The sequence below is a fragment of the Spermophilus citellus genome (genome assembly GCF_964194105.1).
Source record: "Spermophilus citellus genome assembly, chromosome: 8".
NCBI classification, from domain to species: Eukaryota; Metazoa; Chordata; class Mammalia; order Rodentia; family Sciuridae; genus Spermophilus; species Spermophilus citellus.
Genome location: NC_138189.1, coordinates 126701484 through 126845662, shown reverse-complemented (window position 1 = coordinate 126845662; position 144179 = coordinate 126701484). Strand labels below are relative to the sequence as shown.

At 40.3% G+C, this 144179-nt stretch overlaps 1 pseudogene across 1 annotated transcript; it reads right to left on the bottom strand.

The window, feature by feature from the left end:
• Positions 1 to 29037: 29037 nt before the first annotated feature.
• LOC308654731 (small ribosomal subunit protein eS7-like) lies at positions 29038 to 143301 on the bottom strand (annotated as a pseudogene). Its single transcript has 3 exons — positions 143296 to 143301; positions 139343 to 139639; positions 29038 to 29642 (listed from the first exon to the last, which is right to left on the bottom strand). The product of its transcript is annotated as a small ribosomal subunit protein eS7-like (transcript).
• Positions 143302 to 144179: the final 878 nt, after the last annotated feature.

Genomic DNA, 144179 nt, shown 5'->3' with positions numbered 1-144179 from the left:
AGTAGCTGGCAAAGATTTTTTTCATTCTGTAAGTTCTCTCTTCTTGCTCATTTCCTTTGTAGTGCAGAAGATTTTTAATTCAATGCCACACCATTTATTAATTCCTGGTATTATTTTCTGAGTTTTAGAAATCCTACTGATTTTACCTGTTGGGCTTATTTGTTGGAGTGTTGACCCTATGTTTTCTTCCGGCAGTTGCAAGGTTTCTGGTCTAATTCTGAGGTCTTTTGTACATTTGAGTTGATGTAAGCAAACACAACTTCCAAGGTAATAAATGCTCCATATTGCTAACTCATTTAACAGGTAGACATTAAATGAATGAATTTACTTAACTGAAGAGTTCTTTTTGGGCTACTTCATCACCAAGCACTTATTCCCTAAACTCCTATCATACACTAATTCATATATGCAGCCAACCAATAAATGCTAGATATTGTTTGTATACCAACAGCGTTGGCTACTGACCTGAGGAGGTTATGGAAAAAACAGACATGTGTCACAAATGTGACCTTTATTGCTCCACTATACTGATCTTTCAAATTTATTGAAGATGGATCACTGAAGATTATATTTGCCAATATACTTGTATATTGCTTAGTGACTATTTGCTTATTCTCATCCTATTGAACATCTCCAGAGGCAGTGGACATTGAACATTGCTAATTATTATCTAGAAAGTGAGCTCTGTAGGAGCAAGACTCCTGTTTTTCTTGTTTTCTGTTCCGTCCTTAACATACCCAATGGATTTTGGCACAAGGAGGCATTAACATACATTTGCCAAATAAATATTGTGTAAATTTGCAGTTTCCCTTTTGCTCTTTCATGGTTTCTCAGATTGTAGTCTCCTTACATTTCTTCCAGTAAATTTTTCTTTTTTTCTCATTGTTCTTCCTTCCATAAATATAAACCCTCCTCAATATTTATTCTCTACTGCCTCCTTTTTTTGTTTCCTTCCTTTTCAGTACTAGGGATTGAACCCTCCCTTAACCACTGAGCCACATCCCCAGCCCTTTTTATTTTTTATTTTGATTAGGTACTCGTTAAGTTTCGGAGGCTGGCCCTGACCTTGTGATCCTCCTGCCTTAGCCTCCTGAGTCACTGGGATTATAGCTGTGTGCCACCCCATCATGCCCAGCTCTACTTGCTCCTTTTATATTATTTATTCTTTTCCCCCTAACTATCCTTGTCTACACTTTCCAATTCCCTCCAATATTTTCTATGCTCCCTGGACTTGTGTTAATTTCTTGGTAGTTCATTTTACCAGGAGCTGATGCTTCAGTCTGGAGTGCCCTTTGTTCTTTTTCTAGTTGAAATCTTGACCAGTCAAGGTTCAAACCATCATCACCCAAGAAACGGCCAAATTCATCCAGTACAAATCGTTCCTTTTCCTGTAGTCCTCTACTTGTGCTGTTTCTTTCTTACATTATGGAAAACCTTTTCTTGTTTCCCTATTAGACTGCCAGCTCCTTAAGTTATTTTTACCTTTACAGCTCTGACAACCACATATAACATAGTAACTTCCATGGTAGGTACTCAAGAACTACTCAAAAAATAGCTATTTTTTTTTTTAAATATACAAGATCAATAATGAAGCATGTCACCTAGGGAGGAGCCGAATACAAAATAAGGGAGGAAGAGACTCCACTGAGAGGGACTGAGCACAGCACTGAGAACCTGGAAGTATCAGAGACAAACCTTCACCAGGGCCGGGCTGCCAAGGGCAGGGCTATGAGGGGTCTGCATGAGGAGGAGGGTGGCTACAGAAAAACTGAAATGCTTGGCGCCAGAATTTGTTCTCCTACTGGAGCTCAGGGAATGCCTCTCATTTTTTGAGAGAGCCTGGCCTTAACTTATCCCAGCACCAGCCAGATCTATCTCTCTCTATGCCTCCTTGAGGCTACAGCTTCTCATGTGTGAGTCATGAAGGCAGCCGACTTAAGGAGGGGTTATAAAAGTTGGAGGGTCTTACTTGATGCCTGACTTTCGAGGTCTCTAGAATTGCTCACTGTGACTTGTCCATCCAGAAACATTTTCTGGGGCTGGGGCTGGGGCTCAGTGGCAGAGCATGTGTGAGGCTCTGGGTTCAATCCACAGCACCACACACAAGTAAATAAAGGTATTGTGTCCAACTACAACTGAAAAAAATATTTAAAAAACCATATTTTCCAAGAAGTCAGGAATCTCAGTTGTTATTATCGTGTGTGAAGCTCTTATTATCTCTATGCACACACACGTGGGCACACATACACAGAGGACTTAAGCAAACGGACATGTCTATATCGCCTTCTGTTGCATCCACTGAAAAGGGAATTTTCAAAAGCCATTCATTCATGACTCTGACTCAGTGAGGCATGGCTTTCTTGGGCTTGTATACATGATCAGGCCTCTTTGATCTGGTGACTCTGTTATTTTGAACAACTTTTATTTTTTCCGAAACAGAGGAAAAATGCAGTTTACTTTTTAGATCAGAGATAGTGGCGAGGCGAGTTATTTATGAGTTCTTGCACAAAACCACAAGGAACAGCATCCTAGGAAGGCAAGGGCAAGTTGGGCAACCTGTTGACAACTCTCTGGATGAATTAAGAAAGTGTGTTCCAACAAGACCCGGGATTGACAACAAATAAAACCACATCCTCCACAGAAAATACTGAGCTTGGGAGGGGAAGAGATTTCATTTCTTTGTCCAGACGTTGGGATTTTGGAGATTGCAACCAGAATAATTTTGGTGAAATGTCTAGTGCTGGAAAATGTATTATTATTATTATCATGGTTGCTCATCTGCTCACACATTTTATTTTAGGATCCATAGCATGGATGCTCTGTACAAAAGTAGCTCTTATTTAATTTACATCCTATAATTTGAACTTGAAATTGTAATTTTTTTATCTGTACTTATTGCAAGGTATATTCTGTTTTCATTTTTTAACATAATTAATGGTTGTGAATAAAATTCACACTCAGCAGGACAGTGCATATTCCTCTCACCATTTCAAAAATCTCAATGGTGTTGCTCTCAGTATGTTTAAGGTTTGATTGGACAGTTTATAGGTTATTCTGCTTTTGTCCTGAGTCTGTGGTTATAATTGGCTTAGATTTATTTTTGGGGTCTGCTCTCACTGGCAATACAGTTTTTGGGTCTGCTGTTATAAGGGGCGCGTGGCTCATACTGAGGTGTCCATGAAGCTCTGGGTCTGTTCATAACCAGCGGGCAGTGATCTTTGGTCACAAGACCGCCCTGGTGGGAATCTGTTCTGACTCTCTGTCCTGGCACCTTTACCTGCAATGGACATTTGTACCTTTCACCCATGATCTCTGATTTTTCACTTGGATCATATTTTGAGTCCCTAACGTTTTGTTTAGAAGAGATGTTTCTCAAAGAAGTGAAGAGGGAGAGCTAATTCATCTTGCTGTGTTGTCCAATTGGTAATCTTCTAAAGATCTTGATTTGTGCATTGCGTGTTAACTTCATCCCAGTAACCAGCCAATGGTCAGTGGTATCTGCATGTGAATGAAGGAGATCAGAAGCCTGGGAATATAAGCATCTTACCTCAAGCCCACTTAGCCCATGGAAGGGCCAGGGATCCTGACCTTTAGGTCTTGTCACTTAAGTCATTAAGCATGTACCCTTTCTGCTCATTCTTCATGTGTATTAGCAAGGTAACAAACATATCAGAGAATCTGATGTTGAAAATACTTCAAAAAAATCAGAACTTGTACTTCTTGGCACATCTTATAAGGGAGAAAAAAAACTTTCCGACTTAGCATCTGGAAGTAAAAATGAACCACCTAATTAGAATAAAGTTGTTGGTTTTTTTTTTTTTTTTGGTACTGAGGATTGAACTCAGGAACACTTGACCACTGAGCCACATCCCCAGCCCTGTTTTGTATTTTATTTAGAGATAAGGTCTTACCGAGCTGCTTAGCACCTCACTGTTGATGAGGCTGGCTTTGAACCTGTGATCATCTTGTTTGTCAGCCTCCAGAGCCTCTGTGCTTATAGGCATGCACCACTGAGCCTGGCTTAGAATAAAGTGTTTAAAAGGAGAAAAAGCATTTCTTATTTGCTTTAGGTTTCTGTTATTTCAACTTGAGAGTTTTGCTTAAAATGCTTGAAAACAATAGCCAGTGTAACAAATGTGTGAAAAGTTGAACAACAATGGGGTTAATTTGTTTCTCCATTGAAAAGAAAACGCTGAGGTTTTATTGTGTGAGACACTGGCAGGAGATAAAGAAAGAGAGAAACATGAAATTCAACTCATAGTGGATCAAACACTGAGGCTCTAGACTCGAGACCCTGTGCCTAATAGAAGAAAGAGTAGGCCCAGATCTTGACCATGTCGGCTTAGGATCTGACTTCCATAACAAGACTTCTAAGGTTCAAGAAGGATAATGCAGAATCAATAAATGGGGTGGAATCAAACTAAAAAGCTTCTTCACAGCAAAGGAGACAATCAATAACATGAATGGAGGGCCTACAGAATGGGAAAAAGTCTTTACCATTTGTATTTCAGATTGAGCATTAAACTCCAGTATATATAAAGAACTCAAAAAACTTAACAACAACAACAACAACAACAAAAATAACCCAATCAATAAATGGGCTAAGGAACTGAACAGACACTTCACAGAAGGAGGAATATAGTCGATCAACAAACATATGAAAAAATGTTCATCATGTCTACCAATTGGAGAAATGCAAATAAAAACTACTCTAAGATTTCATCTCACCCTAGCCAGAATGACAATTATCAAGAATACAAGCAACAATAAATATTGGCAAGGATATGGGGAAAAAGGTACACTCATATATTGCTGGGGGGAATAAATACAAATTGGTGCAACCAGTATGGAAAGCAGAATGGAGATCCCTCAGAAAACTTGGAATGGAACCACCATTCTACCTAGCTATCCCACTCCTTAGTTTGTACCCAAAGGGCTTAAAATCAGCATACTACAGTCGTGCAGCCACATCAATGTTTATAGCAGCTCAACTCACAATAGCTAATCTATGGAAATAACCTAGGTGCCCTTCAACAGATGAATGGATTAAAAATGTGAGATATATTATAGAATATTACTCAGCCTTAACAAAGAATGAAATCATGGCATTTGCCAGTAAATGGATGGAACTGGAGAATATCATGCTAAATGAAATAAGCCAATCCCCAAAAAACAAAGGCCAAATGTTTTTTCCAATATGTGGATGCTAATTCCCAATAAGGTTGTTGGGGGAGGAAAGAATAGAGTTACTTTGGATTAGACAGAGGAGAGTGATGGGAGGGGAGGGGGAATGGAGGCAGGAAGGATAGTAGAATGAATCAGACGTTATTACCCTGAGTCCACATATAACTATACCAACAGTGGGATTCTACACTGTGTACAACCAAAAGAATGAGAAACTATACTCCATTTATATATGATGGATCCAAGTGTATTCCAATGTCATATAAAACTAATTAAATCTAATAAAAAATTTTAAAAAAAGAAAAATAAGATGGAAGTTCACCTTTGCGTGTTTCTGTGTGGATCACCTTTGCCTATGTGGACCTTCCTGTTGTCCACAGCAAGTCTCCTGTCCCTTGAGGTTTCATAGGAAATTGAAGGGTCTTTTTGGCTTCTACCCTAACCTTCCACAGTATCCGCCTGCCCACAGCACTCTTCTGGCTGCCTTCTTGTCTAAAAGAGCAGAGCAGTCTATTGTAGGGAGCAGACAATGTATTCTTTCATGGGGATTTGAATACCCAGTTTCATCTCTACTATAGAAGTGTACTTGCTCAGTTCATGAATAAAACCAGTCTTACTTCATTTTAAAAAATGATGAATTTACATGGCGCCGAAAAGTAGCTTACTTCTCTGGGCTTTACTTTCCTCACCTGTAAAAGAGGGATTTGACAGGTGTCCTGCCATCACGAGAAGACAGGAGCCTGTTTTATTCTATTGCTAATGTAAGCAAATGATGGCAGTATTTTCTTATAGACGGGCAGAATGATTGTGCTTCTTATTTGTGTGGTCTTACACATTGTCCCATCTCAAACACCAAGCTGTTGGTGTGACGATTCTTCCTAAGCCACTCACTTGCCATTTATCGGGTGAGTCTTTCTCTTCTCTGGTTACCCATCTCCCCCACCATGAACTGTATTCATAGTTTCCAAGACATGTCATAGGAAGCTATGGATGTTCATGAAATGCTTCAGAGCAAGTGCCCAATATGTGTATAAGGTTAGTTTTCTCCTGGCAGCCGCTACCTGCAAATCTAGGCCATGCAAACACTTTTGGTGGGACAAGAACCGAGTGGGTTATTTCCTTATTTTTTCAACTGAGAGCTTTAAGGAGTATTATATTTGGTTCCTTCAAGAATGAAATCTGAACCCTGTCCCACGAGCAATAAGGTCCTGGTGCGTCTGGCCCGTGCTGATAGATCTGATGTCACCTCCTACCACTGCCAGCCAACTTGCCTTCCTCCTGTCCTGTGCACGCTCCAGGTGGTTCCTACATTAGGTCCTGAGCATTTCTCTTGCCTTGCCCTGAATTTCTGTGGCTGCTTCTTTCAGAGTCACCCCTGCAGAGGGAGATTCGCTGGCCACCTGATTAAAACACTTCCATCTCCTCTCCTCCCTCAGGCAAGTCACTGTCTACCTGATCAGCAGATCATATTTTCTTCACTGACGTGAATGCTGAATGAAACAGTCATATCCACTTATTTATTACTTTTTTATTGTCTGCCTCCCCCTTGTAGGACCTAAATTCCCTGAGTACACAAACTTTGTTTTGGTGGCCACTGTGTTCAATAAATAGTTACTGAGTGGGTAAGCGAATGACTGCCAGAGCTGTCTAGTAGAACTGATGAAGATGTTCTATCATTTGCATGACTCAGTATGGTAGCCACTTGTCACAGTTGCTTATGGAACCCTTGACATGAGCCAATTGAGACAATGAATTTTGTTTTATTTAATTTTAATTAAGTTTTACATGTGGTGAGTGGCTACTACATTAGATGTTGAAGCTGTATTTAGCATTCAGTTCTGTTTTAGTCAGCCTTTTCACTGCTGTGGCTAAAAGACCTAACCATAAAAGTTGTTGAGGAAAAGTTTACTTGGGGACACACAGTTTCAGAGGTCTCACTCCAGGGACAGCCAGCTCCATTTCTTAGGGCTCGAGGTGAGGCAGGACATCATGGCGGAAGAGTGTGGTCGGGAAGCAGCTCACATGACGATCAGTAGGCAGAGACAGACTCCACTTGCCAAATACAAATATATACCCCAAAGCCACACCCCAATGCCCACCTCCTCTAGCCACACCTGTCTGCCTTCAATTAGTCCCATCAGGTGACTAATTCACGGATTGTTGAGGCTCTCATAACCCAGTTATTTCTCCTCTAAGCCTTGCATTGTCTCACACATGAGCTTTTGGAGGAGCTCACTCCCAACCAGAACAAATACTCAGTGATCGAGCCAATCAATAGTGAGATACTATCATGATGTCAACAGCAAGAACAGCAGTGACTTTTGGACTCTTCCCCCTTTTAAGGTGCTTTCTCTTTTGATCTCTTAATGGGATCAGTGGAGGAGTAGGACACCTTTATCCAACAAGCCCATGAAAAACCACCTTCTGAAATGTTTTTTTAGCATCCTTCAGGGGAGCAGCAGAGAATGTTTTATTAATTGCTTAGTGCTTTTCAGGGCTGGCCTCTCTATTACATGATTTCCTTCTGCTAATCACCTGTTAGTTGTGTGGCTACTGATCTAGTATCTTCTTAGGAGGTAGGATATCAAATAGCTGAAACCAAAAGAGCCCTGTTAACAAATGCATCTTTTCAGAGGAAGACAGTCCCTATTATGCGGGACTGTCACTCCAAGCTGTGATTTGTTCAGGGAAAGTGAGGAGAATCAGCCACCCACCCCCATTCATAGTTAAGTCAGAACAAAGGTCTTTTGTGAAGAAACTCTGTATGTACCCTCAACACTTTCAAGCCACGGTTGGGGCCTGTTCCCTCACAGGTGATTTACATGTTCTGTTTAGTATCACTTCTTTCCCCTGGTCCATGCAAGGAGGTTGAAGGGAGAATTTTTTTCCAGTTTGCAGTTTTCCATGGCTTAAGCCTATAGACATGCTCCATGTACTTGGATTTGGGCTGCTGGGGGAATAAGAGTGCTAAGACTGCTGGCTTGTCCATCATTTATCATCATTATATGGGGTCTGTCAACAGAACACCATTTCCCAGAATTTCATAAAGATTTGCTCCATATAGAAGTATGGAGTCTTGTGACAAGAAAAAAAAGTATTGCAATGACAAGTAATAGGAAAGGGGTGGGGGCAGAAACAGAAGCTTTTAGAGCTAATTCATGGCTGGCGTCATCCCCATTAGCATTGGGGCTATTTGACGCTGAATTCAGAAAACATGACCAGGGCTGGTTTCCATCTGTCATGGTGATTAATGGGAGTATTGTTAGGTAATAATAGTTTAATAACACAGCCCGAGCCGAAGAGGTACACCGAAAAATGTATATGTAATTCTGAAACCGAGAGCAACTGGGGATAAAACCACAACAGCCAGGAAATTGGGGTCCTGTTCTCAGCTCGACCACTTAAGAAAGGGCAGCCAGTGAGGAATTTTTCTGAAAGTTGGAGAAGTCTATTAATGGGGTGAAAAGAGCTATTTTAGGACTCAGGTAGGATGGCATCCCGGCAATTTTAATGAATCTAAATTGTTAAACTGTAACTTTCTGGGACATGACAGTGTAATAACAATGAATGAATAAGCAGAGAAAAAGAAAATTCCTTATGTGGATAAGCTGGATTCAACTCTTCCAAACAATATCTAGATAGTATTGTACCTTACACTTGACTCAGTGATTATAGTTAATGAAACCTCAGTAGCTAAAATTTTCTCACCATTCTGAGTCTGGAAGACACAAAATCTGACTGACCTGTATCAACATATTTCAATGAAGTGGTCCTTTCTCCCAGAGAGTAGCACCTGTTGGTGGCCACAGACCCAACCTGACCCCATGCACTCAGAACCTGGATCATCTGGGCTTTTACTCTTGGGTGTTGGAGACTTTCAAGGGAGAGATCACTCTCCGAACAGAAAATTGGCAATGGGACACTATTTACATGTTGGCTTCCCTTCCCACCAAGCAAAGAGCCACCTGACCTAACAAAATGCTATCCAGTTTTTACTTAGAAAATTTCCACCAAATGGTTCTGAGCATAAATGGAAAATGGTTTCAAAAAGAAAAAATAGGATTCTATGAGAGGGGAGGACAGAGCCTGGCCTTCCTGGATCAAGCGGTATGCTCTGACCTTGCTTGCTATTGCTTATTATTTGGTCTACTGTAGTATCTTGAGAGCTTGAACCCCATCATGAGAGAGCTAGGCTGAGATGCACTATAGATATCAAAGGAAGCTTAAAAGCAAATGTGAGATTGCATGCAACCCAAGAGAAGGAATAAAGAAGTGTTTATTTTTAGTTCTCAGTGGTCTAGACTGTATTTCTTTCCCCCAAGTATATGCAGTCCAGGCTGACCTTGAGCTTGCAATCCTCCTGCCTCAGTCTCCTGAGACCAAAAAGTAGATCACAGCAGATCATGGCTGAGACCACAAAGCAGAGAACCGAGGCAATTCCAAAAGAAAATTCATGCCTGAAGTCCTGTTTACATAAAGTGTAAACATTAAAGCATAAAGATAGCTGAGTAGGTTAAATTTCTTCTCCTACAAATGGCTCAGGAAACTAGAACCAGGTTTGTTTCCAAGATCAGTTATAAGATTTTATTATATGTTTGAAGAGAAGATGGATACTCTTCATCATGCTTGAGCAAAAGCAAATGAAGACAGTGGAAGGGGTTATTTATATCAATCAAAACCAAGAGAGAGGCGATGCTGGGCACCTGGCATGTAGGTTTCTGTTCAGATCTTGTCTCAGCTGAGTGAGTCCATGCTCGTCTACACTAAGCAGAGTTCAATGACGGGTTTGACTCCATGGGAGAGGAAGGCTTTGGATCTGCTTTTCCTTGCCTGGAACCCAATCAAGAAAATTCAGATAAGGATGAATAGAATTCAAGGATATTTATTGGCCCACAGTATAAGGGTATGGGGCTTTGTTGTAACTGGGGCTTGTCTTGTGCTAAAGAGGCCTTGTGGTAGGAGATTAGACCAGCTCTAGGCTCTATAGGGAATTTCACTTTCTCTTTTTTTCTCCTTGGCACATTTTCCTGGACTAACCTTTGCTTGTTATCAGAGTGGAAAACTGAAGAAGAGACTTTGATGTGGGCTAGGGTTATAAATACAGGGATCAGAGACCACTCAGCCTTCCTTTTGACATAAGTAGCTTATCATGGGAGCCAGGCGTGATGGAGCATGTCTGTCATCCCAGTGGTTTGAGGGGCTGAGATAGGAGGATCGTAAGTTCAAAGCCAGCCTAAGCCAAAGTAAGGCACTAAGCAACTCAGTGAGACCCTGTCTCTCAATGAAATACAAACCTAGGCTTATCATGGGGCTTGGGACCAAGATCTTTGTATAGTCTAAGAGCGTATTTGCTTGATTTTCCTCTCTGAACATGTATTATTATCAGAAAAATTGAAGAAGTAGTTGGGTTGAAGGATCCTGGACCTCCAGTTGTTCATTCAATTTTAACTTAACAAAACATGATTCATAAAGTGAACATTTCTAGTATCTATTTGGAAGGTGTTCCTATTTCTCAAATAATTTATCATCTATTTTTTTCTTCAAGCTGAGAGGACAAGGATGTGTCTATCTGGGGTTTTAGTCACAAAAATTGTAAAACAGTGACATTCTCATGATAGTCAAGTCAAAAGGACGAGTGCTCTTTCTCTCTCCTTTCCACTCTGGTTTGTTAGGTAGTTAAGCTGTAGGTCAGTGTGGTTGGCTTGCTGTGGTGCAGTGAGCATTGGCTTAGGAAAGTCAGATGCTGCATTTACCTCTTGGTCCTCCTGGGTCAGCACACACCCCCCTAGGTCTTCTCATCCTATCAAATGAAGAGGTTTGACATGGATCACCTCCAGGTTCCCTTTCAATAGCAGCATGTTGAGATCCCAAAGCCGAGAACCACGGCGATTCAAAAAGAACGTTCCTGTCTGAAGTTTATGTAAAATATGAACATTAAGCCATCAAAATAGCGCCAGAAGTTTGGTTTAAAAAGTTAATTTTAAGATCCTTTATTAATCAAGTAATGAGCAAAGTTCCTTATCTGCTGTTAGTGAAGGCAAAAACATTTTGGGAGTTTGTGTGTTTCACTTGAAATCTTTATATGATTGCTTTAATATTTACTGATTTTTGAAAAACAAAGATAATACCATTAACAGAACTAATATACACTTTAAAATATTTTGTGATCCATTTGTTTAATATCCACTATTCGCTCCAAACCAGTTTATTACTCTCCATGTTAAATATTGGTATTTATTTGTATACACCTCCCCAAGTCCGTGTCTTTCTCAATCACCGATTCTTATTATTGTCCTCTTACACTCATGTCTCTGAGGTCTCATAGAAAGGGAAGGTAAGAAAAAGCTCTAATTTTTGGTCATGGCTTATGCCTTTTCTCCACTAGCAGAGCTAGATCATAAGTGAGTCCAAGAGAACATTGACCAATCTACACAAATCCATCATCTCTGTTGGGAACAATAGTTTGAAGTGGGCTTTCTCTTCATTATGATGGTCGTTTGAAAGTTTCCAGAGTAACATTCCATCCTGGGCAGAGATTTCATCAGACTTTTTGTCTAAGGTTTTTTTTTTTTTTTTCCCCAGTGAGAAATTGGTAAAAGAATTCATGAAAGATACTTTTGTTTGTCATGGGAGGACTTCCTGTACCTCACCATTAAAATCCTTCCCAGAGGAAGAAAAGTAAGAAGCCAAAATTGGAGAAAATGGGTGAGTTGCTTTTAAATCGGTGGAAGCACAGATGTATGTGATTGGCAAAAGCTGACCCTCTCCCTTTTTGTATATTGATTTTGGGTTTTGGTCTAGCCATTATTAAATTTTCCTTACGTCAAACTGCCCTCCGTTAAAGCAGTTTTAACTGAGGCAGAGAACTGAGGCAACAATTTTGTCTTTAGCTGAAACTTTTATTTTGGGGCTTAGAATATTACTTTTCTAAAACCCAGTGACTTCACGGGCAGAGAGTACATTGATTCAGCATGGAGGTTAATTTAGCATGAACGGTTTGCTAAGAATTTTCCAAATTCCACATTTTAGTCAATTTTTGTTGTTGATCATACATCCCAATTGTTGTTATGCAAAATAGAGACACACCATAAAACTTAAAATATATATAAACTGACTGAGTGAAAGTGCTTTTCTGAACATTAATAAGAAGAGAGTTTTTATGTTTTGTTTGTCTTTGCATGTTCTGTGGCAACAAACCAAGAAAAAAACAAAAAAAAACCAAAGCACCAAAACTTGGCCTGGCCCTCATAGCCCTCACTGAGATCTGTGGAGATTCTGGGGTGCACCTTTTCTGTGTTGAAAGTCTTTTAAAACCTGGCTAGGAATTAGGCTGCTTTTAAATTTGGCTGGTCTCCGGGTTCCATTAAGAACTCACTTAAATCCTTTCTCACTGGAGTCTGGATTTTAACTACCCCTTGAGGATTTCAATTAGGATTGTTATAGAATTAGGCGAGGATGGAAATTAGATTAATGGTAAGAAACAATGGAAAAGATACCATGTCCAGAAATTTATGATCCACAAATCTAGATTTTACTGTAGTCAACAACTCTCACAATACAGAAATGAATTATTCCTTGGATGAAGTATGTCACAAATGATGAGATGACAGCATACTTTGGAAAACTATAGTAACGATAAAAACACACATAGTTTTGACTCTGAGGCCAATCGACTGCATCACCTGCAGCCAGGTTTAGTTGAAATAAATGAACTAATTAGATAAGAAAGAATGCATAAAAATAAATATAAAGGTCTAGGTTAGGTGAAGAAAAGCTATATATAAAATCTGTATGTTATATTTGTATTAAGGTTTTGTTTTAAGGAATGTGAGAAAGGAAATTGCAAATGAAGTCTGGTGCTACATATACTAGAAGCCAAAGTTTTCCAAACTGTATAGTATTGTTCAGCATAAAACATTTTCTTTCCCACAGTCTCCTCCCCTCATTCCCCAGACACAGCCAGTACTGTTTATCTCCTTGGACCTGGGCAAATGCAAAAGGTAAGTCAATAATTAGACCTGGTGGATGACTTTTTTTTTCCAGAAAAAATCATTAATGCATACTTCACATCTCTGGTAGAACATTTAAAAATGGAAAAAAAATCTTAATGTAGTGAGATTGATTTTTTTTCATTCTTTTGGTATTCTCGGTTTTCTTTATTTTAACAGCTTTATGGATTTGCGTGTCCAACGCTGCAACCAGGTTGCAGAATAGTTTCATTACCCTCCAAACTCCCACATACTGTTGCTTCATCATCACACCCTTCCTCTGTCTGTGTAGAATGACTTTTATGCTTTTGTGCAGGGATTTGTGTGTCCTTGAGAAGTGTCTGTGGGTCATCAATTCTAGGCCATTGTGAAAGTGTGTTTTTTCTAGCTCATCTTGGTAGTTTGCTCCTCTGTTAATAAAGTGCATCTTCCTGAGAGTGCTATACAATTTGAAAATTTCCTCCAAACGAATGAGATTTGGTTGAGTGTGACCATCTACCCCAAGGGAGGGTGTGCAGAAAATTCCCTGGAGTAGTATTTCAGGAAAACACAGCAAGGGATGGAGCCTCTGACCTAGCAATGACCAATAGAGATGGCCTGTGATTTGGGATCGGTGGAATTTAAACCCAAGGAACTGAAATGAGAACAGGACATCCCAGGCTGGAGAACTGCTTGAGAAAAAGCATAAAAGTAGAAAAGAGTAAGACTTGGATGAAAACAGCAGGCATCTCTGCTCAGCTAGCGGGAAAGAACATGGCAGGGCTAGTGGAAGACCATACTAAAGAAAGCCAGAATGTGGGTTTCATTGAACTGACAGTGGGAGGTCATCAACTCATTTCTGAGCAGAAAGAGATTTGATCTGAGAGGTGCTTTCAGAAAAATAATTGTAGAATATGTGGGACATTCAGAAAAGGATCCCAACACTACTACTGTTCCTTTAGCTCTTCTTCAGCAAGGTATATAGACGCATAACTAGTAGATTGAATATTGTCTTTAAAACATCCTTTGATCACCTTTGTTATGTTTAGAATTAAAGACCCCCGGTGGCATTAAAGAGAAATACTAGGTATTTAGCTAATTATTAGAATCAAGAGTCTAATGTTTGAAACTCAAAGTGGATCAAGGAGCTAGATATCAAATCAGAGACTCTCCGTCTGATAGAAGAAAAAGTTGGCTCCAATCTACATATTGTGGGGTCGGGCTCAAAATTCCTTAATAGGACACCCATAGCACAAGAGTTAATAACAAGAATCAACAAATGGGACTTTCTTAAACTTAAAAGTTTTTTCTCAGCAAGAGAAACAATAAGAGAGGTAAATAGGGAGCCTACATCCTGGGAACAAATGTTTACTCCTCACACTTCAGATAGAGCCCTAATATCCAGAGTATACAAAGAACTCAAAAAATTAGACAATAAGATAACAAATAACCCAATCAACAAATGGGCCAAGGACCTGAACAGACACTTCACAGAGGAGGACATACAATCAATCAACAAGTACATGAAAAAATGCTCACCATCTCTAGCAGTCAAGGAAATGCAAATCAAAACCACCCTAAGATACCACCTCACCCTAGTAAGATTGGCAGCCATGATGAAGTCAAACAACAATGAGTGCTGGCGAGGATGTGGGGAAAAGGGTACTCTTGTACACTGCTGGTGGGACTGCAAACGGGTGCGGCCAATTTGGAAAGCAGTATGGAGATTCCTGGGAAAGCTGGGAATGGAACCACCATTTGACCCAGCTATTGCCCTACTCGGACTATTTCCTGAAGACCTTAAAAGAGCACACTACAGGGATACTGCCACATCGATGTTCATAGAAGCACAATTCACAATAACTAGACTGTGGAATCAACCCAGATGCCCTTCAATAGATGAATGGATAAAAAAATGTGGCATTTATACACCATGGAGTATTACGCAGCACTAAAAAATGACAAAATCACGGAATTTGCAGGGAAATGGATGGCATTAGAGCAGATTATGCTTAGTGAAGCTAGCCAATCCCTAAAAAAAACAAATACCAAATGTCTTCTTTGATATAATGAGAGCAACTAAGAACAGAACAGGGAGGAAGAACAGGAAGAAAAGATTAACATTAAACAGAGACATGAGGTGGGAGGGAAAGGGAGAAAAAAAGGGAAATCACATGGAAATGGAGGGAGACCCTCATTGTTATACAAAATTACATATAAGAGGTTATGAGGGGAATGGGATAACAAACATGGAGGGAAATGAATTACAGTAGATGAGGTAGAGAGAGAAGATGGGAGGGGAGGGGAGGGGGGATAGTAGAGGATAGGAAAGGTAGCAGAATACAACAGTCACTAATATGGCAGTATGTAAAAATGTGATGTGTAACCGATGTGATTCTGCAATCTGTATTTGGGGTAAAAATGGGAGTTCACAACCCACTTGATTCTAATGTATGAAATATGATATGTCAAGAGCTTTGTAATGTTGTGAACAACCAATAAAAAAAAAAGAGTCTAATGTTTGAAGGCAGGATGGGGGAATCAGTTCAAAGCATTTTTTAGAGACAGTATTATCCCAAGACTTATTCTTGTCTGAATGAGCCATACATTGTGTGTGTGTGTGTGTGTGTGTGTGTGTGTGTGTGTGTGTGTGACGAACCTGTAGCTCAAATCTGCAGGAACTGATTCATTCATTCAAAACGCATGCTTTGAGAGCGTATGCTACATGCAGAATATCCATATCCTTTGGAAGCTCAGTTGTGGGTCAGTCTAGCCCCCAGGAAACTTCGGACCCTCTCAGTGTGCTAGGCCAGTCAGCTCTCATCTTTTCAGTAACCAGAGAATTTCCACCATTATTGAGATCTTTTGGGGTCTTGGTTATTTTTTTTATCTACTTTTTTTTTATCCATTTCCTGCTAATCTCCAGGTTCTTGTTCCAGCCTCTCAGACCCTGCCTTCATTGGCCTTGTGAACCATTTGCCTGTTTCTTTCCTGCCCACCCTGGTCCTTTCTCTGGTCCTTTGCTCTTGCCTCTTTCTGACCTTGGATGCCTTACCAGATGCTGGCTCATGACCTTCTTCTGACGTTACCAAACTGAGGCACATTCCCACTGAGGACCTTTGGTCTGATTTATTCCAGACAACTGACTCGACTTTGACTAGTGCAAGTTTCCTCTTCCACTGCTTTTTGAACTTTTCACTCTAGTAATATCAAATTATTTTCAGACCTCCATGCCCCACCCTGCTCCAAATAAAGCATGTGACACCAGGATGTTTCACAACTGCTTTACTCAAATGACATGAAGAACTTTTTTTTTGGCATACTCGGTTCAGAGGACAGTCTCCCCTGCTGCCCGCCCCCCCAGTTTAGTTCCAGATTTAACAATTAGAAAACAGACTTGGTTCTGTTTTAAGTAGATTTAAGAGAGATCCAAAAAAAGTGTTGGTTCCAAAAGGAGTTAAAAATGCATTCGGTTCTGGGGCCTGACAATTAACATGGCTTCTTCTAGTTTGAGATTCATAATATTATTTGAGTTTTTGTTTGGATTGGAGAGGACACGGACAACATGCTAACTGTCAGGACTGAGTGGTGTATGGCCTGAGGGGCTGGATGAGGGTAGGAGTAAAACTGAATTTCTAAATGATTGGCCCGATGCGTCTCTCCAGGGACGGTCCCATATCCAAAGCACAGAGAAGATGGAACACATGTGGCCTGATACCACAAACTTCCATTTCCCTTTAGGGCCAAGAAGACACTTGACCTTTGTGGTCCCACTGAGGGGAAATGGATTCAAGAAATCTGTGGAGCATCTGTGCTGCTGGTTTGTTTGTGGACTACTGAGAGGAGCAGTGCCTTGCTTCCAAAAACACGGAGGCCTCGACACCACGGTCCAGTTGATCTCCTGGTCACTTTGCCCTCAGGCTATTGGCCACTTAGCACTTCCTTCTTCTGTGTGACCTTCCTCAAGCTGCTTCCTGAGGGCACCTGAAACTCCCTCCACCCCAGACCCACCTCTCCACCTTGCTGTGGTTGAGGAGGCTGTGACTGGCCTCTCTCTGAGAAAAATGGCTGTTCTAAGGGCCCCTGGAAGGTTGTAGGGAACATCATCATTTGGGGTTTTCTTTCCACCCGTTGAGCAGCCCCAGGAGTATTCTGCCAGCTGGGGGGTAGGGGAGAGCAGAGCTGAGTGGAGTTGGATTTCTCCATGTCCATGAGGTCCTGAGGACATCTTCACTCATCGAACACACGAGTCCACTCAGTGTTTCATCGCTCGTTCTGCAAGCCTCTGTCTGACAAGCATCTCACAGAAAGATGACAGAGACCAGCAAAACAAACCAAGGGTCTCCCAGGAGGGGTGAGAGCGGGGTTCATAAAGATGTAGGTCTGACATGGCCACAGATGCTGGAAATGTCTCTGCGTGGTGTGTGGATACAGAGTGGCCCACAGAAGAACTGAGAAGGGGCAGGTGTGTGGGAGCAGGGGCAGGTGTGTGGGAGCAGAGGCAGGTGTGTGGGAGCAGGGGCAGGTGTGTGGGAGCAGGGGCAGGTGTGTGGGAGCAGGGGCAGGTGTGTGGGAGCAGGGGCAGGTGTGTGGGAGCAGGGGCAGGTGTGTGGGAGCGGACGGCAGGGAGAGAGGTGCAGCGAGAGGGCTGCCTGGGTGGGTCAGGTCTGCCTTCCTCCCTCTGGGCACAGGCTAGGCCCTCGGTCTCTTCAGGGCTATGGGTGAAGTGCTCTGCCTCACCCTCATTGTCAGTCCCTCATGAGTGGCTCTGCTGTTATCTCACTTGATAGGTAGGGAAACTGAGGCTAGGGGTATTAATAACTTACCCTGGGATCATGGAGGTAACATATTTGGAACCTGATTTCAAGTCCAAGCAGATGGTTGATTAGAGAACCTTAGCTTGTATCCAGTAGAATTAAGGCCCTGAATTTTCCTATACCTGAAATTATGATGACAAGGTCAGGTAGTTGGTCTGATGATTGAAATGCATATCAGTAAGAAAAAAAAACTGGATCATCTTGCTCTTTGTGGTCTTCCCCATCACCCCGAGGATCCTGTGCATGAGGATTAAGTATATTAATTCTGTCAAGTCTGGTATCCTCTTTTGCCCTCCCTGCTTCCTCCATAGCACTTTCTGGAACCATCTAGGTCCCTATTTCCCCCCGCCCCTTTGACAGTCTATAATACTCCCTGAACTCCTGTTTCAGGGCTTTTAAGCAGGTGCTAAGAGGTATGGAAAAAGTAAGATGGTACGAGAAGCCAGTGTCTGGGGTGAAGGTGGGGTTTCAGAATTGAACAGGGTGGTCATGATCTCAGGGGGGAACCATGATATTTGAGCAAAGATTTGAAGGATGGTGGTGGTGGTGGTGGTGTGTATGTGTGTGTGTGTGTTTGTGTGTGTGTGTACACATGCGAGTGTGTGGGGTGGTGTGTCTTACCACCCAACCAGACTGCAAACTCCTTGATGGGGGTGTGCTTTATGTTACTTGGTAATCTCTGTGCTATGCTCACAGGAGGCACTTGAGACAGATTTATTGAACTTGGTGTTTATCAGGTTTAAAAAATTGCTACCAGGAATGAATTTGGTATGAGTGACTAGTAGTTTGATTTCCTTTAAGAGTATCTATATCAGTAAATAACATCTTTGCTCTTCTTTTCTTGGGCCATAGAGGTAATATATAGCTTAGTGTGGAAAACCATGGTAACCCTAAAAATATAATGAAGACAATAAAAAAAAAATCACAATTCCAAATCTCAATATAATTGCTTTCACTATAGCTTTCAGTATAATCCTGGCTATGAATTTTGTTGTATTTTTTCTCCCTTTCTCTCTCTCTGTCACACACACACATATTACAAAAATTAGGGTCATACTTAGTGATAATATTTTAAAAATTGAACCACATGTATATCAGGGCACTGACCCATTGTAGCCATTTGGATGGTGGAGATGGTGAGGGACCCCAGAGAAGGGGCCAGTGAGGCAGGAGGACACTCACAGTGGCAGCTATTTGCCCATGCTAGTCCAAGTTGGTCAGACGAGTCCATCTTGACTGACCACCACCCCTGGGTGTCCAGTATGTACACTTGGTACTTGACCTCTTTTTCTCTATCAAAATGTAATCCCAACACGATTATTGGTGTTTTTACAAACGTTCACAATTTTAAAAATGTTTTTTCTCTGGATATTTAGTTATGGGATTATATTTATCACTTACAATATCTAAATGCTTTAAATACCTTTCGTCATGAGCAAAGCCACAAAAGAGGGCCTACCTCTCCACTGTCGCCAGCTCCTAACAGATCTTCTTGCCTCTGCTTCAGTAGTTGGTTGGCTTAGTGCGTATAGAGGTCTGAATGCTACAAAGTATAGGGAGGACAACAGCAAAAAATAATCTGACTTGAAAGGCTGTGGACCTTGGTGGCTTCCACCCAGTGCTGCAGGACACTCTGGCGCTTCATGAAGATGCTCTGAAGAAGTGGTGATGACTGGGTCCCTTTATCCTCATCTGTCTTTCTGTCTAATAACTGTCTTCTCACAGCTGCTGCCGCCAGGGCTGAAAGCGCACATAACCCTTTTGAAGATCCTTCTCTGCGTAAATTAGGTTCTCATAATGAAGAAGGGCTGAGCGAACAATGCAGAGCCATGTGGCTAATGCCTTGCCTGTGATTAAAAACATTTGCAGTCACAGAAAGAGACGTGGGCTAGGGAGCGTGGATCTATTCTATTATGTGGGTTTTGAAATTCAATCCATTGTTTAGAGCAAAGGTGCTAAAGTTCTGCAGATTAATAATTGTTTATTTAACAATTATTTATTGATCATCCACTAGATGCCAAGCACAGTTCATATGCTTTAGATAGACATCTGATGTATAGTCATGGAGCTTTCATGATATCTCTAGGAGAGTTTATTAAAGGGAGACAGAGCAGTGATTAGGCATTGCTATATTTCATAAATGGGATGAAGAGCATATTGTCATTTCTCAGTGAAACATCAACTTTAGTTATTTTAGGTCTTCAGCAGCTTCTGTATAGAAGAGACTTTACTCTTATCCTCCAAAGTCCAGCTCAGTGGATTTCATAAATTCCCAGGTGTATTACAGACATTGCAACCCACGGTTTAACTTTTAATCCTCCTGGAGGGACAACTTTTGATGTGCTGAGTCATTGAGAGCTGGAACAGTGTTTGAGAAATCCATGCAAAGACATATGCATTATCATATGTCAAGAAAAATAAAATGGCATCTCGAGAGAGGTGCTGCACACAAGCCAGCCCAGCTGGGTCCCCCTCCGTGGGAAGAAGAGCCAGAGGACCCAAGGAGATGCTGGCCAGAGCCTGCACCCTGCTTCTAGACTGCATCCCACAATTCCAGAATCTCATATTTCTTACCCCAGGGCCCTGATCCCATGAGCAGAGCCTGCCAGGGCTTCTTCTGTGGGGCTCTTTGAGTCTTGCCTACATCACTGTGTGCAACTGTGCACACAAGACCCCCTCCAGGTGTAGGATAGAGATGGGGGAAGAGAAGGTGCTGGACTCCTACAGATGTTAGGTGTGGTCTGCGTGTAGCAATGGTGATTTCCTCACTGGCTTAATCAAGAGACAAAGCAAGGTGATTTTCGTGTGCAGTGTGTGCACGCACGTGGTCCCCTGTGTTTTATCTTTTCAACCTTCTGCACTTTATCCCTAGCCTTCCCCTCTCACAATGTAGATGGAAGAGAGAGAGCTTTTGCTAAATAGAGGGTTCTGTTTATTAATGTCTCCTGTATAGTTAAAGGATTCTTTAGAGGAAAAGTCAACTTGAGCATTTATTTCATGCATCATTGTATTCTTTGCCACGATGGATTACATCTTAATCTTGCACACATTCTTAAGATGAGGACTCCATCTGGGAGCACTAACCTTCCATGGAAACGTCTGGGTCACACATGTCCAACCAGCCCTATGCCAAGTGCTTCGTGGAGCACGCAATTGTTGGTAAGAGACACTGGGATCCTCTGGAGAGACCTAAAGGACAGGACCAGGGCCTCCGAGCAGCCTGGCAAGCACATAGTTTGGGTTCAGTTTCGAACACTCAAGTCATTTGCTCTAAATAATCGTGGTTAAACACTCTTCCCTTTGTGCCGTTTCTTCCTATTTTTAATTTGCTCACATTTGAAACGATTGAGGATATTTTACTCTGTCAGTTTTGTAAGTTTTCCTTTGGGTTTATTCTGTTGTTGTAGTTAAAACTAGACAGAGTTCTAGAGTCCCTTTGTTCTTTTAATCTTTAAAATTTCAACTGTACAAATTTATGGGGGTACAGTGCCATAATTTGAAAAATATATATACCATATACAATGATCAAATGAGACTAGTTAATATTTACCTATCCTTACACATTTATCTGATTAACATGATAACTATATGTATTTATGGGACACGGTATGATATTTTAATGCATGTATACAGTGTGTACTGATCAAAGTAATTCATGTTTCCATCTCCTTATCAGTACTTTGTGTTCAAAGCCTTTGAGCTCCTCTCTTCTAGTTATTCATAACATAAATCATAGACAATTGCAAGTGATGGACACCCCAACTGTGCTGTAGAACACGATAACTTTTTACTTCTATTTAACTGTGTTTGGGCACCTCCTAGAATTCTTAATCAATGATCTAATGAATCAATGATCTAATGAAGCCCCTCTTCATAAGCCTGTGTGGCCTGAAAGCTTGATGGCTTTGGGACTGGCTGCAGAGTCACAGGTAGAGAGTAGACAGAGATCGGACACCAGGGTTACATGGTGCCTTTGCCTCAGTTCATAGGTGAGGCATGAAGATCTGGAGCAGGGAATGCTTGTCAAGGTCACACAGCAAGCATGTGGCAGGGTACCATGCTAGACTCCATGAAATGCATCTTTTCCACCTTCAGTTCATGGGATCGCAGTCAAAGATTGGGTGGTTTAAAGTGAAAAAAAAATTTTTTTTTTTGGCCTGAGAAACCCAAATAAATATTCAAAACCCTACCCCCAACCCTTGTCTTTTGTTCTTGTCTAAATGAAACATTTGAGTAAGTTAAGGATTTCATTTTGGACAAACAAGGCTCTCTGCTCATTCAAGCCTTTACCTACACTATCAGTTCTCATTATCTGCAGTAGTTTTGTTCTGTGAGGTTGCCACACATACTGGACAGTTGCGCCTTCAGAAAAGCACAGGATTAGAATTCTTAAGCCTCTCGCCACAACAGTGTTTTCATCAAACGATCGATACACGACCTTGATTATGAACATCTCTGTTTTAAAAAGACATCTTATTTAATATCAGTGATTCATTAACATTGAACTTATGGGAAATACCACAGTAACTCTTGCCTGAATGAACACATTACTTTTTTTCATAAGGTGCACAACAGCTTTTTAGTGCTTAGGAACACTAGACGGCACTTCAGCAGTATGCAGGGGACCATGTTAAATAGCAAAATCACCAACAAAAAGTTCAAACATCCCAAAAATCTGGCACTAAATAGACTGTGAAAAGGCGACATGTTTATAGTATGAGAGCTGAGATAAGAGGCAGAGCATTGGCACACTTGATCTCACCAGGAAACATGCATGTTGGGGACTCAAATTACGTGCCACTCCATGCATGTTTTTGAATTACTACAGTAGTGCTGTGTGCATTAATTTCTGGTGTTGCAAGTACATTTTTTGGTAGGCAAATATGTAGAAAATTGGTAGTTAATGTGCACACAGGCTGCACACATCACCACACATTCTGATCTCATCTGGTTATCTTTAGCTTTCAATTCTGGTTTCACACATAGGCTTTGAACTCCACATTGGTGGCATTGTATTGGTGACATCCCTCCCACGGGCTCCGTAGAGGAGAATGGCTTCTAGCCATTCCTCTAAGGGCTCCTATTTCCTAATAGTTGTGCTTCAGAAAGACTCGTTATGGCAGATCTAGGTTTCCCTCTCCTCATCCAAGAACTTCATTAGTGGGCCCCTCCTTTGGGACCACCATGAGCTCATTCTGCCCTCCAGTTAGACTAGCTTTTTATGGGTGAGAGAAGTGGGTGTCTACACAGACTCTTCCCAAGAAAACTTCTCCATGTCTGTTTTGCTCCCAGGGTTCTTTCCTCAACCTTCTTCTTACCTCCGCCTCACTTAGAAGCTCTCATCATTGCAGGATATGGTGGCACACACCTGTAATCCCAGTAACTTGGGAGGCTGGGGTAGAAGGATCACAAGTTTGAGGCCAGTCTCAGGAACTTAGTGAGACCCATCTCAAAATAAAAAAGGATTGGGGATGTAGTTTGGAAGTGAAGTACTCCTGGGTTCAATTCCCAGTACAAATGAAATAAAACAAAATAAAGAAAAAACCAAAAACAAACTCAAAAACAAACCTTCATCATTCTTATGGCTAACCACAGCCAGGCCTAGGGTTCCCAGGTCTGACCTTTGGTGAGACCTTCTTTCTGAGCTCCAGTTTTCTCTCTAATTTCCTCCTTGATCTTTCTACCAGAAAGACTGACTGGGACCTCAACATGTCCAAAGAGTTTCCATTGCCTCTTGCCCTGTCCCAAAGCCTGCTACTTCTCCTCTACTTGCATTTTGTCTACTTGGGTCGATGTCTAACTGGCCACAGAAGCTTGAATTTTGAGAGTCATCCTTAATTCCTCCCTCCCATGTACTACACTTGTCTTCTGTCTTATGAATTTCCTCGGTGTCTACCTTACCACAATCTCACCATCTGTCCACATGGCTCAAGTGCCATCGCATCGCTGTCTTCCAGTCTTCATTGAGTTTAGCAGGTAGTCTTGCTTGTCCCTGATCCCTTCTCCACACTGCTCCCAGAGGGTTCTCTTAGAAACAAAAATGTAACCATATCGTTCTCCTGCTTTGAATCTTTCAGTAACTCCCCCTTGACCACTGGATGCAATTTAAATTTAATGCAGGCTCTTTATAATTTTGTCCCTGCTCTCCTGTTTTGGGTCCTATCATGCCCCTACATGCATGCTTTAGAGTTTTAAAAAACATCTCACACTCTTCTTGCCTCTTGTCTGCATGTTCTCTGCTCCTTACCTCAAATGCTCTTCCTGCACCTGTTCACTGTGTGAGCTGCTGCTCACTTCTCAACATGTGGCTCAGGTTGGCTTGACATTCACAATGTACTTAGTTCTCTTACCTTTGAGTTCCTAGAGACCCTTGAACAATCACGAACTGTATCGCTCTACGTTGGAATTTTAAAACAATGCATATGGTTTTGAACATGTGGGTTTTTTTTTTTCTTTTTTAGAGTGGGTACCAGGTATTGAACTCAGGAGCATTCAACCACTGAGCCACATTCCCGACCCTATTTTATATTTTATTTAGAGACAGGGTCGCAATGAGTTGCTTAGTGCATTGCTTTTGCTGAGGCTGGCTTTGAACTCATGATCCTCAGGTCTTAGCCTCCCGAGCTGCTGGGATTACAGGTGTGTGCCACCATGCCTGACTGGACATATGTTTTAAGATGTCTGAAGTACATCCATGATGAAATGCTCAGTAGGCAGTTCAACACAGCCAAGATGCCTACTTCCTATGACATGGAGCAAATCTAATAAATTATTTCATCTTTTCAGAAGGTACCTCTTCCCCCTTGCCTTTGGCTGCCTTATTGGTTATTTTCCATTCATATGGCCATGCTCATATCTCAGCCACACCAAATTATTTTGATAAATAAATGTCACGAGTCACATTGTCCAATACCCTTTCCTAAATTCAAATATATGACAACTTTTGAATGTATATGGCTGACTTCATGCCTCCTTTTGACGACTGCACATTAAAATTATCTGTTTTTCTCCAGGGAGTTTCCAGGCACAGCTTTGAGAAAGCTGTTCTTGGTCTCATTAACTTGAGAGGACTACCATGTTTTATGAGCACCAGGAGAACATTGTTAGAGTCTGGCCCTATGGGTCCTGGCCAAGGGTGGAATAAGCATTTATGAGCTGGTTATTAAAGCCCCAAATGTGGCACTCTTAGCAATGATCTTTCCTTGGAAGACGGAAACAGTGCAGGCAGTGTTTTGTCTGATTTTAACTCCATTTCCTGGAGCAATCTACCTTTCCTGTTGACCTTTTAAATTTGTCTTCCTCTTTGAGCCGTGAATTGTACTAGAAAGCTCACTACATAATAGGGACTAAAAAGGGGTCTGTTGAGCTAAACTTGAATGACTTTTCTAAATGATGCTAAGACTGGATGCCTCACAACAGCGAATTCTTACTTGACACTCTGTACCTCAAAGGGCTCCTATTTCATATAAAAATGCAAGTAAAAAATTTCCTTGGAAAAACAACTTATCCTTTACTTTTGTGTGTGAGTTTTACTTCTTTGGCCTGTGACTGAAAGGCAAGGAAGAGAACCTGCACTTTCCTTTGCCACTGGCCATGGCTCTGATATGGTAGGTGTTTCATGCTGATGTGGACTGTCCAGGGCTTGGAGCAGGAATCTCCTTCCCCAGGGTCAGCAGGCACTTATTCCAAAGGTGTCTTGAGGGAAATTGAGGATAAAATGTTTTTTTTTTCTGAAGTATTATCTTACCAGAATATTCCATATGTTGGAACAGTGATTTAGTCTATGTTTATGTGACCCTTAATATTCCCATATGGCCGATCCCCTTTCTCCAATGAGGGATATTGTTCTTAAACATCTTTGGTTTGTGAAAAATTATGGAGTCCTAGACTCCCCTGAGAAGTCAACCTTGGAAATGAAGACGTCCATTGAGAGATGAAATGGTCTCACATTTCAGATGATGCAAAAATGTGTATTCATTTGTAATCAGAGCATGGAAGAATTTCAATAAATCCTTCAAACTTCTCATGTCTTTTAGTTCCAATCAATATTTTAATACTAAAATATCAGTGAAATCTATCTAAATATTGATTATTCTCTGTAGGAAGGAAATATCAGTCATATCCAGGAAGAATAAAATAATTCTTTTTGGGGTCTCTTTTTCCTGTGTATACTTTGGTACTACTTGTCTTTCTAAAATTCTGGTTAATATGCTGAATAGTTCTCTTGTCTTTCAACTTACTCTTACTTGCTGATGTCTTTTTTTCTCCACATCTTAGGTAATATTTGAAAAAAATTCCTATAATAAATCATTCTCTGATTTCTTCAGTTGGTTCTATTCACTCAGCAAAATTTCAAAATGAAATGAAATTAAATAAAATTTACAGGCACTGCCAAATTCCAAACCTACTGACCTGGCCAAATGGACTTAAGAAAATGTTCTCCAGTATAAACTTTAATTTTTTCCTATTGGTTAAAATTCTTTCCAAGGGATGTCAGACAAGTAATACAGGGGAAAAACATGTTTAGGTTTAACTAATTAATATTGTAAACAGATTGAGGTTCTTAGATGGAAACCACTGTTTATGTAAACAAAGAAGCAAAAAAAAAAAGAAAAAGAAAAAAAAAGAAAGTCATATGAACTATATGTATAACATAGGAGGCATTTATAATTGACCATAAATCTAGTCCATCAAAATCATCCTTTTGAAGTTTTCCTAGCCAAAGAGAGAAAACATCCACTGCTTGTGAGTTTTTAGGTTAAGTTCAAGTAGAAGTGCTCTAGCAATTTTATTGTATTGATTGATGGTTAAGTGCTAATCTTAGGTGGAACACTCAACAGGGCAGTTCTGACCAATCAAAGAGCATGGTTGGGTTGCAGCAGAGTTCTTTCCACACCAATGTTCCAATCATATGTTTGCTTTTAAGCTCTGTTGCATTTTCATCAGATATGTATTGGGTTCTTTCTGTTAAGATCAATATTTTCATTCCTCTGTGCATATTTTAAGCCAAATAAATGCTAATTCATTTCTTCTCACACCAATGTTAACATTACTGCTTAATTAATTGGAATAAAGAGCTGTGGATTCTAGGTTGCCAAGAACGTCCATAAGGCAGTCTACTTGATTTCATGGAAAACAGGGGGGCCAGGAAAATTGAGAGAGGGAAATAAGAAAGAGCTTAATAATATATGGTTAGGATGATTAAAAAAAAAGACAAATGAAAATATACAGCTAGTTAAAATGGCACATAAAAGGGCCAATGAGTTTTGATCTGCTCCTAGTGTATGTGCATTTGAATGGGCACTTTCAACAATGAATTCAGTTTTGAAATAACTGCTTTGAAATAAAAGAATCATTTTAGTAAAATTTCAAAATTTTAAAATTATTTTGCCTAACTCTTGAGAAGGAGGTCATATTGTTTTTTGAATATGATTCTCAAAAGTCCAACTTATTTTGCCTTGTTAGTGAATATTAGAAGAAAGAGATGATGATGAATCAATTTTAGGGTTTAGTTTCCTCATGTGTAAAATGAGTTTAATAAGGAGCCATGTTGAAGACGAAAGAACAAAATTAAGAGAATCTACGAAATAATATGGTATTTAAGTGGCTATTTTGCCTTGGGGTGAAAAAAAACCAGAAATATTAAGTTATTGGGCATATTAACAAAGTTAAATACAAATTCATTGTTAAAAAATAATCTACTTAGGATTTTGTGCTTGCCAATGTTCCCTCATATGAATGAAATATGACTAAAAGACATGCAGAATTTGTGTACATAGGCCCAAGCCAAGTGGTTCAGGAAGTTCCACTTCTCTGTCTTCTCTAGGCCAATCTTGCTGTTACAGTTAATTGCAATCACCACATCTTTTGCTCAAAAGATGCAGTTGATACAGACACAGCCTCTGCCAACCAATAAGTTTAAAGGTTATGCTAAGAGAAAGATGGTCTTTTAGGATTCTAGAGTAAATCATTAGAGTAATGGCATTCCCTTCAAGAGATAATGTTGGCTCAGAAATAGTGATATAATGGGAGTAATGGATAGAGGGTTTTTTTTTTCCTCAATAGCTTTATTAATCAGGAAAGGAGAACCAAGACCAGACCGAGGACTACGGTTCATATTAAGATGGTTTCTCCATCTCTAATTTCTATGATTGTGCAAATCTAAATTAAAAACATTGAGAAAGTTCAAAATGTTTGCATGTATTTTTAAGCCACAATAACAGCTTAATGTAGTACGTTTTGTCCAGAGAAAAGAGACACATTTTACACCAACTTTATGAAATTAACTAAGTAGAGAACTAGCCATCAGCTCAGGTTTCAAGTTCTTGTCTTAAATATTAATATTCTAAAAAAGAAAACTGGTTCTTGGAGAGTCTGAGGAAATAAATGATTCTTCAAGCACATGCATATTTTATGTCTAAAATCATAGACAACTTGCCCCTCACAATGTGAAAATAATTTTACATATGTCCACTTAATGAAACATGGGTTTTGGAAACAATTTTTTTTTCCAGTACTCATGATGTCAAATCTATCCTCAAGTAAATTTCTCTCTCTCTCTATCTCTGTATGTCTGTCTCTCTCTCTCTTTTGGTAGTAAGCTATTTTCTGTTTTCCTGTCTGGGCCTGGGGAGTCCAACAATTTGGTTATGCTTTCAGAAGTTCCAAGGTATCTATTTTTTTTAAAAAAGAATTTAACCTTTATTTATTTGTTGTTGTTCATTTGTTTTTTTATGTGGTGCTGAGGATCCAACCCAGGGCCTCACCTGTCCTAGGCAAGTGCTCCACCCTTGAGCTACAACCTATTTTCTGATGGGTAATGATGAGCAGATGTAATGGGATCATGGGGCAGTAAAATAACAAACATCCAGAACTTTAATAATAGTACTTCCCGCCAAGTAGTCACCTTTGGAGACTGGATGTTTGGATGATACTGTCCCTCATCTAAACAATTCTGGAACTTTTCTTTTAGAAGGAAGTTCATGGCCAATAAAAGGACAATGCTAAAACATTATTCTTGAGATCTAATAGTTTATCTTTTGAATGAAGAGGCAAGACCTAGCTCTTCATTATCCACCTTGTTCAGCAGATGATTGACTTTTTTTTTTTCCTACTGTGAATGATACTTCAGTCATTTTTGTTGACAGCTGAAACTCTGGGAATTCAAAATTAGCATCCTTGCCCGTGAGCTTCTTATAGATACCAGAAATAGTTTCAACCCTAATTTTCGCATTGTTCTGTGATGCTTTGTCTAAATGAACCTTTATGAGTCGGCTGCCATCCAGTTTCAAGTGCATCCCTTTGCCCACAATTCTGTTTGGGAAGACCGTATCCTCAAGGGTCACATCATGTGCAGCCCTCACAGTGCGGCTCCTGGGATGCTTTTACTTGTTTTGATTTTTTTTTTTGTATGGTTTCTCTGCGTTGGCTTAGGCAGAATTCCACGCTGAGCAATAAAAGCCACATGGTTCCCACTGAGTTTTCTATCCAATCCACACACTAGCTAGACTGGGGTTTTCTGGAAAGATTTCAGTTGAGAAACAGGAAGAAAAATTATGATACCTTTCTGACCACTACCAACTTCAGTTTCCTTGGCTGCCATGATGTTGAGGCCCCTCTGCTGGGTCTTGAGGTCTGAGCTCATCTCCAGTCCCAGCAACACATTGCAGAGGCTCTGCTTAGGAAGAGGCCAGGCTCTAGTGACAATCTATCATATGCCTTAGTGACAAGACTTGACTTTTTTTTTTTTTTTTTAATCAGATTTGGGCCAGAAGCATGTTGCTTATTCACATAGGTTTTTTTTTTTTTTTTTTTTTTTTTTTTTTTTTTTTTTTTTGTGTGTGTGTGTGTGTGTGTGTTTACAAACAGTGTGAAAGGATAATGAGAAACCAACAAGGGATGGAGGAGCCCTTACTCTCTCTAGGCCTGAAAGGAATACAGAGAGGGAGCTGCTGTTGGAATGCAGGATGGGATGTGAGTGAGACTTTCCGGGGGACCTGGGGACTTGGGAGGAAGGCAGCCATATCTCTGAGCTTACTCTCCTTGCCTTTGAAATTCTGATGGCTTTCCTTTTGTCACACTCAGGGAGACAGGACCTTCATTAGAGCAGATTAGAGAAGCATGGACAATGATCTGGGAGGCAAATGCAGAAGGTCCAGCACAGCCATTCATGACTTTTATCTGTTTACAGTGACCCCGTCACTCAGTGAGGATCTTTGGAAGGGTGGGGGGTAGCTGCTGAAATCAGTCCTAAGACAAGGGCCCCCTTACATTGGCTGAGCATATAAGCTCCCTAGAGTAAGTATTCAGCTAGCAGGGGAAATGCATATGTTTTAGTTCATTCATTATAATTCAGCCTCATTCTTTTTTAGCATGTCTTTTTTTTTTTTTTTTTTTTTTTTAGTCAGGAACATGTGTGAATGGTTTTGAATAAATTCAAATTAAGACATTTTCATTATCCATCAGCCTTCAGGAGGAACAAATATTTTTTTTTTGAGAATGGGAAAATGAGATGATAAATTAGAAGTGTATACACAGATACACAAGCACCTATTTATGGAATCAAGTGCATACCTAAAGAAACAGAGTTCTGAAAATCTAACTTGGATTTGGGAATGGGAAGATTAAAATCCCCAAATTTATAATCTGTAATAATCCAAATATCCCTGTTGTTGGCAGTTTTTATTTCAGTGAATCAATTTCAATGCCTTGGCAGGTTCAACGATATTTTATTTTAGTTGGAAAATAGGAGCATAGTCAGTGATGGAGAGTGCCAGGGACATAAAAGACAAATTATCCTGCGTGTGCTCTGGAAAGCATTGCAAGTATTGGTGCCCAAGCCTTGACTTGCTGGATTGGGGTAAGGATAACCCAGCCAGGTTTCTGCTTCTCTTATACCATCAGATCATCTTCAATCTGAAAAAATAAATTGAACATTTATTTCTATGAACATCGCATCAACTTTTGATTTTGATAATTTACATTTATTTATATGTCTATAGATAAGGCTACTATCCTTCTCCTATTGAATAACAGTGACTGAAAAGTTTTAAATGAGATACCAGGAGAAAATATTAATTGTATATTCCCCCAGGTGGACTGGGGTAGAATAAAGTGTGGTAGCAAAACAAGTGCTGTTCTTTTTTTTTTTCCAAGAAAACTCAGGTCCAGATGGTTTCAGTGGTAAATTTTAGCAAATATTAAAGGAAGAAATGATCATTTTACACATGCTCTTTCAGAAAATAAAGGAGGAGAAAATATTTCCCAACCTGCCTTTATGGGCGGGCATAATCCTGATGCCAAGACCTGTCAAAGATGTTATAAAGAAAGAGGAAAAAAAGAAAAGGAAATTATAGAATAATATCCCTCATGAACAAAGATACTGAATCCTTAATAAATATCAGCAGATTAAACCCAATAGCATGTAAAAGGATATTACATGAAGTGGGGGATATCTAAAATAATGCAAGATTGGTTTAATATTCAAAACCAATCAATGTAATTTATCATATTAACAAAATAAAGAAAAAATCAAATAATCACTTCTATAGATGCAAAATAGATATTTATATGATTTTGTTTACATATATGTGAATATGTGTTAAAGCAACAACCTTAAAAAACCTTTCCATTTAACTTCTTTTTTATTTTTTTAAAATTTATTTTTTATTTATATATGACAGTAGAATGCATTACAATTCTTATTACACATATAGAGCACAATTTTTCATATCTCTGGTTGTATACACAGTATATTCACACCAACTAGTGTCTTTATACCTGTACTTTGGATAATAATAATTCCACCATCATTAATAAACCCATGCCCCCTCCCTTCCCCTCCAACCCCACTGCCCTATCTAGAGCTCATCTATTCCTCCTATGCTCCCGCTCCCTATCCCACTATGAATCAGCCTCCTCATGTCAAAGAAAACATTTGGCATTTGGTTTTTTGGAATTGGCTAACTTTGGGTATAGACTGAGGAGAGGGACAGCTGGGTCAAATGGTGGTTCCATTCCCAATTTTCCAAGGAATCTCCATACTGCTTTCCATATTGGCTGCACCAATTTGCAGTCCTACCAGCAATGTATGAGTGTGCCTTTTCCCCCCACATCCTCTCCAACACTTATTATTGTCTTCATAATAGCTGCCATTCTGACTGGAGTGAGATGAAATCTTAGAGTGGTTTTGATTTGCATTTCTATAATTGCTAGAGATGTTGAACATTTTTTCATGTATTTGTTGATTGATTGTACATCATCTTCTGAGAAGTGTCTGTTCATAGTCCTTGGCCCATTTATTGATTGGGTTATTTGTATTTTTGGTGCTTAGCTTTTTGAGTTCTTTATATACACTAGAGATTAGTGCTCTATCTGATGTGTGAGGGCCAAAGATTTGCTCCCAAGATGTAAGCTCTCTATTAACCTCACAGATTGTTTATTTTGTTGAAAAGAAATTTTTTAGTTTAAGTCCATCCATTTATTGATCTTGATTTTAATTCTTGTGCCATAGGAGTCTTATTAAGGAAGCTGGGGCCTAATCCCACATGATGGAGATTAGGGCCTACTTTTTCTTCTATTAGATGCAGGGTCTCTGGTTGTATTCCTAAGTCCTTGATCCACTTTGAGTTGAGTTTTGTACATGGTGAGAGACAGGGGTTTAATTTCATTTTGTTGCATATGGATTTCCAGTTTTCCCAGTACCATTTGTTGAAGAGGCTATATTTTCTCCAATGCATGTTTTGGGTAACTTTGTCTAATGTAAGATAATTGCAGTTTTGTGGGGTAGTCTCTGTGTCCTCTATTCTGTACCATTGGTCTACCAGTCTGTTCTGGTGCCAATACCATGCTGTTTTTTCCCCTATTGCTTTGTAGTATAGTTTAAGGTCTGGTATAGTGATGCCACCTGCTTCACTCTTCCTGCTAAGGATTGCTTTAGTTATTCTGGATCTCTTATTATTCCAGATGAATTTCATGATTGTTTTTTCTATTTCTATGAGGAATGTCATTGGAATTTTGATCAGAATTTCATTAAATCTGTAGAGTGCTTTTGGAAGCATGGCATTTTGATAATATTAATTCTGCATATCCAAGAGCAAGGTAGATCTGTCTATCTTCTAAGGTCTTCTTTGATTTATTTCTTTAGGGTTCTGTAATTTTCATTACATAGCTCTTTCACTTCTTTGATTAAGTTGATTCCCAGTATTTTTTTTTTTGAGGGTATTGAAAATGGGGTTGTTTTTCTCATTTCCCTTTCTGAGGATTTGTCACTGATATACAGAAATGCCTTTGATTTATGGGTGTTGATTTTATATCCTGCTACTTTGCTGAACTCATTTACTAGTTCTAGGAGTTTTCTTGTAGAACTTTTAGGGTCTTCTAGGTATAGAATCATATCATCAACAAATAGTGCCAATTTGAGTTCTTCTTTCCTACCCATATCCCTTTAATTTCTTTCATCTGTCTAATTGCTCTGGCCAGTGTTTCAAGAACTATGTTAAATAGAAGTGGTGAAAGAGAGCATCCCTGTCTTGTTCCAGTTTTTAGAGGGAATGCTCCCTTTAATTTTTCTCCATTAGAATGATGTTGGCCTGGGGCTTAGCATAGACAGCCTTTATGATATTGATATATATATTCTTGTTATCCCTAGTTTTTCTAGTGTTTTGAACATGAAGGGTGCTGTATTTTGTCAAATGCTTTTTCTACATCTATTGAGATGATCATATGATTCTTATCTTTAAGTCTATTGATGTGATGAATTACATTTACTGATTTCCATATGTTGAACCAACCTTGCATCCCTGGGATGAATCCCACTTGATTTTGGTGCATGATCTTTTTGATACGTTTTGTATTCAATTTGTCAGAATTTTATTGAGAATTTATGCATCTATGTTTATTAGAGATATTGGTTGGAAGTTTTCTTTTTTTTTTGATGTGTCTTTGCTTGATTTTGGAATCAGAGTGATATTGGCCTCATAGAATGAGTTTGGAAGTGCTCCCTCTTTTTCTATTTCTTGAAATAAATTGGAGAGTATTGGTATTAGTTCTTCTATAAAGGTCTTGTAGAACTCGGCTGTGTATCCGTCGGGTCCTGGGCTTTTCTTGGTTGGAAGACTTTTGATGGCACCTGCTATTTCATCACTTGAAATTGATCTGCTTAAATTGTGTATGTCATCCTGATTCAATTTGGGCAAATTATATGACTCTAGAAATTTGTCGATGTCTTTGATATTTTCTATTTTATTGGAGTACAAGTTTTCAAAATAATTTCTAATTATCTTCTGTTTTTCTGTAGTGTCTGTTGTGATGGTTCTTTTTTCATCACATATGTTAGTGATTTGAGTTTTCTCTCTCTTCTCTTGGTTAGCATGGCTAAGAATCTTCAATTTTATTTATTTATTTCAAAGAACCAACTTTTTGTTCTGTCAATTTTTTCAATTGTTTCTTTTGCTTCGATTTCACTGATTTCAGCTCTGATTTTAATTTTTTTCCTGTTTCTGATGCTTTTGGTGTTGATTTGTTCTTCTTTTTTTAGGATTTTGAGATGTAGTGTTAAGTCATTTATTTGTTGACTTTTTCTTTTTTTAAGGAATGAACTCCATGCAATGAACTTTCCTCTTAGAACTGCTTTCATTGTGTCCCAGAGATTTCGATATGTTATATCTGTGTTCTCATTCACCTCTAAAAATTTTTTATTCTCCTCCTTGATGTCTTCTGTAACCCATTGTTCATTCAGTAGCAAATTATTTAGTCTCTAGGTGTTGTAGTGGATTTTCTTATTTTATCATTGATTTCTAATTTCATTCCATTATGATCTGATAGAATGCAGGGTAGTATCCTACTTTTTTATATTTTCTAAGAGTTGCTTTGTGGGATAGTATATGGTCTATTTTAGAGAAGGTTATATATGCTGATTAGAAGAAAGTATATTTTCTTGTTGTAGGATGGAATACTCTATATATGTCAGTTAAGTCTAAGTTATTGATTGTATTGTATAGTTTCTTTGTTCAGCTTTTGTTTGGAAGATCTATCTAGTGATGAAAGAGGTGTGTTAAAGTTACCCAAAATTATTATGTTGTGATCTGTTTGACTCTTGAACTTGAGAATGGTTTGTTAGATGAACATAGCTGCTCCGTTGCTTGGGGCATATATATTTATAATTGTTAAGTCTTGTTGGTGTGTGGTTCCCTTGAGCAGTATGTAGTGTCCTTCCTCATCCTTTTTGATTGACTTTAATTTGAAGTCTACTTTATTTGATATGAGGACGGAAACCCCTGCTTGCTTCCGCAGTCCATGTGAATGGTATGATTTTTCCCAACCTTTCACCTTCAGTCTGTGGATGTCTTTTCCTATGAGATGAGTATCTTGGAGGCAGCATATTGTTGGGTCTTTTTTTTTTTAAATCCAATCTGTTAGTCTATGTCTTTTGATTGGTGAGTTTAGGCCATTAACATTCAGGGTTATTATTGAGATATGATTTGTATTCCCCGTCATTTTTGTTTATTTTTGGTATTTAATGTGACTTGGTTTCTCATTGATTAGATTTCCCTTTAGTGTAATCCCTCCCTCTGCTGATTTTCATCATTGTTATTCATTTCCTCTTTTTGGAATATTTTGCTGAGGATGTTCTGTAGTGCAGGATTTCTAGTTGTAAATTCTTTTAACTTTTGTTTATCATGGAAGGTTTTTATTTCATCATCAAATCTAAAGCTTAGTTTTGCTGGATATAAGATTCTTGGTTGGCATCCATTTTCTTTTAGAGCTTGGTATACGTTGTTCCATGATCTCCTGGCTTGAGGTTCTGGATTGAAAAATCTGCTGAGATATGAATTGGTCTCTCCATATGTGATCTGATTCCTCTCTTGCGGCTTTTAATATTCTATCCTTATTCTGTATGCTAAGGCATTTTCATTATAATGTGCCTTGGTGTAGATCTGTTGTAATTTTGTACATTTGGTGTCCTGTAAACCTTGTGTATTTGTTTTTCCAATTTATTCTTCCTGCTTGGGAAATTTTCTAATGTTATCTCATTGAAGAGATTGTGCATTCCTTTGGTTTGAAACTCTGTGCCTTCCTCTATCCCAGTAATTCTTATATTTGGTCTTCACTGTGTGATCAACTTATTTTCCAGATTATATACTTTATCTTCATTATCTGATGTTCTTTCTTCCAAGTAATCTAGTCTGTTGATTATGCTTTCTGTTGAGTTTTTAAATTTTATTTATAGTATCCTTCATTTAAAGGATTTTTGATTGCTTTTTTTTTTCCAGAGTCTCTATCTCTGTCTTGAAGTAATCTTTTGCTACCCGTATTTGCTCTCTTATCTCATTGCTGGAGATTTTTTTTTTTGCCTGTATTTACTCATTTAGGTCATTCTTTAATTCACAGAGCATTTTAATTATGAACCTTCTGAACTCCTTCTCTGACATTTCATCAACTGTGCTGTCCATAGGTTCTGTTATTATAGTATCCTGGTTGGTTTGGGGCACTTTCCTCCCTTGTTTTTTCACGTTGTTATGTGTCTTCCTTTCTTGCAGTGTGGATCTGAGCTATTACAGTTTACAGTTTCTTCCCTATATTCTTGTCATACTGTGCACTTTGATGTTGGGCTTCCAGACCCTGCTGGTGTCCCTCAATGGATGCTACTGCATCCTGGGTTTGTGTCTTGCATTAGTTGGAGTGGGTGGATCTGGGCTGCTGGGCTTGCCTTCTGTGGTAGTCCACTGGTCAGAAGGGGCGGTCCTGCACCAGAGGCTAGGCTGTGGTGAGTGTCTTCCGAGCTGTGAAAGAGGGGGACAAGGCCTGCTGTGTACTTGGGCCCCTTCACGGGCCTTTGTGGTTGGATCTGGGCCCCCGGGCTTGATCACGTGCAGTAGTCTGCTGAAGGGGCTGTCTTGTGTCAAAAGCTAGGCCCCTGGCAGTGTCTGCTCCATTGGGAGAGGGGTGAACCAGGCCTACTGAGAGCCTGGATCCAGAGTGGGCTAGTGTGGGCAGTCTGGGCTGGATCTTGGTTCCACCAATAGTCCCTTAACTTCTTTTTTTTTAATAAAAGAAGGAGAAAAAAAAGGCAAGTTCAATAGTTTAGTAAAATTTTAAGATTAATTGCCCATAAATATTAGACTTAATTTTTTTAAAAGCTGGTAGAGTAAAATTTATAACAATCTCAATTACTCATGTTTTAGGGTCAAATTGGACTTCTTCTGGTATCAGGAACAAATCGGTCCCACATCCATCCTGTGAGCACCCACGGTGAGCATTCTTCCTCTGTTCTGCATTCACATTCAGTCTGTGGGAAATGAACTTCTGCAACAGCTGTCCAAATCAAGGGCAGAAGTCTGAGGGTCTTTTATATGATTGGTATCAACTTAAAAAGAGGTGAGAAAATTGTCCAAATCAGAGTGTCAGTTCAAGAGAAATCAACTCCACTCTCCTACCCATCTATCTGTCCATCCATCCATCCCCATCCATCCACCCTTCCATCCACCCATCTCTCCATGCAATAAAAAGCTGAGAATCTCCTTTGTGCATGGCATAAAATTGATGAAGATGTGTCCCTCATGAGAATGTATATTTTAATGGGATTACACATGGTAATAATAGCTTCTCTTTGTCTTATATATCAGAGACCAAGAAGTACATGTGGGGTTAGTTTTTTTATCTGCCACAGTTTGGAGAGGTTGTGCGTGGACCAGAGTATAACTTCTAGCCTTGTTCATTTCATTTCTGCCCAAAGACAATTTACTTTCTTTTCTTCCTTCCCCTTTCTTATGACTCTACAGGGCTCCCCCTGTTTCAGGAGTTGGTCCTACACTTCTTGAACCACTTGATCCCAAAAGCAACCTTGACAGAACATCTAATTCTCCATCACAAGGCAATGGATTCCAGATGGTAAAGCCTGGTCATTTTAGAACTACTGACAGAAAGGTTTTGTGAAGAGTTTCAATGAGCTTTTTTTTTTTTTTCTTTCTGCATTGCCTTTCCAGAGTTTGGGCAGAACTTTTAGGGCTAGTTTTTCTTAGGAGTTATGTATTCAGTAAATCCTTTAATTAGTTTAAGGGTCATGGAAGATCATGGAATGTGTTTGTTATTTTCTCTATAAAGTTTCAAGAAAGAATTTATGGTCTATCAAGGTAGCATGACAACGCCCAAGCATGAATAACAACATAAATTAAGCTAAACTCTCCAGAGTTTTTAAAGATATATTATTATTTTGGACATTGGGTATTAAGAAATAATATGGCCAATATATGAAACAATGAGATATATTGCATTGTACACCCCCATGGGGACTAACATTGAATATGTTTATAAAATAATATCTTCTAATGTTAATACCATTGTTTTCTTCTTCGGTTTTGCTTTTTAATTTCCAGGCTTATCTTTAATTTTTCTGAAGCTTTGTAGGTTGAACTATGAAGAAGCACTGTTCCTGTGTAAGTTTTATGAGAGTCAACTGAATATGCATGTTTCTTGACTGTCAATTGTGCCTTTATATGGGTTCATAATAATTATCAGGCTTCATTTTGGATGAGGGATTTTTTCCTAAATGGAAATTTGTCTTTATAATATAATGCCACACTAGCTATTTAATGAACTATTCTTTTTTAAAAACATTTTCTGTTATGCTGAATATTTACTTTATATTAATCCTTCCCATAGAATTTCCATTTTTGTCTTCTTAGAATCTCCTCTGTATTCAAGAAAACAACTAGATTCATAATGATAGGAACAGAGACTTTTATTGTTCGAGTTACTTTCCTAGGTAGACGGTGAAATTTAATCCTCTGTTACAATGTGTATTTTGTTCATAAGACAAAAAACTCAATTTGCCCTCTGAAAATATTCAATTTTCTTTCCAGAAGTATTTCATATAACGTCCCTCAGGATTTTTGTAGAGGTTCCAGTTTACCCTGAATGTCTGGTTAAACAATGATCAAGAAGCAAATTATTCACTAGAAAGGCAATTTGTAAATCAATGGAAATGTAACTGATGTGACACAGCAATCTGTATACGGGGTAAAGGTGGGAGTTCATAACCCACTTGAATCATTCTGTGAAATATGGTATATTAAGAACTATGTAATGTTTTGAACAACCAACAATAAAATAATAAAAAAAAAATAAAAAAAAAAATAAACAGGAATCAGTGGTAAAGTAAAAAAAAAAAAAAAAGAAGCAAATTATTCAGCCTTTGAGAATAGGTGGGTAAAAAATATAAAATGAGTGAGGACTGGTGTAGCCCAAAAGGTTGTGTAAAGTCAACCTATCAATCACATATTTTTGACTATTCTTTTTTAAAAATATTTATTTCTTAGTTGTAGTTGGACACAATACCTTTATTTTATTATTTATATGTGGTGCTGAGGATCCAACCCAGGGCCTCGCCCATGCTAGGTGAGCACTTTACCACTGAGCCACACCCCAGTCCCTTGACTGTTTTTTGTTGAAAGGTAGTTTAGGGTTCATGGATGAACCAAACGGATGTAACTCAAGATTATTGATTGAAAGGTAGGCAGGAAGCCAGCAGCACCTGGGATTGTTGTGTTATTTAAGCTTCCAAAATATTACCAAAAATGCTATTTTTTTCTTACGTTACTCATGAATAAACTGATGATAAATTGCCCAAGTCCAGGCTTCTAGTTATGGACAAAACTAAGATTGCATTCCAGGTTTTGGGGATGATGCTCTGACTGAATGTTTCTATCTCCTCAAGATTCATATTTGAAGCCTTTATTTCCAATGTGATAGTATTAGGAGGTGGTGAATCTGGGAGGTAATTAGGTTTAGGTAGGGTTATGAGGGTGGGGCCCCATAATGGGATTAGTACCCTTATGATACAGTAAGAATTTAGCTGTCTGCAAGAGAGCCCTCACCAGGAATCAAATTGGCCAATTCAGTTGAACTCTTCATCTCGAATTCCCAGCTTCTAAAACTAAAAGAAATACAGTCTCCTGTTGAAGTCACCCAGTCTGTGGCATTTCATTATTGCAGCCCAAGCAGACAATGGCTTGTTTAGAAATAACAATCTTAGTTTTACTCAGGGAATTTCCTTTTACTTTGAAGAGTACCAGAAGCAAGGGAGTAGGGAAACTGCTTGGTTATCATGAGTTGAAAAAAAAATTATGGAGCTTATTGGCATTGGAAGTAACAAATGAGTAATTTTACTGGAGGAAAAACAAAGGATTCAAAACTCTCTTCAAGGTCCCTTGCCTCACCTTTGAAAGAGAATTAAAACTAGTATATAGCAAATCAAGGGTCAAAAAAGAATGCATTTCCATTTTCTTTTGTCAATGCAGTCTCTCCATCTCAAGAAAAAAGACTAAGTCCTGAGATCACACATAGGAACTAACAGCATTTCCTGAAGTGGGCGTCCGTCCCCTTATCTGAAAACAAATTACTTATATAGTCCAGACAAATGAGCTCTTCTCAAGTACCAGGAAACTGGACTCTGTCTCTCCCCTCTCCTGCCTAGTAATGGACAAAAGGATGCTCACAATCAGGAGATATTATTACACCCTGTGGGTTTTTCCCTCTCTTTATTGCTTTGAATATTGTTAACATTCACCCTAAGTTCTTTTCCAACGTATCTATGCTACGGTTTGAATGTGTCCTGCCCCATATTTTATATGTTGGAAACTTAATTTCCAAACCCATATGATGATGGAATTTAGACGTGGGAACTTGAAGAGGTAATTAGGATAGAAGAGAACATGAAGGTGGACCTGCTATGATGACAAGAGTGGCTTCATAAACAGAGGAACAGAGACTAGGTAGCAGCTTGCTCTGCCTTTCCATAGGATGCCCTCCACCATGATGCAGCAAGAAGGCCCTCATGACGTGCCAGGCAGCTCCTGGCACCACGCTTTTTGATTTTGCAGCCTCCAGCATTGTGAGCGAAATAAACCTCTATTCTTTATGAACTACTCATTCAGGTGTTTTGTTATAGTAAAAGAAAACTATCTACGACAAACTGTTCTCTCTAATCTTGGAGGAGCAAATTCTCCACTGCTCAGTGGTTTGCTTCCTCCCCTGGTTGGTTATTTTTGTTGTTATCTGATTTGCAGCAGAGGTTGCTTCAGAAGCTCTAGGCACTCTGGACCACTGAGGTATCTTCATAGAGTGGTTTGGAGTTGCTATCAGTCAGGGCCCTGTAGATTTTGGTGTTTTGGGTCATTTTTTTAAATGTATTATGTCACTCTTGGATTTCTGTGCTACCCAGAGTAGAAGTCAGACCCCACATCTGAGCATGAGCTGAGGCTAAAGTCTTTGATGGCTCACAATAACTTCATTTTATCTCCTGCCTCGGGAGATAAGAAGGTCAGATTCATGAAGCTTGTCCAAGCCAGTGGACAGAGCTGTTCTGTTCCCTTTCTTGAAACAGAGTGGCCCTTGATGCTCCCCACTTTGTCCAGAAGACAGTTCCAGCACTCTCATGTTTCTGGGTCCTGAGATCTTATGTTAAACCACATCTCAGCCTCTTGGGCCTGTTTCTGAGATTGACACCCAGGGAGTCATCACTGTGGTTTCAAGCACTCACCTTCTTTCTGGCACCTATCAAATTCTCTTTCTTGCTTTTGTTCTGAGCTCACTATTATTTTTTGGTCATTTAATTTTTCAGTCAGCATTTCTATGTCTTTGGAGTGGGACAGAGGCATCCTCTGTGTCTGCTCAGTCTACTGATTGGAAGTTTCCCATGACTGATTGTCTAGTATTTTTATTCTACTTTAAATGTTCTAGTGACCTATTGACTTTCCTGAACATTTTGTTATTCTAACCTCTCAGTTACACTTACAAAATCATACACACACACATACACATACACACACACCATACACAGAGATGAATATATATATATATATATATATATATATATATATTCATAAATAGTGAAAGAAAGCTATGTGAATGATGTGTTGCCTCATTAAGAAATAACTTACTTAATCACTATTGTGGTGAAGTAGATATTAATTCAGAAACCACTTTAGCCTAGAAAATGATGGGGAATATATTTAAGCTCAGAATTTACAAGAAGGCTCTTGGAAAGGTTGAAAGTGCAGTCTGCGGAGAGCCTAAGGGTTGAAAGTTACACTGGCTCTTGAGCAATGAAACTTTGGCAAAGGATATGTTTTAATGAGGCCTCTTTTTTTCTTTTTCCCTGAGTGAGAAGACTGGAGTTCTACTTGCTGTATATAAAACCCCCTATAACCTCTTAACAGGTGTTCCCAGAATAAAGAAAACTACTGTTCTGTTCTCCTTTGAGATGTCTTGCGTGTCCCACAGTTCAGACCCAAGCATACAGGTCTTGGAGGGGATTGCACAATTAAATCGGTCCTTTCCTCCAGCTTCAGAATCAGAAGAGAAAATCAATTCCCATTTTGGATCTGGAAGTGAGTGGCTTTGAAATACCTTTTATTATATCTTGCCCTTGTCCCTTTCCATGACTCGTGGTCTCAGGAGGAAGATTTTAATGTGTCATATAGATGGTTCAAGTCCTCTTCTTTCAAGTTATTTTTATTTTTCAAAGGTTGTTCCCAGAGAAAAATGTTCTTGGGTGGAATTTCTAGAAATACAATGCCGACAGATAAGGAGGGTCAGAAATCTGCGATTCTTTGGAACAGACTGTTCCACCACCAGAACTGAAAATGTTTGTGTATTTTAAGCATTTTTGAAAAAAAAAAAAGAGTCACATCTCATTTTGACTCATTTTGTTTTAACGTCATTGGGAGGACAAGGAAGGCTAAAATAACCATCTCAACCTGATTCTTGACCTGCTAAGAATTTTTCTCTTAAGATACAGGAAATCAGATGATCATTTTTTTTTTTTTTGAAGAGGTCAACCTCAGGGGAAGGGTTAGAAGAGCGTGTGGCAATTAAAATAAAAACAAAATAAAAGCATAACACACCCCTTCTTTTGCCCTAACACCTCATAAAAGTAAAATCCCAACCCAAACAATGAAAACCCATGAGCTCTAAACAAAACCTAGCATGCTGAAAGATCCCAGTAAAAATATGTAGCACTATATATATATATTTTTAAAAAAGCATCAGGATGTTTTGAAAGCTGTGGGACATCTGGCCAGGTGGAAAAAGAGTATAAAAATGTCGAAAGAAGAAGGTCCTATTGTAATCATATTTTCCTGAATTTCTGGAAAAATCCATAAGGACAGGGCCTCTGGATTCCACTCCCTGTAATTAGGCAGCTTGGTCAGCTTGGGTTTCTTTCTTTTCAGGGCTCATGAGTGAGCCTGCCACACACTAAGGCCTTATTTTAAAGCACGTATGGCATTCTTGTATAATGAAATCAAAACCAGGTTTGTTCCATGCCTCATACCGAAGGGTGTGGTGTTCATGTTTAGTTCGCATCTGCACTTTTATCAACACAGTTTTTCCTCAAATGAGCAGATATATGTCCAAGGGCTCTGAGTAGCAATCTGTCTTCATTTCATGATATTGCAAAGAAAGATGGCAACTGACAGTTTAGGTAAAAATTATGGCCAAATCGATATTGTGGAGATGCATGAAGCCATTTTCTAGCTATTTCTAATGACACTGGCAAGATTTTCTAAAGACTCACCACCTTGAGAAGAAAAAGTCTGGGTTAAATCTTCTAGTTTTTCAGTTTGAGAGGGTTTCTCTTCAAAAGTGCAAAATATTCTATGTTCCAATTCATGTGCAAAATTAGTTTATCAGGTACATATTCTTTTCTTCTCCCCATCAAGAATTCAATTCCTAGTTAGCTTATTATACATGTAACAAAAATATAAATAAAGGGTTTTTATTTTTATTTTAATTTTTTTTTAGTAGGGAGAAACTGAATTCTATTTCTATTGCACATCTTCTCTCCACCAATCCTCAGGCCAGAAATTTGGGATTTCCCTTCTTTACATTAAATTTTAATTTCCCCCAGGATAACAGACCCATGCCTTACCATAACGGAAGATTCCATCTATACCATGATGGAATACCTGGTGTGACCCAGATCTTCCAGGAGAGATTTTTGTTGTCTTGTTAGAAACAATATGGTGCCTCAAACAGCCCAAGGCAATATAAATGTGACCCGAATGGAACACACGGTCTCAAGAATTCTTACCGTTCTCAAAATTTTCTATTTGCTGATTTGGATTTATTGTTTTTTTTCTTTTTGCAAGTTGTTTTATTTACAACTCCAGCTTTTAAAAGCTCACTAAAGTTAAATGGACAATAAACTAGGCAGAAATCACTTTATAAAAAAGAGGGAAAGCCCCCAATGCCACATTCTATGGAGAACCCACAGTTCAATTTTATTCAGAGCAAACACAACAGAAACTTCTGATCATTTAAGAAGAAACCCAGTCATATGTTTGGAATCTGTATTCAAACTTCACATGCAATGAGGACAACATTGTGCTAATACAATTGATTGGCTGCCGCACTTACGGGTTGCCTAATATAAAGGTATTTATTTATTTGTTTATATAGATGATCATGAAAAGTGCAATGAAACTGTGTTTGGAACCATCCCTATAGTGTTGCAGTCAGATGTAACCTTTCACTTCTTTCCATACCGCTGTTCTCCTTGTATACCTGGGCTTCCTCCTCAGCAGAAAAGTCATTTTGATGTTGAAGTTCTTGCAAAGGTCCTTAGAAGTTTTCCACTTTATAATTGTGAACACTCTTGTGTGTAACAGCAAACCTCTAATGTCTAAGTAGTTTGCAGCCAGAATAAATTTAAAAAGTGTTCCTTGGTCAACTTTCAGGAATTCTTGATCCCAAACAGAGTTATCCTCTATCACCACTTTTCTTTGTTCTCATTATCCGAAGGAGGAGGAGGGTCATTCTTGTGGTGGGTAAACCACTGATGACTTTTTCAAATATGGCTGCATTAACATTGGGTTGAAGGGTTATCCTGTGCATTGAAGGATGTTTATCAGCATCCCTGGCAACCATTCTTCAGATGTCAGTAGCACCTCCCACCCAGCCCCACGGAGAAACTTGTCACATTTACAAAGGAGTCACTTGTGTCAAACCCTCACAAGATGGAGTAAAGAAAGGCCTCCAAAGATGAACCTGGTAACTGTCTTCTTCATCATCCATTCCCAAATCTTCCAACATTCCAGTCAGAGATTGGAAATTTATACCTCAAATCTCTCTATCAGACCTCTGAAACTTAACTGAAGGCATGGTGTTCAGTCTCAAGGACATGGTGGCTGGAGGCTGACAGGGCTGGGGCAGGGCCCATCCAAGGAGAAGAGATAGTCAGAGGACAAGACCACTCTGGATTTTTAAGATAAAATACGTGCTTTGTTAGTGTGGAAAGGAACTATGGAGATAAAGTCATCTAACCTCCAAAATGAATAATGAGAAACTGATGTCCAGAGAAATGGAGTCTAGAACCAAGATGTCAAATGATTGCTTTTAAAAATTATCTTAGATTCTGTGTTTGATTCATGAATGAACCCAAAGGATAACAGTCCAAGACAGAAAAGAAATGATAAATTGCAGGGACCCGTAATCTCTGTGCATCTTAATACTCCACAGGTGTTTAAGGGTATCATCTCCATATTTAATGTTTAATAAAGCATGATGGTTTTCTGCTTAATAGCCTTCTTATGCTGTTCTTTGGAAAGAATTATGCAAGGCATTTGTTTCTTCAGCGATTACTTTATAGACTTAAGTAAATTTAAAAAGATTCATCTTTATAATCCTTGTCCCATAACTCTTCTTCCCACAGTCCAAACTTAAATGTGTGGAGTTTGGAATCTTTTGGTCGCAGATAGCTGAGGTTAAAAGGAGTGGGATAGGGTTTGAAACTTGATAAAGTGTCTGAGTTTTGTTATGGAATGAGGTAATAGCAATCTCTTGATATCAGGAATAGGAATTGCCTCCTCCTTGGAGAGTCAACACGATAAGACTTCTCCAGAATGGCAAGTACTGCCAAATTTGGATTTTCACCGTTTATGAAAGCTCTTTGTAAAGAGAGAAGTAATTTTTTTTTTCCAAAATACTTTGTAAAAAAAAATAGAAAAGAAAAATCTGAAGTAATCATCTATGTGTTAGTTTCTGTATTTCACTGGTTCTCAATCAGGGACAAACTTATCCTCTAGGGGACATTTGACAATGTCTAGAGACATTTTGGGCTGTCATGATTAGTGTCAAGGTCAAACAAAGATATACAGATGAATTCCCATGCAAAACAAAGAGAGGGTGGCTAATCAGGACACAAGTCTACAAGCCAGGGTAGCCTCTGATATGTCTGAGAGCAAAGGAAAGTTGAGATTTTTATTGGGTAAAGAGAGAGCTGACTGGCCCTTTTATGAGAGGGCTGGTGAGCTGATTGGCAGGTGGCTCCAGTTAGCAGGTGGAGGGGTTGTACAGTCAGAGCAGTCTGTTTCATTGGGTAGGGCAAATGTTCTTGTATAAGTGGCTTCACATGACCGATGTAGTAGGCTGTGGTTTAGAAACTTTTCTTGTGATAATTCCTGTAATCAGGCACGTTGTGCACAAGAACTCTCCCTTCACAGCCTCCCCTGGCTTCAGGTTGTCAGGTTTGACACAGTGGCACCATGTTGAATCTGACAACTCTCTTGGTTGGGTGGGAAGTGTTACTGGCCTCTGGAGGATAGCAGCCAGGGATCCTGCGAAACATCCTACGATGCACAGGATAACATTTTTCCCCAATAAAGATTTATCTGGCTAAAATGTTGATATTTCTGAAAATTTCTCCTTTTTTAGAATTTGAACAGTTTATAGAACTGACGGTGATCTGGTGGCCCTAATTTGTGTGGTATGACATGGTTGAAAGCCAGCACGTGCCAGGTCCACTCCCTCCAACGTTCTTGAAAGCACACTTTTGCAAATCAGAGAGGGGATTGTTGACCAAGGCTTCTATCTCCTGACTTCTCGAAATACCTTGCTATGAAATCAGAATCTCTTACAGCATTTTACAAACACTGAAGTTGTGGACACTAGACAACTGCAAAACAAAACAAAACAAAACAAAACCACACACACACACACACAAAAAAAACATGACATAAGAATATCCCAAAACCCCAAAGAAAATGGCTGAACTCTTAACCCCTTCACTCACCCCCCATAAATATATCAGAGTCACTGTGCTCCCTTGCTAGCCTTTTAATCATTAAAAACAAGTAAACAAGGGCCAGAAGGAAACAGACTCCATTCTCCTCCTGTCTTAAGCCTGTAAAACTATAGTACATTTGGGATAAAGTATTCTGTAATTTATGACCACTTTAGTTTACTACAGAAGAGAAACATCAAACATCTTTATCTAATTTATGAAGTTGTACATTGTCCAGGTTTGGTTGCCGATTGGAGCATATTTGCCCTTTCCCACATATTTGAATAGAAAAAGAACAGATGTATTTGTCTCCTTGTTGTAGTCTGAAGTGTTCATTTGTAGTTGTTCAGTTAGTACCATCTTTGTAGTCTGCACTGTTCTTGTTTCCATAGAAAATATGTAGTGCTACAGCTTCTTTAAAAGGTGACCTGTTTGTTCCTACTAAATTGAAGTTTCTTGCTAGTGGACTCTGGTTTCTTCTCTTTCTTCTTCATTTCTCCTGATTTGGGGAGGAAATATAAGGTCAAGAGGATGCCACACACGTGGGACATGTGTGTTTAACCCATAGGAAATGTGTAGTGCTGTACTTTGGATATAAAATGTCCCCCCAAAGGTCCATAGGTTGAAGGCTGGGTCCCCAGCTTATGGCGCTATGGGAGGTGGTGGAACCTTGGCAATGTAGGATATAGTAGAAGGAAGTTAGATCATTGAGGGCATGTCCTTGGAGGGGATTTTGGGACCTGGCACCTCCACTTTTTTTTTTTTGGCTTTCCGGCTTTGAGGTGATCAGATTCCTCCACCATGCACTCCCACCATGATGTACTGCTTTGCCACAGCCCCCAAAGCAATGAGGCCAACCAATCATAGACTGCAATATCAAAACTGTATGCCAAGATAAACCTTTCCTCTTTTTAAGTTGATTGTCTCAGGTACTTTGTTACAGTAAAAGAAAGCTAACTAATACATGTGGGTTACTTTATTTTATATTGCTGTTTTAAAATTATTTTAAAATTAAAGATTATTTTAAAAATCCATATGGTATAATACATTACTTAGAATGTTCATGTGTTCAACCCATTCAGTACAATCAACATTATCAATAATAATCTTGATGGCTATGATGTCCAGCAGTGTGTTGAATTTTCCCTTGTGTTATTTAATTTTAAAAACAACCCCATGATTCAGATGGTATCGTTATCCCCATTTTTACAGAAGAGGAAATAAGGCTCTTATGGTTTAGGTATGAGGTATCCAACAAAAGTTCCCTTCCACCGGGATGTTCTGCCTCCCCTTTTGCACCCAGAGTTATGGAGTTTGTTGACCCTGGACTGAACCTCTGAAACCATCAGCCAAAATAAACATTTTTTCCTCTATGTTTTCAGGTCTTTTAGTCACAAGAACAATAAAATATCTGATGGAAACAAAGGCTTAGAAGGGTTATGAAGCTACCTTCATATCCTTAGGTTCTGATGGGGAATGGTGGAACTTCCTCTAGTCCTATCCGATGCTAGAACTTCACTGTGAACCATGCAGCTACTCTGCCTCCACATTCTTGGAGCATCTATTCCCATCGATTCCAGGCCAGGCTAGTAACTGTTTTTCATTTTTTTTGTTTTTTGGAGGGGTGATAGTGCTAGCGATTGAAACCAGGATCTTGTGCATGCTAGGCAAGCGCTCTACCCACTTAGCTATATCACTAGCCCTGTGTTTGGGGTTTTAAACATGAATGACATCGTGCCTTCCTTGGAGGAAATTCACAGCTGGGTGAGGGATTGGATACATAGATAAATATTTGAGCTCAAATGTATGAATAGATCTTGCACCCACAGGACATCTGAACTAGAAACCTGGCCAGGTATTCCCATGACATGACCCCACCACAGGGCCCTCTCTCTTCAACTACCCCATATCCAGGAACCACGTGTCCATCTGGCCTCTGTGCTTCAAGGGGAGGCCCTGACCTCAGATAGAGGCGGAAACAGGACAAGAAGGTGGTCAATGCTTCCCCATACAGAATTAAATCTAAGAAATGCCAGGTTCAGATGATGTTGCTACTCTCCAGGAACATGAAGTTTGTTCAAGATACTTCAAAGAAGTAGACCACAGTCTGATTCCTAAATGTACCTGAGGTAGGGATGGTAGGTCACCTCGAATGATCCTGTGTGGGTTAGTGATGGATGGTTACTGGAAAATTCTCTGGGATTCAAGTAGCTTTAGAGCTTCCCTGAGGTCCCTGAACAGATCTTGCATTTTACAGATGAGGACGACGAGACTTTTCTTCAATGAGGCCTCCTTGTAGAAAGGAAAGGAGTTTGATTACCTTGGCCAAGAGCTTCTAATCTGTAGAGTGGGATTTGAAGTCAGTAGCCCATGAGTGGGTTCAATGCTCTTAATCAGAGGCTCACATACTCTGGTTGAAATACAGCTGGACTGGCTTGCCCATCTTGTAGCTGGCAGACCTCAAGAAAGGTTCTAGACTGTCTGTTTCCAGTCAATGGACTGCCACATCCGGCACTTGCTCTTCTGCTCAGCTGTGGCCTTCCAGCACCTGGCACTGATGATGTGGAGTCCCCTTCCCTCAGTTGCTTTTTTTCTTTCCCCTGTCCCTTTGACTTTTACCACCAGGTCTTCCATATTTCTCCACATGTCTTCTCCAACCAAAGTTCTGGCATCACACTGTGTCCATTTTAACCAATTTCTCTAGGTAAGCAACACCCCCGGTTTCTGATTCCTTAGACCTATCCACCCTAATCTCTAATCCCATATTTCCAACTCACTGCTAGAAATTTACCTGGATGTCTTCAGGTATTTTTTTTGGACACAGGTGTTGAACCCAGATGGCTTTTAATAATGAGGTACACCCCAAGCTCTTTGTATTGTTTATTTGGAGGCAGGGTCTCAGTAATTTGCTTGAGATCTCATTAAGTGCTGAGCCTGGCCTGGGAACTAGTGCTCCTCCTGCCTCAGCCTACTGAGGGGCTGGACTTAAAGGTAAGCACCACCATGTCTGACTCAAGCATCTTCTAATCAGTATATTCAAGACAGAAATCATCTTTCCATCAAAACCAGCTTCTCTTTTGCAAAATCTCTCTGTTCTCTGATCCCCCAGGTTCAAAAGTTCATGTCATCTCCAACTCTTTCCCATTCATTGTCCACAGAGCAATACATCTCCAGGTGGATGGTATGAAGTTCAGCTCTGCAGTATCCACAGGAAACATTCTCCCATTCGTTCCTCTCATCCATCCCCATCTAGCACCATGAGGACACCTTCCACTTTTCTTCCTACCCTGTTAGGCCCGTGATCCAGTCTATTTTGGGGCTTTTATCAGAATATTTCCCTTAATCATGTTCTGATCATGTCTTCTACTTGCTCAAAAAATCATCTGACATTTCTGATTAACCTTCCTGAATCATATGCATATGCACTTGGGCCCTTCTGACCGACACCAAGCAAACTAATACTTGCCATTTCCCAAACACACCCATGGATTTTAACCTCGGTATCTTGCCTCCTGCAGACACACAGACTCCATCTCTGCCACTGACAGTCTCTCTGTTCTTTGAACTCCATCTTGAATGCTGTCTCCTTCACACTAAGCTCGTCTGCATTTCCATTCTCAGAACCTTTGGTCTGACAGTTTTCCACCCTCCTCCTACTCTGTTTTGGGCAGCTTTTCCTACTTTATGGTTTGTAATTTTTGCCACTTCAGCTCTTTCCCTTTCCTTTAGACGATGAGTCTTCTGCACGCAGACACTGTGTCTTGCTTGTCTCAGTGCCTTCTCTTCTCCCAGACCAGGACTGGGCCTGGCACATTAGAAACCCAACAGCTATTTGTGAACCTCTATAGTGGTGCTGATGGTGTATCTGCTGGAGAAGAGGTGGCAGGGGGGGATGGAAAGCATAGGGGCCCATTTCGTGCTGCTGCTATAATGTGTTGTCCACCGTCTGGCATCTATTTGGCATCTCAACGTTTCCACACCATCGACTGGCCTAGAAGAAGAAAAAGAAGAAATCCAGGGTTATCTACTGTTTCCCTGAGGCTTCAGCTATAAGCAGAAGATGGTTTGCTATGGTCTGGACATGGTTTGAGTGTGGCCCTCAAGGGTTCAGGTGTTAAATAATCCTCATTTTGAGGTATAAGCCAGGTAGAAACAGTCTTACTATGGTATTTAGAGGTTGGACCTCTTGGAGGTGATCAGTCTTAGGTAAAGTCCTTTGGTGAACACCCCCCCCCCCACCCCGCCATGACTGAATACTGATGACTTTATGCTAGCTTACAGATAATAGACATACATAGGCACATTCCTGTCTTTGACCATGTAATGCCCTCCACTGCCTTGGGACTCTGTCAGCAAGAAGACCATTACTTGATGTAGGCCTTCAACCTTGGACCAGTATTGTGAGCCAAAATAAACCTCTTTTGTTTATAAATTATCCGATCTCAGGTGTTTTGTTATAGTAGCAGATGGACTAGGTTGGAAAATTAAAATAACAAACAAACTTGGAGCTATAGTTAAGAAAAAGAGAGCAGAGAGAACAGGAAATCCTAGGTTGCTGAGAGGTATTGGTATGAACACCTGAGTCATGTACAGATGTCTTCCAGGTAGTGTTAATATGAGACAAGTTTCATGGGCACCATGCTTTGCCTCCTCCCAGCTGTTTCCTTCCAGCCCTCCTACTCCACCATTCCTCCGACCCTACCAGGACACAATCCCCTGGTCATTTTAAATTATCCTTCTCCTACCCTGACCTCCTGTCCTGGTTTCTCTTCCATTATGGATTGAATTGTGTGGACTCTTGCCTGCAATTCATAAGTTGAAATCCCTCCTCCATGTATCTCAGAATATGGCCTTATTTGCCACGAGGGTCCTAGTGCGTATCATCAAAGTCACTGGGAGAGCCCTCATTCAATATGACCCGTGTCCTTATAAAAAGGGGAACATTGAGGGCAGACACAGGCAAACAGGGAGATGCCACGTGATCACAAAGAGAGCTCTCTGCAAGCCAGGGAGAAAGGCCTGGAGCATACCATTTCTTCACATTCTTCAGAAGGAACCAACCTTACCATCTTGATTTTGGTCTGGCCTCCAGAACCCTGAGACCACACATTTCTGTGGTTTAAGCCATTCAGTGTGTGGTACTTTGCTACAGCAGCCCCAGGAAAGGGCTATATCTTCCTGACAGCAGAGATTCCCTGGCCCGTCATCACAGTCACCCCATAAAGCCAGTTCATCCTTGTCCTGCTTGTCTGGCAGCCAGACGCTCCTCAATCATCCTGGTTTAATCCAATTCTTTGTTTACTCTGAGCCTGAACAGCAGCACATTGTGGGAGCAGAACACATGCAAGTTGAATGGTTTTGCTTATAACTCAGGTTAATTAACCTCAACGGGGCCTTTGGCAATACCCAGCTTCCATACAACATCTCCCTAGAGTCCGTTCGCTCTGCCATCCAAATGGCCGTCATAGACCTTCTCCTTTTTCAGCCTTCCCACACCTCCTTCCTACCCACATGCTCCAGGGATAGCATTGCTGCCTTGCTCTTGGAGAGAGGCAACTAAAGGAAGTTGTCTTCCCCTCCACATGCACCTATTCACCTGTATCTGTTTCAAGGTCCTCCGTCTTGTCTCTGGTTATTATGGGTGAACTGTCTGTGTCCTGTCCACAGCTGGCTTCTCCTTTTGTGAACCTGCTTGCACTTGCTCTTGCCTATGAATGGACATTGTTTCAGCAATCCCCTCCTGTAACAACCTTGTTACATCCTCTATGTTGCCCCCCTAGAATTCATATGTTGAAGTCCTACCCTTTTAATTCAGTTAAAATGATACTTGGGTGAGTCCTAATCCAATATGATTGGTGTCCTCATCAAGGATAGGATTGGGACATGGACACACACCAAGGGAACAAGCCAAGTCACCAGCACTGCCGGCACCTTGATCTTGGACTTTAGTCTTCAGGACTGTGAGAATAAATTTCTGTTGCTTAAGTCATGCAACATGGGGTACTTCATTACGGAAGCCCTGGCAGATTCATGCAAGTCTACAAACACACTGTCATATCTCTCATCTTAAATAATCCTACCCTTTCTTAATTTCTCACCACCTTTCAGCTGCTTCTTCATTCCTGTGCTCCTTTATAGAAAAATCTTTACCTTTCTGTATTGGCTTTTTCTTCTCTTTGTTTTTCCTCTACCTCATCTTCTGATCTCCAAGTACTGGGGGATACCAGAGATTAACCTTTGAACCTCTCCACTTCTCTTTCTATGCAAAGTAATTCAGTCTCCTGGCTTTGAACATTTCTCATAAGCTAGCAATGGCTCAGTTCATCTCCCTCTTGTGATTCAGGTGTGTATCCAACCACCCATTGAGTATCTCTACTTGGAAGCCTAGCCTTCTCCAACTTAATATAACCCAAACGAAACTCCTGATTTCCATCCCTTATCCATTAAAGTCCCAATCCTGCTCCCCTGCCGACTTTTCCATCTCATAGATGGTTACCCCATTTTTCTAATTGCCCACACAAAAGATAAACCAACCAAATAAAATAAAAAAACAATGAGGTTGTCCTTGAATCCTCCCATTCTCTCACATAGCCATCTAATCTATCAGTGAATCCTGTTGAATTTTCTTACAAATAAATCCAGAATCCACTCATTCCCCCCCCCACCCCACCTTCCACAACCACTCTGCCCAGTTTGCTATCACCTAGCTAGGTTATTGTGATTGACACCTAGTGCATTTCCCCCTCTATGTTCTTATCTTTTGGCTTCATTTTAGTCTCAATCCAGCAAACAGAGGAAGACTTTAAAAATATGATGTCAACCATGGAGCTGCCTGTCTTAGACCTCTGTACTGGTTCCCTGGTTCACTCGGAGTAAAAGCCAGTTTTTAACTCTATCTGTCTGGGCTCTGGAATCTGCTCTTCTATTCCCTGAATCCATTCTTTCTCTGAGCACATCTTTTCCCTTGCTCAACCCTCACTCACTGAGCTCCAGCCATGTTGATTTCCTTGCAGTTTCTTAAAGATGTTGAGCAGGCTAACTCCTCTATTTGGTATATTCTTGCCTTAGGGAGAGCCCAATTATTGTGCTTCCTACCAGCCAAGTCTATTTTAAATGCCTTGCAGGTGAGAATGCATCAAATCTGCATGTCTCATGCCCTCACTTCCTCCAGATCTCTGCACAGTCTTTCTAGAAAGTCCCCTTCTCCTCCTCCCCTCCTCCTCCTCCTCCTCCTCCTCCTCCTCCTCCTCCTCATTTTTCTCCTTCTCCTTCTCCTTCTTCACCAGAGATTGAACCCAGGGGTGCTTAACCCACTGAGCCACATCCCCAGCCCTTTTTATTTTTTATTTTGAATCAGGATCTTGCTAAATTGTTTAGGGCCTTGCTAAGTTGCTGAGGCTGGCTTTGAATTTTCAATCCTCCTGCCTCAGCCTCCAGTGCTGCTGGGTGGGATTATAGGTGTGCACCACTGGGCCCAGCTCTAGAAAGTTCCTTTCTGACCATCTCATACTAGACAACCTCAGTCTCTCCCTACTGCTTCCCTCGTCTTTCATCCTTTTTACTATTTTTTCCTAATCTCATCATTCAAGAAATTCATTTACTTCTTTATTTTCTTATTTTATTTCTTCCTTCCCTGGAATTATTACAAATTTCCTGAGGCCAGGAACCTTCTTTGTTTCCTGCTTCTTGAGTCACTGCCTGACTAGCTGGATTTTATCCTTGGTGCTACCTAGGAGCCAACCAGTGGGTTCAAACTCTGGCTTTGTTACATTTTAGTGACCGTAGATAACTCCTTTAGCCTCTCCTTGCCTCGGTTTCCTCATATGTGAAATAGGAATAATAATAAGCACCTTCTCAGTTGCCTGAAGAATTCAGTGAATGACAATATGTGATGTGCTTAGAGGCACAGGCTGAGAAATGGTCAGTGCTGGGTAAAAGCTGGTAATTGTTACTCTCAGGGATGGATTGACTATGATAATGAATCCACTTCCAACTAGGAGAGGATTAACTGTAATTCCCGTGAAAGTGATTTATATGCTACATGAATGTACTATGTGTATATGTGTGTGTTCTGTCCTTGTCACAGTATTTAAATGTGGTTAAGTGTATGGGCTCTGTAGCCACATTGTTCATGATCCAATCCTGGATCCACTCTGTGTGTGTCCAACTGCAAATTACTCAACCTTTGTTGAGCATCCTCATTTGTGAAGTGAGATTAATGATAACAACACTAATAATACTGTAATAATATCTCCCTCATTGTATAGTTTTATGGCATAAACACAATAACACATAGAAAGTGCTTTTGCCAGTGGCTGGGGATAACTCATGATGGATCCACGTACCTGGGGCCTTAATGTAACAGCTCTATTAATCCTCTGAGTTTTACAGCATAGTCTGACCTTGTGTGTCCCTTTTGGCTAGTAAAGTGGTTGGTGAGGGACTAAATAATAAGTCCCAGGCTTGGGGTTAGCCTATTCTGCCTCATAACATGCAAGCACTTAATACTAATCTGGATTTTTCCCACCCTGGCTAATCATTACTTCTCAAAAATGCTGACCAAATCTGAAAATAAACTTCAGTTCTGCCATTAATTTAAAAAGTAATGTTTTCCAGTGTGGCTAGCTTTCACAAACCACTCTCCCGCTGAATGACATTCATTACTGTGGTGGGTATTCATTTTTGTTAAATTAATCTTTTAAGAATGAGTAATGACCATAAGAGTTGGAATATTTTTTTCCTCTGTGAGTTGGGATGCAGTTTGGAAATTCAACATGGCCTGGCTGCAGTAGCGGAGATCTGTGGAGTGGCTTGTGTGGCATGATGAGGGTTGTCATCATTGTTGCGTTTATTTTTAAAGTAGTTGTGTTACCTGGTGTGAAACCTGGATGTGTCTCCAGTTATACAGAATCTCAAGGATGCTAGAAAATGATGGTAACCATTGCCAGCTCAGCAGCTTCCATTTGTCTTTAACTCTTGAGATTGGGAAAGGTGAAACTGTAGTGTAGTGTGTGTGTGTGTGTGTGTGTGTGTGTGTGTGTGTGATGAGCAATGAATCAACTCAAACCCCAAATTAGTTTCCAGTAGCCACATAAAATAGATCCATTTCTATAACTCTGCATTACTACCTAAACTAGTTTATTGTCCTTGGAACTGCATCTCTAGCCCATGTGTTATTTGATTGGAATATTAATCTGTGTTTTGTTCCTCTGGCTATGGATCTTATATTTATTTCCATAATGTAGCCAGACATTTGTCTCCTTATCTCAGGGGATTTGGGGTTATAGATTGAAAGGAGAAATTTCCAGGCACCTAAAGATAGCCATCTATCTTGTTGTTGGCTTCTGAAGTCTGACTTGTGTTGGCTCCTCTCATGGAGAGAAGAGGGAGATGAGTATTGTGAGAGGCAGAATCCAGAGAAGCCAAACTGGGTGGAGGGTGGCTTTTTCTGAGGTAAGAGCAAGGGTAGGGGTGGGCTGGAGGGTACCTGGTTGGGTGCAGCAGCCCCTCTCTGGGTACTTGGAGGCCTGTCAAGGGTGGACTTTGTGATTTTCAGCCTTGGAAATGCAGTGAGGCTGTCTGAGGATGAGGCTGTGTGCTGGGCCGTGCCCACTGAGCGGGCGGGCATCTATGGAGTCCCTGGAAGCCCAAGGTCAACAGAAGGGTGGAGAAGAATGGAATAGACGGCAACCCCAGTTGACGCCTCCGGCATTTCCCCAGCCCTAGGAGAGCCCTGGATTTGAGTATGACTATCTTTGGGTTGGGAGGGACTCTCAGTGTGGACTGGAGTTTGCCACTAGCCTCATGGGGAGAGAAGTGAGGGCAGATTTAACTTGATTTGGAGAAATAAGTGAATCCGAGATTTCCTGTGTCCCAGCGTCGTGGAGGAAAGTCCATGCCTTCTGCATTTATGAGGCTGTGAACCGTTGCTGGAACCTAGATGTTACACATCCATGAAGTTTGGTAGCATGACACAGGGTGGGGAGGTGGGATTCACCGTGAGCCTGTCACCGTGTAGGAAGGTAATGTCTGTTCTCCTCCCAGAGTGATCCTGCCATCCTTGTGGGATACTGCCTGCAGAGAGCTTCTTAAACCACCTTGAGCCAGGAGAGCTGAGGAGACTTACTCTAAGTGAGAGCTCTCATTTCCCTCCTCTGAACCCGGGGGCATAGAGAAAGAATATTTAGAGGGAGTTCCTCTGGTGAATTCGCTTTAAGAAACCCATTTCTCATTCCAAACTCAGGAAGTGTGATTTTCTTTTGTTTCTGTAGTTGAAAAATGAGGAGAGTTGCAGATTTGAATAGAGAAGGCACCACTCTTTGAACAGTATTGAAAGTCACTCGAAGAAAAATATATTAAGTGAAAATAGCTGGCTTTTCCAGCTAAATTTGCATCCATTCAAACCACGAGCAAACTCCCATCACCTTTATGGTAGAGGTTTCTTGTTCTGTGTGTGTGTGTGTGTGTGTGTGTGTGTGTGTGACCTTTTAAAATGCATATGGTAAAATACATAAATTTAAAAAGAAACAAATAGTATTAAAAGGGAATTATTAAAATATTAAGAAAAACAAATTTGTACCACGTGAACCTTTTCTTTGTTAAGGTGCCTGATAACAATGTTCAGCAGCACATCCAACAATTATCTTAATTTTGAAGTATTGATGAGCAAAAATTTAAAGTTTGAGAAATATCTGCATGTACTGTTGGACACCAAACCAAAGGAACTCTAATAATGAAAGGAAACAATAAATTTCAGTTAGAAATTAGTGAAAATAAAGACTTAATTTTTATCCCATTTAAATTCATAGATTGCTTAAATTCCATTAGATTACAAAGCTTTCCAGCAGATTTTTTGACAAAAACAGACAAAGCGATTATGATGCGTGTGTGTGTGTGTGTGTGTGTGTGTGTGTGTGTATGTGTGTAATTTTCCAATTCAGGGAGAAGTTGTTTTCTTTTCTGACTGAACTGTTTATTTGCATCCTCTTATGGGCTGTTTCTTGGGTTCTTTAGAAACATTTCCATTGTTTCCAAATTAAACAGTAGGTTATAAAATACTTCAATGGGAAAAGATTTTGGAGAGCACATGGCTTCACAAAGAGAGGGGCTGTGGCGCAATTCTCCAAGTCTAGGGGAGCTTTGGGCTCTTTCCTGGAACTGTTGGATTTGGCGACAGGCTCAGCTGCTCTGGAGTCAGGAGAAATGGAAGCAGTCATCCAGAACAAAAACGGAAAGAGATTTTAAAAGGCTTCTGCCTGGCAGGAGGGAAGCGGGTCAAGGGTCAGACTGCCCAAGAGAAAAGACCTATGCCTTCCGATTTACTTGCTTTTAGAGAGGGCTGAGGGTCTGAGAAGGTGGCAGGTTCTGAATCAGCACATGGCAGCGAGGGTGAGCTCAAGCTCTGCTGCCACAGGATTGGTCTCCTAGAAGAACTGAGTGTCTCAATGTTCTCTTTGAAGTCCCTCTGAGGAGTGACCCTGCTTATTATTTTGTGAGACATCCCAGCAACATGAACTTATGATTTTTCCATAACAGCAATAAGAATGCCACTATCAGCCTGCCCAGTCACAGGTTGCTTTCCACAACTTCCAGGTGAGCTCTTTCAGAGAAAGCCCTCTTCTGAGATGCTGGTCCAGAGGGTATTTCTTCACCCTGTAGCATCTCCTCTCTTTCCCTCCCTCCCATGTGTTCATACCCACTCACCCACTTACACACAAAAACACACGCTTGTGTTTTTTTTTTGTCTGTTGTGTATACATCCTGTTATTTTTGTCTGTTACATTTGAATGTCACGTTTTAAGGAAGGTTAGTGGAACTAGTTTTGTAGAAAGCAAATAGTCAGGTATAGCCATGCAGCGCTTAATGATGGGCATCTGTTCTGAGAAATTTTGCAGACACCATTATGTTAGCCAGCTTTTTGTTGCTGTGACCAAAATACCTGCAAGAACAATTTTGAGGAGGAAAAGTTCAATTCAGCTCATGGTTTCAGAGGTTCCTGGTCAGCCGGCTCCCTTGCTCTGCACCTGAAGTGAGGAAGGACATCAGGGCCAGAGGGTGAGGTGGAGGAAAGCCGCTCAGCTTATGGCTGCCAGGAAGCAGAGAGAAAGCAAGGCCCTGGGCGCAAAATATAAACCCCAAAGTCATGTCTCCATTGGCCTGCATCCTCCAGCCACACCAACCTGCCTGCAGTCATCACGTAACAGCGGTCCTTTCCAATTATTAATCCAGCAAATGAATTAATCCATGGATCAAGTTAGAACTCTCAACCTAATCATAAGCTTTTTTTGGGAAACCTCATATCCAAGCCACAACAACTAAGGTACACATTCTCCATTGTCTGGGTGCATCACTGATCCTGGCCTCTCAATAAAATGAGGAGATGCATAAACAATGGATAGATGTGGCTGCTGCTAGTAGAATGTGGTACAATGTTTTATCATCATCTTTTTTTAATATAAGTAGAAGGAGTAAAAAAAACTCCAAACAATAAAAAGTATAGCATAGAAAGTACATAAACCAGTAACAGTAACTTATTACCATTATCAAGAACTATGTACTGTGCCTAATTGTACATGCTATACTTTCCCATGATTGGCAGTACAGTAGGTGCATTTGTATCAGCACCACCCCAAATACATTCACTGATGGGATTTTTCTCTTGCATTGTAAAATTATGGGACCTCTGTCATATATGTAGTCTCCTGTCGACCATTATGTGGCACATGAGTGCATTTTGAAGTTATCAGTGGTGTTTCTGGTAGTCAGCTTCCTATCACTATAACAAATAACAGAGATAATCAACTTATAAGGAGAAAAGATTCACTTTGGCTCATGGTTTTGCAGGTTTCAGTTCATGGTCCGTTGGCTGCATTGCTTTTGGACCTGTGTCGGGGCAGCACAGCATAGCAGGGAGCACCTGGCGATAAGCTGCTCATTTTGTGACTGGAATATAAAAAATAGAGTAGTCTGGGGTTCCCCATCCTCTTCAAGAGCATGCTCCAATGACCGGAAGGCCTCCCACCAGGCCCACCTCTTAGAGTTTCCACCACCTTCCAATAGCATCAAGGTGGTGACTAAGCCTTTCACACAAGGGCCTTTGGGGAATCCAAACTATAACGCAGCTGTTTTAAAACAAAACGAATGTGATTACAAGGTGACCAATGTAGTCGAAGCAGAAAAAATTATAGGCTGAATTATATCCCATGTGTATGGATTTACTTCTGTACTTGACAATCAAGGAGCCAAGCATACATATGTATGCAGGTGGACCACCCTGGGGCTGAACAGTATGAGCCGGTACCAGACATAAAGGGGTGTGTGTATTAGACACTCGTATTCCTGAATATTATGAACTGTTCCCTATCACAGCATTTAAGCTGATTCCAAGCAGTCTTGCATCAAGCAAAATTGACAGAACTGAAAGCATATCCTCCTTCTGGCAAAGTAGTTGGAACAGAATCTGTGGGAGATTCTTGGCCGTGTGCTTGGGACAAAGGGGAACCCTTTGATCTTTGAAGGTCTTTCCTGTCAGGATGTCCAATATCAACTTTCACGGTTTGAGGTTACAATTCTCTTCTCTCTTCTAGAAAATTCCGTTCAGGTAAAAGTGTCAGCTCTAAAATAATCTCAAAGATGGATCACTCAAGACATTTTATTTTGCTCAGATTAATCTCTAGCTAATCAGGCTAACTTCATTTGTTTGACCTTCCAATTCTGTATTCTGAAGATTAAAGTCCCTGTATTTTTCTAAGCTGGAGATTCCACTTTTCTTTTATTAGTTAGGACTGTGGGAAATTGAAGTCACCTTCCTCTTTTTTTTTCTTTGCTTTTATTTTTTTTATTGGTTGTTCACAACATTACAAAGCTCTTGACATATCATATTTCATACATTAGATTGAAGTGGGTTATGAACCCCCAATTTTACCCCAAATGCAGATTGCAGAATCACGTCGGTTACACATCCACAATTTTACATAATACCCTATTAGTAATTGTTGTATTCTGCTACCTTTCCTATCCCCTACTATCCCCCCTCCCCTCCCCTCCCATCTTCTCTCTCTACCCCATCTACTGTAATTCATTTCTCTCCTTGTTTATTTTCCCATTCCCCTCACAACCTCTTATATGTAATTTTGTATAGCAATGAGGGTCTCCCTTCATTTCCATGCAATTTCCCTTTTCTCTCCCTTTCCCTCCCATCTCATGTCTCTGTTTAATGTTAATCTTTTCTTCCTGCTCTTCCTCCCTGCTCTGTTCATAGTTGCTCTCATTATACCAAAAAAGACATTTGGTATTTGTTTTTTAGGGATTGGCTAGCTTCACTAAGCATAATCTGCTCTAGTGCCATCCATTTCCCTGCAAATTCTATGATTTTGTCATTTTTTATTGCTGCATAGTACTCCATTGTGTATAGATGCCACATTTTTTTTATCAATTCATCTATTGAAGGGCATCTGGGTTGATTCCACAGTCTAGCTATTGTGAATTGTGCTGCTATGAACATCAATGTGGCAGTATCCCTGTAGCATGCTCTTTTAAGGTCTTCAGGGAATAGTCCGAGAAGGGCAATAGCAGGGTCAAATGGTGGTTCCATTCCCATTTTTCCCAGGAATCTCCAAACTGCTTTCCAAATTGGCCGCACCAATTTGCAGTCCCACCAGCAATGTACAAGAGTACCCTTTTCTCCACATCCTCGCCAGCACTTGTTGTTGTTTGACTTCATAGTGGCTGCCAATCTTACTGGAGTGAGATGGTATCTTAGGGTGGTTTTGATTTGCATTTCTCTGACTGCTAGAGATGGTGAGCATTTTTTCATGTACTTGTTGATTGATTGTATATCCTCCTCTGAGAAGTATCTGTTCAGGTCCTTGGCCCATTTGTTGATTGGGTTATTTGTTATCTTATTGTCTAATTTTTTGAGTTCTTTGTATACTCTGGATATTAGGGCTCTATCTGAAATGTGAGGAGTAAAGATTTGTTCCCAGGATGTAGGCTCCCTATTTACCTCTCTTATTGTTTCTCTTGCTGAGAAAAAACTTTTTAGTTTAAGTAAGTCCCATTTGTTGATTCTTGTTATTAACTCTTGTGCTATGGGTGTCCTATTAAGGAATTTGGAGCCCGACCCCACAATATGTAGATCGGAGCCAACTTTTTCTTCTATCAGACGCAGAGTCTCTGATTTGATATCAAGCTCCTTGATCCATTTTGAGTTACCTTTTGTGCATGGCGAGAGAAAGGGATTCAGTTTCATTTTGTTGCATATGGATTTCCAGTTTTCCCAGCACCATTTGTTGAAGATGCTATCCTTCCTCCATTGCATGCTTTTAGCCCCTTTATCAAATATAAGATAGTTGTAACTTTGTGGATTAGTCTCTGTGTCCTCTATTCTATACCATTGGTCCACCCGCCTGTTTTGGTACCAGTACCATGCTGTTTTTGTCACTATTGCTCTGTAGTATAGTTTGAAATCTGGTATTGCTATACCGCCTGATTCACACTTCCTGCTTAGAATTGCTTTTGCTATTCTGGGTCTTTTATTTTTCCATATGAATTTCATGATTGCTTTATCTATTTCTACAAGAAATGCCGTTGGGATTTTGATTGGCATTGCATTAAACCTATAGAGAACTTTTGGTAATATCGCCATTTTGATGATGTTAGTTCTGCCTATCCATGAACAGGGTATATTTTTCCATCTTCTAAGATCTTCTTCTACTTCTCTCTTTAGGGTTCTGTACTTTTCATTGTATAAATCTTTCACCTCTTTTGTTAGGTTGATTCCCAAGTATTTTATTTTTTTTGAGGATATTGTGAATGGAGTATTTTTCCTCATTTCCGGTTCAGAAGTTTGTCGCTGATATACAGAAATGCCTTTGATTTATGCGTGTTGATTTTATATCCTGCCACTTTGCTGAATTCATTTATTAGTTCTAGTAGTTTCTTTGTAGACCCTTTTGGGTCTTCTAGGTATAGAATCATGTCATCTGCAAATAGTGATAATTTAAGTTCTTCTTTTCCTATTTTTATGCCTTTAATTTCTTTTGTCTGTCTAATTGCTCTGGCTAGTATGTCAAGGACTAAATTAAATAGAAGTGGTGAGAGAGGGCATCCCTGTCTTGTTCCAGATTTTAGAGGGAATGCCTGCAACTTTTGTCCATTCAGAATGATGCTAGCCTGAGGCTTAGCATAGATCGCTTTTACAATGTCAAGGTAAGTTCCTGTTATCCCTAGTTTTTTTAATGTTTTGAACATAAAGGGATGCTGTACTTTGTCGAATGCTTTCTCTGCGTCTATCGAGATGATCATGTGGTTCTTATCTTTAAGTCTATTGATGTGGTGAATAACATTTATTGATTTCTGTATATTGAACCATCCTTGCATCCCAGGGATGAATCCTACTTGATCATGGTGCACAATTTTTTTGATGTGTTTTTGTATTTGATTCGCCAGAATTTTATTGAGGATTTTTGCATCTAGGTTCATTAGAGATATTGGTCTGTAGTTTTCTTTCTTTGAGGTGTCTTTGTCTGGTTTCGGAATCAGGGTGATGTTGGCCTCATAGAATGAATTTGGAAGAGCTCCCTCTTTTTCTATTTCCTGAAATAACTTGAAAAGTATTGGTATTAATTCTTCTTTAAAGGTTTTGTAAAATTCCGCTGTATACCCATCCGGTCCTGGGCTTTTCTTGGTTGGTAGTCTTTTGAATGCTTCTTCAATTTCATCCATTGATATTGGTCTGTTCAAATTGTGTGTATCCTCCTGACTCAGTCTGGGCAAATCATATGACTTAAGAAATTTATCGATGTCTTCACTATCTTCTATTTTATTGGAATATAGGTTTTCAAAATAATTTCTAATTGTCTTCTGTATTTCTGTAGCATCTGTTGTGATATTGCCTTTTTCATCCCGTATGTTAGTAATTTGAGTTATCTCTCTTCTTCTCTTCGTTAGCATGGCTAAAGGTCTGTCGATCTTATTTATTTTTTCGAAGAACCAACTTTTAGTTTTGTTAATTTTTTCAATAGTTTCTTTTGTTTCAATTTCATTGATTTCCACTCTGATTTTAATTATTTCTTGCCTTCTGCTACATTTGCTGTTGTTTTGCTCTTCCTTTTCTAGGGCTTTGAGATGAAGTGTGAGCTCATTTATTTGTTGGTTTTTTCTTTTTTTGAGGAATGACCACCAGGCGATGAATTTTCCTCTTAAAACTGCTTTCATTGTGTCCCATAGATTCCGATATGTTGTGTCTGTATTTTCATTTATCTCTAAGAATTTTTTGATTTCCTCCTTTATGTCTTCTGTAACCCATTGATCATTCAGTAACATATTGTTCATTTTCCATGTGATGTAGGATTTTTCCTTCCTTCTTTTATCATTGATTTTCAGTTTCATTCCATTATGATCAGATAAAATGCATGGTATTATCTCCACCCCTTTATATTTACTGAGGGTTGCCCTATGGCATAATATATGGTCTATTTTTGAGAAGGATCCATGTGCTGCTGAGAAAAAAGTATATCCATTTGATGATGGTTGATATATTCTATATATGTCAGTTAAGTCTAGGTTATTGATTGTGGTATTGAGTTCTATAGTTTCTTTATTCAACTTTTGTTTGGAGGATCTGTCCAATGGTGAGAGAGGTGTGTTGAAATCACCCATAATTATTGTGTTGTGGTCTATTTGATTCTTGAACTTGAGGAGAATTTGTTTTATGAATGTCGCAGCATCATTATTTGGTGCATAAATATTGAGAATTGTTATGTCTTGTTGGTGAATGGTTCCTTTTAACAGTATATAATGTCCTTCTTTATCCCTTTTGATTAACTTAGTCTTGAAGTCGATTTTATTCGATATGAGGATGGCCACCCCTGCTTGCTTACGAGGACCGTGTGCGTGGTATATTTTTTCCCATCCTTTCACCTTCAGCCTGTGTATGTCTTTTCCAATCAGATGTGTCTCCTGGAGGCAGCATATTGTTGGATTTGTTTTTTTAATCCATGATACCAGCCTATGTCGCTTTATTGGAGAGTTTAAGCCATTAACATTCAGAGTTACTGTTGATATATGGTTTGTACTTCCATCCATGTTTGATTATTTATCCTTTAAAAAATATTTAGTTTGTTTCTCCATGATTTTCTTTCCCCTCTCCCTCTGTCTTTACCGAGGCACTTCCCACTGATGGTTTTGGTTACTGTTTTTCATTTCTTCCTCGTGTAGTGTTTTGCTCAAAATGCTTTGCAATGCTGGTTTTCTGGCTGCAAATTCTTTTAACTTTTGTTTATCATGAAAGATTTTTATTTCGTTGTCATACCTGAAGCTTAATTTTGCTGGATACAGAATTCTTGGTTGGCATCCATTGTCTTTCAGTGTTTGAAATACATTGTTCCATGACCTTCTTGCTTTCAGTGTCTGTGATACAAAATCCCTTGTTAACCTTATTGGTTTACCCCTGAATGTAATCTGTCTCCTTTCTCTTATAGCTTTTAATATTTTCTCTTTGTTCTGTATATTGGATATCTTCATAACAATGTGTCTTGGCGTTGGTCTACTGTGATTTTGTGTGCTCGGTGTCCTGTATGCATCTTCAATTTGTATATCTGTTTCCTTTTTTATTTCTGGAAAGTTTTCTGTAATTATTTCATTCAGCAGGTTAATCATTCCCTTGGTTTGAATCTCTGTACCTTCTTCTATCCCGATGACTCGTAAGTTTGTTTTTTTTATGTTATCCCATAACTCTTGAATGTTTTTCTCGTGATTTTTTACCAGCCTTTCTGAGTTGGCTAGACTCTTTTCAAGATGATATATTTTGTCTTCATTATCTGACGTTCTGGCTTCTACTTGCTCCACTCTGTTAGTGATACTCTCAATTGAGTTTTTAATTTGGTTTACCGTTTCCTTCATTTCTAGAATTATTGTTTGATTATTTTTTATAATCTCTAACTCCTGATAAAGATGCTTAACTTCTTCTTTTATCTGTTTATGTAATTCATTCTCAATGTGTTCTTTCGCTGCTTGAATTTGAAGTCACCTTCCTCTTTAATTTAACTTTCTTCATTTGGAATACTGAAATATTTAAATTTCAAAGACATAATTGTTTACTTTAACCACAAGGTCGAATTCTTGTCCTAGTTATTCATTTGTGGACATCTTGGGAATCTGATACCAAATCATCAGATTGCCTGCTTCCCCCTACCTTCTATCCCTATATGTAAAAATAAAATTAAGGTACCTCATTGTCTCCTTCATAAGTAGACTCAATACAACGTTTAGTAGATATGAACAAATACACTCATATCCATTACTTAAAGGACAAACCTCCTTGTACAATGAGTTAATAGCATATTGGACAAGAAATTTCCTTTGCAGGATTGACTGTATCAACTACAACAGAAGGGAAAGAGAATTTTCTGATTCACAAAAAAGCACCTACTGTTTATAGACTTTCAATTAGCATTTGTCCAGACATGATCTCAGGGATGCTGATTCTTCAGTGGCAAAATAAGGTGATGACTAGAAATTATTCATCCCACTTTAGGAATAGAAAAACTAAGGCTGAGGAGGAGACAGCTTTCAGCCAAGAACCTTGGGGCTCAGAGGTGCTCCTAATGGACCACGAACACCTCGTCTTGTGCTTGCATAGTGAACCATGCAACTAGTCTGTGAAGTCATGCAACATCCTTTCGCTTGCTTAAGGAAATCAGGACACATTTTCAGAGAACCTTGCAGTTCCCATTTGGTGGATGCATGGCTCTTTCTGAGCAAGGTGTGCTCAAAGTCCATCAGCATTATGGATAATTTATTTTTTATTAAGTCACTTAGCAGTGGACTTGATAAAGTCACCACTCCCAGTGTGTTGTGGGAAAGATGAAAAATACTGACCCTGGATAAAATAAGCTTTGTTCCATTGAACTGCTTACATGCACTGAGACAGCCCTTTGGACCCTCCATAGGCTTCTGAGATACATGAACACATTTTTTTTCTCATATATTAAAGGACTTGCCACTTTCCCTGTTTATTTTGCATCTCATTTTTCGCTCTAGTAACCCAAGGTACATTTCTGGGCAATGACGTGTAAGGGGTCATATGCAGTAGTCGTTGGTACATTATTGTTATTACAACTAGTAATTTTTTTATTTTTCTGATCACAAAACTGATACCTGGTCATTGTACAGAATTTAGGATCTTCAGAGTTACCGTTTTGTAGTATAAATTTGGATTGTACTATGCATACTATTTTGGGATGCCTTTTCATATGACAATATATTGTGAATATATTTCCACATCTTCTGAATAGTTCTCTAAAATATAATTTTTAAAGACTACATTATTTTACTGTACGTACATTCAATGAGTTAGCAAATATTCTCTTTTTGGGCATTTCAGTAGATTCTAATTTTCAGTTCTTATAAACATTGCTCCCATGAATATATTTGGGGTTTTGTCTCTTATGAGATATATCTTTGCCCCAATACTGATTTTTTTTTTGGTACCAGTGATTGAAACTAGGGGCATTTTACCACTGAGTTACATCGCAGATGTAATTTATATATATATATGTATATTTAACACAGGTTCTTGCTAAGTTGCTTAGGGCCTCACTATGTTGCTGAGGCTGGCCGAATTTGTAACTCTCCTGCCTCAGCCTCCTGAGTTGCTGGGATGATATACATGTACTACTACATCTGGCCTTACTGAATTTTTAGAATGGGTTTCTACAAGCAACATTATTATTAAGATCTTTTATGTGTGCGTCAAATCACTTTCCCAAGAAGTCTCATCAAGTTGCCACCCACACCAAGAGTTCCTTGCCTGTCTTTTTTTTAATTTTTCCTCCAACTCACTGTTTCTCTCTTTTGACATAATATTTCTTCACAAAATTGCTCACCTTCCTGCTTTGTGGCTGTACATAGGGCAATAACTGGGCTGTAAAAAGATAGCAGAGGGTTAGGGGCTGTCAATGATGCCTTCACATGTCACTCTCAGTCTCTTAGGGTTGTTGGTACTTCAGGGCAGGATTGACCTGGAACTGGGTGAGCTTGGGTGGTTTTGTGTATTCAAAGACATTAGATCTACTAATAAGGGGAGGGTCTGGGTACTCTTTAGGGTCTTCAATTCAGGTTCAAAGCTGGGCTTTTAGCACAAGGATCTGAAGGAGACAGAGAAAAACCTGGAGGGGGTCCCCAAGGACCAGGCAATATCAGCTCCATAGAGGTACACACTTTGTCAGCTAGCAGACCGTTTAGCCGGCCCCAAGATAGTAGTTTCTTTTAAAATCCAGGTTAAGCTGCTGCTATGTCTGAATTTTCTGTTAAAATGAGGCCAGAAAGATTCAACATGTTGTGACATTTCTGGAACAATATTTCAATTCCTTGGCTATATGTTTTGAGAACTAAAAAATTTGAGAATTGAGAACTAAGAACTAAGATCACTGGGGGAAAAATGTGTGCTGAGAATTTCTTTAGGAGGTTGTGGAAGGACATGAGATGCTTGTGGCTACAGGTGATGATCCTGGGACAATGGCAATGGTCATCTTTTCAGACATAAGCCCTGATCCACGTTGCTACAATGGGTATCTCCCTGCTGGTATTTTTTTTCTCTCTAGGCTGCTTGGAAATGCCTGGAGAATATGACCTTTTAACCACTGCACCCAGCTTTCTCTCACTGCTGGGTAAGACCCCAGGAAATGCCTCTGGTTTGTGACTTAGAACAAAACCAAACAAACCACTTTTGCAAATCCACGTTAACTGCCTTAGCTCCTGCTTCATAAAGCACTTCTCAGCTGGGTTTTCTTTGTTGTGACAATAAAAAGTTTCTTCTGCCAACATTTAAAAATCCTTTTAATTTTAATGGTTTGCTTTATTTTTCCAGAAAAAAAACTATATACACATAGTAATTCAGAAAAAAATATCCTTGATGTTTTCGACCTTCTTCATCTAAATTTCTGGCAGGCTTATAAAAGATTTTTTTAATTGTGAAATATGCTGGGAAAGAGAGAATGTTTTTATTGCCAATTCAAATATTCTTTTGAAACATGGTTTCCCAGATAACCTTTTGCCATTCTACCTTCCTTAACTCTGTTCCTGCTGAGGATGCAATTTGCGTATAACCGAAGACTATCTCCCAGCCTGTACTCAGGGCTGTGCCCTTCTTTGCTTCCTCCTCTCCCTCTACCCTCCCTTTCCCCATTCCTTTGCCTTCTTCCCTGTCTCTACTGTCAGTTATCACAAGACTTGATGGATTCTTGATAAAATTAAAATGCACTGAAAACAATTACATAGTTTGTAGTCTAGGTATTTGTGTGTTGCATTTGTATTGGTCAGCTTTTTATGACTATAGCAAAATACTCAAGGTAGGCTACATTTTAAAGAAAAGTGTTTTATTTAGCTCAGTTTTGGAAGCCAGAAGTCTGTATAACTCAGGGAAAGGCCCCGCTTGGTAGCATCACATCATGGTGGAACTGCTGTTATATCTCTCTCTCCTGTTTATTTATTTATTTACTCGCAGTGCTAAGGATCAAACCAGTGCATACTGATCAAGTGTTCTACCATGGAGCTCTACCTCTAGTTCTCTCCCTCTGTCTATAGAGCAACTAGGATTCAGTCATGGGGAGCAAACTGTGATGTCCTAATCTAATGCAATTGCCTTTTAAATGCTCCACCTTTGAACACTGCAGTTGGATTAAGTTTCCGAACTCTTAATGTCATTAATATGACTTTGGGGATTATACTTCTATATGAGTTTGTGTGTGTGTGTGTGTGTGTGTGTGTGTGTGTGTGACAAACCATATTCACAGAGGTGCTACAAACAGCACAGTCTTCTAAGTGTATCCACTCCAAAGCTGCCTACTTTTATGATCCAATAATTGAAATATGGGAAACTAGCAATTTCATGTCTCATACCTCTTCAGAATTGAGAAAACTTTTAAGAGGAGAAGTTTCATAAGTAATATTTGGTATACATTTTTGTGCATTTTGTCTTTACTCTGTTTTTATCTTCCCTCCCAACACATAGGCACAATCCAGACAAGTTTATTTTTATTTTTTATGTTTTTAATTTTTTGGTACTGGGGGTTGAAACTGGGGCACTTAAAAACTGAGCCACATCCCCCAGCCCTGTTTTTATATTTTATTTAGAGACAGGGTCTCACTAAGTTGCTGAGACTGGCTTTGAACTCGCCATCCTCCTGCCTCAGCCTCCTGAACAACTGGGATTACAGGCGTGCACCACTGTGCCTGGCCAGACAGGCTTATTTTATAATCAACTTTGTATGTGAATTTAGATCATTATCATGCCTTGACCCTCTGCTATGACTTGGATAAGTGTCCCCAAAAGCCCGTGTGTTAAAGGCTTTGTCCCCAGCCTGTGGCACTATTGGGATGTGGTGGAACGTTTCAGAGTGGGGACCCAGTGGAAGGACTTCGGTCATTGGAGGCATCCCTTGAGAGGGACATCAAGACCCTGGCTCTTCCTCTTCACTTCCCTTTGTTTCCTGGCTGCCTTGAGCTAAGACGTTCCCTCCACCATCTGATCCCATCACAATGCACCACCTCACCACAGGGCCAAGGGCACTGGGCCTGTGCTGGAAAGCTGACTCACAGTCTTTGACTCCAGACTTAGTCTCTACTCCAAATTCAAGTTTATGGGCATATGAGGAAGAGAGTAGGGGGAAGCGTGGCACCACTCACTTGCCCTGCCCTGCGGCTGCTTGCTTCTTTTGATGTGTAGTGAATTGGCTTTGTTTCAAACAAGGCTGAGAGTGGGACTGAAAGCTGGGCACCTTCCCATGCCTGGGAGTCATTTGTCCTGTGGTTGTTACTCTCATGGATGCCAATGGGTATGACATTGTTCACATGAGCAGGAAAAAGAATAATTTTCTAGAGAATAAACTCCAATGAAGTTTCATTAATTAAGAAAAGAGTACATGGATATTCATATTATTTCAGTTAGAATTGAGTTAAAGCTTGCATTTGTACTCTTTGTGGAAGCTTGCTGAACAAGAGAATAATACAAGGTAAAGAAAACATAAAATAGTATTTTATTTTTTTTAATGTTTATTTTTTAGCTTTAGGTGGACACAATGTCTTTATTTTACACTTACGTGGTGCTGAGGATCGAAACCAGTGCCTTGTGCATGCTAGGCAAGCACTCTACCACTGAGCCACAACCTCAGATCCTAAAATAGTATTTTCAACAGGCTAGAAACATTTATCTTTTGCAAATAATTGTTAAGATAATTGAAACAACTTTTGCACAATCTTTACACTATAAAAACAGTAATTAAATCAGACTTCTTTAAAAATATGAATTATAGTAATCCTTAAATCCATATAAGGCTAAGGTTAGCAGATATTTATTTTGAGTCTTATTTGAGTCTCACAATAATGTAAGCTAGCATGGCGGAAGTTATGACCCTCCTGTGCTATTTGGGTTAATTAACTTTAGCTGCCACAACAGGTAAACTATGAAATCTCAGTGATTTCATACAACACAGATGTCCTTTCTCACTGAGGAAAAATATGAAGGCAGTTGGGCCACCCTGTTCTATACAAAGGAGCATCTGAAATGTGTGGCCTCTACGGTTGCTTCAGGCAATGAAGAGATAGAGGAGATGCACTGGCTCATACCTGCCTTGACCTTCAGTGACCCAAGGCACATGATTTCATATTTTCATGGGCTCTAGTACGTCACATGGCCTCAATTTGTCAGCAGAGAGATCAATAGTCTATATGGAGAGATTTGCCCTTCTCTTCCAAACACAATTTTACAACTAAGAAAACTCCAAATATATAGCTTTTGCAAGTTCACATGGCTATTAAATGGAGATGCTTTACTGAGGTCTTGGAAGTCCAACTCCAGTGAATTTATACAATAGTACCTCTCTACACAATCTAATCGTGTGGCAAGTCTACTGATTCACATGAACTCTTATTCAATCCTTAAGGGATCGAGACAGTTGTATTTGACTACATTTGGGGGAAAATATGGAAAGACCCTGATTATCTTTGTTATGAATATTATGTTGGATTCTCTTCAATGATGATTTTTAGTACTTTTTAGTTTTGCTTTGTTTTCATGAACTCCCAGTGCAACCCAGTATGTGATGAAGCAGTCGGGGAGTGGAAATATTGTTGGCTTCGGTAGTTCTCTATTCCTATCCCTGTATCACCACCACAAGTTTTGTAATATTTTGAGCAAATTATTTAACTTCTATTATTTTCATTCTCTCCATCCATGTAATAGAGATAATAATAGCTATCATGTGGACTTCTAAATATGGTGATATATATAAAGTGCTAGGAAAAAGTAGATAGCTTTCTTTCTATATCTCCTAAAAAGCAGAAAGTTCTAGTTCATGAAGCAAAATATCTCAGATTTAGAGGATGCAATGTAAATCTGCCTGAATGAAAAGAAATTTCACCAAGTTAAAAAGATATGTGGGTGTGTGCACATACACATATATTAAAAGGAAAAAATATGTAAATCAGAAATAAAAAGATGAATTGATGAAGAATCTTAGACATACAGCCACCAGCTGGGTTGGTGAGATTAATTTGATGAGATTTGTGCGGATCTGTGTTTCTTGGAGTTCATAAGTATAGGTTCTGATGGACCATTTGGTACTCTTGGCTCTGTAAGGCCCATGTTTTCACCTCGATGATTATCCATATCACACAGGAAGAAACAATAGAAGACAAATAAGAAAAATAATTGTTACACTGATGAACTGATGTCGTGGTGGTCAGCAAAACCAAGGACTTCCTGGGGGAATGTCAGAACAGAGTTGGGGGAAGAGACACAGAGGAGCTCTTTGTGTTTCTTTTGCAAGTCATAACCAACTACCCCAAGTTTCAATGTCATTGTCACACCAGAATAAAGATCCTTTTTCCCTGGACAACAAAAATAGCGCTAGATTTTAAGCATACCATGGCAGAGCGTGTGGAAAATGTGTATGTTGACACGCAGAATCCAGCAGAGATGCATACACTTTCAGATTGATTCCAATTTAGTGATGTTGGAAGCTGAAGGCGATGAAGACTTACGAATAATAACAAAATCCAAATTCATTGTTCTGAGGATGGCGCTATTACGAAGAGCTTAAAATCTGGAAAATGGCTTTATGGAAAATGAAAATCGAAATCAAAATGAATACAAGTTATTGAAGGTGATTTACCAGACTATATTCAAGTTATTAAACTTGGAGATGTGAACTTGAGAGATCTTCCCTTCCAATGTTCCCAAGTCTTTCTCTTCCAATGTGTTCCAAAGCAAAATAAAGAGAAAAGCCTCACTGGCTAAGAAAATATTGCCTAGCTGTGCTGTAATTCAAAGCAGGTTTCTAAATCTTCCTTTTGAAAACGTCTCCGAGCCTTGGAGTGCTCTGAGTGAGAATGATTCTGCCAGGAGGAGAGCTGAGAATCCAGCACCTTTTAACAAACATTTTGTACTCAGGGCTGATGCTACAGCCTGAAGCGCTCCCATGTTAGTCCTTCTCTAAGCAATTTGAGAATTTGCAAAGGAGACCCTTTTTAATGCATTTACAATGAAACCAGTCTTCCAGTAGCTTCTGAGACACCTGTGCTGAGGCTGCCTGTGCATTTGGGCTATGGATTCTATGAGTCAAAGAGCTCATCAGAGAATGGATATACACAGAAATTGGACACAGTGGATTGACAAGGGGGACTGGAATTCATCTTCCATACTCCTTGGCTTTTCAGATTTTGCTGATGTACCACTGATTCATAGATGGAGCCATCTGAGAATTCTCCTTTCTTTGAACCTCATACATTGTTACAAAATCTTTTTTAGTTTCTTGCCAAGTATCTTTCCCCTGCCTGCCCCCGGCTCTCTTTTCTCACTTCATTTTGATTTGCTCAAGTCCCATTCACTCTCCCAATATCTCACTCTACTGGAATTGCTCACTCTGAGGACTTCTGGGCTGCTAAAACACAAAGCCACTGCTCCATTCCAACCTCAGCCCCTCTCTGAACACGATTTAAGGCTCTATTGAAGGTCATGCTCTCCCTCTTGAAGCAGCTTCCCTTGGTGGCCAGGCCCCCCCCTGACTTGGTTCTTCTTTGCCCCATGGCCACTGCTCTTGGTCTTCTTCTTCCTCTTCTGCCCAGCCAGTCTCTAACGCTGGAGTGCCTTGGGGCTTCATGCTCAGCTCCCTCACCCCACTTTCTGGGTGATCTCAAATCCATTCCAAGATCCTTATTATTTTATTATTAAAGTAATGTGTTCACTTGGCAGAACATTTTAAAACATAGAAGTACAAAAAATAAACACGAAAGCTTACCTTCATTCCCCTATCCTCACTAGGTCCTCAGATTCAATTACTTTTAACCATTTATGACTTGAATTTCTTAATTTAACCCTCAACACACTAACATGTTTATATGTCTGTTAATTGATTTGCTAATTTTAGGTTGCATCTATTAATTTATTGCTATAAAAGAAGAATTAGCATGCTTATACTCTCCCTGTTTTTAATCCTCCAAATTTCTATTGTTATAATAATATAATATATAATAATTTTATATTATATAATAGACTTAAATCTTTTGTTCACTATGCCATCAATTTTAGATGCTATTGCCTGCTTTGAAAGACCAGGAGATAATTTTCCCTTGTATTTTTCTCCTTTATCTAACTTCTCTGAACTGTACATTTCTTTCCCTTTGATTTTCCCCCCTCTTTCTTCCATTGGTTGGAGTGCTCAGGGTTTCTCTATTCCTCAGCCCCTTTTACAGATTACAGAAGGTATGTGTACAGCTTATATTCTTTGCAATGATTACCCTTAAGATTTTTAATGTGCGTAGTCTGTGCCGCCTAACCTTTATCGTGGTCTCTGTTCCCTCCTGAAAATCATAAAATGCTTTAACCCAAATTCCCTCTTCACCTTCTATGTTCTGTTATTTGATATTTTATTTAAACCCAGTTTTATAGCTCCCCAAAATAGATTATTTATATTTACCAAACGTGATGGGTAAATCAGGAGCCATGAAGGGCCCCTGCTCAGTTGTCCCATCCAGTGAGAACTTAACTGCAGGAGCGTGGTAGCTGGCAGCCTCCATTGATGCACTGCCAGAAGCCTCAGCAGGGTTATGCGGGTCTCTGCTCTCCATGGCTGCCCCCAGTCAGTGGAGGGCTCAGAAGAGCACCAGAGCTGACCCTTTGTGCCTGACATGGGACTGCTTCCCCAGGCTGCCTTGCTCTGGGCTGCTTCTCTCTTGTCACTTGGAGAAGCAACGCCATCTCAGGCTCTTGTATTTCTGATTCCATTGTGTGTCTGAATCCATCATGGCATCCGCTTCCTGAAGAATCCAAAATGACACCCTTGTTCTCTGATCATTCCTATGTTCACTGGGCTTCCTGTACTTCTGCCATTCTGTTCAGTCCAGGTGGTTTCTTAGAGCACAATTCTCCTAATCCTTAGTCTGGCCTACACATCCCCACCCCATCAGTAAATATGGCCTCAGTTTCCCGGCACTTCCTTTGGCTGAGGGATTTTCCACACTGACTCCTGTGCCTGAACTCTCTTCTTTCACGCTTGTGTAGAACTAATTCCTTCTCATCTTTGTATCTCAGCTTAAATGACCCTACAAGGATGCCTTTCTCTGATTGCTAACTTTGTCCTCTACATGATTTTTAATTCTCTAATACAGCAGAAATATAATATTTTAATATTACACTTTTCAATTATTTGTCTCTTTTCCATTATGTAGCAAGTGAGATTATGTTTCATTTACCACTTGAGACTCAGCACTCAGCACAGAACCTGGAACAAAATAGACGCTAGAAAATAGGTCTTTATTGTGTGACTGTTCCCCCCTTATGTTTTCAGAGACACCATCCTTAACAATCTTATTGTTCACCATGGCTAGATTCATGTTCCCAAAGGACAGCCCTTTTAGTGTTTATTTCTGCTCCCCAGAGCACCAAGGATTCCATTACTTAGGTTTGGACTGCTTAGCCTGAACTCACAGGAGGCCACAGCATCCATCTTTCATCTCCCTGCATTAGCCCCACTCTTAGGTCAAACTGTGCAATCGCCAAACACATCCCAGGCTCTCTTATCTCAGTGCCTTAGACTCCGGGAGTCTTTCTTCCCATCCCTCTTCCCTCTTGCCATCTTTTTTGGTCAAAATCTACGTGGACCTTCCCAAAGCAGATTTTTCCTCATCATTCTAAGTGAATGTGTCTAGCTTCTGCTCTAAAATCCTGTAGCACGTCGAGGTTTGGGACATTTCCACATTTTCCTTTTATTAAAATGATTTTTTACTTCTCTCATTTTTCCTTAACCAAAGTCCGAGATCCTTCATGAAGGGACTCTTAACATATCCTCTGTGCTCTCGAATGTGCTGAGCATGTACTTTCCTACTAATACATTTTTATACTTAAAGTTTGACTTTTATTTATATGTAGCAATTTAGTACTGACACCATTTTATTTTTATAAATATAAAACATGACATGTACAGTTGGCTCTCCTTATCCATGAGTTCTACATTTGCGAATTCAACCAACCATGGATCAAGAATATATTTTTAAATTATGTCTGTATTAAACATGTACAAACTTTTTCTTGTCATTATCCTCTAAACAAAACAATTATTTATACTGCATTACATTGTATTAGGTATTAAAAGTAATCAAGAGATGATTTAAAGTCTGTAAGAGGATGCGTGTAGGTTATATGTAAATACTACACTGTTTTACATGAGGGACTTGAGCATCCCCAGATTTTGGCATCTGTAGTATGGGAACCAGTCCCCTATGAGTACAGAGGGATGGCTGTAATCACAGAAGATAGGGAAGATTAAAAACACTGAGAATAAGAAAGAAAATCAACTGCAACTGCCATTCATTTCTCATCATCCTATTGTATCTCTCGCTCTTTTTTTTAAGAAATAATATTTGTATTAAAGGAGATTATGCTCAATATAAAATTTTGTGTTTTGTGAGTTTTAGTTTCTGTAAGAACATGGTGTGGCAGTTCCCCAACTCATCTCTTTTCTCCTAGGAAATATACTAATAATACAATAAATAAACAGCATCAACAACAACAATAAACAAACTCAAAATACATTTAGTCAAAAGTAAGAAATAAAAGGAATAAGAAAATTTCAGATCTCTTATAAATGCTGTCAAAGATGGAGATGACTGGACGCTTGAAGTTTCGAAGAGCTAGAAGTTTTCAGAGATGTCTAGCACCCTGTTCTTTCAGAATGAGTGGTTTTACTCCTACAGCGAGGACATAGAACAGGGCTGCGACCTGCATGGCTGAACCCTAGAGACCAGCGAGGAGCAACGGGGATTAAGAAAGACACACAAACATTTATAAAGAGAAAGCTGGGCCCAGGTGGGACCCTGATCTCTGATGGAGGAACAGTGACCCAGAGCTAGCTCAGCATGCTTATTACATAGGTTTAATCATCAAAAGATTATTTGTGGGCAAGTTTCTGGAAAGCAGGCAGGCTTGAGGTTCGCGGTGCTTATACACATATCGTGGTTAACTCTGGAAAGCAGTATGGAGATTCCTCAAAAAACTTGGAATGGAACTACCATTTGGCCCAGTTATCCCACTCCTCAGTATATATCCAAAGGACTTAAAATCAGCATACTGTAGTCGTCAATGTTAACAGTAGCTCAATTCAGAAAACTAAGCTATGGAACCAACCTAGGAACCCTTCAACAGATGAATGGATAAAGAAAATGTGGTATATACATGCAATGGAATATTACTCAGCCATAAGTAAGAATGAAATTATGGCATTTGCTGGTAAATGGATGGAACTGGAGAGTATTGTGCAAAGTGAAATAAGCCAATCCCCCCAAACCAAAGGTCAAATGATTTCTCTGAGGATGCTGACTCACAACAGACATTTCTATGAGGATGCTGACTCACAACAGACGAGGGTGGAGGGAGGGTGAGGGGTGGAGGTTCACCAGATTGGATGGAGCTGGGTGATGGTGGGGGGGAAGAAGAGGAGATGGGAATGGAAAAGACAGTAGAATGAATCAGACATAACTTTCCTATGTTCATATATGAATACACAACCATGCAACTCCACATCATGTCCAACCACAAGAATAAGAAGTTATACTCCATGCATGTGTGATATGTCAAAATACATTCTACTGTCATGTATAACTAAAATGAACAACAACAACAACAACAACAACAACAACAAAAAGATATTGTGGTTAACTTCTTGTGCTCAGAACCCTATCCCCAGCAGCTGGTAGATGCCTGAACTCAAGTTCAAAACTATTATGGTTCCAAGCCTTTGCACAGAACTTTCCTCAGGCAGGGCATTTCCACAGCCCCCTAGCAATTCCATCCTGCACCTTTGCACAGAAAGTTCCTAGGGAAAAGTACAGCCACAGCTCCAAGGCAGTCAAAGACCATGATCCAAGTCACCACTCTCCACAGAGCAGGGCGGTTTTTGCTAAGGGAGGTGGAGATTAAAGTTTCAGCCCTTGCCTGGGAGGCCAGACATAGCAATTTTTAGGAAAAAAAATAGCAAAATATGACTCCTTATAATGGTCTGGCAAGAAGAGCCCTGAAGGCATTTTGGAGGTGCAGAGACTGTGTAGCAGCTCTCATGAACAAAGCTGGGCCTCTAGAATTTGTTTTGCAGCATGTTGGATTATTTTTAAGTGAATTATAGGCAAGGTATATAGAAATTACAGACATAGTGTTATGTGATTCTTCAGAAGAGGCTTTAGACAGTCATTCAGGTGACAGGAAACATCTTAATTCAATTCAGTGTTAAGCTGATTTGGAACTGGGTTTCAGTCTGCCATGTCAGTCTATTTACAATTTACCCTTCTTCTTAGACTCTTCCTCCATAGTTGGGCTTTGTTTCATGCCTGTAATCTCAGTGGCTCAGGAAGCTGAGGCAATATGATCCCGAGTTCAAAGCCAGCCTGAGCAATGGTGAAGTGCTAAGCAACTGAGACCTTGTCTCTAAATAAAATACAAAATAGGGATAGGGATGTGGCTCAGTGGTCAAGTGCCCCTGAGTTCAATCCCTGTTTACCCGCCCCCCACAAAAAAAGTCATGTCTACCTGGAACCTCGGAATGTAAAAATACTTAGTTACTTAGAAATAGTGTCTTCACAGATGTAATTAATTAAGATGAGGTCATGGTGGGGTAGGGTATATCCTAAATCTAATATGATTGGTGTTCTTATAGGCAGAGCAGGAGAGACATGTAGATACAGACCTGCAGAGAAGAAGCTATGAGACAGAGATCCAAGAGATGCAGCCCAGAGCTGAGGAATATCAAGGATTTCTGCAGTCACCAAGTGCTAGGAAGAGGCAAAGAAGGATCCTGCCTTTGACCTTCAGAGGGAGGGCCACCCTGACACCACCGTGATTTTGGACTTCCAACCTCTTGAACTGTGAAGAATAAATTTTTGTTGCTTTAAGCCACTATCTTGGCAGGTTTTTTGTGTTTTATTTTTATTTCTTTTAAAATTTTTTATGGAAGTCCTAGGACACTAGTTCAAAACCCAACTATGGAGGAAGAGTCTAAGAACAAGGGTAAATCGTAAGTAGACTGACATGGCAGACAACATCCAACCTAATATGAACTTGATTTCCAATTTTGTCCTCTTAGCTGAAAATTCTGTTCAGCTTCTCAGTCTTTTGATCTTTACTTCAGAACGAGCAGATGCTTGAAGGCAAATGTGGAACCTAATGTCTAGCCTACCCTTCTGTTTCTTAAGTTTGTTTATTTGCTTTATTTTTTAAGGGAAGTTTAATTTGAAATAAGCTTATATACATATCATTATCATATCCTGGCATGGATGTCTATCATAATATTTTCCTGTATCATTTCTGTTGCTCTTTATTCCTTCTTGAGCATTTAATTTTTTATTTGATATCATTTTCATCTATCCTGAAGACATTTTTAAAGAATTCCTTATAGTTTATAGTTTTCTGGTGAAAAATTCTCTTGATTTCCTTTTAACTTTTGTCGTATTTATTTCATTATTGAAGGATATTCCCAGTAGCTTGGGAGACTGGGGCAGAAGGATTGTGAGTTCAAAGCCAGCCTCAGCAACTTAGCAAGACCCTGTCTCTAAATAAAATATAAAAAGGGCTGGGGATGTGGCTCAGTGGTTAAGCATCCCTGGTACCAAAAAAAAAAAAAAAGGTTATTTTTGTAGGATATGGAATTCTGTATCATCCCCCACTACTTTTTAAAAACATTGTTCTGTTCTCTCCTTCCCTTCATGGTTTCTGATGAAAAGTTGGCTGACTATTGAATGCTACTGGTATATAATGTGTCATTTGTCTGTTGTGCTTTTCCAGCTTTACTGTTCATGTTTGGCTTCTGGCTTTGGCTTCTGACTTCTGAGTCTGACTCAGATGTGTTTTGTGTGGTTATCTTTCTTGATATGCACAGAGCTCCTGGAATCTGTAAATTATATCTTTCATCAAATTTGGAAGATGTTTGGTGTGTCATTATTCAAATAGTTATCTTCTCATTTTTCTTGCTTCTTCTCTTTTTGGTACTCTAATTGTATGCATGCACCTAGGCTAACAGGTCCTGAGGCTCTGTTTATTTTCTCCCCAATCTTTTCTCCTCTGTTCTGTGTGCCAATTGGGCTACCAATCCAGGAAATGATCAAGGTGAATGTACTTGTAATTGAAGATGGGAAATAGAATGTGTGCTAGAATAATGAAAAAAAAATTTAATTGCTTTTATTTTTTAAATACATGACAGCAGAATGCATCACAATTCTTATTAAACATATAGTATACAATTTTTCATATCTCTGAATATAAAGTATGTTGACACCAATTCATGTCTTCATACATGTACTTTGGATAACGATGTCCATCACATTCCACCATCATTGCTAACCCCCTGCCCCCTCCCTTCCCTCCCACCCCTCTGCCCTATCTAGATTTATCTATTCCTCCCATGTTCCCTCTCCCTGTCCCACAATGAATCAGCCTCCTTATATCAGAGAAAACATTCGCCGTTTGTTTTTTTGGAATTGGCTAACTTCACTTAGCTTCTCCAACTGCATCTATTTACCTGCAAATGCCATGATTTTATTCTCTATTGCTGAGTAATATTCCATTGTGTATATATGCCCCATTTTTAATCCATTCATCTACTGAAGGGCATCTAGGTTGGTTCCACAGTTTAGCTATTATGAATTGTGCTGCAATAAACATTGATGTGGCTGTGTCCCTGAGAATGAAAAAATTTTGTAACTATAGCAGTGAGGATGATGGTATAGAGACATAAGAGAATTAGGTGGTCTTCCCAATGTGCCTACCGAATGTCAATCTCCCAGAGAAAATGCCCAAATTGACAGAACAGAAAAGAACACACAACTCATAGCATGTTAAACTAGTTTTGTAAAGCATGGTATCAATACCATAGCTCTGTGTGCTTTATGAGAGTGTAAATGGAGAAATTTTCATCACCAGAGAAATTGGGGGAGGAAAATATCTGATCTCAAGGAGACACCTATGACACAGAAGCCATTCATGAAATCTGCCTCCAACCTGCCCCATCTTTTTAATCTGTGATCTGCTTTTTCATGGAAAACATTTCAGGTAGTATTGTTTATTTGGAAAAAAATTATGTTGAGGAGTGAGAGATGGGAGAAAATTTGGAGAATATGTATTGTCATAGAATTCACGGAAAAATTGAAGGGTGTAAACAAGGAGTTTTCAACCTGAGAAAAGAAGGTAAAAGCAATATTAAAAGATGATAATGTTTCTGCAGAAATCAAAGACTGTTGTCTCAGGATTTTATTTATATGTAATTGCACAATTAGACATCAAATATAACTTGTTTCTCTATCAGTTTGAAATTTTATAAATTCTGTTTCATTACCATGGCTCTGTTAATATGTGTTTGGTTGGAGACAGAGTCTTAATGCTTTAAAATATTTGAAAACAAATTTAAATATCCCACTAATAATACTGACATATAAATGATGATCCAAATAGGATTAGCAAGATGCTTTCATGTACACAAGGGCATACATCTCAAGGGGAAAATGCTGTTATTAAGTTTTTGAATTTTTTTGGTAAAGTGTATTAATTCGTAATTTAGTCGAGTAAATTGGTTACAGCATATAAGTAAATAAAGCTGTCTTCTACACCCAACCCATTAATGGTCAATTTAAATTTAAGAATTTCAAGATAAACTAATCAAGAGCAGTTTTTCTCAAATCAAGCCAACCATCAAACTCCTTTTGAAAAACCATTTTCCTCTCTGCTTTGAGAGTGATCATTGATCTTTCATTTGTTTCTTTATTTGTGGGCGCATGAAAGATTAGGAGGGGCAGGGAAGTCTTGTAGTGTGGCCATATCATTGATATTAATGGGGTGTGGGTCTGTTGAGGTGGTACTGAGTCCTAGGAAGTATTTCTTTTTCCAAATCCTTGAGGTTGACCTTTCTGGCTGGGCATGCCTCAAAGTGGAGCCAATGAGAGAGGAATTTAGATCCTCTGGGGGATCAGGTGGGGAGGATTCTGGTTTGCTTTGAGAATTCTTGTGATTTCAGTTCTTCCACCTTCTTATCATAGATAGGTAGAAGCAAATGGGAGTCAAATATGGCTGAGGACAGTCTTGGAAGGGGTCTTGAAATAGTAATGAAGGACAAAGCTTTTGCTGATTCTTATCTGTCCCCTGGCTGTGGCTTGTGACTGTCACTTCCTGAAACTCCAGGGAAGAAGAAGGCTTGGCTGTTGAGGGGTCCTGACCATGCAACTCCCCTGGCTGACTCAGGGATAAGCAGGCCACCTTCCTTGTGCCCCAGGTCTCTTGATTGCTCATCGGTTTCAGCCTCCTTTTCATATTTCTTTTTCCAACTCTCGGTCCTTAGGTCCTTTCCTTCTTGCTCAATCTGTGGAATATCAGGAAAGAATCTAATATCAACCATTTACTTTTATTGGCAGGAGGGAAGTGGGTAACTCTTCTATTTTAAGACTCAGATCTCACTGTGGAATGCAAGACTTTGCTTGCTGTTAACCAAGCCACGTAGGAGGTATTCGGGGAGGTAAAGTTTCATTTAATCTATTAAAGAGAAATGTTGACCTCAGAGTGAAGAGGCTATATTAACCAGGGTGCTACAGAGACACAGAAACAACCACACACACACACACACACACACACACATACCCTACAAAATACACATGAGAGATGAGATTTATTAAGGGAATTGGGAATTGGCTCATGTGAACATGGAAGCTGAAGAAATCCCACAATGTCAGTTCTGTGACTCAAGTTGGAAGGACTCAGAACCAGGGGCAAGGGGAAGAGCGCTTATATAGTCCTGGCATCCAAAGGCTGGGAAGCCTGGAGTACTGATGTTCAAGGATAGGAAAGCAAGAGTTTATTCTAACCTCCTGTTATGCTTTGGATAAGGGGTGTCCCCTGGGGGTGGGGATGCGGGGAGGGAAACCTCTGTGTAAGGCAATGCAGGGATATTCAGAGTTAAAGTGATTAGATAACGAGAATTGAAACTTCATCAGTGGATTAATCCATTTGGTGGATTAATAATTTGAATGGACTGCTGGGTAGTAAATGTTGGCAGAGACTGTGGCTGCAGGAAGTGGGTCACTGGGGGTGTACCTTTGGGAACTATATTTTGTCCCTGCCTCCCCTCTGGCTCTCCCCCCACCCCTGTGTGTGTGTGTGTGTGTGTGTGTGTGTGTGTGTGTGTGTGTGTCTTTGCTTCCTGGCCACCATGCTCAGAGCAGCTGTCCTCCACCATGCCCTTCTGCCATGATGTTCTGCCTTACCTTGGGCACACAGCAATGGAGCCAGCTGACCTTGGACTGAACCTTTGAAACTGTGAGCACAAAATACCTTTGCGTCCTTTAAGTTGTTCTTGCCAGGTATTTTGGTCACAGTGATGAAAAGCTGACTAACATACTCCCAGAGATATGTAGACACATTTGCCTTTCCACTGGTTTTGTTCTCTCTGAGCCCCTGGTGCCTGCCCACATTGAAGTTGGATCTTCCCTGCTTTATCTCCTCTGGAAACACAGACACACCTCCAAATCCTCCAAATAATGTTTTACCAGCTTCCCAGGGATTCCTAATTAAGTCAAATTGAGGCCTAAAATTAACCATCACAGATGTAATCGTAAAGGATGTAGGTGAATTGCAGATCCTTAATGTGAACTTTCAAGGTACTTAGGGAATTCCAGTTGAAGTTCTAGAAACCTGAGTAGGTGGTTAATTGGAACCTTCCTGTGTAGAATAGAAAAATATCAAATCTTAATACAGCATTTCCTGATGTTTGTTTTTCTGTTTTCTTCCTCTATTTCCTTGTTTTATCCCTATATTCCTTGCCCGATGCTTTGGTGAGGAGATTCATTCCTTCAGTGCAGTTTCTAAGGAATGTGTATTGATTGAAGCTGACTCTCCATAAACCAAACAGTCTCATGTCAGCAATTGGCCATGCAATGGCTTCCATCTCGGAAATGCTCTTTCAGGTATTTGCATTAATCATTCTCCTGTTGTCTCCTGGATCTGCAAGTCCCAGCTTCCACCCCAAATTAGGACATTCATTCAAACATTAGTATTTCTTGGTTATCCACTCGTGTCGCTGAGCTAAACCCAGGGAGTACTAGGATAAGTACAACCTCAGAATTCTATAATTGCTAGAGACCATAAAGATGATTTAGTCAAAAGCAAGAAACTCAGGATAAATTGCCCCAGGATGTGCGAAAATGGCTTCACTGGTCAAGAGAAGCGAAAAGCAAAGAATAACCTTATGTGCGGATTTCACAGGCTCAGAGACTTTTATAGCCTTAAAGTGCCATGGAGATTCTGCTGTCGTTTAGTGCTTTTTGCTATTTGTTTTATAGTTAACAAGGTCAGTCTTGCTGCGAAATGAACCAGCAACCAGATGATCTCAGGAGCCTAGGGAAAGTGCTTTTTCCTTTCTCCCTAAACTCCCCTCCTTGATTATAGATTGCCCAGGACTTCTGGAGTAGAAACCAAAATTATTGAATATTTTAGGGATATTTAAAATCCTAAATTACCCCAGAGAGATATCATAGACTTTAACCTAAAAAGGGTGTTAGTAACTGAATTCCTAACCATTTTGAAAAAAGGAAGGAAGAGAGAGAGGGCTGGAGAGCACTGATAATTTGGGTGAAAGTTTTCAACTCAGAAGGGAGAAAAAAAGAGTGAATTTTGATGAAGTCACAGTTTTGCTCCAGAGCTACTAGCCTGTTAGAAAGAATGGTAATTGGACTTGTGTTAATAGAGCTAAATGCAGATTTTTACAAACTTAAACATCCCCAGAGAGTTGTTCATTGGAATTGTGAGCCAATGTTTATACTGAGCATTAGGGAATACTTCAGAAAATATAAACATCCATATATAGAGAGAGCAATATGGTTTTGAATATTGAAAATGCTCTGTGGTAGAAGCTTTGTGTTTTGAAATGCTCAGCTCTATTGCCTTTTTAGGAACTAGTGGAAGATAGTCTCAGTCCCTCTTGGCATTTGTGTAACACAAACTTTCTTCTCTGTAGTTCTCCTGTTCTCAGACATGGTATGTGGTGTGTGTTCTCTCTCCCTGTGTGTCTCTACCTGTCTCTGTGTCTGTCTGTCTGTCTGTCTCTCTCTCTCTCTCTCTCTCTCTCATACACACACACACACTCACACACACACAGCAGTAATTTAGGATTTCTGAACATCATTATTTAAGTTATTTTGTCTCAAAACAATAAAACGTATAACACGTCATTTTTAATGAAAGAGAAAGCAAAGACGAAAAGATATAACATCTGCTGGAAATATAATCTAAATTGAAAACTTGTGCAGACATAGGGAACAAGGGGAGAAAATATAGGGACAGGAAGTATGGCAAGATGTTAATGTTAAAAGCAGTTTTTAAAAACATCATGTGTGATAGAAAGTGCATAGATGAAATATTTTTGGAGGAAAAAAAAAATCTAACCTTAATCTTATCTGAAGATTGACAGCAGTGTTTATTTGCTCTCAGCATAATTAATCTTATAATATATTCCCACTGAGTTTTCAGATCTTAAAAGATGAAATGGCCATATTCACGGACCTTCCAAAGATTTATATTTTCTTTCATGAACAGTGATTTTACTTAAAATGCTAAAATCATAATACCATACAAGGCACTGAAAATAATTATTTATTTCTTTTCCACATATAGTCATCTAAGGAAGTTTGTATTTTTTAGCTGACATAGTCTGTTAAGTAATTAATATCATGTCATCCTTATGGTAAGATAATTTGTTCGGTACAGGGAAAAGGAAATAATTGGAAAAGTTGTGTCTTACTTAACAAGGTGTGTTGTGAGGATCAATGAGACAAAGGTGTATAGAAAAATTCTAAAGTACATAGGATGCAAGATGAAATTGTGATGTCTAATCAACTGTTCATAGCCACAGTGAAATACAGTGTGGTACACTCTAATAGCTTTGGAGGCCAGTCCTATATGTGGTTAAAAGAGGCAGCCAGTGATGTAGTCCAATTCCGAGAGTTCCAGAAGCTCTGCTCACCTCCTCAATGGTAGAACCTCTGCATTGGACTGCCTTATTGGCTCCAGAAGGTGTTTGCTGAAAGGACTTCCCTCCGTGGCACACAAATAACATAGTCATATATTTTATCAGATTAATCAACTCTCATCTAAAGAAAACCATGCGGTGAGTGAAGGAAATGTTGGGCAGATAGTTTTTGAAGGCAGTGTGTGGAGATAGCATGGAAAGTTCTAGACATAGCTCATTCAGGGCAGGATGGGCCTTGGGCAGTGTTATGATGGGAGTTCCTGGTAATCGAGGGGCAGCATGGGAACTCTGCCAGGAAAAGAGGACAGAAGGGAGGAAGGATGGACATTGAGGGACACAGCATAGGCCTTCCTTGTCTGCCTCACAGGTTGGCCACAGTGGGACGGACTTCAGTTCATTTATCTCTGACTATGTCCACCCTCATAAAGCACCTTTGTTTTCTGCCCAGTGCGCAAACACCACGACCCGTGTCTGAGAATGTTGGGAATTTTATGAGGTCCATAAAGTTTTAGCTGTGGTCTAGTCCACCGAGGCCAAAATAAATAAATAGAGTGTAAGGGTAACTTTACTTTTTTTTTTTTTTTAAACGTGGCTTAAAGAAAGAAAAACTACTGAAGCTTTAAAATAACTTTGTCACAGTGGTTTTAGAGGGGATTTCTCTTTACCAACTAAGAATTCTGTAAGGGGTTGAGAGACTGCAGTCAAGATGCGGTCAATAAATTCACTTTTCAGATTTCTCTGAGAAATACTCTGTTGTGTGGAGTTAGCTTTAGAGGTAAAATGATTGACAGCTGATTGCCTACAGGCCTGATAGTCACTAGACAAAGAGCAAACAGCCTAGGCTTTAAGAGTCAGGCTTCCTGGGAAAATACTAATGATAAAATTAATTATTATGGGTCATGTAATAAATTTTCCAGGGAACTTTTTCGTTTTTGCTTTCCCAAATTCAAAATCTGCATTGCTCAAACTTCTCCAGCTAAAGTCTTTGGTGTATCATAATATATTAAGGATGATTACTATGAAATAGAATAAGGTTTTGAGCTTACTACATGCCAGGTATTGCTCTAAGAACTCAAATGCATTAACTAATTTACTTCTCTCTGTGAACTGGTTACTGATATGATCCTTCATTTTTTTAGCTGAGAAAACACACGCACAGATCAGTCAAGTAACTAGCACCATATTACACAGTTAACAAACTGAGAATCTGGGATATATAAATATATATTAGCCCTCAGTACTTATGGTCATGAAAATCTTACAAGTCACTTTCTTGTTCCCCCTTGCTTTGTATTTTTCTTTTTTTGCCATCATCATCACCATCATCATCCATAACATTTCTGGTTGTCAAGTATATGCAGCAGGGATGAAATTAATTAACAGTGGAAAAATCACGGTGAATGGAAAAAACATGATTCAGAACCATAGCAGAATATGAGGCCCCCAGATGAAATTTAAATGTTCACATATAAAACATCATATAATGATTACATAAAAATACACATTTGTAAAAGGCACACTAACCTCACTGGAGTAGAGATTTGTGGTCCAAGAGAAGGAGTAGAGGTAAGGGATGGTGGCAGGACTCTGTAAGCAATATTTTGCAAGTTGTTGAGTCTGAGCGATGTGACTATATTTCTTCAGTTTCTCTATATTTCTTCAGTTTCTAAAAATAAAATAAAAAAGAACCCCCATGAGAAACTCTGGCTTCTGTACAAGTGAAGACTTCATGTTAGCAAGACATGCAAATGAAGAGGAAACCAATACGACAAGTTCTCAAATTAGGACTATAGTGTGGAAGGCTTGTGGGGCTTCGAGGGAACTTACTCCAGGTCAGGAGAATCGGGCAAAGCATCGTGGAGGAGACCAGATGTGAGGCAGGCTTTGAAGGGATGAGCTAGACAAGTGGAGAGGACAGAATTCCAGGCAGTGTGTGGGACAGAAGGTCAGAGTCGGGTGAAAACCTACTGGTGGCCTTCGCAGCCACATGAAAGGTAAAAAGAGACCATGTACACAGACAGCATAGCTGGTGTAATACAGATCCATTTCTGTTAGTGCTTATTAATTATATGGAATAATGGGCTTCATTGCGACATTTTTATACATACATATAACAATGATCATTTCCACTTTCTTTCCCATTATGCACCTGCCTCTCCCCCCCACCTCTTCTTCTTCTCTAGTAGTCTCTCTTCTACTTTCACGTCTTCTCTTTTTCATCTGCTAGATTCCACATGGGAGAGAAAACATGCAACACTTATCTTTCTGAGTCTGGCTTCTCTGCAACATGACGATCTTCAGTTCCATCCATTTTTCTGCAAATGACATGACTTTGTTCTTTATGTAATTAAGGCAATACCATACAGCAGAGGAGGAGGCATTATCTAGCCCTAAGGGTATCTGACTGTCATGATCCCAGTGGCTTATTACTGAGAGTCACCTGGAAGGGGCATTTTCTACCTTTATCTTAGCCTCAGAAGATCCATGAAAGTTCACAGAATCATTTTTTATTGGTTCTTTTTAGTTATATATGACAGCAGAATCCATTTTGATATAATTATACATGCATGGAATATACCTTATTCTAGTTAGGGTCTCATTCTTATGGATGTACATGGTGGTGGGATTCACTGTATTATTTTTATATATGTACAGGGAAAAAACAATGTCAGATTCATTCCACTGTCTTTCCTTTGCTATCCCCCGCTTCCTCGTATTCCCCATTGTCTAATCTCCTGTACTTCTATTCTTCCTGTCACCCTTGCCTCCCCGCTTATTATGGGTTAGCTTCCACCTACTAAAGAAAACATTAGACCATTGGTTTGTGGGGACTGGCTTATTCACTTAACATGATAGTCTCCAATCTTTCCATTTGCTAGCAAATATCATAAAGTCATTCTTCTCGTGGCTGAGTAATACTCCATGTGTATTTACATCACATTTTCTTCATCCATTCATCTATTGAAAGGCAAGAAATCATTTTGTTTCTGAAGATAAAACCCTTTAAAACCACTACAAAAATGACTAACAGATCTTTCCAGAATACTGTCTTTTTCTTCTTTCTCCAGTTTTTCCAGTGATGATATTAGAAAGATCACTATATGGAGATAATAAGATAGTTTTCATTTTCTACTCATTCACTGAATTCCATCCAAGTGTCCTCAAAGACTCTCAGAAGAGTGAACACGCACACACACACACACACACACACACACACACACACGAGTGAGGCAAATAGAGACAAACAGAAAGCTGCTTGAGGGTTGAGAAGAGCAGTTACTGCTTTACTGAGTGATCTTTGAAAAGATTAGTTCTGACTTTTCCTTGGTTTTCTAATCGGGTTAGTAGTTGGTTTTATAGCTGTTGCAGGTTATCTTCTCTTCTTCAAGAAGTCTGGGTATCAGAACACTGTGAAGTATTCTCCCAGTATTTCCACAGGATATGATCATGTGGGACATTTCCAACAAGACCCTGAAAAGAAACAATGGAAGAAAGAAAGAAAGAGAGAGAGAGAGAGAGAGAGAGAGAGAGAGAGAGAGAGAGAGAGAGAGAGAAAGACAGCAGACATGCTCTTGGGTACCTGGGTACTGTGGCTGTAGAAGGAACTTCTCCCTACCACCCTCCCATCCTAAGACACACCCTTGGTCTCTTCTTGGTCCCAAACCTCAGTGTTCTCATGGTTTGGGTATTTTCTTTTATAACGGATGTCACAGGCAGTATATTAGGATATCAATAGTTTCTATATCACCAAAACTTGGGTGCTGTCACTTGGTGTTTGCTGTCCCTTTGTTGGTTGGTCCGTTTCTCTGAGGGAAGGTAGATTGACCTGAGGTGGGTCTCATTGCTTGATCTGCACACTCTGCGTGATGTGCTGTCTGCAGCATACCTTACTCAAGAGGTCTCTGTTGCCATATATGGAGTGTTCTCCTTTGCTCCTGTAATTTTTAATGGGCTCAGCTTCTTACTGGTCCTTCTCCCATATTGGAAGGCTGCCATATTGGAAGTAGTATCTTACCTCTCATTAGCTTATTTTGAGAGGAGGTGGAGTTGGGAGTCGAACTACTATTGTCTCAACTTGCTGCAACTTATTCTGAGGAGTATATTTAGTAACACTAATGATCGAAAACATATTTTGGCACGTGGTCAATTTGCTTTATCTCCTTCCAAGTCAATGTAATTGTCACACATAAACACAACTAGGACCTGGACCTAAAATATATTGAAAATAATTTTTATTTCTTCTTCATCCAAAACGAGATAATTGAAATAATAATATTTAGAAAACTCCCTCGGTGGGCTGGGGATGCAGCTCAGTGGTAGAGCACTTGCCTGGCATGCATGTGGCCCTGGATTCAATCCCCAATACTGCACGAATAAACAAACAAAAAACAAAAAAAAAAGAAAATTCCCTCAGACATCTTGTCATTAACTTTATTTATATATGTTCCTTATTGATACTGTGTGATTGACATGGCTCTTAAAAGAAAACCCACAGAGCTGTTTGATAATCATCTGAGTAGAATAACTTGGATACAAATAATGGAAGGGTCAGTAGAGCTCTCCTTAGTCTCTGCACACAGCCCTGAAGCTGAAGGATTTGAAGACTAACTGAAGTTGTGGAAAGGAAGAATCCACTGCAAAGTGGAATAGCAAAATGTCTAAAAAGTATAGATTCTAGAGCCAGACCATCTGATAAAAATCTGGCTCCTGATACTGCTTTTCCAAGGCCATTCTTCAATTCCTTCATCTGTAAAATGCATGTTCCAAGTTGGGCTCTGCAGAAGGAGATAAGACAGAGTTCCATGTGCGGGGTGTAGATTACAGATAAGCACCCACAAAAGGAAGAAGGAGGCAGGACATCGGCAGAAGGAGAATTCCAAGCAATGATGCAGGCCTGACAAGTTAGAGACTAAGCCAGTGGAGAGCCATGGGGAGAATATTGTCCACCAGCATCATCCCAGATCAGGATGCAGTGGCCAGGCCTTTCCTCCCCTGATGCAGGGGGAAGTGCATGTTCCTGGACAAAGCAGCTGAGAATAATTTTTACTTCTTCTTCATCCAAAATGAGATAGTTGAAATAATAATATTTAGAAAACTCCCACGGTGAGCTGAGGATGTAACTTAGTTGAGGCTGACTCTGAAGGGACTGGACGCTGCCTGCTGACCACACTCCCCAGCAGCTAAGAAGTGAGTCCTTCCTTGAAGTGGGATCCTGGTGACATATCTCCAAGCCAATCACAAAGGAGGTAATAAAAAATACCCACTTCATAAGACTGTTCTGAGGGTTAAGTGAATGATATGGAGAGGTCTTAGATAGAGTGTTTGTTGGTATTGTGTGTGCATGTGTGGGCACATGTGTGCAAGGCTTCTGTTTGGTGGCTAGAATCTTGGAATCTTTGACAACTGTAATACATTAAAGTGAGTGCATTGATATCTTGTTGGCTTTTTTTCCCCCTGACATTGCAAATTCCCTTACTAGAAGTTCAGACATTATTTTATGCATTAACTTGTTAGGCAATTCATGTGGTCTTAACTTTTTTGCCTTCTTCTTCTTCTTTTTTTTTTTTTTTTTTTGAGCAGGAAACAAACCCAAGGGGCGCTTAAACACTGAGCCACATCCCCATCCCTTTTCATTTTTATGTTGGGACAAAGTCTTGCTAAGTTGCTTAGGGCCTCACTGTGTTGCTGAGGCTGGGCCTTGAACTTGTGATCTTCTGGATTCAGTCTCTAGAGTTGCTGGGATTACAGGTGTGTGCCACCGTGCCTGGAAACATCTTTGTCTTCTGTATGTTGTGGGTATTATCATTCCTTTGAATCACCCTGGGCATTCTTTATTTAAAATTTGGCCTACTTTTCCTACTAGATGATACAATGTGAACAGAATAGAACAAAACTGAAGGAACCAAGCAGAGGTAGTGAAGGTGTCACTTAGGTTCGGTGTCCAAGGCAAGGTTGACCAAACTTACAGGGAGCTGACACCACTGTGCCTTGAGTCCTCAGTACAGAATCCAGGAGAGCTGGGGGCTCTACAGAGCTAGCCCTTGTCCAGCATCTAGAGTTTAGGGAACAGTCTAGCTTTCTAGACTGGCTGGCTTTTAAAATTCCGTACTCTGATCCATTTGTACTTGTCTCAAATGCTGTGGGCTCCAGGAGCAAAGACTTCTGCCTTTGAAACTGACTTGGGTTAATTTTCATATTGAACTGAGTAGGCAAGAGCTTGCTTTTGTTCACAAAGAACAGGAAAAGATGTTTGCCTTCTAGGAATTAGTGATGGGTACTAACAGATATTAATTTGAAGACTGAACCTGTGACCCAGAATCTTAACTTTTGAGGAGCTCACTATCTGAAACAAAGAGACAGCATATACTCTGAGAAAAATATGTGCATGCATATATGTATATATCTATAGACATAAAAATATGAATTTACACATAAACTTGGAGATTTTGAAGTCTGCTTCATGGTCAGGTCAGTTGAGGTTTTATTAGGAATGGGATCCAAAGGGATGAGTCTGGGAAGACTATAAGGAAAGCAAAATTTTAAGAATACTTCAAAGAAAGGAAGAAAGTGAATCATGGCTTAGTGAAGAAGAGGGCTCTCTTGACAATACAAGCTTGTGAGTTCCTTGTGAACAGAGATCATGTATCTGTCTCTGATAGTCCTAGAACTTTATATAGCGTCTGGCATACAGTAGGTCTTGAAAAAATGTTGGTTGAACCGAGGGCAATCACTCAGGCTACTGCTTAGTGGATGGGTTGGGATGGATGGGAGCAAAGGTTTGACTGGGGCACCAGGAATAGACAAAGAAAGTGTGAGACATGTTGTAGATCTGTTTCCCAGGCAGAGTCTAACAAATTCTTCCTAAATATTTTGAAAATGCTGCCTTTTCTTTTTGTGCATCTAGATAACCACATTATAACTGAACCCTACCGTGTCATTTAGGTGCTGTGTTTTCTTTGCGTTTGTGGCTGAGTGCTGGCATTGTGTCACTGCCAAAATGGCAGCATTTAACTTTTAATATGCTGGTAAGCACATCTGTCTGCTATTAGGTTAGCTTCTTAGTGTCAAAATCACAGCAAACATTCCTCACCCATTGCTGTTAGTAGATGACTGTTTATCCACAAGTCTAAGTGCTGGAAGTTCCCAAAAACCAAAAATTGTCATAAATGATTTAAAAGTAATTATTTAGAAAACTCTTTAAGGTAACAATGGTTAGCTCTAGTGCCTTGGCTGTAGTGAATGCCCTGAGAATTTCTCTCAGAAGATTGAGCTGTGCTGGTCCTGAGATGTTCAGGATGTTCATGTTTTTCAGGTAACAGCTAAGCCAAAGTATTAAAATGCTACATTGGAATCTGGAAAATATGTCTCACATATCCAATTTCTTAAACTAAGTCCTAGAAAGAAAAAAAGGGGGACTCATTCATGAAATATTGGGTCAGAACAAGTGTTTTCTATCCTAATATAGGTCTGGAGTTAAAGTTCTAGAAATATAGGGAACCCAGATAAGGCCATATGCTAGGATGTAAAAAAAAAAAAAATCCAGAGTGTGCATGCCAAATTATTTCACCAGTTCAAAAGACAAAATTTCTCATTTGCAGCAAATTTTGCAATCAAAAGAAACTTTCACAGAGCAAGATTTTAGTTTCTTAATTGTTTGATAAACGGACATGTTGAGTTGATTTGCAAGAAAACAGGATGGTGTGGCAGGACAATGTACTGTTGAACTGTCAAGGGTTAATGAAGAAGAAAGTGGGTTTAACATGTAAATGATGTGAATATGCCGAATGATGTTAGAGTTCACTATATGGGGGAGATGTTCGCAGTTATTGGAATGGAGGAAAAAGTCAGCAGAATTGGATGAGCCCATGGTAAACAAAGGCAAAGATATGCTGGATTCAAGAGATGCTGCCTAGAAGCTTCGAGTACCATACAGTCATGTTATGAATAGCAATTGATTTGGTCATATTAATATTACCTGGTTCTTTCCATTGGAATTTAATCTATTTGAATGGATTAACTGAGTGATAACTGTAGGCGACTGGGGTGCAGCTGGAGGAGGTTGGCCACTGGGGACATGTCTTTGGGGTATACGTTTTGTCCTGGTGAACAAAGCAGTCTCTCCTTGCTTCCTGGTGGCCATATCCTGAGTGCTTTCATCCTCCGTGCCCTTCTGCTTGATGTTCTGCCTTACCTCAGGCCCAGAGCAATGGAGTCAGTCATCTAGGGACTGAAACCTCTGAATCCATGAGCCTCAAATAAACTTTTCCCCCTTTAAAATTGTTCTGGTCAGATCCTTTGATCATAGTGGGAAAAAAAAACTGACTAAAACAATTTGTTATTGCTCTCTAATTGCATAGAAATTTATGCTTAAGAACTTTAAGTTTGGTTCTAGGTTATGTATATTTCAATGAAATTAAAAACAGTTAAATTCAGAGAGTCTGTGAAAGTATTTTTGTGTCTATACAGTGCTCTGGTATTTCAAATACTGTAGTGGAGTAAGTGTATTTAAGTTGCAGACTGTGTTTTGTGTGTGGTATAGGAGAAGGGAAGTAGAAAGCAGACAGAGGAAAGCAAAAAGGAGAGAGAGAGATTAGAAATGAAGGCCAGATAATGAACTTCAGAATTGCCGATAGACTGATACCATTATTGCTAATGAGGGTTGAAAAGCGGGCCCCCCAAAAGTATGTGCACCTAGAATTGTGGCTATGGCTTTATAGTGGTTACTATGGTTAGGATTTTGAAATAAAATAATTCTGGATCAATTGATAGGTTTTCTTATGAGAATGAAAAGAAGGCACAGAGAGACCCAGAGGGGAAGCCCATATATGCAGAAGGAGGCAGAAGTTGGAGCTGTGTGTGTGTGTTTACAAGCCAAAAAAAACCAAGAATTGTGGGTAGCCACCAGAATCTAGGAGAGAGGCATGCAGGGGAGTCTTCTCAGAGCTTCCAGAAGGAACTAACCCTGCTGACACTTTAAGTTCAGATTTCTGGAGGAAGAGAGAATAGGGAGAGAATAATAGATCTCTGTTGTTCTAAGCACCCCCAAATTGTGGTAATTTGTTACAGCCCTAGGAAATGTGACCTATGAAGACAAATAGAACACGTCTTTAGAACCAAGGAGATGCTGATGGTCTCATACATAAATAGATATTTTCTTCTCTTATAGATATATTTTTTAAAAGTAATCTATATCCTAAATGGATTAACATTTGAGAAAATACTCAGCTTAACAGAGACCTTTAGAGACTATCATGCACTGACCATAGCAACTCCCACAGAGCAGATCCTCTTCCTGAGGACTTGCTTTGTCCAGCGTGGTTACTGACACACATCTGTTCTTTGTCACCTTAAGTGCACATCCACAGTCAGGGTTATACTTGATCGTTCCCCTTCCACTTGCAGAAAAGGCCAAAATGGGGTGATTGCCTTGCTAAGGAAGTTACTCTAAATGACTATCACTAACTCCAAAGACCAATGCCAGTCTCACTACCACAGGTCCCTCACTAACCTTACACGCTGTTTGTGGCCTTAATGATTATCACTGTTCCATGCATTGTCCTATAATCATTCACGCCCTCCTAAATGTAAGGACTACTTTTCAATGGGCAGTCCAGACGTTGAAAGTGGGAAGGACCATTTTTTCTCTTTCTGTTAAAAACCCAATTTAAAAAATATTTCTAAATGTGCACCAAATACATAAAATATCAAATAATCATTGAATGAGTGCCACATCTATGAAATTCTATTCCTGGTGGGAAGATGCATAATAGAGGTCTAAACGGGACCTACAGTGGTCACTTGAGAAACCCGTGCATTCTTTGCCTGTCACAATGGCTGGAAAAGGCACTTTATAGTCTACATCTCAAATAAAGCCTCAGGTTTAGGAATCCTTGTATTTTCATCTGCTTAAATCTGAGTAAACTCTGAAGGGTGGGGAGGGGGTATTATTTTTCATTTCAGCCATTCAAAAGAATTAGCTTTCCAGGAGAACATTTGTTCCTATAATAGACCTAACTAGATCTACTTATTCATTTGGAAGAAAAAAAGGAAAGAAAGGAAGGAAGAAAAAAAAAGAAAGAATGAAAGAAAAAGCTTGGGAGAGCCAAGAATCTGTCAGCTCCATAATAGTGGCTGACCAAGTGCTGGCATTGAACTCCTATAAGATTTCTGCAGGGCTGGAGGACTTTTGGAGTGGAGTTGGGTTGTATAAGGAAGCAAATCTGCAGCAAAAATATCTGGGCCTGATGGTGCTGCCATTATGCTCTGAAGTTAGGGTTGAGAACTTTCTTACTAGAGTTTATTTGTTGGGCTACTTTGGAAGGTAAAACTGACCTCTTCCCTGGCCCAGTGGAAGTGGGAATGTATCACAAGCACCCCCAAATGAAGGAGAAACTTGATGGTGGCTTCTTAAAGAATGTTCTAAAGTTGGCTGTAAATTAACTTCAAAATTTGAACAAGGTTTTCAATTAATTGCCAAGTTTAGTATTTAGGCAACATCTGTACAGAATCCTTGGGTAAAATGCTGCTTTGGTGTTTTGTTTACACATGCTATGTTCACAAACAGTAAGGCCTCACTCTGCAGAGCAAAGAGAGGAGCTGTGGGTAGAGATGAGAGACTTTGGAGACTGCCTCATATGGGCTCACGTTATTCCTCCCTCAATTCCAGCTAATATGACCCAAGGAAAAGAATTTCATGTGTATGTTGAGTAGTTCTTACCCCAAATGCTTGGAATCAGAAGTGGTTTGGATTTCAGGGTTCTGGGATTTTGTAATAGTTATATAGACTTAACCAGTTGAGTATCCTTCAACATATGAAATTCAAGATGCTCCAAACTGAAACTTTTTGAGCACTGGGTTTTGGATTTTTGGATTAGGGATGTTCAATCTCTATCTTTTTATTCACTCAGCTGTAAAATGAGCATGATTTTAGAGAATTTAGAGAGTTCATGCTAGGGAGTAAATGAGATAATCTGAACTGGGTGTCCAGCGTGGTTATCTGGCTCCATACTCTAACCAAGACAGCACCCCTTATTTCCTCATTAGTTCCGTTTTTTCATTCTAGGTTTCATATGTCCTGGAAGGCTTAAATATTACTTTGTAGACTCAATTGCTATTTGTTATTGGCTGTGAGTAATAGAGGGTCAAGATATCAGCAGCTTAAGCAAGATAGGAGTTTCTTTCTAGTAGGAGTCTGAAGATAGACAGTGCAGCTGGTCATTCTGCTCATGAATCCTGGGGGACTAAGTAAGTTCTTTATTGTTTCTCTATCAAGCAAGCTTTTCATCCCACATTACCTCACCATCTAACATGGTTGTTCTAGCTCCAGCCATCATGTCTCCATTCTAGCTAACATAAATAAAGGAGAAATAAAGAAAAAATTGTCAAAGGGAATTCCTATTGTCTTTTCACAAAACACAGAAGCTCTTTCATCTTACCATTCACCAGCCAGAATTGAGGCGTATTCTAGCTTCAAGATAAATAGGTTGGTGTGTCCAGTTTACTATGGAAGAAGGGTGAGCAGATATTGGGGACAACTTGCAGTCACAACTCTGAGCATCCTGTCTCTTCTTGAACATAAGAAGCATCTCATTTTCCTTGGGAAACTGCTCCTCCTTTGGGAGTTCTGTGGATAGGGTGTGATAGGCTGTGATCCACAGCATTCTTCTGGGACTACCAATCACAGTGCCTCTAAGGATCAACCAATCATGGTACCTCACTGAGACAGTTCTTTTTTCACATGATTGACCTAGAAATAGGCCTATCAGAAGCATTTGCAGGGATCACATATATGGATACTGGAACAAAAGTTTGTCTCTTGCATCAAGGGATGCTAAACTAGAATCAGGTAAGCCAGGAATTGTCATAGCCATGGTCCTTGGTCCTGCACAATCAAATCCACTCTCTCTCTCTCTCACACACACACACACAGACAGACAGACAGACACACACACGCACACACACACAAATTTTATAATGTACATACACAGAGAAAGCTCATCTTTGCCAAAAGTACAGAAGAGAATGTTGTCAATAGACCAAGGATGTCAAAGCTAATAAATAAAGATAGTAAACGTGTACTTTGATGATATTTATTGAGTCCATAGGGATCTTGAGGCCAACTCTACCCCTGATATCTTAGTTTTATGTCTCCAATAAGTCATTTCTTTTCCTGATTGGGCTTCTGTCATTTCATGTCATGAGAGATTCATGACAAATGTATGCGTCTACTTCAAAATCCATTAGAGGCAGTGCTCAAAGACCTGGCTGTGATCCTGGGGTAAGATAAACAACTTAAAATATAACATTAAAACAAAAAGTAAAAAAAAGAATCATCTGTACATGTACTAAATACATGTACAATTTTGAAATAAAAGTACAGTAAGGTTAGGAACTTATGGTATGGTGCCACAGTCCCTTTATTAAACTAGTGAGAGACTTTGGAAAAACCCTGAATCTGTCATTGTGTCAGAGAGACACTAATAAAACCCACCCCATAGGATTGTTCTGAGGATTAAGTGAATAAATATTGGTAAAAGCACTTCTAAAATTGTGCTTGGCCCATATCATTGAATCCTTCTGTAAATGATTAAGATTCTTCTTTTGGGGTCTTAGGTGCAGAGATCTGAATTAATCTTACCCCTCTATTCATGGGAAATTTAATAACCATTTTATGAAGTAACTCCTCTGGAATTTATAAACTTACCATTGCCAGATTTTTATAGATTGGGATTGCCTCAAACAAGTCAAAGCTACACACTTAGAATGGTGATATGACATGGTTTCTCTGATAAAAATATGGCATAATTTTATTTTTCTATCAAGTTCCCCCGCATAAATCCAGTACTAAGGATGTGATGTAGCTTTTGCAAACTGTTTTATCCTTGCCATCCCCTCTTCTCTAGACAGTATATTTTCTGGAGGTTTCTATGGAAATATGAAGCTCAGAAGTCTCCCATGCCATACCTGGTACCCTCAGATGGGCAGGTCTGTTGGCTTAAGAACCATGAAGGCTGTTGACTCTGTAGACAGTGAGCAGAGCTTCAGAAATTATGAAGCATCACGATTCCAAACCAGGAAAAGGTCTGGACCAGAACAACAGATACGAAGAATTCAGTTACACTAACGAAATCTGTATCTGGCCAACTCACACTCTCTTGCTCCCGCCGAGGATGATGTTGACTGAGGGACATGTCCTGGGATTAAACCTAATCTGAGTGCATTTTGTGAAGGCATGCCAGCTCTTGGTGAATATGTTAAAGTTCTCAGTACTCACCATGGGAAAGAGAGCCCAGTCATGCATATTTAAACATTATTGCTTCTGTAAAGAACTGCAGAGCCTCAAACCAACATCCACGTTATCACTCTTTGCTCTAACCAGGCTGGCACCTGCTTTATCCTGAATAAAGAACTTCCCCCACCTGTCTTGTCACTGGGCACGGTGGCACACACCTCTAATTCCAGTGGTTCAGGAAGCTGAGGAAGGGGGATCACGAGTTCAAAGCCAGTCTCAGCAATTTAGCGAGATGCTAAGCAACTTAGCAAGACCCTATTTTCTAAATAAAATGTTAAAAAAAAGGGCTGGGGATGTGGCTCAGTGGTTAAGTGCCCTTGGGTTCAATCCCTGATTACTTTACCCCACAAAAAAAAAAAAAAGAGTGTCTTGTCATAGTCTCAGGGCTGGGTATCTTTCTTCAACTACAAGAAATATATAAATATAAATATATATATGTGTGTGTGTATATATATATATATATATATATATATATATATATATATATATACATACATATTTTTTTTCTTCTCATTTTGATTCCTTTATATACCTACTTTCTTCCAAAGCCAAGTCTTGGAATGTCAGAGCCTAAAATGGCTACAGAGCCTCTCCTCATCACCTGCTTTATCTTACAGATGAGAAAACAGAGAATGAGACATGAAGAACCTGTCCCATGTGGCACAGCTGATACTATCCGGATGAACCCCCATCCCCACCAGACTGAAAGATGACCAGTTAAGACAGAGAGGCAGTTTTGCTCTGTGGATTGATTTGCATGTGGCACATTAACATTTTTTGTAGACTCCACTCAATCAGTATGATTGAGGAACTTAAACTGGCTAATTAGGAACTTAAACTGCCAGTGAGAATCCAAAATGCTACCCCAGGATAGACCTGCTGTTGTTCGTTGAGTTCCAAAGCCAGCAGTGTAACTGATGTGGCATCTCACTTGTCATTGCTGTAAGGAAGGCTTTTCAAAGGTGGCTACTTGGGAATTGTCACACTTGGCATCAGAACAGGGAGTCAAGCATTTTGTCTGGTAAACTCAATCTTCATAATACCCTAAAGTGTATATAAAATCTCATATTGGTTACTAGCTTGTAACAAATTGTTACAGCCAGGGAAATGCTATTCTACACAGTTGGCTTCAAGTACAGATTCTATTTCCACATCTAAATATACTCTCAAAGATAATAACATACTGCTCATGGTTACTGCAGAGCTCTATGAACGCCAACCCTGAATTTCCAAAACTATTCTTATCATGAGCTTTTTTGACAATTGAGTGTAGTTCTAGCTAGGATTTTATTACTAGCTGGTCTGCTAAAGGCATGTAGCTGAGCCACAAGAGAAGGTGTCAGTCAAGCAAATTGTGCCCTGAATTTCATCTTGTTCTGAAGGCAAGTCAGCATTCATCAGGAGGGTGAGAGTTCTCTGATAATAGTTCATGGAGGTAGCATTTATAAGGTAAAGGCTTAATTTTTAAATGCTCTGACTTCTTGTTTCTACATATCTAAGAACATTCTTTTGATTTCTCATCCTCTTTTCTCTTCTCTCTCTAGTCCTCTCTGGCACTATTTCATTGGCTTTGCTGCCCACGTGGGTTTTCTCCTACCCTGGACAACCCTGCTCTGCTGCTATGGGGCACACGAGGTGTATGGTACAATTGATGGAGATACTTTCTGAGTCCTCTCCTCAGACCATGGTGTGGCCAACTGAGACCATCAGCAGTGGCCTTGGCAAGTGGCATAATATAGTGGGTGGAAGGAGCATTGTACTCAGGCTAAGGGCAGCTGGATTTTGGTCCTGATTTTCTGTGTGGTCCTAGGCAGATTGTTCAATTTCTCTAATTATCCTTTCCCTCATCTATTAAATGACAGGGTTGGACTATGTAAACTCTCATTCTTTTCCATTTACAACGTGCATGATTCCAAAGATTCAGTTTGATCCAAGGCATATCCAATTCCATTTAATAAGGTCCATGTAATGATGGGATTTCTTTCTACATTCACGAGAGAAAATAAAAATAGATACTTATTTTGGGAGTTATAGTGATTGAATGGGACTGCCTTTGGTGTAATCTTATCATCAGCATATTTGCTAAGCATTTAATGGAGTATAATGAGTTGAGGTCTCAGTCTAATTTTCATTGTAAATTGGATATAATTGGTTCACCTTCCACTTATGTATCCTGAAAGTATCAGATTCCTATAGAGTACAGCCAGAATTTCATGCAAATCAGTCATCCAGAGTGCAGGAAGAGTTGCACAATTTTTCAGTCAAGAGAGTGTCACTATGGCAACTAGCAGGGGCCCCTGCCCCAAATGTCCCCCCAACTCATCCATTGCAAGGAGCCACAAACTTTCTCCCTCTCCATTGAGTACATTCACATAGATAGAAATTGTTGGACAAAATGACCAAATTTGGTAAATAGTAGTAACTGAAGAGCAAAAAACAAAATTTTAATGAGATCTTTTCACTTCGGAAATATTGAAATTAAAAAAAAAAATCAGTGCCACCCAGCAATCTCATTCACATGACCTTCTAAACCAGAGACTCTTATCTGGGTAAGGGACCCTCTGGTGAGTCTCCATCTGTTTGGGATGTGTTACAAATAATATGCTAAGAAGTTTTAGTTACAATAGTTAAAAAGTAACCTACTAGTGCAATTTCCTATAAACATTAAATAAGATTCAAGTTTATTCCCTTAATATTTATTTCTCTTTCATTTGCATTCCAATATTTCTTAAAGTGTGTGGGGGGAGGGGGCCTAGGTTGATTACAACTAAGGTACAGAGAACTAGGCATTGTTCTTACCATGTCCATGAGATTGAGTTTTGCATGAGAATTTATCTGGTCTGGCAGGAAATTAGTTGAAAATCTGCTGTACTAAAAGACCATTTGTGAAAGTGTCACCTTGACTAACACTAAGTTGAGCAATCACCAGGGACTAACTAGGTACTAAAACATATGGATACGTCATTTTTTTTTCTCACTGAAATCATTATTCGAGCTTGTGTGTGAGCACGTGCTTGCGCGCGCGCGCACACACACACACACACACACACACACACACACACTGAATTTCCTTTTATTATGAAAGGTATTCGTGTTCATTGTAAAAAATAATTATAATATTAGATAAGCCCAAACGTAAACCATAATCCCATATGCAATAATAGTAATGTATCTCAGAATTATTATTATAATTCAATGAATGAATATAAATATAAAACAGTTTCAGTGGTGCCTGGGCCCAGAGCAAACAAGCAATTTTCATGAATGTTAACTATGGTCATTTTCACATATGGTGTATGTTCTTTTGATGCACCCTTCTGTGGATTCCTCCCTCAGTATTTTCTAGTCAAGTAAGGGTCATTATCACTTTTTTTGAGTTTTTTAGGCAAAAAATGTCACTCTTTTCTACACATCACCTCATAAATCCAATGCATCAGAAAAGTCTCTTAATTCTATCTTTAGCATAAATCCATAATTTAACTACTTACTAACTCCAATACTACCATCCTATTCAAAGCCATAAGCATCCCAAACACAGCAAGGGACTTTGAATGGGTCTTTCTGCTTCTGCTCTTGCGCCCCCTATGGATTATTTCCTGCATAGCAACCAGAGTATTCTACCTCTCTTCTGCTTAAAACATTCCAAGGATTTCCAAAAGTCCTGCCCACCCAGCAGTCCTGCAACATCTCCTCCCCTTCAGCCACTGAGCCTTCTTGCTGTGCCTTGACATGCCTGCCAGACTCTTAACTTTCAGCCTTTAACTGGGTGTCAATGTCAGGGGCTAGCAACCTGTTCTTCCTTCAGGTCTTCCTTGATCACACTGCTTAAAATGGTTTCCTCCTCCACACTCTTAATTCCTAATGCTACCTTATTTTGGTTCACAGTGCTTACCTCTGACATTGTAGTTAAACTTTATTGCCTTCCCCCACCCTTCTAGATTGTAAACTCTATGGGTGGGAATTGGGGATGTTTTGCTCACAGCTGTCTTTCCAGTTCCTGGAACAGATAGACGTGCTCCATATGTATTTGGTGAATGAATGAATGCATGAACATGCTCTCTGTCCATGTAAATGTTATTAACTTTATGAGAGTGTATATTGTCTTGTGGACAACTTTACTCCTACTGTTTGCTGTGCATTTTACTTGTTAGTGCAAAAGACCTTCATGGCACTCTTGGTATTGATCTTGGCATTGTGCGTGAATGTACAATTATTAATTGAAACAATGTCTCCTTGATGGACCTTCAGATTGATTCAGATTTTTCATATTGTAAAGGCTGCTGCCACAAAGTCATTGGGAACAACTTAATCACCACAGAATAAATTGTTGGAAATGAGGTGTGACCTCAGCTGTGCTCATTTTTAGAATTTCATGACAATATATAGTCCCAGATTATCATTTAGAGCAGTTGTGCCAATTTAGATGCCACCATCAATGTAGAAGCAACCTTTTTTACAAGCCTTGTGCCTTGTATAAAAAGATTCTGGAGGCAGGGAACACGGTTTCGATTACTGAACTTGAATAGCACTCAGGAGAGGCGAAAGGAACTTGGGAGCATTTCCTATATTTTGGGTCATATGTCTGAGGAATGTGCTGGAGGTAATTTTTACTTGAAGCCTGCTTTGGTGTGCTTTGCATCACTGTCATCAAAATGCTCAACAGATAAACTTAGAGGAGCAAAAGTTTACTTTGGTTCATGATTTCAGAGGTTCAGTCCATGGCGAACTGATTCTATTGCTCTGGGCCCAAGGTGAGGCCGAGCATCATGCCATGTTCCGTTCATGGCAGCCAGAAAGCAGAGTGAGAGAGAGAGAAGGGGCCCCAGGGCAGATGAACTTCCAAGGCACACCCCCAGTGACCCAGGTCCTTCTGCCATGCCCTACCTGCCTACAGTTACCCTCCAGTCAGTCCATTCACACTAGGATGACATCTCTCATAATCTAATCATCCCCCCTGATCATTCCTGCTTTAATGCAGGAGATTTTGAGGGACACCTCATATCCAAACCTTAACAGAGCCTGAATGTCCTTTGGAATTGTTGACTTGCAGAGCTGTGTTGGGACTGCAAATCCTTCAAGTCAGGCAGGCACACTGTCTCTTTCTCCCAACCATTGGACAAAAGGACTATAAAACAAATCACTCCTAAAAGCCTATGATTCTATCCTGATGTAGGATGGGATGGTGTTATGGTTTGGGTCCTGAATGTACCCTCAAATCTCATGTTACCCCATGTATCCATGTTCAGGGGTAGGACTTTTGGGAGATGATTGAGTCATGAGGGCTCTGACCTCATCGATGGATCAATCCCTTGATGCATTCATAGCTTAATGGGCTGTTGGGAGGTAGTGGAAATTTTAGGAGGTAGGGCCTAGTTGGAGGAAATAGGTCACTGGAGGCTTGTCCCTGAAGGGCATATTTTGTCCCTAGTTCTTTCCTCTTTGTCTCTGTCTCTGTCTTCCTCTGCTTCTAGGCTGCAAGGAGGTGAGCAGCTTCACTCCACCACCCACTTTCCACCACGATGCTCTGCCTCACCACAGGCCCAGAAACAATGGTGATCCAGGTGACTGTGGACTAAGACCTCTAAAACCCTGAGCCAAAAATAAATCTTTCCCCTTATAAGTTGACTTTCCCCAGGTATTGTGTCCTCGAAATGGAAAACTGACTAACACAGATGGCTACAATACCATGAATTTGAGTAAGGAGGAAAGAGAGACCTTCCAGGAAATACTGTAGAATTTCCAAGGATTCTTGAGCAAAAAGATTGCCGGAGCACATTCCTAAAGAGGTGACTGAGTGTTGTCTTGACTATATGTCTTTGCCTGTGACCTGCTGGCCCTCACAATCCAGTGATTGGGGGCTAAGATGGGAGAGGCCCAATATACCAAGTACAGATGAAATAGAGAAATGAGTATTTCAGAGGTGTTGCACCTGTTGACCTTTGACAGACTTCCAACTGACGTGAGAATGGAGGTGGCTCATCACCCTTGGAAATTGACCCCAAGGTGGTCTCACAGGCACCTGGTATTTTGGCAAATACCTCAAAATGTTTGATGCCCAGAGTTGGAACTTTAAAGATTCTTCTGTTCTTGGAGTTTCCTACAAATCTGTTCTCAGAGAGCAGAGTCCAAAAATGTGATACTGTAGAGGCCCCCTGGTGAGGCCATTAGAAATTCCTGTGACCCAGTGGCCAGGATAACAGGAAAGACTATTTTGGGGGGAAGCAGGCCCTTTGGCCTTGTAGATGAACTTCTCTGGAATTCACATTTTTCCTTAAATTCTATTTCTTGAGTGTTGCTTTTTCTGAGAACAAGAGGGGCAGAAACACACCTTAGGTCTGTGTTTCCTGGACCTCAGGGCTGCAACCCCCTCAAACTCATACATTCCCAGAGAGTGCTGTGGACTTAGCATCTCAGGGCTCTCCAGCCTCCACCTGGTAGGATCTCACACACTTCTCGTTGGATTATTTCATTCTCTCTCTAGTCCCCTATGAATAAAGGGAGCTGATCCTGAATTTCCCTGATTAAGAGCAGCATACCAATCCTGCTAACATTATCATGATGGTAGAGTTCTTAGAGAATAAAGAGGATGTTTTGAAAATATTTTGTATCCTATCCTGCTCTCTGTGAATGCTCCACAGCACTTAATCTCTACAACAAGTACTTTCTGTGGAATATTTTAAAATATATTATTGTGGAAGCTCTGGAAGACAGGCTCTGTCATTCCGACTCCTGCCCAGAGGTGTGCAATCAGCCAGGGAAGAGCTGGAGCATGAACCCACTTTCCCAGGACCTTTTGAAGAGCTCCCCCTTTGAAGACCTCCTCCCAGAGTGCTGGGTTTCCAGGTTCTATTCTCTCTCATCTACTCTTAGGTCTGTCTTAGGGGGTTGACTCATCCCAAGCTTTGCAAATGCCACCACCCTGGAAGCCACCTCGGAGCAGGATACACACCTTATGCCCTGCTTCCTGGACCTGCAGAATGGAAACTGGTCTCTCCATGACTCAGGATGAGGTGGCCGAGCTGGGGGCACTGCTGTTCCCCCTAGGGGTGTCTGAGTTTTATCTTTCTGATTTCATAGTTTGTTAATGACATTTTCAAAACTTCTGTGGATTCCACAATTGTTTTCACAGTTTTTTTTCCCCTTCCCTTTTGCCTCTTGCTTTGATGAAAGGCCCCCTCTATGCCCTGCAGAAGCTGTATCTGGACAGCCCTTACACAGGTCACTTGCGTGGTAGGAAGAGGGAGCAGGGATTATTGGAGAACTTGGTTCTGCTGCAGAGTCTCCTGGTCTGACAACCAGTGAAGACCTTTCAGGGCTCCCTGCTCCAGTTGATAGATCCTGGGTGAGCATATTCTTTGTACTATGCAGGGTGTGCTACTTGCTGGAGGGTGGGGGTGGGGACACAGAGGGAAAACATGACTTCCATCCTCCCCAGGTCCAGAGTGGGGACCTAGCTGGAGGCCAGACTCTCATCTCAGTTCTGCCACTGACTAGTTGGATGACAAATTCAAACCTTAATGACTCTCATCTGTCAAATGGCTTCACATGCCCCACTGAGTCACAATGAGAATGAATTGCCAATTATCCACAGTCTCCCTGGGGCTCACGACAGACATACAAACACATACTGGCAAGTAGCTTCTTGAGACCCTTCAGAGACTCAGCTCTTCAGCTGCAAAATAACTTGCTTCATTCCACAGGGTCATGGTGGGAATCAGTCACAAGGACCTCTGACAACCTTCCACAGCAGTGCTAGTGTCCAGTAGGAGCTTAGCCAATGTTTGTTACTAACCTTCCCTTCAAGGCTCGTCTGTGGCCCAGAGGCCAGCACAGAGAGATTAGTTAGGAAGGTATTCGGTTGGAACCCTTCCTCCTATTTTTATTTTAATTTTCTCATAATTTTCAACCTATATTAAATCTGGGAGTTTCCAACAAAATTCTGGTTTTCTGTTTTCTCTTTAAACATGTTGCCAAAAGTAACATGTGTACAAAATTTTCAAAGCATCAAATAGTAGACAAGACTTAAAATACCAGTTCCCTGCTTTCCAACCCCAAGTCATATGTCTCTTTTATGTAGTTTCATTCCTTAGCATGTGACTCAGTCTTTCTAAATATGTCCTGATATTGCTACTTCTCCTAGTGATTATTGACTTTTCCTTTGAAAGATAGAAATTGAACTCTCACATACCTCAGACACACCTGATTCTCTTGTTATGCTCGAATTCGGGACTCCCAAAGACCACCAGAGACCCAAGATCCATGTAAGCAGCAAAGATGTGTTTATTGCGAGCTAGCTCGGTCCTCCGAATGCACACACAGCAACTGGTGACGCTGAGAGGCCCCGAGCCCAGGGTTGGCAGCAGTTTTATACCTTCTTTGGAGAGGGCAGGGACTTCACATACATCATAGCATCTCTTAGCAAATCATCACACACCGCGGGAAAATCAAATAACAACTCTAAAACATGATTAGCACATTCACTGGCGGGAACAAGTTGGGTAGGGGTGATTGGTCAGAACAAAAGGGGTATTCATTTGAACTGATCGGTTTAAGCCAAGAGAGGAGTACGTGCTGAACTACATGGTTTCCCAATATGTTATCAACCACCATAAACTACTGGGAGGGTCATCTGGCATCCCAGGTATTTCCCTGTCTCATGCTGATTGGTGGCTGCTAGGGGGCTGCTATGGATCCCCACCTAGCCTGACTGAGTCAGGGACACCTGGTGCAGCAGATCTCTCCTGTTATTAGTAGATAAACAACTCAGCAGGGTGGGAATGTGCCTAGGAGTGCTCTGTGGGTTTTTCTAAGGACAAAGGCCATGTCCCTTCCTTGGACAGGCTTTGCTCTGAGATAGAGGCTGGTTTTTCACTCTCTAGCTCCATCTTGTCAATGCAGTTATTCATTCAATCAGTGCTCAAGGTTTATATTATTAGGATAATGTAAATATTGCTCATAGCTCATTATGATGACATGTCCCTTCTGGTACCGCTTTCTGTTTCTCCTGGAGTTCAGACTGTACCTCTCTTTTAAAAAGAATCTGGGTAGCATTATGTCCTGACTCTCATTAGTTTCCACATTCCCCAGGAGCACACCATTTCAGAAATTGTTTCCTTTTTCTACCTCTCTTGGTGACACTGCCTCTGGAATATTCAATCTCCTGTTTTGATTTGCAGTCAGGGACCTTCACCGTCGGCTGCATACATGCTGACCTGAATATTCCCTTTGTAGTTGTTCTTGGAATTCTCTCTACAACTCTCCTGAGATCACATTTTCGGCAAGTCTTGCCTTTGTTGATCTCTGATCACTGTCTGGTTTCTGTGGAGCATGCCCAATAAGTAGCTTTCTGACACTGCAGGCAATCTGTCTGAAATCTTGCCCATCAGAAAATATTCTACATATTGTGGGGTCGGGCTCCAAATTCCTCAATAGGACACCCATAGCACAAGAGTTAATAACTAGAATCAACAAATGGGACTTACTTAAACTAAAAAGTTTTTTCTCAGCAAGAGAAACAATAAGAGAGGTAAATAGGGAGCCTACATCCTGGGAACAAATTTTTACTCCTCACACTTCAGATAGAGCCCTAATATCCAGAGTATACAAAGAACTCAAAAAATTAGACAATAAGATAACAAATAACCCAATCAACAAATGGGCCAAGGACCTGAACAGACACTTCTCAGAGGAGGACATACAATCAATCAACAAGTACATGAAAAAATGCTCACCATCGCTAGCAGTCAGAGAAATGCAAATCAAAACCACCCTAAGATACCATCTCACTCCAGTAAGATTGGCAGCCATTATGAAGTCCAACAACAACAAGTGCTGGCGAGGATGTGGGGAAAAGGGTACACTTGTTCATTGTTGGTGGGACTGCAAATTGGTGCAGCCCATTTGGAAAGCAGTATGGAGATTTCTTGGAAAGCTGGGAATGGAACCACCATTTGACCCAGCTATTCCCCTTCTTGGTCTATTCCCTAAAGACCTAAAAAGAGCATGCTACAGGGACACTGCTACATCGATGTTCATAGCAGCACAATTCACAATAGCAAGACTGTGGAACCAACCTAGATGCCCTTCAATAGATGAATGGATAAAAAAATGTGGCATTTATACACAATGGAGTATTACTCTGCATTAAAAAATGACAAAATCACAGAATTTGGAGGGAAATGGATGGCATTAGAGCAGATTATGCTAAGTGAAGCCAGCCAATCCCTAAAAAACAAATGCCAAATGTCTTCTTTGATATAAGGAGAGTAACTAAGAACAGAGTAGGGACTAAGAGCATGAGAAGAAGATTAACATTAAACAGGGATGAGAGGTGGGAGGGAAAGCGAGAGAGAAGGGAAATTGCATGGAAATGGAAGGAGACCCTCAGGGTTATACAAAATTACATACAAGAGGAAGTGAGGGGAAAAGGAAAAATAATACAAGGGGGAGAAATGAATTACAGTAGAGGGGGTAGAGAGAGAAGAGGGGAGGGGAGGGGAGGGGAGGGGGGGATAGTAGAGGATAGGAAAGGCAGCAGAATACAACAGACACTAGTATGGCAATATGTAAATCAATGGAAGTGTAACTGATGTGATTCTGCAATCTGTATACGGGGTAAAAATGGGAGTTCATAACCCACATGAATCATAGTGTGAAATATGATATGTCAAGAACTATGTAATGTTTTGAACCAACAATAAAAAAAATATAAAAAAAGAAAATATTTTTGATATATACTCGCACTACCCATAGGATTCTAGATTAAAATATTTAAATATTTTCAAAATGGAAACGATTGCCCCATGACTTCAATATCTTCTACTTTTCAGGGTGCTTTAGAAAAATTCAGTGCCATCTGGGCACTGAGTAGATTCCATTTTTTTTCTGTCTGGGATATTTTGGGATTTTGTCTTTATTCCTAATATTGAGAAATTTCACAGTGGTTTGCATTGGTGTGGTTTGTCTTTCATTTATTGTGCTGAGCGCTTGGAGGGCCATTTCTGTTTGGAAACTCACGGCCTTTAGTTCTGGGAACGTTTCCTATATTGTGTGATTTTTGTGCTTCCATCTGTTTACTTGGTGTTCTTTCTGGAACCCTGCTTAGTCAGAGGTCAGATCTTCCAAGATGATACTCGATTTTAAAAAATCTTTTCTTTCTTTCCTATTTTTTTAAAAAATCATTTTTGGTTCTATTTCCTTTAGAATTTTCTCAACTTTACCTCCTTTTTTATCCTTCCTAGTTTAAAAATTTTTGTACTTATGCTTTTAATTCCAAACATTCTTTGTCACCTAAAAGTTTCTTTCTTTTCTCTAAAATGCCATCCTGTTCTTGATATTCCTAACCAAGGAGACAATATGTCCTTGTATGTCTGAGAATTTTAGATTGAAGTTGAAGTGTTCATCTGCCTCTGCAGGATCTGTTTCTTTGGATTGTGCTACTCTTGGTCTTTGTATTTCATGTATCTGTTGATTACTGGCTGACTGTGCTGATATAGGAGTGAGGTAAGGTTCAATTCAGGATATATTTATCATATTTGACATCCAGATCAGATCAATTTGTACAAATATGTCTATCTTTTATATGCATACATAAATATTTATAGCATACATAAATAACTAAATTATTTTCAGCAATAATAAAAAATCAGTTACAATAACCATTTTGTTAATTCTTTAGTTCAAGACAATTAATAAAAATAAATTTCAGTTTTAAAGATATTATTCAAATTAAGTGAAATATTTTCATGCATAAAATAAATTTTAGTTTTTGCCTGAACTACTGCATTACCCTTCATAGTTTTGTGTCACTGCTTTAAATTTTAAGCAAAGTTAAAAAGTCCAAGGTGACATAGTATGACAAAATGAAATTCAGTTACTTTTGTAGTTGTTGTTTAGTACTGAACCCAGGGACACTCAACCACTGAGCCGCATCCCCAGCCCTTTGTTGTATTTTATTTAGAGACAGGGTCTCACTGAGTAGTTAGGGCCTTGCTAAGTTGTTGATGCTGGATTTGAACTTGTGATCCTCCTGCCTCAGCCTCCTAAGCAGCTGGGATTACAGCCCTGTTCCACCACTCCAGTCTCTCTCTCTCTCTCTCTCTCTCTCTCTCTCTCTCTCTCTAAGCCATTGTTTATTTTTGAATGCTCCGTTACATTCTGTTGGTGTCATTGATTATTTCTGAGGCTACTCTTTAAACACAGAAATGTATGGTGATTGGAGACATAGACCTTGCTGAAACAAAGTATAATGGTTTAAACCTTTTAGCTTACCCTTGAAGGGACCATTTGTAACTGAGTTTGTGTTAGTGGCAAACTGACTAAATCATGGGGAGTTTTCTGAATTAACTTTCAGGCAGAAAACAAAAATGTTCTAGTTTGATGTTTACATGAATGCTATTAATAATTTTAACCGTAGCAACTTTTTGTGGTGGGAGGGAGTACTGTTATCCCTAAAGTCGTTTGGAATTGTGGTACATGGTAATAATAAAAAGCAAACCAACACTTAGTCAATTAATTATTGATTTTACATTCTCTAGAGACCATCTCTATTGCTCACACCTTGAGCTCACAGTTCTTGGCCCTCCTCTTGCAACCAACTGAGGCAGAGGTCTCCCAGGTCAAGGCTGCGAGGCCTTCTGCCTAGGGATAGTCAGTGTTTCTCTGGGGGCATATGCATGGCCACCAGCATTTAGGAAGCTGTGTGAGGGTGAGGGTAAGAGTTAAGAGTGCACATTTGCAGAGTGTCACTTAACCCACTGGTTTTGCTAGGGGACTCCACCCATGTCCTCTCTATAGACTTTCCAACAGTGCTTTCTGTTTTCCATCCCAAATTTCAACTCTGCCTTTGGAGATCCTATTAATCAATTCTTGGCCTTCCCTGGAATTTTATATCCCAAATCTTCTGAGTTTTTATTTGTTTGCGTAGTATTCTCCTGTCAATTTAGGTCTTAATTTGCCCTACTCTGCTAGATCAAATTAGTCTTAATCAATTCCCTTTTCATCTTTAGTTTGGTTGTCATCTCTGCTCTGCTGTTGTTTGTTGTCATGAGTCTTTTTCTTTGTAGATTTAGATCGCTTGGAATTTTTAGTGGCATTTTGGGATGGAGCTGAGATAAATGTATTGTTCTGCCTATTTTACTTAATTAAAATTTCCCTTAGTAAGTAATCCAATTTATTATTATTATTATTATTTAAAGGTAGATCATTGACAATTTAGGGAGCAGAATGTAAAATTTAAATTGATTTTTTTTCAGAAAAACAAAATTTCGAAAGACACTTTAAACTTGAGTAGTGCCACTTTCTACTCAGTCACGAGATCCCCAAAGGAACATAGTCACTCTGTTATTAGGGGTACTTTTGTAGGCATGTTGGAGAAGCTATCCTACGGCAAACAATTTGGATTAATGCTCTGAGAGACTGATCCTCAGCTGAGAAGGAATCCATGATACCCTTCAGCAGATCAGAAAAAAAAAAAAAAAAAACCCTCTTCTGGTTAACCAACCAGAAACATTCATACTTTACAAAACCGGGTTTTGCATCTACACCAGTATAAAGTGCGGTTGGAGGGCCATAATACAAAATGATCAGAGCAACAAAAGGATGGAAAAAGCCTTCAGGCTAAATTCCTCTTATCTCTGGTTCATATGTGAATCCCAAACCCAGTTTGTCATTCACAGAATAAAGAGCGAGCTCAATGTGATCTCTGTTCAGAAACTGGTTTGCTTTTCTTGTCCTATGAAACTGGACTCTCACGTGTTTTTGGTTTCATTTTGATTTTCTTTTGTTTATTTTAATTGAGAGTAACCGATGTTAGCAAGGACTTGGGAAACTGGAACTCAATTACTATTAGAAGCAATTTATTGGACAAGTTCTTGGTTGCAAACAACACAATTCACTATAACAACTTTGAGGGGGGAAAAAGAAAAAGAATTTATTAAAGATTGTTAAATAACTCACTAAATCTCTTTAGAAGGGTGTGAAATGCTTATGAAATTCCTGGAGGAAGAAATGAGGAAACATTTATCTACTGGCTCCCATTTCCTGTCAATCATGCTTTGCCCATAGGATGTCAATCACCTTGCAAAGTGGGACGGAACTCTGTGAATCCAGTACATTAAATAATCCTTTTGATTCTACCTTAAGTAGACTATCCAGAAAATTCTACTCACCAACTCCAATACTACTGCTCTGTTTAAGCCATAAGCATATCATACCTCAAGTATAGGAATGGCCTCTGGATTGGTCTTTCTGCTCTTGGATGTCCTGGAGACTATTCTCTGTATGGCACTCAGAATCTTCTTTCCTGATCAAAACTCTTCAAGGACCCTTGATAAATCACATTCCCACAACCCATGCTCTGTCACCCCAGAGAAAACTTTATTTCCCACCCCGCCTGCACCAACTCTTTCCTTCTAGTCATGGGACCTCCTTGTTGAATTGTGAGGCTCTTCCGTCTGGTGTTTGAACTTGATGCTGTTGTCAGTTACTGGTAACCTGCTGCAGGTCTCTGCCTGAACCTCCTCAGGGAGTTCTTTCCTGAAGACAGAGTGAATTCCAAGGGTTCTCCGAAGAGTGTTGGATAGAGGAATACCTGGAAGAAAGGAAAGATCTGTGACAACTTGTTTTTAGAGGAAAAGTTGGAACTTGGAGGTCGAGAATCAGAGAGAGAAGCTTTGAGGAAGTTGCGAATATGACTCAAATTGAGAGGGAAAAATAATGAAAAATAGAAACGTCACTGTGGGTTATAAATTGTTTCTCCTTTGACATGTTTTAATAAATTAAAAAAAAAGATTGGGATTGTTTTTAGTGACTTATAGTTGCTAGATGACTTGAATGCTATAACTTGCAGGGACTGGACCACATGGGGCTCTAGTTCATAAATAGTTGTTAAAAATATAAAGTACACTTCAGTTTGTGCAAACCAAGGTCTTCAGTAAGAATACCACATCCATGTTCAGCCTCAGTGGAGATCCGATGTGAACTGTAATGGCTCCCAACCCACTGAATCGTTTTAGAAGCTGGGGAGCTTAAAAACAGTCTCTGGAGATTTGACTGAAGCTGCTTCATTTGAATTTGAGCTATGCTAAAAGCCAACTTCATGAGCCTTTAAATTGTTGGATACTTGTTCCTTTTTTTCTATTTCTGATAATTCAGAAAGAATCCATGGACACTCTGTCCTTTGGGGGAAAATCTCTCTTTCTCTTCCTCTCTCTCTGTCTCTCTCTCTCTCTCTCCCTCACACACACAAAGAAAAAAATGTGAACGTTTAGCAGAGAAGTTTGGAGAATTTAAGTTCATCTAATGGCATCTGGAGGCCCCTATTTGTAAGAGCTGACTGTCCTCTTGGATTACCCAGAGTGTCAGTTTGCAGGATTTGCAAGGAGGAGAGCACAGAGACTCTGACTCAGGATGCTGGAATCTCCCTCTCTCTGGAGAGGTTAATGAGTGTGTCCCCACGTAACAGTGAGGGAGAACTAGCCCTGCAGCTGGCCTGTGGGATCAGGAAGACATCCAAGTTCAGAGCCTGAAAGTCTGCAGGATCAGGAAAGAACTAAAGGTCACCGCAGGTAATAATCTGAGCCAAGAGACACCAGACCAAACTGTACAGAGTAGCAGGACCCTCAGGGTCTAGAGGACACATCTGGACTTCTAGGGTTGCATCATTCTGGGATGCGGCATTGGCCAGCAGGAGATCAGTTTTGGATGAGTGCATTCTGTATGACCTTGGGTAAATCACTTATTCTCTATGAGCTTCCTTCTTTCATTATGAATTGGGAATAGTGAGGCTTACCTTCTTATAAGGATTGATGTATGTAAAATACCTGGTAGAACTCCTGACAGGTGCTCAGAAACTACACAATTATTTCTAAGAGGGAAGTTTTTTTAATATCAAGGAACCTTGTTCTAGTCTCCGTGTGTCCTTAACGTTAACCTAATACTCATTCATTGCTGCTTCAGAGAGAGTACAAAGCTACTGCTCCTTCCTCTCCTCCCAATTTCCTGCCTCCACACTCAAATAAGAGGCCAACAACAGAATCTATATAGATGTCACTGAACTTCAATTTCCTTCCAGCACATGACCGCAAGAGTAACGGGACAGGAACGACCTCAAAATCATGTCAGAGGAAGCATCACTGAAAGAACCCAGGAAATTTAGCTTGAAGCAGAAATGACCAAATAAAGAAAAGTATGATAGCTATCGTGGAATATTTGGTTCAGTCTGGATCTATTCTGGGGAAACAGAGGTGTCTATTCCTGGGTGTCCATTTAGGGGGGATTTGAGGAGGGAATTCACTTGTGAGAAAGGGTGAGTCTCCAAGGCTCAAGTCTCCTGAGTGTGACAGTCTGTGCTTTTAGGAAGCACAAGCTGGCGTGCATGATGTGCCTGTGGTGTGTGGCACTGGGGGAGGGGCTGAGTTCTTTATGGAGCAGCTCTGGGCACAATCTTGGCTCTGGGCTTGGGCCATGCCATGAAGTTTGCTCTTGGCCTGTGGGCTTGGGGCCATTGTGACGATAATTCTGTCAAAGCTCTCTCAATGCATTTTCTTTCCACTCTTCTCTGTCACCAGTTGGCAATTACATGCTACAGAAAATGTATACAGAAGGGGCTTGTTTGGGTTACCATGTAGCTGGGTGAGAGGGAGCTGTGACTGGTGGCTGATTCTCTGGGGTGACTGGGCATGGGTTATGGGAATGCAACATGATGTCCCTCACAGCTTCCCAGAGAGTTGCCTCCCGAGCATCCTGCAGCCTGGGAATAGTGTTTAAATCAATGGTCAAAGTGGAGCGGGCAGCGTGGTCCTCATTACTCCCCAGGACTAATTGACCTTTTGTGCAAAGGTACATTCTTGATTTAGTGAGACCCTTCCTCATCCGGAAAGGCCAGTGAAGCAAAAAGATCTAATGTGAAAGGGTGGGAGCGAGGGGTCAGGGGTGGCATTGAAGGGAGAGAAAGGTGCAGAGCATTCAGTGAATCTTCTCCACCAGAGTAGAGGAGAACAAAACCTGGCCGTCCTGGGAGCATTTGTTAAGGGCTCCACAAGCCCAGAGCTGCTCGCAGAGTCCGGTGACCTTTTCCTGCCCCGGAGACTCAGTTTTGTCATTTTGATGAATCTCTAAGTTGTGCTCATTGTGAGCATCTCTGATAGCCAGGAAGCAATTTACCATGAAAGATCTTTTCAGAGAAATGCATAAAAACGGAGTCAAGATCAATGCTGCTCCCAGGCACACCGTTTATTTTTAATTGTTCACCCTGTCCATCTCAACTATGAAGAGAGAAGGAAGGTAGAGAGTGAAATTAAATTGTAAGAAACAAAAGTGAGGTTTGATTCCTTTTTGAATTTTTCAGTGATGATGTAAAAGCTCAGATATTCATGCTGCTATCCCCCAAGGGTCGAAACATTTATTCAATATGCGGGAATCGAATCTCAGAGGAGTCCTGTTCAATATTCAATGTGAGACCTCCCACAGAGGGGATATGTTTAAGAATGCCAAGCACTGAAAGAACATCACTTCCAAAATAAAAAAACAAAAAACAATGCAGTTGGCATCTATTGACAACTTTTTTTTTTCTCTTGTCAGGATGGTGGTAATAATCCTAAAGTAAACCAGAGCAGAAGAGATTCAAGAAGAACTGAGACTCAATTAGTCTGCCATCTGATGGAAATTCCACCTGCAGGCTGTCCACAAACACTCCATCTATGGCCTTACAACCTGTTCTTCAGCCTTTCTCTCCCTTTCTTTAGTGACACTTTTGTTCCTAAGAATTTCCAAGAGGCAGAACTGGTACTTGATAGCTCTACTGTCCACCTAGGTAGTTGCTGAGGGCCATTACCAAGTAGGAATGACGCATCGATTTCCTTGCCAGCGTACCCCATGTTAAATTTGCTGTGACCTTGCATGTGTGTTTGAGAAAGATGACCCTACTCAAGGACGAGGGTGGATCCAGGATTAGGGTGTATCCTGCAGTTTGAGGAAGTATAGTATCCCGGTCTTTGGGTTTAGGGCGTTCCCAGTTTAAGACCTTGGGTTTTAGGGAAGTTCGATGTGGAGGATTATTGCTGCTGGAAATAGGGCGTTCCTGCTGCCTGAGCTCCCGTTGAGCTCTCGTGAGATTCAGAGAGCATTTTGGGAAAAAAGCCTCGTGGAGTAGGTGAATTGGGTGGCAGCAGAACTGGGATTGCCCCAGAGCGTGTGTGGAGGCCGGTGTGAGTTCGGGAATAAAGAATTGCTGTTTGAATCTACAAAGCTGTGTGGTGGCTCGTGATTCTGTGCCCAGCCAAGACATTGGCAGGTAGTCACTGGCCACCTGGTGGATACTTAAACTTAACCAATAAAAATAAAATTAAACTAAAAGTTAGTTTCATGGTCACACTCAGCACCTTTTACATGCCCTGTTGTCACATTTAAGCCACAGGTGGTCAGCGCTACCCGACTGGAATCCACAGACATGGGGCATTTTCATTCTCATAGGAAGGTCTATTGGGCTGCTCTGATCTCCAGTCTTAATAATAGAATTCGGGTCTTCAAGATATAGGTCCTCAGCATGGGAAAAACGTGCTTTCCTGTAAAAATCCCCAAAGTGAAAACATAATGAGCATATGCCATTTCATTTTATTTTCTTTTTCAGAGAGTCTTTATCACTGAATAAAGAATAATTCTCTTATGGACTTTAGTTATGGCAATCAAGCACTTTTTGTTAGTCAGCTTTCTATCACTGTGACAAAAAACCTGAGGTAATAAATTTTTAAGGAAAAAAGGCTTATGTTGGCTCTTGGTTTCAAAGGTTTTAGTCCATGGTCACCTGGCCCTGTTGCTTTGGGCTTGTGGTAGCACAGTACTTCATGGCCAGAGTAAGTGTCAAAGGAGTCTGTTCACCGCATGGTGGCTGGGAAATAAAGAGAAAGATAGGAAAGGCTGGAGTCTCAATATCTCCTTCAAGGTCATGCTCCCAGTGACCCAACTTGTTCCCACTTAAAGGTCCCTCTGTCTCTCATTAACAGCAAAAGCTGGTGAGCAGGCTTTCAACACATGGTCCTTTGGGGGTTCACCAGATCATAACAGATCCTAACCAAGAAAGATTCTAAGCAATAAAGAAATTATACCTGCCAATGTGTAAGAGACATAATCTTTCTGGTGTTCAAGGGTAAAGAGGGGAGAGGGTGGAGAGGGGGGGGGGAAGAGAGAGAGAGAGAGAGAGAGAGAGAGAGCCCATGACTGTGACATTTTATTCTTTCAGCTCTTGATGCACTTGCAATTCATTTCTTTTCAATTGCAGAATTTTACCAAACAGACATGACTATAAGATTCAATAGGTGAATTTAACTTGTTTGCGGGACACAAATCCATGATACTAAAATCAATTGTACTTCTATATACTAGCAATGAATAATTGGATATTGAAATAAGCAAACATTGAAAAAAGCATATTAAGTTTCTTATGACGTTAAACATATTACCTAGAAATCTGTTCCTGGGCGTTTCCTGAGGAGAAAGGAAAATGTATGTCCTCACATAAACCGCTATGCAAATGTTTTTTTTTTAATCAACTTTATTTACAGTTGCCTAAATCTGCAAATAACCTATGTGTCCATTGACTAATGAATAAATGCACAAATTGCAATAACTTCTATGTAACAGAACGGTGCTTGGCCATAAACACACACACACACACACACACACACACACACACCAAAATACCAAATTACTAATAATTGTACTGCATGAATGAATCTCAAGAACTTTATGGCTCGTATAAGAAGCAAGACACAGAGGGCTAAGTGCTTTGTAATTAAATTCATATGGCCTTCTGAGAAAAGGCAAAATATCAGGATAGAAAACAGATCAGTGGTTCATAGGGGTTAAAGGTGATGGGACAGAATTGACTATAAACGGTTCAAGGGTAGTGGAAATCTATCTTGATTGTGGTGATGATTATACAACTATAAAAATTTGCCAAAAATCCACAGAACTAACCATCTAAAAGAAATGAAGTTTATTGTCTGTAAATGCACAAATAAACAAAAAGGAGGTGGGGAAAAAAAACTCCAGATCTTCTTGTAGATTCTTTTTTATATTTTTGGATGACACTTCAGTCTCTGAGGGTTTGATCTTGCTTTATCACCAAGGAGAAGTTGGCTGAGCAAGGAGATCCTGGGAATGGCTGATACTCAGCGTGGATTTGCTGGCCTGGACAGCCAGGCTTTGCCTCTGCCTTAGAATCAGGATAGCCGTGCTCTTTTAGAAGTTCCTAGGACCCGTCAGGACACCAGCTCTTGAATGCTGTGCATGAAACTGAGAGGGACAGGATTTCCACAGATAAAAGTAGCTCCCAGAAGTGGTTTCGCTCAAGTGGAGCCATCCTTAAGATACAACAAATTGGAGGGTAGCTCAGAATCCCGGATTTGTATTAATCTCCCACAACTGGGTGTGGATGATCAGCCCCAGAGACGCTGTCAGCTGGCTGACACTTGGATTCATAGTCCCTTACACATGATAAGAGCCAGTATTTATGGAAATGTTCAGTAAGTGCCAGACCTTGTGTCTTATCTAATCCTCCCAACAATCCATTGACTGTGTGCAGTTCCTCAAATGAGAGGATCTCACTCATTTTTGGAAGAGGGTGGTGTTGTGTGGTGGTTTCACTCCTAGGATATAGCTTCCTGGCTGTGTGAATGGGCAAGTCACCCAACCAGCTAATTGGTGAAGTCAACTGTGATCAGGACAGGACCTACCATACTGGAAATTGTAAGGATTAAATAGCTTAGTTCAGGTGAAGAGCTCAGATGGGGCGTCACCCAATACAGGGTAGCTTTCGGATCACTGCCAGCACTCACCAGCCAACAGGGGCTTGTGGAATCCAGACACATCCTCTTGCTGATGTCTCTGCTGTGACACTAACTCAAACCTACACTTGAAGTCACTTCCGTTTTTCTTGGCATTGTATAATAAAAATCTGCTGTAGCTGGAAAATTTTATCAACCTTCAAAGCCTTCCCATATACGTATGGAGATGTTTCACAGTAAGAAAAATTTGACTTTTCATAAACAGCAAGAAGCAAGCAACAGTCTGTTTAAATCCAATGCAAGTCTTCTAAAGGCTAATGGAAACCCTTCAATCTCATTGCATGGTTTGTTTTAAAAATATTTTTTGCTGACAAATAGTAATTGGGTGTATTTGTGGGGTGCAATGGAATTCAGTCAAGCTAATGAACATTTCCACTGCCTCACCAATTTATCATTTTTCTGTGGTGAGAACTTTAAGATCTATTTTGGCAATTTTGAAATATATAATATGTGGACTGTGGTCATAATGCAATGGATAACTGAAACTTATTGTTGCACTTTAACTGAAACTTTGTCCCTTTGATTGACACCATTCCCATTGCTTCTCCTCCCTGCTAGCTGCTGGGGTCAAGTTTCTGAGCACCATGTTTGGGGCAGGTCAAATCATTCTTCCCCATGAATGCCTCCCAGAGACATTGACCTGACCTTCGTCACTGTCTAGGTGGGGTAAGGGTGGGGTGGAGTGTGGAGGGAGGGGGCTCAACATGAAGCCACATGTAGTTAACAATCTTTATCGTGTGTGTGTGTGTGTGTGTGTGTGTGTGTGTGTGTGTGTGTGTGTAGGAAGGGTGTGTGTGTGGGGGGGGTGAGTGTTCTGGCTGAATTCCTCTGGATTCTGTCAACATGGTTTTCGTGTTCTAACCAACATTGCAGGAGAGGTGAGAGCCACATTCAATCAAACCTGGGATCCCATGGGACCCTTCCTATCGATGGTTTGCTTTTCAGGTTCACAGAAACTCAACAGGCAAGTAATTCCTCAGCCCATCCAGAATTGAAATTTAGCACACTTGAGATTAAAAAATTGCTCTAAAATGAGTTTTAAATTCTTTATCTTCCACTGTTCCTTCCTTTCCCTTCTCTTCCTGTTCTTCCTCCTTTTTATTTCCAGGAATGGAGAGAATTTTTACTCTCAATCAGAAGCATTTTTGGGTTGGGGTACGGGAGACTGAATTCAGGAGTACTCCACCACTGAGCCACATCCCAGCCCTATTTTGTATTTTACTTAGAGACAGGGTATCACTGAGTTGCTTAGCACCTTGCTTTTGCTGAGGCTGGCTTTGAACTTTTCGATCCTTTGAACTTTTCTCCCAAGCCTCTGGGATTACAGGTGTGCACCACCTTGCCCAGTAGAAGCAGATTTTGCTTTGAAAATTCTTCTTTGGTGCTGTTGTTTTAAGACACAATACTCTGCACATGATCCTTCATTCATTGTACTTCATTTTTTAATTTTTAATTTTGATTTCTTATTTGTTCTTTTTAGTATGCATGACAGTGGAGTGTATTTTGACATATTATACATACATGGAGTATAACTTATTCTCATTAGGATCTCATTCCTGTGGTTGTACATGATGTGGAGTTTCACTGGTCATGTATTCATATATGAACATAGGAACATTTCATTCATTCATACTTCTATAAATACAGGTATCCACTACCATCCACTGCATTTGTGTACATGTACATGATCTCACCATTACTATGCAGCAGGTACCAGGGAGAACACAGCAATGAACCATTTCCTCATATGGAAAGAAAATACACCATAAAACCTAAGCAAAGAGCTCAAAATAGTCCCACTTCATTTTCAAACACTCTTGCATAGAGCCACTTAGTCAGAGCCAGGACTAATTGGTGCCAGGTGCCTTGTAGAGATGCCAGTTTCATGGATTTCTCACTTTTTTTTTGTGGGAGAATGGCTTCATCACACATCTTTGCCTGGTGAATATTTGAGTCTTACTTCTGAGGCAAATAGTCAAAGACAGCAGCCCTCCCCCGTATGAATAAATATATCACACTGAAAAATAGGGGTCCAGGAAAGAGATGCTTGCCTCAACTTAAAAATGAATTATAATCTACTGGGCTTAGAGGTGACATGTCATTACAGAGAATATCAGAGCTACAGTCTACTCTCTGGGTTTTCTAGCTTGTAATTGTCAAAATGTATTTTCCAGATTTAACCTTACTTTGAGCCTCAATAAGGAGAGGAGATGGATGAGGAGCTGCCCTGGTTATGCTGGGTCCAGTATAACCACTGAGCTTCTCCCTGGGCTCCCTCTTTCGTCACTTCACACCCGCCCCCACAGTGAGCCACAGTGTTCCCCCAGGAGTGAAAAGTGTGAAGCATACAGGTTACTACGGGACACATCTTACCCATTGCTGTAGAGGAGGACACTCAGGCCTGGGGAATTAAGGATGGAGGGTTAAATGGTGGAGCTGGTTCTGTGCTGGACCTGCAGGTGCCCAGCTCTGCCGGCTCCTGGCTCTGTAGCACTCAGTGCAGCCACCACTTGGGAAGCCATGTTCATAGATCACTCCACAGGAAGCAAACATGTAAACTACTTTGACCAAGAATGTAAAGCCATGGGTTGCAATAACCTAGGGAGAGCCAGCCAGTCCTTTAGGGCTTTCTCTGTTTCCTGTAGATTCCTGTATTTTGGGCTTGGAAAACAAAAATATTCTGTAACACGAGATCTAGTTTGGTTCAAAGGTCTGTGTTAGTAATGAGAATTGGAGAGTTTGCTACCATCCTGCCCCTTCACGGACCTTTTCCTGTGTCCCCACTCCTGGGGTGGGGGAGCTGTCTGACCTCCTGGAATGGTGGGCAAGAGCCATCAGCACATGCTCCAAGCCCTGGGTGGTGGGAGCCTGCCTACCCAGGGCAGGAAGCTAGCAAATGGGAATCTCATCTTAGAGACAGCTATGGACTGTGTGTGTGTGTGTGTGTGTGTGTGTGTGTGTGTAAGTAGTATGATATTTCCTGTGATTTAAAAATAACATATTTGGTAAGGAAAATTTATGTAATACAATAAGTATAAAGAAAAAGAAAAGCCATTCCACAGAGAAGCATTTGGAAGGGGGGTGGTATGGGAGATTGAACTCAGGAGCATTCCACCACTGAGCCATGTCCCCAGAGCCCTATTTTGTATTTGATTTAGAGACAGGGTCTCACTGAGTTGCTTAGTGCCTCACTTTTGCAGAGTCTGACTTTGAACTTGTGATATTCCTGCCTCAGCCTCCCAAGTCTCTGGGATTACAGGCATGTACCACCGTGCTGGGCCAGAAAAGCATTTTAAAATATATATTTTTAGATGTTGATGGACATTTATTTATTTATTTATATGCAGTGCTGAGAACCAAACTCAGTGCCTCACTGAGGCAAGCACTCGACCACTGAGCCACAACCCCAGTCCCAGAGAAGCATTTTGAAGTGTGTCTCCTTAGATTCTTTCTTTCCTTATTCCCTCCTCTGTTTTTTTTTCTCTTCCTTTTTTCTGTATTTCATTTCACCAGAATGGGATCATACTGTTTACAATTACCTTTTAATGACTTCAAATATTATGAACACCTTTTTTGATAAATATACAATAATACATAATTGTTAATAGTTCAGAAGTATTCCTTTGTCCTATAATTCACTCAATTACATTTCCATCTTTTAACACTTATTTATTTTTTGCTTTTATAAAGAAGAGAATGAGTACTAGTTTTAGGCATAAATCTTTGCCTGTTTCTCTAGGATGGATTTCTGGAGGTGGAATTGCTGGAAAGGCAAGATGAATACTTATCAGTACCTCCAGATTGCTTTTACCAATTTTGTTCTCAAACAGCAATAAAGGTGCAAAATTCTCTATACCTTCATCAATTTAATTTAGAAGTGCAGTCTCCAGAATGCCAGGGCTGGCTAAACAGAAATCAGAAAGCTAACCTGGGTGTAGCATATCCAAGGAATGGGATATATATTGTATTCCCATGGCCACTTTAGTTTTATTGAAACTTTATACAGATGGAGTGAACATGCAAAAATAAAAACAGGAAAATATGAAAACATCTTTGTTTATGCTTTTATTAATGTTGGGACATGGAAAGGTGACCACCTAATTAGACCTTGTTCCACTTGGAAGGGCTTGCTTTAGAACAGACACATGTCTCTGGGAACGTGTGATCTCTTTGGACAGCTCTGTTGAGAGGAGCTTTCAGAAAGAATGGGGGCTCTGAGCTGGGACTTTCAGAATGTTCCTCTATCTCTCTCTCTCTTTTTTTTTTTTTGAGGTACGGGGGATCGAACCCAGGGCCTTGTGCATGCAAGGCAAGCACTCTACCAACTGTGCTATCTCCCCAGCCCCTGTTCCTCTATCTCTCCATCCTGCTACTTCCTGTCTTTACTCCCCTCCTCTGCAGACTTGATGACTGCCCACGAAGTCAACAGCTCTCCTGAAGGACCCTCTCTCCTCTGCCCCACTGCCCCTCCACCCCCCATCTCCAGCCTAGCTTCAGTTATACCTGTTGTTTGTTTTTCCATGCTTACTCCCAGACTTCAGCTGGAGAAAGCCACACAGCCTTGCAGAGTGACATCCTTCGTGTAGTTGGCCTTGAGCCAGGTCCTGGCACTCCCCAGCATCTTTCTGCTTATTGTTTCCTATTCTCCTCTGAAGGATTTCCAAATCTCCTTAACTCTCCTCAAATATTTGCCATATGCTGCTTCACACCTACCCGGCCCAACCCCACACGGCAAGTAGCAATCGATCTCCTCCCCAACATTCTTTCAATGAGATGAATAATATTATCAAATTGAAAAATGCATTATTTTGAAGCATTTGCTTAAAATGGAATCCGGGAAAGAAGGTGAGAATAAGAGGGCCCCTCACAGGAGAAGGGAAAGGAGGTTTCATGTCAACTGTCCACTCTGGCTTCCTTTTAGCCAGGTCTTCCTTTGGGGTCTTGCATGTTTGTCATGGTTCAGGAAATCCTGAGCAGACAGGGCATGGCAGCCCCCTCCCCTACCTATAGGCACTGGGACACTGACAAGGCTCTGGTCGCTGTGACCACAGGATGAATCTCTGTCGTTCCTTAGACTGATCCATTTTAGACTCAAGATGACTGTGGTCAGACTTCGTTTTCCACTGAGATTTAATTAACAATTCTTTTGGGCTGTGTTCCCTGGGACATATTTAGATTCAAGTTCAGTGGCTAACTTTTTTCCAGAGAGTTTTTAGCTCTACCAGCTTCTCTCTACTTTGGCCATAGCACAGAGCCACAGAAATGTGTAGGGAGAATCCAGTGCATGAGAAACCGCCAGGCGGAGGCTGCTGGAATAGAAGTCTTTTTACATATATGGGACCTGAGGAGCGAAGGCCCTCTTTCTGTTCCTCAGGGAATGTCCTGTTTGGAGAGTTGGGCTCTGTCAGTGTCAGTGGACAGATTATCTCAAGCTTCCTCATGAACCAGCCCAGTAGGTGTCCGCTGTGAATATGAGAGGTGCACATGCATTCACTTAAAGCAAGGTGGGGCCCTGCCAATTTCTTTAGATTCACGGCCAGTTGGCAGCGAGACCCAGTCAGAAAGAGCAGAAGGCCTGTCCTGCGGTTCTGGCCCAGCCAGTGAGCAGTAGCTTTTGGGTATGGAGACAGAGGTTGAGCATAACTGGGCCAGGACAGACCTAGCCCATCACAAATTCACTTCACAGTCATCTGCCAGGGTCTATAATTTTTTTTTTCCAAGGGAAAGCTCTGCATTTGTTTTTTGGCATTTTTACAGTGCATGTGTGCATGCTCGCTCTTGGTGCTCAGGGTCCATCTCCATCTAAAGGAGTTGGCAAAAGCATTCTTTCCTTTTCTCACTTTGTGGGCTTGACCCTAAGACCTTATGTTCTTCCAAAGCATTGGCCACACCACCTCTTCAGTCTTCTTCCTGTACGGCATTTCCTCCTGGACTATCCCGCGGGCATTTTGATGTCAATAGACCGGAATGTTGCCCTTCTCCCTGGGAAAGAGCTCCTTTGGTTTTAATGAACTCAGAGGTGGGGGAATTCATAAGAATCAGGCAGCCTGCCTCAAATCTTCTATTATAACTCCCAACAAAGACCGGAGAGCAAAGTTAGAATGCTTCCCTGCAGTGCCTGGCGAAGGAGAGGGACAGGTTCACTTTTCCCCGCCAAAGTCTTGTGGAGCCAGACAGAACCACAGACACACTGCGATGGGCAGCAGCAGGCCCCTGTGGAAACCTCAGTGCTGATGGCTACACTGCCGCCTCCTACTTGGAGAGGCCAGTCACTTTCTCAAGTGACACATTGTGGTGGTTGGCAGAGCATGTGACCGCTTTGCTTGACTCTGAATTGAATGATGTTGAAAGGTTGCTGTGGCCACATGGGAAGTACGCATGAAGCCCTGAAAGATCCTGGCTTAGCCAGTCCTTAAGACTGATTTAACCCAAAGCAGAATGCGGTTGTCTTCCGGGATCCAAAGGGGATTGGTTCTAAGACCCCATTTGGATACCAAAATTGTGACTGCTCAAGTGCCTTATATAAAATGGCATAATATTTGCACATAACCTCCACATATCTTCCCATAGTCTTAAAATCCTCTCTAGATTACTTTTAATACCCAGAATAATGTAAATGCTATATAAAGAGTTCTACTGTTTTGTTTAGGGAATAATGTAGAAAAATCTGTGCATGTTCAATAAAGATGAATATTTTTGTTGAATACATTTGTTGGTTGAATCTGCAGCTAGAGAACCCACATATAGGGAGGGCCAAATGTAAATGATATCCCAATTTGAAGTGGCACCAAGAAGCTTCATTACTAAGCTTCATGTGCGGTTTCATCCTTTATAGTGTCATTTTTCGGTTAATGGATTATCCTCTATTACAATTAAAATATCTTTGGGACTGGGGTGGTGGCTCAGTGGTAGAATGCTCGCCTACTATGCATGAGGCATTGGGTTTGAGCCTCGGCACCACATAAAAACAAATTAATGTATCCACCTAAATTAAAGATACATAAATAAATAAATATATTTTTTTTTTAAAAAAATCTTTATGTAACTAATCCTTTAAGCAGTCTTTTACATCTAAGTGTGAAATAACTTACCAAGTCTCATTCAGTCTAACACATAGCTGAGGGTTGATTTTCTTTGCTTCATGCATTTTTTATTTCAATCAGCATGCATTTAAAATACTGTGTGAGGTCAGCCGGGCATGGTGGCCGTGCCTATAATCCCAGCAACTTGGGAGGCTGAGGTGGGAGGATTGCAAATTCAAAACCAGCCTCAGCAACTTAGTGACACCCTGTCTCAAAATAAAAATAAAAAGGCTGGGAATGTGGCTCAGTGGTTAAATACTCCTGGGTTTCAATCCCCAGTACCTCCTCAAAAAACAAAACAAAACAAAACAAAAAAAATAAACTCTATGAGTTCAAAGAGAATTAATTCCTGGCCTCTGTCTTGAAGGAGCATATAGCTTAAAAAGGAACCTAAGTCACCACAATGTACCATATGGTATGTGCTATAAGAGTAGCACAGATAGACCAAAGTTAATTGAAAGCGGGAGTGGGAGAGTTTAGGGAGCACCAGTTGGGGGAGGTGACAGGTGGGTTGAAGCTTTATGAGGGATATTCAGTGAAGGGTTATGGAAAATAACATCCCCCAAGAGAGCAACTGGGAAGCACAGAAGGGCAGTGTGGCCCTGGAAGAGGGAGGAAAAATAAGACAAACGTTAAACCTCTCCCAGTAAATCCCTTCCAACAACAATGGGTTCTGTAGGGCGGAGGCAGATACTGAACCTCGGGCCCTGGACTTTCACCCTTTCCCATTGCTGATGAGTCCTAGAAGGAGAAGAGCAAACAGAGAAGCTCTGGGTAACAATGAATCCTGGAGAGAGAGATTAAGCGGTGAGCACTGAGTTCTGAGCTTTTCCCAGTGACGATGAGTTTTGGACTTTTTACAACTTTTTTTTCCTGACTGCCCGAACTTGACACATTCTGCCTCAGTCTCCAATGATTAAACCACCTTCATTGTAAACTATAAAACTCAGAGCTCCTCTATAACTGGGGGCCATTTTCCTACCCAGAAATGAGCCCCTCCAGCGCCTGATGGATTGACTCCACTGCGGAATAAGGAAAGCTTGCTGATCCTTTGGAGGTCTGCTTCCCTCCTGGTTCTTTATGCTTCCATAATGGTGCCGAAACCATGTTGGTTATTTTTGCTTATATTCAGGATTTGGGTTAGGACAGTAGAGTTCCGGGTACCTGGGGAGAGAAGAGGGGCTGGTGTTACTAGGAGAAAACCAATGAGCAGGATTCGGAGGTGGGAACCTGGCACTCTTATTTGGGGAATGCTAATGGTCTCATCTGACCCAAGTGCCCGTGTGGGGAGGAGGAAGTAACAGCAGATAAAAAGGCATTCGAGGCCTACTTGTAGAAGACCTTCCGTGGCAGGCCAGTGTTGTACCTGGTAGGCAGTGAGTGTGATCTCTTCCTGGGTAGCCTTTGAAAGTTTGAGAACTGGAGAGTGCCATGACTCCATGAGTTCTAGGAACAGTGCACAGAGGGTTTCTGGGTGATATTCCAGGCCAAATTAATAAGGTCTGAGCCAGGATGATAGTGTTGGGAACCGAAGGGAGGGAACAGATGAATAAGATGGTTTGATATAGTGATGTTATAAGAGTGCATCCTTGGTCTTCAACCTGATTCCAGGTCCTGACGCACAGCTCCTAAAAGCCTCAAATTTCCTAAGTAATGGGGGTAAGAGGAGACTCTTGACATTGAAAATCTCCTTCCAACCATCCTGAGTTTATGCTAATGAAATGACCATACATGAGTTGGGGGTCCCTAGGTAGCTTCAGGGTGGGGCTGGTCAACACAAGGCATGACCAAAGGAACTTAAATCTTTGGGACTGGGAGACTCTAAAGTTTCAGTTAATCACTACTGGCCAATGTTTATTACTCATGTCTACATAGTGGGACCTCCATGAAAACCTAAACAATGGGAGTCAGAGAACTTCTGGGTTAGGGAGCATATCAATGTGCTGGAGATAGCATGGAAGCTTGGGTGCCTCTGCCTCCATATCTTCTTATATTCATCTCTTCCACTAGCTCTTACTGAATTATATCATTTATAATGAATCAATACTCTGAAGCAAACTGTTTTCCTGAGCTCTGTTAGCCATTCTTGCCAATTATTGAGATTGAGGAGAGGGTTGTGAGAACCTCTTGACTTTGTAACCCAGTTGATCGTATTCTGTAGCTAGTTGATCAGAAGCATGGACTTCTGATCATGGCGGATTGGACTTGTGATTGGTATCTAAAATGAAGGCCATTTTGTGGGACTAAGTCCTTGACCTATGGGGTCTGAGCTAACGCTTGATAGATAATGTCAAACTTGAACTGAATCATTGGACACCCAGCTGATGTCCAAAGAGTTAAAGAGTTAGTTTGTGGTTGTGAAAAATACCTACACATTTTGGTGTTGGATGAACAGGGTGTAAGTAGAAACAGATCATGGCAGACGATGGCTCTTGGTTACAGAGTAGCTACAGTAGATAAAGGAGAAAGAGATGTTAAAGATGGCTGAAGTGTCAGACTGGGTAAGTGGGAAACTTGGAAGAGAAAAAGGAGCTCTCTCTTTCTGCGGACCCTTAAGATCAGAGGAGCTATCACAGCAACCCCAAAGAGAAAGGATCACTAGGCAATGCTGAACTGACGTGGATCTGGGGCGATCAGTCTGGGCCTCTCAGAACACACACTGAGACCGGATCGGCTGAATTCAAGCTCCCGTTCGCCTGCTTCCCGCAGACAAACAGCTGTGATTCAGCACTAATCCATCCGGCTGAAACAACTGGTCAGCCCTTCTCATCCTACGGAGGTAAATGCCTACGGAGCCTTCATAGGTAGTGGCCACAGGTTTGAAACTGGGCTTGGGAGAGACAGTAAGGACCCACCCATTGCATTGGTCGCCCGGCAAAGGGAAACGAACTGTCGCCGTTTGCAAGAGATACCACCATGGCAGAGAACTGACGTCATCAGACTGCGGCGAGGAGATAACTTCATTGAAACCTGCGGCTACAGGTGTGTAATTCCCTAGCCTTCCCTCTCCACACATCGGGGAAACCTTAAGGGCCCCCCCCCCAGCTCTCCCGTGAGCGCGATAGCCAGACCAAGGGAATCAGAGGTGGCGCTGGACCCGTGGCGTGGAACTCACGGCTACCGCTCTCACCAGTTCTGACAACTGAGGTCTCTTGCACCAGCTACTGGGGGCGTGGCTACCGGAGGGCAAGTAAAATTCGCTGAGGATTCTCAGCCCCAAGCTCTACAAACTTAGGGTCTAAGGGAATGGCAAACAGGGAGAGTGTGCCCAGTCGTCCATGAAAACAGGGCTCCCGGGAGCAGCAGACCTGGTGTGTAGCCAGTATTGTGGTGAGCGGCACCCGTGAGAGGGGCCTGGCTAGAGGAAAAGTGGGAAGTGACTAGACACAAGAGGAGGCCCTAGGCACTCAGGATTGGAGACTCGCCCAGTCTGGGAGGAGGAGCTGCTGCACAGTGATTGGTTCCCGCGTATTGACAGGAGAAACTTGGCCTGGTGGGCACAGCGCCACCTACTGGAAGAGAAGTTAATCAAACTCTAAGACTGCATTTATTAGGTTTTTTTCCTCTTTTTTTTTTTTGATTTGGGTTTTTTCTTTCATTTTCATTTTTCTTTCTTGTTGTTTTTTAAATTTTTTTAAAATTTTTTTTCTTCTAATTTTAATGTTAATTTTTTAAAAATTTTTTTAAACTTTTTTTAAAGCTTTTTTCTTTTTTTATTTCCTATTTTTTCTTCTTTTGTCTTTTAATTTCTTTTCAATTTTCTTATTCCCCCTTCCTTGAATTATACCTGCTTACTCTCATTCTCTTTAGTGACTTCTTCCCTTCCCTTCTAATACCTTTCCTCCCAAGCATCAAATAAATTTATAGGAGTAAACAGTAACTCAGCAGTCAAACAGAACAAGAAGTAACATGAGGAACTTGAAAAAGCAAGGAAGTAAAGGAGTACAAACAATGCAGGACAGCCTAAATATTCAGGAGGACCTAGAGTCATCAGAAAAATGGTCATATAAAGAACTCAAGGAACACCTTAGACAGATGGAATGGAACCTTAAAGAGGATACAAGACAGCAAATTCAAGCAGCGAAAGAACACATTGAGAATGAATTACATAAACAGATAAAAGAAGAAGTTAAGCATCTTTATCAGGAGATAGAGATTATAAAAAATAATCAAACAATAATTCTAGAAATGAAGGAAACGATAAACCAAATTAAAAACTCAATTGAGAGTATCACTAACAGAGTGGAGCAAGTAGAAGCCAGAACGTCAGATAATGAAGACAAAATATATCATCTTGAAAAGAGTCTAGCCAACTCAGAAAGGCTGGTAAAAAATCACCAGAAAAACATCCAAGAGTTATGGGATAACATCAAAAAACCAAACTTACGAGTCATCGGGATAGAAGAAGGTACAGAGATTCAAACCAAGGGAATGAGTAACCTGCTGAATGAAATAATTACAGAAAACTTTCCAGAAATAAAAAAGGAAACAGATATACAAATTGAAGATGCATACAGGACACCGAGCACACAAAATCACAGTAGACCAACGCCAAGACACATTGTTATGAAGATATCCAATATACAGAACAAAGAGAAAATATTAAAAGCTACAAGAGAAAGGAGGCAGATTACATTCAGGGGTAAACCAATAAGGTTACCAACGGATTTTTCATCACAGACCCTGAAAGCGAGAAGATCCTGGAACAACGTATTTCAAACACTGAAAGACAATGGATGCCAACCAAGAATTCTGTATCCAGCAAAATTAAGCTTCAGGTATGACAACGAAATAAAAATCTTTCATGATAAACAAAAGTTAAAAGAATTTGCAGCCAGAAAACCAGCATTGCAAAGCATTTTGAGCAAAACACTACACGAGGAAGAAATGAAAAACAATAACCAAAACCATCAGTGGGAAGTGCCTCGGTAAAGACAGAGGGTGAGGGGAAAGAAAATCCTGGAGAAACAAACTAAATTTTTTTAAAAAAAGGATAAATAATCAAACATGGTTGGAAGTACAAACCATATATCAATAGTAACTCTGAATGTTAATGGATTAAACTCTCCAATAAAGTGACATAGGCTGGTATCATGGATTAAAAAAATAAATCCAACAATATGCTGCCTCCAGGAGACACATCTGATTGGAAAAGACATACACAGGCTGAAGGTGAAAGGATCGGAAAAAATATACCACGCACATGGTCCTCGTAAGCAAGCAGGGGTTGCCATCCTCATATCGAATAAAATCGACTTCAAGACTAAGTTAATCAAAAGGGATAAAGAAGGACATTATATACTGTTAGAAGGAACCATTCACCAACAAGACATAACAATTATCAATATTTATGCACCAAATAATGGTGCTGCGACATTCATAAAACAAATTCTCCTCAAGTTCAAGAATCAAATAGACCACAACACAATAATTATGGGTGACTTCAACACACCTCTCTCACCATTGGACAGATCCTCCAAACAAAAGTTGAATAAAGAAACTATAGAACTCAATACCACAATCAATAACCTAGACTTAACTGACATATATAGAATATATCAACCATCATCAAATGGATATACTTTTTTCTCAGCAGCACATGGATCCTTCTCAAAAATAGACCATATATTATGCCATAGGGCAACCCTCAGTAAATATAAAGGGGTGGAGATAATACCATGCATTTTATCTGATCATAATGGAATGAAACTGAAAATCAATGATAAAAGAAGGAAGGAAAAATCCTACATCACATGGAAAATGAACAATATGTTACTGAATGATCAATGGGTTACAGAAGACATAAAGGAGGAAATCAAAAAATTCTTAGAGATAAACGAAAATACAGACACAACATATCGGAATCTATGGGACACAATGAAAGCAGTTTTAAGAGGGAAATTCATCGCCTGGTGGTCATTCCTCAAAAAAAGAAAAAAACAACAAATAAATGAGCTCACACTTCATCTCAAAGCCCTAGAAAAGGAAGAGCAAAATAACAGCAAATGTAGCAGAAGGCAAGAAATAGTTAAAATCAGAGCAGAAATCAATGAAATTGAAAGAAAAGAAACTATTGAAAAAATTAACAAAACTAAAAGTTGGTTTTTCGAAAAAATAAATAAGATCGACAGACCTTTAGCCATGCTAACGAAGAGAAGAAGAGAGAGAACTCAAATTACTAACATACGGGATGAAAAAGGCAATACCACAACAGATGCTACAGAAATACAGAAGACAATTAGAAATTATTTTGAAAACCTATATTCCAATAAAATAGAAGATAGTGAAGACATTGATAAATTTCTTAAGTCATATGATTTGCCCAGTCTGAGTCAGGAGGATACACACAATTTGAACAGACCAATATCAATGGATGAAATTGAAGAAGCCATCAAAAGACTACCAACCAAGAAAAGCCCAGGACCGGATGGGTATACAGCGGAATTTTACAAAACCTTTAAAGAAGAATTAATACGAATACTTTTCAAGTTATTTCAGGAAATAGAAAAAGAGGGAGCTCTTCCAAATTCATTCTATGAGGCCAACATCACCCTGATTCCGAAACCAGACAAAGACACCTCAAAGAAAGAAAACTACAGACCAATATCTCTAATGAACCTAGATGCAAAAATCCTCAATAAAATTCTGGCGAATCGAATACAAAAACACATCAAAAAAATTGTGCACCATGATCAAGTAGGATTCATCCCTGGGATGCAAGGATGGTTCAATATACAGAAATCAATAAATGTTATTCACCACATCAATAGACTTAAAGATAAGAACCATATGATCATCTCAATAGACACAGAGAAAGCATTTGACAAAGTACAGCATCCCTTTATGTTCAAAACATTAGAAAAACTAGGGATAACAGGAACTTACCTTGACATTTTAAAAGCTATCTATGCTAAGCCTCAGGCTAGAATCATTCTGAATGGACAAAAGTTGCAGGCATTCCCTCTAAAATCTGGAACAAGACAGGGATGCCCTCTCTCACCACTTCTATTTAATTTAGTCCTTGAAATACTAGCCAGAGTAATTAGACAGACGAAAGAAATTAAAGGCATACAAATAGGAAAAGAAGAACTTAAATTATCACTATTTGCGGACGACATGATTCTATACCTTGAAGACCCAAAAGGATCTACAAAGAAACTACTAGAGCTAATAAATGAATTCAGGAAAGTGGCAGGATATAAAATCAACACGCATAAATGAAAGGCATTTCTGTATATCAGCGACAAAACTTCTGAAACGGAAATGAGGAAAAACACTCCATTCACAATATCCTCCAAAAAAATAAAATACTTGGGAATCAACCTAACAAAAGAGGTGAAAGATTTATACAATGAAAAGTACAGAACCCTAAAGAGAGAAGTAGAAGAAGATCTTAGAAGATGGAAAAATATACCCTGTTCATGGATAGGCAGAACTAACATCATCAAAATGGCGATATTACCAAAAGTTCTCTATAGGTTTAATGCAATACCAATCAAAATCCCAATGGCATTTCTTGTAGAAATTGATAAAGCAATCATGAAATTCATATGGAAAAATAAAAGACCCAGAATAGCAAAAGCAATTCTAAGCAGGAAGTGTGAATCAGGCGGTATAGCGATACCAGATTTCAAACTATACTACAGAGCAATAGTGACAAAAACAGTATGGTACTGGTACCAAAACAGGCGGGTGGACCAATGGTATAGAATAGAGGACACAGAGACTAATCCACAAATTTACAACTATCTTATATTTGATAAAGGGGCTAAAAGCATGCAATGGAGGAAGGATAGCATCTTGAACAAATGGTGCTGGGAAAACTGGAAATCCATATGCAACAAAATGAAACTGAATCCATTTCTCTCACCATGCACAAAATTAACTCAAAATGGATCAAGGAGCTTGATATCAAATCAGAGACTCTGCGTCTGATAGAAGAAAAAGTTGGCTCCGATCTACATATTGTGGGGTCGGGCTCCAAATTCCTTAATAGGACACCCATAGCACAAGAGTTAATAACAAGAATCAACAAATGGGACTTACTTAAACTAAAAAGTTTTTTCTCAGCAAAAGAAACAGTAAGAGAGGTAAATAGGGAGCCTACATTCTGGGAACAAATTTTTACTCCTCACACTTCAGATAGAGCCCTAATATCCAGAGTATACAAAGAACTCAAAAAATTAGACAATAAGATAACAAATAACCCAATCAACAAATGGGCCAAGGACCTGAACAGACACTTCTCAGAGGAGGATATACAATCAATCAACAAGTACATGAAAAAATGCTCTCCATCTCTAGCAGTCAGAGAAATGCAAATCAAAACCACCCTAAGATACCACCTTACCCCAGTAAGATTGGCAGCCACTATGAAGTCAAACAACAACAAGTGCTGGCGAGGATGTGGAGAAAAGGGTACACTTGTACATTGTTGGTGGGACTGCAAATTGGTGCAGCCAATTTGGAAAGCAGTATGGAGATTCCTGGGAAATCTGGGAATGGAACCACCATTTGACCCTGCTATTGCCCTTCTTGGACTATTCCCTGAAGACCTTAAAAGAGCATGCTACAGGGATACTGCCACATCGATGTTCATAGCAGCACAATTCACAATAGCTAGACTGTGGAACCAACCCAGATGCCCTTCAATAGATGAATGGATAAAAAAATGTGGCATCTATACACAATGGAGTACTACGCAGCAATAAAAAATGACAAAATCATAGAATTTGCAGGGAAATGGATGGCACTAGAGCAGATTATACTTAGTGAAGCTAGCCAATCCCTAAAAACCAAATACCAAATGTCTTCTTTGATATAATGAGAGCAACTATGAACAGAGTAGGGAGGAAAAACAGGAAGAAAAGATTAACTTTAAACAGAGACATGAGATGGGAGGGAAAGGGAGAGAAAAGGGAAATTGCATGGAAATGAAGGGAGACCCTCACTGCTATACAAAATTACATATAAGAGGTTGTGAGGGGATTGGGAAAATTAACAAGGAGAGAAATGAATTACAGTAGATGGGGTAGAGAGAGAAGATGTGAGCGGAGGGGAGGGGGGATAGTAGCGGATAAGAAAGGTAGTAGAATACAACAGTCACTAATATGGCAGTATGTAAAAATGTGGATGTGTAACCGACTTGATTCTGCAATCTGCATTTGGGGTAAAATTGGGAGTTCATAACCCACTTCAATCTAATGTATGAAATATGATATGTCAAGAGCTTTGTAATGTTGTGAACAACCAATAAAAAAAATAAAAAAATAAGAGAAAAAGGAAACCCAAGAGAAGCAATTGGCTGAGGGTGGGAATAGAAGACATCATTTTAGGAATGTTGACTGGAGCCCTTCATGGGTGGGGAATGGGTTTGGGAAGAATGAGAGGGTACTTCATCAGAGAGAGGCCCACAGCCACTGGATGAACAAAGAGTCCCAAATCTGTCTCATTTGAAAACAAATTTACTGGGTGATGGGCAGATAAACATTGGGATTCAGTATGAACAAGGACAAGACTCTGCTGCATGAAGGTTTTCCTTCCTATAAGTCATTTAATTGGGCCAAATTCTAGGCAGAGTACTGAGCCATAATTTTTCCGTATTAGTCATTTTTAATATTGAATATTTAGTTTCTACTCCATCCTAACCCAAAAGATGGACTTCCACCTTCTAGAGCTCTTTGGGACCCTTCACTGTCGACAACCTGGTCCCTGCCCACCAACTACCACCACCCATCCCCCTGTTGGAGCTACCATGCTGACTTCTAACATCAAATATCTGTTCAGTATAGTCTTAAACTTTAATATAAATAAAATCACACATTTTTTGAGCCTCGTTTGCTCTGTATTGTGTTGTCAAATAGAGCCGTAGCTTCCTTTTTTACATTTAATTTTTTTTTTAATTTCTGGATAGTATGCAATTGCACAAATACTCCACATTCCATTATTCATTTCTACTACTGATGGACATTGGGGTCATGTATAGTTTGGGACTGTTAGGAACAAATCTGTCCTACACATTTGTACCCATGATATTTAATGGAAAAATGCATTCATTTCTCTTTGGTGTATATCTAGGAGTGGAATTCCTGGGCATTTGTCAACCATTTATTAAGTACTACTTTGTACCAGGTCCTGTGCTGAGTGCTTGATATTAGATAAGAACAAAACAAACACAGTCCCTGTTCTTATTGATTTTATTAATTGTTTGGGGAAACTGATGTAACCAAATAGTCACATTAAATAATGGTGGGGAAAAGTACTTTCAGAAAGGAAGATGTGAGATCTATTTTCAGTTTTCTCAGAATACATAGCACATCATTACAACCTCCAGAGAGAACCACACTAGGCCTGCCAATCAGCACACTCCCTGGAGATGTGTGATTAATAGCTGTGACAGCTCTTGGAGCAGGTATGAGACCCCAGGTAGAGGTAGGTTTGTGTGAGAATTGAATGGAGGAAAGTGAAGGGTTTAGCTTGGGCTGCCTGAGGGTCCTATAGGCCTGTTCCTGGGTGTTTTCCTTGGTCTGGGGTGTGTTTCTGGCCTTGATCTGTAGCTTTGGAAGTGATTGGGATAATTGAGAGCTTACGTCCCACTCCTGGAAGACTGATTTTAGCACATATGCAACTTGCATTCTAATATTATTCTTTCTGACTGGAAGCATTTGGAAACGGTCCTTGCCTCTGGTTTTAAAAGGTGGCATTATTTTATGAACATTTAGACATTGATTAATAAAATTCCGAACCCATTAACTAATGGGAAAATGCCAAACTTTTTTTTTTTTTTGAGTATTCGAGAAAGTAAACGTAATAAAAACTATCCCAAAAGGTAAGTTAAATTATATAGCCTTTGCTTTTTCTCTCCTGATGGTCCCACCAGATGTTTTCAAATGCAGGACACAGGCCATTTTTCCTGTTCTCTCCAGGGAAAGAAGAGCGAAGACCTGGCTCAGATATACCAACTTTTAGGAGAAGAAAAAAGCAAGATTGCAGAAAGGGCCTGTAGGGAATCCCCACGTGGGCTCTGCCATAAATCTGAAGAGCAGGGAACTCATGCTGGTTGATTTCTACCCACTTTTTCTTTCCCACCCCCACTCTTCCCAGATCACCATTAGGAATTTTGCTCCACCTTTGAAAGCAAGAAACTGAGCTTGTAAAGTCCCCACCAGCCCTAGGGGACTGAGGCTCTGCCATCCTGTCTCCTGGTGGAGGAGGACTTGGTTAGAGGAGCCCTGGCAGGAGCTGGGTCCAGGGGGATGGGGAGATGGCCCTGTGGGCAGGAAAGTATGGGGTGCCCCTCTCCCCAGATGGCCTTCTGCGCTCCACGTTTCTCTTGTAAACTGAGATCTTTATTTCTCCACCCTTCTTGGGATCCCATCCAAAGTTTCTAAGTCTGAAAGGAAATAGTAGAGCTGAAAAGTTGAGGGACAGGATACGTCCAATCCTTCAGGGCCCTGCGGTCACAATCCTCTGCTCTGGCCGCGGGAGCCTCAGGAATGTTGGCACCCAGGCTGGGCTGCTCCCAGAGCGCCCGCAGAGTCCACGGTACCATCTCGTCTCTGTCTCTCCCTGACTGCCGCAGAGTAGTCCACTTGCCACTGGAAAAGGAAGGTGGAAGGCAAGAGTTTTCCCAGCCTTCACTCCACCCTTCCATTTCTCCCTGGCCTAGAGCGAGGGTCAGAGAGTCGCCAGCGGAGGAGCGCGATCCCCTCCTGCAAGAGCGACTCCTCTGGGTGATGGCACTGTGGTCCCCGCACTGGTCCTCGGGAGCCACCTTCCTCCTGGTGGGTGGCGTGGTGTCACAGTCTCGGATCTCCAACCCCTTGAGCAGTGTTTCTTCTTCTGCCTGAGCATCAGTGGTTTAAAGCTTAAATCACCTGCCTCCAGGAGGAGGCAGGACCCAGAGAAGGCTGGCCGGATGCGCAGGTTTAATTCTGCCAGCCGCCTATCTGTGGCACGCTGCCTGGTGGAGGATCTTAGTTGTACCTTTTTCTAGACGTCCAGGACTGACTCTGAACCCTGACAGGGGCAGGCGAGCAGGGAGAGAAGATAAAGACCAGGGGAAGAGGCTGATGGGAGACAGGGAAAGGAGGAAGAGAGAACGAAAACTTACACTCCAGTTGTTGGCTAATTCTCTGACTTTGGGAGAATCATTTAACCTCTGTGAACTTGGGGAGGATGAAGTGACAGGAAAGAATACTGCTTAGGCAAATGGCTGTGAGCCACATTCTAGATTTGTCCCAACTCTCTTATTTACCAGATCTGTGACCTTGGGTAAATAACTTCACTTCTCTGAGCTCTCATGGTAGATTAGCTCCATAGGCTAATGGAGTACACACAGGAAATACTTTTACTTCATGTGTTATCCACTTCTATAACATATAATGATTCTTTAGAAGGACAATACTATCCTACCTTATTTGTTTTAAGGTTATTGTGGGTATATGTGCCAGGGGAAGGAAAATGAACCAGGTAGTGGTACACTGTTGCAGTTTCCTGCACAAATAATGTATTATAGAGGTTAGAATTTAACACCTGTTACATTTTTTGAAGATTGTTATTCTCCCCTTCATCCCTCCTCCTTTGTAATTTTTATTTTAGGATTTTTGACTTAGTCAGGAGAGGCTAAGTTTTGCTGCACTAATAAATGACCCCAGATCTTAGTGATTTAATCTGTCACAAATTTATTTTTCACACACATGGCATATCTTCTGGGGATTACACATATCCTCTCTCAGACACCCAGGGTAATGGAGGATCCATCTTAATGTTCTTCTATAAGCCCAGAACCTGGGGGAAGGAAATGTGGCAAATCATGCACTGCTTCTTAAACTTCCACTGAAGTGACACTGGAGCAATTCTCTGAAGCTGCCTAATTTTATTAAGTACTTCCCCAGGTAGGATTTTTCTTTATAGTTAGTTGCTGTCTCCCTTTTTCCTGATTTTGCTTTTGGAGAAAGTACAGTAAACATAACAAGTGAATGGTGGTTCTTCTGATCACCAACCAGGCCCTGCTCACTCTCAGAAGGGATCTCAGTACCATGAGAGGAGGATGTATTGATTCTAAAGTTGTTCCCTTCTTATTAATTTTCAACATATTGTTCCTCCAGATTCCCAGTTTATTTAAACCCTAAATAAAAGATAATTGATGTTCCTTCATCCTCAGTGCTAAGGTTTGGATAAGTGTTCCTGAAAGGCCACCTGTTACAGGCTTGGTCACCAGCCTGTGGTACTACTGGGAGGTGGTGGGACCTATAAGAGGTGGGGCCTGGTGAGAGAAAGGTAGACCACTGGGGACATGATTTTGAAGGAGATATTAGGATCACATTTCCTCCCCATCTTTCTATTTGTCTCCCAGTTTCCATAAGCAGTTTCCTCTGCTACTATCTCCCATTGTGAAGTTCTTCCCTGTTACAGGCCCCAAAGCAACAGAGCCAACCAACCATGAACCACAAGCTCTGAAAGCACAAGCCAGAATAAACCTTTTTTCCTTATAAGTCATTTACTTCAGATATTTTGTCACAGGGATGGAAAGCTAACTGACATAATCATCTGCTACAAAAATTTGAACATGCTTTGCTTTTGGTCATCTCCCACCGTTAACGTGAGCTACCAACTGCAGTAGCCAGAGTAAGTAGGATACTTGTAGGCACCTGACTTTGCCTGTCATTGCATGTTTGTAGTCAGAATAGCTATGGAACAGGTCACCGTGATTGGAAAAATGAACGTCAGCAAATCAGATGAGCTATTTATTCAACAAGCCCTTATTGAACACTATTATGCGCTGGACACTGGGCCAGTTCTTCTAGGCCAACAGTGGTTCATTTGGACTCTCATCTTGGCAAGGGAAGAAAGCAAGACCAGGGTTCCCCAAGGAGCCATCTGATACAGTGTGAGCCTATCACTTCTCCATTTCTGCCTGCTTAGGCAGACCAGTCCTCCGTTGGGTCTAGAAGGATTCCCACCAGACCATGCTTATTGTTGCAACCCAAGCCTCTATTGCTACCCTCCTTCCTCTCTGCCGACCCAAATCCTCACCATCTTTGGAAGCCAGCTGAAAACAGCATCTTTTCTCAGCTCTGAAGTTTCCTAGCATTCGTACATCTCCTTATCTACAGAATGAACATGCACCTCTCTTGCCTGTTAGGACAGCTACCTACGTGTATTTTATTACTTAATCACTTTAGGGAGGGGACTCCACAGTCTCTTCCTATCAAGTTTCTGTAAGAAAAAGATCTTGTTCCCCCTTGTGTTAAAGATCAAAGTGGAGAGCCCACAGGAGATCATCAGTGAATAGGTCCTGTCCAACATCTAGCCGTTCCGTAATAGATGCCTGATAAATACACATTGAAAAGAAGCCAACTTGACCTTGCTCTATTTTGGGTTTGTTTGTTGTTTTCAGGACAGATGGAAAGAGGAGCTGGGACTGTGGGTCTGTCTTCTGGTCTGGGCAGGTGAGAGTTTTCAAGGTCGTAATTTAGACAGTAACAGAACGAGGTGAATGCAGGATAGATAATGCTACCCATCATCATGTCCCAAACTGCCACCTGGGGTACCAGGCCATTAGTCATTTCACTTGTCATCCTGTTCTTTGGGTTTCTTGATTGTCCTCAGATCCAGATACATCTCTTCCCACTAGTAGACTGTTTAAGATGTGGAAAGGAAAAGATGGATTCAAACAAAGTAGCTATAAAGCAAATTTATGTAAGAGGAATATTATTATTATTATTATATTTTTGCTAAAACCTATTATAAAATGTGAGTGGTTTTCAGAAAGGGGGAAAAAATCTTCACTTGAATCAAAACTGCAGAAACAAGGGGTGGAATCGGTGTCCATGGGAGTGGTCTTCGTGGTGTTGAACTACAAATGGTTTTGCAACCCATTCCTAATTCCCACTGAATGTTCCCTGCTTAACCTCCCAGGTAGGAGGATTTACTGGTGCCTTGATCCCACAACTTAAGTTTTCTTCCTCTCTTTTTCTTTTGGATTATGAATGTCTGCTGGAATCAGCTGTAATAACATAATCTGTCACTGTCTAACATGCAGTGTTATGTTTGAGCCTTTTGACTGAGCAGAATAAATTAGTGTCCTGTTTTATTAATGGTATAAATTCAGAAGGGAAGATTTATGTAAAGTGAGAGATAAGCTACGCAGCAAGAGAAAAGGGGATGAAAACGCTACTTGTGGAAATCGGTTGCTTCGTTTGTTAACACTTTCCTCCTGGTTCAACTGTCCGCCTCACAGGGATCTCCCTGTGGGCAATTTTCAACATCCTAAACAAGAAAGCTTATCATCCAGCAGCTCTCAGGAAGCGGAGGCAGGAGGATCGCAAGTTCAAAGCCAGCCTCAGCAACTTATCTAGGCCTTAAGAAACTTAGTGAGACCCTATGTCAAAATAAAAGGTAAGAAAAATGGCTAGGAATATGGCCCTGGGTTCAATCCTTGGTACAAAAGAAAGAAAGAAAAGAAAAACTATTCTTATTCTGTCTTCTGGAAAATACCGACATGGCTTCTTTACCTATCAGCACTCCTTGCTTAATAAGAAAAATAGGAATAATCTTTTTTAAAAAATATATATATATATATTTAGTTGTAGGTGAACACAATACCTTTATTTATGTGGTACTGAGGATTGAACCCAGGGCCTCACACATGCGAGACGAGCACTCTACCACTGAGCCCCAGCCCCAGCCCCAAGATAGGAATAATCTTAATAACTAACACTTACAAAGCTCTTGGGTTTTTCACATAAATCAGCTGACTCAATCCTGCAGAAATCCTTTGCAGTAGTGTGATCATTTTATGTATCTACTTGGTTGGGCCACAGTGTCCAGATATGCAGTCAGATATTTTTCTGAATGTTTCTATGAGGGTGTTTTTGGATGAAATCAATATTTAAACTGGTAGCTTAAAATTGATCAAGCAATGTTGGTGGGCCTCATCTCATTGTTTGCAGGTCTGAATAGAACGCTAGACTGACTTCTTGCCAAGCAAAAGGAAATTCCCTGGTAGATGGCCTTTGAACTTGACCTGCAGCATCAGCTCTTCCCTGGTCTCCAGCCTCTAGGTCTACCCTGCATATTCTGGACTTGATGCCTCCCATAATCCCATGAGTCAGTTCCTTGAATTTCTTTCTACTTAAACATTTTCTTGGTTCTGCTTCTCTGCAGCTACTTGACTAATACAGGTGGTTATTTTTATAATTATCCCCTTTTACCAGTGTGATATCCAGGGATAGAGAAGTTAGGTAACCTGTCCAAGTTCATCATCAGTACCAAGAAGTGGTGTAGCTATGATTCTGCCCAACACCCGAGTCTGTGCTCTTCACCATGAGATTAAATGCCTATTTATGTTGTATTCATGCTGTTGATTCATCTGTCTGCTT